General features: G+C 39.8%; 3 protein-coding genes across 4 annotated transcripts; all 3 read right to left on the bottom strand.

The window, feature by feature from the left end:
* Positions 1 to 42411: 42411 nt before the first annotated feature.
* RMDN2 (regulator of microtubule dynamics 2) lies at positions 42412 to 107687 on the bottom strand. Of its 2 annotated transcripts, XM_061155579.1 has the most exons (12): positions 107398 to 107687; positions 101818 to 102285; positions 84070 to 84244; positions 82255 to 82357; positions 80103 to 80163; positions 72049 to 72124; positions 69038 to 69115; positions 61712 to 61810; positions 55358 to 55411; positions 55190 to 55270; positions 48030 to 48112; positions 42412 to 42768 (listed from the first exon to the last, which is right to left on the bottom strand). In XM_061155579.1, the coding sequence occupies exons 2-11, from the start codon at positions 102267 to 102269 to the stop codon at positions 48053 to 48055; spliced, it is 1239 nt and encodes a 412-aa protein (XP_061011562.1). In that variant the 5' UTR covers positions 102270 to 102285; positions 107398 to 107687; the 3' UTR covers positions 42412 to 42768; positions 48030 to 48052. The 2 variants fall into 2 exon arrangements, with proteins under 2 accessions (XP_061011562.1, XP_061011563.1); XM_061155580.1 differs by lacking the exon at positions 48030 to 48112 and having other exon boundaries at positions 42414 to 42768; positions 107398 to 107685.
* LOC133064230 (uncharacterized) lies at positions 95488 to 98913 on the bottom strand. Its single transcript, XM_061154044.1, has 2 exons — positions 98840 to 98913; positions 95488 to 96672 (listed from the first exon to the last, which is right to left on the bottom strand). The coding sequence occupies exons 1-2, from the start codon at positions 98911 to 98913 to the stop codon at positions 95709 to 95711; spliced, it is 1038 nt and encodes a 345-aa protein (XP_061010027.1). The 3' UTR covers positions 95488 to 95708.
* On the bottom strand, positions 99735 to 100825 carry LOC133065593 (large ribosomal subunit protein eL27-like). The gene has a single exon (XM_061156304.1). It carries the CDS (start codon positions 100097 to 100099, stop codon positions 99767 to 99769), a length of 333 nt encoding a protein of 110 aa, XP_061012287.1. The 5' UTR covers positions 100100 to 100825; the 3' UTR covers positions 99735 to 99766.
* Positions 107688 to 144179: the final 36492 nt, after the last annotated feature.

A 144179-nucleotide genomic window follows, 5' to 3' on the forward strand; every position in this document is an offset into this window, starting at 1 on the left:
AATATGAATTTTTTTTTTGTTTGTATGTGTTCCAACAAAATGTGTATGATTGTTTTGTATACGTGTGTGCATGCTAAGTCGCTTCAGTAGTGTCCAACTCCGTGCGATCCTATGGACTGTAGCCCGCCAGGCTCCTCTGCCCATGGAATTTCCAAGGCAAGAATACTGGAGTGGGTTGCCATGCCCTTCTCCAGGGAATCTTCCTGATCCAGGGATTGAACTCGAGTCTTTTAAGTGTCCTGCATTGGCAGGCAGGTTCTTTATCACTAGTGCCACCTGGAAAGTATACATGTGTTTTTAAGGTATACATGTGTTTGTGTGAATGCTGTTCCTATCTTATCCTGTTGCTCAATCTTCTCTTAGCACATCATTTAAAGACCCATTTCTGTCTGATCTCATGGTTTAACTGCTACCTAAGATTCTGTGGTATTCATCCATCACGTTTTCTCTGGCCACTTTCTTGAGAATGGACACCTAGATGGCCCCCAAACCCATGTATCCCCAATTTCAAGGAACATCCTTGTATGTGTTCCCTTGCCAACTTATAAAAAATTTGCCGTGCATACCATACCCATGATTAGAGATGCTGGACAAGCAGATTTATGTCTACATAATGTAGGTGCTGTAAGCATGTTCTGTAGAATGCCAGCCCACACTCCCATTAGCTGCATACAAGTGTTCCCTTATGCCTGCATCCACACTGACATACGGCATGATCTCATTATTTCTATTTTTTTAAAAATAGAATATGTTTATTTCTTTACGTAGGAGAAGATTTCCTAAATAAGACATGAAAAACATAAACAATAAAATAAAGGATTAATGATTCAACTATATTAAAAATATCTTTTCATCAAAAAACACTTTAAGGTGAGTGAAAAATACAAGCCATTGACTTTTTTTTTTCCCCTTGCTGTCCAGTGATTAAGATTTCATGCTCCCAATGCAGGGGTTCAAGTTCACCATTTGGTCATATGACCAAAAAAAAAAAAAAAAAAGACATCTAAGCATCTCATTATTTATTTATTTATTTATTTCATTTATTTTTATTAGTTGGAGGCTAATTACTTCACAACATTGCAGTGGGGTTTGTCGTACATTGACATGAATCAGCCATGGAGTTACATATATTCCCCATCCCGATCCCCCCTCCCACCTCCCTCTCCACCCGATTCCTCTGGGTCTTCCCAGTGCACCAGGCCTGAGCACTTGTCTCATGCATCCCACCTGGGCTGGTGATCTGTTTCACCATAGATAATATACATGCTGTTCTCTCGAAACATCCCACCCTCGCCTTCTCCCACAGAGTCCAAAAGTCTGTTCTGTACATCTGTGTCTCTTTTTCTGTTTTGCATATAGGGTTCTCATTACCATCTTTCTAAATTCCATATATATGTGTTAGTATGCTGTAATGTTCTTTATCTTTCTGGCTTACTTCACTCTGTATAATGGGCTCCAGTTTCATCCATCTCATTAGAACTGATTCAAATGAATTCTTTTTAATGGCTGAGTGATATTCCATGGTGTATATGTACCACAGCTTCCTTATCCATTCATCTGCTGATGGGCATCTAGGTTGCTTCCATATCCTAGCTATTATAAACAGTGCTGCGATGAACACTGGGGTGCACGTGTCTCTTTCAGATCTGGTTTCCTCGGTGTGTATGCCCAGAAGTGGGATTGCTGGGTCATATGGCAGTTCTATTTCCAGTTTTTTAAGAAATCTCCACACTGTTTTCCATAGCGGCTGTACTAGTTTGCATTCCCACCAACAGTGTAAGAGGGTTCCCTTTTCTCCACACCCTCTCCAGCATTTATTTCTTGTAGACTTTTGGATAGCAGCCATCCTGACTGGCGTGTAATGGTACCTCATTGTGGTTTTGATTTGCATTTCTCTGATAATGGCATCTCATTATTTTTGAATGAAATATATACCCTTTAGGAAGGGGTAATGCAGTAAATAGATTTTTTTTAAAGAAAAAAGAAACACCTACACTCATTTTCCCTATAGATATATTTGTGTTCATATCACATCTCCTCTCTGAGATGCCACATTTGTTGAAGGCAGGGACAGGGTCCCCAGTCCTTGTTACTGAAAGATCTTATGCATATGGAAGTAGGTGTGAGCAGAGGGTGAATTCTGTTATCCCCGTCTCTCTTCGGGAATGAGGTCTTCTCCTTCTCCTGACTCAGTTTTCATTTGGTGACCTTGAAGTCCATCTAAGTTTCTTCTCCTTGCTGTAGTGTTGAGCTAATTTAACGTTTCTAAGTTTCCTATAACTTACTTTGAAACAAGTAAAATGTCATCCCTGGGGTTTCTACCCTTTGGTATGAATAGTGGCTTTCAAACTTTTTTTTTCTCACCATAGCCCACAGTATGAAATGTATTGTGCATTTAGTACATACATGTGTGAGAGAGTGTATATTTACATACATATATACTTATATAGGGGCTTCCCTGGTGGCTCAAATGGTAAAGAATCTGCCTGCACTGTGGGAGACCTGGGTTTGATCCCTTTGTTGGGAAGATCCCCTGGAGGAAAGCATGGCAACTCATTCCAGTATTCTAGCCTGCAGAATCCCCATGGATAGAGGAGCCTGGTGGGCTACAGTCCATGGGGTTGCAAAGAGTCGGACACAACTGGGTAAATAAGCACAGCATATAGGGCTTCCCAGGTGGTACTAGTGATAGAGAACCAACCTGCCAGTGCACGTAGATGTAAGAGATGCAAGTTCAACCCCTGGGTTGGGAAGATCTCCTGGAGATCGGGCACGACAACCCATTCCACTATTCTTGCCTGAGAATCCCATGGACAGAGGAGCCTGGCAGGTTGTAGTCCATAGGGTTGCACAGAGTCGGACATCACTGAAGCAACTTGCCATGCATGCATACTTGTATAAGATCAGTTTCTAACACTGCTTTCTGTGATGCAATCTATTTTCAAATCTATTTTATTATTTTTCCTTAAAAAATGCACCACAATGAGATACCACTATAAACCTATTAGACTGGCTAAATTAAAAAAAAAAAAAAACAAACACCCAATAATAGCAAGTGCTGGAGAAAATGTGTAGCTACTGGAACTTTCAAACACTGCTGGGGATTGGTAAGGGTGGGGAATACAAAACGGTACAGAATGACCCAGCAATACCAGTCTTAGATAATCATCTCAGGGGAATGAAAACTTGTTCACATAAAAGTTTTACATAAATATTTGTAGCAGTTCTATTCCTAATCCCGAAAACTGGAAACAACCTAAATGTTCTTCAACAAGTGATTGGCTAAACACATCACAAATATCTTGCATGATTGGCTAAAAACATGCATATCCATGCAATGGAATGCAATAAAAGGAATGATATGTTGATCCATGTAGCAATTTAGATCAATCTCAGGAGAGTAATTCTGAGTGAAAAAAAACAAAAACGAACCTCGAACAGTTATATGCTATATGAATTCAGTTATATGACAATCTCAAAAAGTCAAGATTAAAGCAGTTACAGCAAAAAGTCAAGATTGAAGGCAGATCACTGGTTGCCAAAGGTTAGGGGTGGGAGGAAGGAAGCATGATGGAATTTCCGGGGGTTTTCTGATTGTGATAGTGGTTAGAGGGATGTATACCGAGTTAATATTTATAAAACTTTTTGTTAAAATAGATTGAAAAAGTACTTTTAAAGGATAGTTGGTGCACAAGTGATCTTAAATGAAGTTGAATCGAGGTTGACAAATAGCACCGAAATTGCTAGTAGACAAAAGTACTGAACCAATAAGCTCAAGACCAGATGTGTGAACCAGGATGATGGCTGATGTTGAGTTCTTGTAGCCTGGGAGAGGAGGATGGTACCAGGTTCTCAGGGCAGAACAGGAAAGTATAATATCAGCCTACGGGATAACAACAGCAACAAAAGCTGTGGACTGAAAGCTGTCCCTCAGGGGAATTTTAATTCAATGCCACAAGTGTTAATTGAGCACCTACTAGATGGAAGGCATTGTTATAAGCACTGGGGATATGACAATAAAGACACCCAGTCCCTGAGCTCTTGAAGCTGATATTCTAGTAAGGTGTTGTTTTATTTCAGTTGCTAAGTCATGTCCTCTTCTGTTCATGGGATTATCGAGGTAAAAATACTGAAGTGGGTTGCCATTTCCTTCTCTGGGGGATCTTCCTGACCCAGGGATCGAAACTGAGCCTTCTTCATTGGCAGGTGGATTCTTTACCACTGAGTCACCAGGGAAGCCCCTAGAAGGGTGAGTGGAGGGGAAATAAAGATATAAGATTGAGTTAATTGTAAGTGCTGTAAACAATAGAAGAGTGTGTGTGTGTGTGTGTGTGTGTGTGTGTGTGTGTGTGTGTGTGTGTGTGTGTGTTGGGGACACTCTTTAGAATGAGTAGTTAGGGAAGCCTTTTTGAAAGAGGTACCATGAAGGGGTAGGCATTAAGGTCAAACACCCTATACACCAATTAAAAAAAAAAAAACAAAAAAAACCCTGAGTGTGGTCTAGACTATTTCCTGCCTTGGACTCTCAAGCTCACTCTCAATCATGTTCCCCTGGGAGCACTAAAACAATTCCTGAAGAATTTACCAGAGAGCAGGCTCTCTGTGTTTGTAAGTATGTTAGAACTCACAGACTTGACAGTGATGCTTTGAACAATACAAGTTATAATGGCCTGCTGATTCTTCAACTTTATGGTCACCAAAGGACTTCCAAATGATTTTTTGGAGCACTTAATGAATCTTCTTCTGGGATATTTCTTTTTTTTTTTTTTCATTTATTTTTATTAGTTGGAGGCTAATTACTTCACAACATTGCAGTGGGTTTTGTCATACATTGACATGAATCAGCCATGGAGTTACATGTGTTCCCCATCCCGATCCCCCCTGGGATATTTCTACCTCTGACCTTTGAGTGAAATTTCTATTATATCTGATCGAGGAGGATTTCCACTCTAATCTCAGTGGACTCACTGAGAAAAGTGAGAAGTCTCAGGTTGCAGTCTTCAGGATCTCACAATCTGATGTTAGGCACATCCACTGGTGCTTTCTCTGCTGTGCCTGGCTTCACGGTTTAACAACTCTGGCTCATGTCTAAGGCCCAGGAACACCAGGGCTCAGGTCACACCCCACTCTGAGAGTTCCGTACAGTTCCCTGCCCACAGTTGGAGAAAGCGGCCAGTGTTCCCTGGGTCTGGCAGGCTCTGTATTGGCCCTGCCAGCCTCCGCTGGTGCTCACCTCGCTGTTCACATTTCACTGCTCCTCCCTTCTGCAGGCACCTCGGGGCTCCCACTGCCCTTCCCCGCAATCACTACTTCAATCTTAAGTCTCTGCCGTTTCCACAGCCTCCAAGCAGATCCAGTTGGCACTCCGGTTTCCTAGCACTTGGTCTTGACATTGAGGGTAAAAGTGGCAAAACACAGGCTGGACAAAGAGGTGAAAGAACAAGGCTGAATTTTTACTGTTGCGTTTTCCAACATGGTTTCCAGAAACTTATTGCAAGGAAGAGCAAAATGAGCCTGCCTACCACTTAGTTTTAATTCCTTTGGTTCTGGAAACTTTTAGGGAGGCTTCGTTAATACAAATCAACAACAAAAAAACTTGTTTTCCTTCCTCTTTGCCCCATTAGGCTCATTTTCTTTGTGACAGTGTGTTCAGTTCATAATATAGATCTGCTGTTTGCTCTGCAGAGTTTAGTACCTTCTTCACTTTTCTTTTTTTGGCTCAAACCTCCCATCATCTCCCTGTAGTCAGAGCTCAGATTTCATCTTAATGAAGCCTGTCTGGACCTCTCTGTTTAATACTCAGTCTGGCCCAGGCACTCAATTCCCTGACTTTGCTCTGCTTCTTTCTGCTTTTCTTTTTCATAGGACTTATTTCCTGTTAACATAACATAAAATTAGTCTTTTAATTTCTTTCCTGGTTCATGGTTTATTGTCTCTCTTCACCAGACTCCACTTTCCAGAACGTAAATGCCACAGAGCTGGGCATCTTTATGTTGTTTGAAAAGTGGAATATTCAATCATTCTGCTGCATTTCCTGCACAATAGTCCCAACAAATGATTTGCATTATATTTCAAATTCAGATGGTGTGATCACTGCCTAAATAATCCACTCACAAAAAGAAATTACTTTTTGTTGTTTAGACCTGTGCTACTCAATGAGGTAGCCATTAGTCACATCTGGCAATTTAAATTAAGAGTAAATAAAATTAAAAGTTCAGTTCCACAGCAGCCATATTTCTGGAGCTCAGCAGTCACATGTAGTTAGTGGCTACTTGTTGGCAACACAGATGAAAAACACTTCCAGCAGCAGAAAGTTCTACTGGACTTTCTATTCCTCTATAGCAGTGCTATGGAGGAATCAATTTGCCAGCTTATTTGATTTTTACTTTCACGTAGTTTGTAACTATATATTTAATATCTCCATTGCGTAAGGCACCATGATAACTGCATAGGAACGATTCAGAGACTTGCTTCTTTCAGCAAGTGGGTCTGAAGATAAATATGAAGTTACATATCAAGAGCCTTGAGAAGACACAGATGAAGTGCAGCAGAAATTCAAAGGAGGGAGAGATCTGTATTTTCCAGCTTAGGGTAGAAAATCAAGGAAAGCTTCCTGGAGGAAGCGGGTCTGAAACAGAAAAGTGCCTATTTCCTCAGTTCTGAAGCACAGCACACTCAACACCTCAAGATCGCTAGAGGAGAGAACTTGTACCAAGTAAGATTCTGGTGGAAAAGTTAACACCAAACAAGGAGATATTTTTAAAGTTTTATTTATTTATTTTCTTTATTACCTGCACTGGCTTTTTGTTGCTGGGCATAGGCTTTCTCTGATAGTGGTATATGGTCTTCTCGTTGTGGTGACTTCTCTTGAGGCGGTGCAGAGGCTCTGGGCTTCCATAGTTGCAGCACATGGGGTCAGCAGTTGCAGCTCTCAGGCTCCACAGTGTGGCTCAGTAGCTGTGACACATGGACTTAGTTGCCCCAAAGCATGTGGAATCTTCCCAAACCAGGGATTGAACCCGTGCCCCCTGCAGTGGCAGGCAGAGTCTTAACTGCTGGACCACCAGGAAGTCCCAAACAAGGAGATTAATGTTATGGCTCCAAGACTTTGGAACTCCATTTTTACTTCTCCCTCACCCTCACCTTGGAACAACAAGCCCGCACATTTACAGAAACCTCGATTTCTGGTCCTGATGTCCTCTGCTTGGGCAGAGCTGAGACTAGCTGGTGAGAACTAAAACAATTTGGATGGTTGCTTCTCTAATTTTCCCTTCTGTCTGGTCATTCTAATCCGAAGACAGTCTCCTAAAGCTGCTTCTTGTAGGACAAAGCTTGACGTCTTCATCTAAAAGAGCTATATTAAGAGGTGATGAATGGTTGATGCGATTTTCACATACCTGAGATTCTCCACTTGGGCTCATGTATCGCTCTCTCTGAACCCATAGGAGCTGACTTATATTAACCTGACCTTCACCCATAGTTGGGGAACCCAATACTCCCAGTGGAAAATAAACTCAGGTCAAGGAAACAAGGCATGTGAGAAGCACAATTATTTCTGTAGAAAGACACTGCGTTGCTGAGAGCTGTGAGGCTCTCCAATGCCACTAATAAAAGTTCAGTATCTCTTGAGTGTTTGTTCTGACTGCTCAGATAGCCCCAGGAGGCTCCACTGGCCACTGGTCATCCTGGTAATGACTCTTCCATGGTTCACAGCAGAGGCTGCAAACTATGGCCCATAAGCCAAATCTGGCCCCTTGCCTGTTTTTGTGCAGCTATATGAGCTATGAATGGTTTCTACATTTTTTAAATTGCTGGCAAAAATCAGAAGACTGATATTTTGTGATACATGAACATTTTATGGTATTCAAAGTTCAGGATCCAGAAATACAGTTACGTAGGAGCACAACCATATTTATTTACTGATTGTCTATGGGGTTTCCTGCTGCAATGGCAAAGCTGAGCAGTTGTGACAGAGACTACAGGGCTTGCAAAGTGAAAAATATTTACTCTCTGGCCTTTTACAAGAAAAGTTTGCCAACTTTGGTCTATACCCTCAGCTTCTCAAGGCATCAACTAATAGTGATAATAAACTCCTGGCAGGCTGATCCTGCCTCACAGAAAGACATGAACTCACAAAACTGAAACCCCAAGTGAAGTCATTAGGAGGCAGAAACAGGTCAGAGGCATCTTTCACGAAGGCAATATTCCAGATTGTTTGGAAATGGAGGCATTTTCTCATAGACTAGAGACACTAAAACAAAATTGAAAAACAGGCTGTGGCTTCAAGCGTTGAAGTCTTGACTCAGTGATTTTCTTCTTCCTGAACTATTGGGTCTCTGTAATTTTATATGGTTTGAGAGTGTGCCACAGTGTCACAATTCTTCCGCACAGCCCAAGATAATGCAACAATCAAATAAACAAATTCATCCTCTCAGATAGTCACAGGGAACACTCTGAAATATGTTTTTGAAGAGTTCTTATATGTTGTTAAATGCAGGACACTGTAAATCAAGTATAATTTTATATCATTTAGATCAGCCAGATCATCATTTATTCAGCATCTGATTTATGTTTCTTAAACACTATTAAGTACTGTTAGGTTGTTATAAAATAAAACTGTTATAAAAACACACACATTTCCTGATTCAGAGGTGTTCATTTTCTATTTGAGGAAACACACTTAACTCTCCTGACACAGTGTGACAGACGCTGTAACAGAGATACCTGTCAAGTGCTATGGGAATAAGGATTAGGAAACCCCTGATTCTTATAGGGAATGAGAAGAGATGAGGATCAGGAAAGGCTCCGCAGAGGAGATGCCACGTGAGCTGGGCCTAGGCAGGTGATTAGGAGTTGACCAGAGAGACACAGACCTGCGAGAGGGGATGAGAAGATCCCAGACAAGGCCCTGAGGTGCAGAAAGGTGTGGCCATCAGCTTTGTTCCTGCTGGAAACCCATGCATGGTCCAGCACTTCCATCTTATGCCTGTTCCATAGATTTCAGCTGAATGAATGACTGTGATGTGTTTGGTGATAATTGAGGTAGAGTGGGGGAGTATGTGTATCTGTATACTCACTAACATGCTATTGGGGAACCATTTTAGGGACCAGACAAGACTGACTTTTAATATTTCATGTATCTCTGGGTATATAAATGGCATTTCTTGGAGTCCTTGGAAATAGCTTGTAGTCTTTCTTAGCAGCATTTCTGAAGCTCTCTCCTGCTCTGGTAGACAATGTGCACATGTTTGACATTCCCGTGAAACCTCTGAAAACTTACCAGGACATTTAAACTCACAGTACTGAAGTGCCCAACTGTTAATGACGTGTCATGGTAGCCATTTGCTGTTGAATGTTTGGTCTTAGGTAAGACAGGCTGTGGGCCTTTGGCAATTGGAAGGCATGACTTTCTCACACTCAAAAAAAGTATATATCAATTCATGGGATTACCTTAAATCAGTCGCTCTCATTTATTTTTAAGGTACATTATTTGTACTTGTTGGCTCTTTATTTTTGGCAGCAAATGACATTCAGTCTTACAATGAATTAAAATATAAGAACTGGGGTTTAAAAGTACTGCTTTGATTCTGTTTTATAGATAAGTTCATTTGTATCATTTTTTTAAAGATTCCACATATAAGTGATATTATACAATATTTCCCTTTCTCTGTCAGATTGACCTTACTCAGTATGGCAATTTCTAGGTCCATCCATGTTGCTGCAAGTGGCATTATTTAATTCATTTTAATGGCTGAGTAGTATTCCATTATACATATCTACCACATCTTCTTTGTCCATTCCTCTGTCGATGGATGGATAACTAACAAGTACCTATTGTATAGCACAGGGAAGTCTGCTCAATATTATGTAACAACCTAAAAGGGAAAAGAATTTGAAAAAGAATAGATACACGTATGTGTATCACTGAATTACTATGCTGTATACTTGAAACTAATGTCATATTGTTAATCAACTATATTCCAATATAAAATTTAAAAGTTCAAAATAAAATAAAAAGTTGAATAAAAGAAGCACTGCTTTGAACGACAACACCTTGACATTTGCAGATTTGGCAACCATGGGGTTAGTGACTTGGGATCCATACACATAGTAAATCACTGAGCCACAAATTTGAATCCTGTGGATAACAAAGCCAGAGCATGGGAAGGCATCCAAAGTAGAGTTAAAGTTTTCTACTTGACTTCAGAGATCCGGTAATTCTTAAGCACTAGTTTTTAAAAAGTTTGTAGAAAATGGTCACAGAAAAAAAAAAGCAACTGCTGGCCATGACAGTAAAAAGAAAGAAGTCGTTTGAGAAAGAAGATCCTTAGGCAGGTTCAGAAATGCCTATGGAGTGGAGGATCGTTAGGAATATGAAGATCATGGAAATCTTTCATTTCCACTTGACTGCCTTGGAAAGGGGGAATTCAGAGTCTCATCAGCATTCAGAAGCCCCCGCAGACATATCCCTGTTGTCATTGAAGGGTTGACTGTAACTTGAGCACTCTCCTACAATTTGGATTTCTCCTGTGAATTTGCATGACCCAGAAAAAAGGACTGGCAAATCCAAGATAAACATCAAACCAGACTCAGTCTCATGGCATAAATTCCAGGTTAATGAAGCTTGAGCTAATGAGGTTTCACGCCCTAAAGTAACTCTTAATCCTTGTCACTGGTGTTGGTGATGTCTTCCGTGAGGAAACTTGTTCCTGGGGCTAAGCCAGCCGCACGTTATAATAGCTTTTCCCCTCTCCACAACTCTGATCCTGGCACTTAGAAATCATGTGCCCTTTATGATACTTTCCAGGTAATTTTTTCAGGTGAAATGTTCTTGAAAGCAAAGAATTACTCATGAGCCTTCTCTATATGCCACTTCACTTTCTCATTTCCTTCTGGTTCTCAGGCATCAACCACATGGGAGGAGGAGATGGAGAGGGAGCCCAACTTGAGTTCCCAGATTCAGTGAATCTCTCTTGTAGCCAGGAAACTAGATGCATATTAAGAATTACTAATCAATTCCATTGAGTCCGTTGTGGTGAGGTGGATGAACCTAGAGTCTGTCATCATAGAGACTGAAGTAAGTCAGAAAGAGAAAAACAGCTACTGGAAGAATAAGACTGAAATCCAGAGGCAGGAGGCTTAAGCCCAGAACCTGAGAACACGAGAGAACTCCTGACTACAGGGAACACTAATTAATAAGAGATCATCCAAAAGCCTCCATACCAACACTGAAACCAACCACAACCGAAGAGCCAATAAGTTCCAGAGCAAGACATACCATGCAAACTCTCCAGCAACGCAGGAACATAGCCCTGAGCGTCAATATATAGGCTGCCCAAACCCACACCAAACCCATAGACCCATCTCAAAACTCACTCCTGGATACTCCATTGCACTCCAGAGAGATGAAATCCAGCTCCACCCACCAGGACACCGACACAAGCTTCCCTAACCAGGAAACCTTGACAAGCCAATCGTCCAACCCCACCCACTGGAAGAAACCTCCACAATAAAAAGGAACCACAGACTACCAGGATACAGAAAGGCCACCCCAAACACAGCAATCTAAATAAGATGAAAAGGCAGAGAAATACCCAGCAGGCAAAGGAACATGAAAAATGCCCACCAAACCAAACAAAAGAGGAGATAGGGATCTACCTGTAAAATAATTTAGAATAATGATAATAAAAATGATCCAAAATCTTGAAAACAAAATAGAGTTACAGATAAATAGCCTGGAGAACAAGATTGAGAAGATGCAAGAAATGTTTAACAAGGACCTAGAAGAAATAAAAAAGAGTCGATTAAAAATGAATAATGCAATAAATGAGATAAAAAACACTCTGGAGGGAACCAACAGTACAATAACAGAGGCAGAAGATTGGATAAGTGTGGTAGAAGATAAAATGGTGGAAATAAATGAAGCAGAGAGGGAAAAAGAAAAAAAAAATCAAAAGAAATGAGGACAACCTCAGGGACCTCTGGGACAATGTGAAATGCCCCAACATTCAAATCATAGGAGTCCCAGAAGAAGAAGATAAAAATAAAGGCCATGAGAAAATACTCGAGGAGATAATAGCTGAAAACTTCCCTAAAATGGGGAAGGAAATAGTCACACAAGTCCAAGAAACCCAGAGAGTCCCAAGCAGGATAAACCCAAGGCAAAACACCCCAAGACACATATTAATCAGATTAACAAAGATCAAACACAAAGAACAAATATTAAAAGCAGCAAGGGAGAAACAGCAAATAACACACAAGGGGATTCCCATAAGGATAACAGCTGATCTCTCAATAGAAACTCTTCAGGCCAGAAGGGAATGGCAGGACATACTTAAAGGAATGAAAGAGAATAAACTACAACCCAGATTACTGTACCCAGCAAGGATCTCATTCAGATATGAAGGAGAATTCAAAATCTTTACAGACAAGCAAAAGCTGAGAGAATTCAGCACCACCAAACCAGCTCTTCAACAAATGCTAAAGGATCTTCTCTAGACAGGAAACACAGGAAGGTTGTATAAACTTGAACCCAAAACAACAAAGTAAATGGCAATGGGATCATACTTATCAATAATTACCTTAAATGTAAATGGGTTGAATGCCCCAACCAAAAGACAAAGACTGGCTGAATGGATACAAAAGCAAGACCCCTATGTATGTTGTCTACAAAAGACCCACCTCAAACCTAGGGACACATACAGACTGAAAGTGAAGGGCTGGAAAAAAATATTTCACACAAACGGAGACCAAAAGAAAGCAGGAGTTGCAATACTCATATCAGATAAAATAGACTTTAAAATAAAGGCTGTGAAAATAAGCAAAGAAGAACAGTACATAATGATCAAAGGATCAATCCAAGAAGAAGATATAACAATTATAAATATATATGCACCCAACATAGGAGCACCGCAATATGTAAGGCAAATGCTAATGAGTGTGAAAGGGGAAATTAACAATAACACAATAATAGTGGAAGACTTTAATACCCCACTCACACCCAGGGATAGATCAACCGAACAGAAAATTAACAAGGAAACACAAACCTTAAATGACACAATGGACCAGCTAGACCTAAATGATATCTATAGGACATTTCACCCCAAAACAATCAATGTCACCTTTTTCTCAAGTGCACATGGAACCTTCTCCAGAATAGATCACATCCTGGGCCATAAATCTAGCCTTGGTAAATTAAAGTTGAAATCATTCCAGTCATCTTTTCTGACCACAATGCAGTAAGATTAGATCTCAATTACAGGAAAAAAAACTATTAGAAATTCAAACATATGGAGGCTAAATAGCACACTTCTGAATAACCAACAAATCATAGAAGAAATCAAAAAAGAAATCAAAATATGTATAGAAATGAATGAAAGTGAAAACACAACAACCCAAAACCTATGGGACACTGTAAAAGCAGTGCTAAGGGGAAGGATCATAGCAATACAGGCTTACCTCAAGAAACAAAAAAGTCAAATAAATAACCTAGTTCTACACCTAAAGCAATTAGAGAAGGAAGAAATGAAGAGCGCCAGGGTTAGTAGAAGGAAAGAAATCTTAAAAATTAGGGCAGAAATAAATGCAAAAGAAACAAAAGAGACCATAGCAAAAATCAACAAAGCTAAAAGCTGGTTTTTTGAAAAGATAAATAAAATTGACAAACCATTAGCCACACTCATCAAGAAACAAAAGAAAAACAAAATCAACAAAATTAGAAATGAAAATGGAGAGATCACAACAGACAACACTGAAATACAAAGGATCGTAAGAGACTACTACCAGCAGGTATATGCCAATAAAATAGACAACTTTGAAGAAATGGACAAATTCTTAGAAAAATATAACTTTCCAAAACTGAACCAGGAAGAGATAGAAGATCTTAACAGACCCATCACAAGCACGGAAATCGAAACTGTAATCAGAAATCTTCCAGCAAACAAAAGCCCAGGAACAGATGGCTTCACAGCTGAATTCTACCAAAAATTGAGAGAAGAGCTAACACCTATCTTACTCAAACTCTTCCAGAAAATTGCAGAAGAAATTAAACTTCCAAACTCATTCTATGAGGCCACCATCATCCTAATACCAAAACCAGACAAAGATGCCACAAAAAAAGAAAACTACAGGCCAATCTCACTGATGAGCATAGATGCAAAAATCCTCAACAAAATTCTAGCAAACAGAATCCAACAACATATTAAAAAGATCATACATCATGACCAAGTGGGCTTTATCCCAGGAAAGCAAGGATTCTTTAATATCTGCAAATCAATCAATGTAATGCACCACATTAACAAATTGAAAGATAAAAACCATATGATTATCTCAATAGATGCAGAAAAAGCCTTGACAAAATACAACATCCATTTATGATAAAAACTCTCCAGAAAGCAGGCATAAATGGAACATACCTCAACATAATAAAAGCTATATATGACAAACCCACAGCAAACATTATCCTCAATGGTGAAAAACTGAAAGCATTTCCCCTAAAGTCAGGAACAAGACAAGGGTGCCCACTCTCACCACTACTACTCAACATAGTTTTGGAAGTCTTGGCCACAACAATCAGAGCAGAAAAAGAAGTAAAAGGAATCCAGATAGGAAAAGAAGAAGTGAAACTCTCGCTGTTTGCAGATGACATGATCCTCTACATAGAAAACCCTAAAGATTCCACCACAAAGTTACTAGAGCTAATCAACGAATATAGTAAAGTTGCAGGATATAAAATTAACACACAGAAATCCCTTGCATTCCTCTACACTAACAATGAGAAAACAGAAAGAGAAATTAAGGAAACAATACCATTCACCATTGCAACAAAAAGAATTAAATACCTAGGAGTATATCTACCTAAAGAAATAAAAGACCTATACATAGAAAACTATAAAACACTGATGAAAGAAATCAAAGAGGACACAAATAGATGGAGAAATATATCGTGTTCATGGATTGGAAGAATCAATATTGTGAAAATGAGTATTATTTATGTAGATCCTACAAATAATAACATGTATGCGTGCATGCTAAGTTGCTTCAGTCGTGTCTGACTCTTTGCGACCCTATGGACTATAGCCCACCATGCTCCTCTGTCCATTGGAGTCTCCAGGCAAGAGTACTGGAATGGATTGCCATGCCCTCCTCCAGACAGATAATAACATAAATCATCATAATCCAACAAAATAACACGTTATTACAGCAATTCGATAGATGTGGAGGTTGAAGCAATCAGAGCTGTACAGCAAAATGATTCTTTGTTCTAACATTAAGAAATAAATGTGGGTTTCATACAGAATCATGTTTTCTTTTGATCCCAAGTTCTTAATGAGAAGATCAGGAGGTTTGTTAGAAATTGATCCATGGTAGGATATACTGGCCAACTTTTTGCCCAGCTAAAAACTAGCTTGCATTCCAGGCAGGCAGGGCATAAGTACTATGGACTTTTTAAGATTCCACAAAAACATGAGATCTGAAAATAACGTGCTGGGTGGGTTACATTGCTGGCTTTTTCAGGAACATTCGAGGGGAATCACAGACATTTGGGCTATGTGAGCAGATACAAGTTAGGAGGTGTACAGTCGAGGGAGACATTTTTTCAAAGCAGGTGATTATTAGGGATGTGTGTTTGCAGGACACAGGGGTCCAACAGGGAGTGAGGAGAAGGTGAAGCAGGACAGAAAGGAGCTGGTTGTAGGAGTCACTCCCTGAGAAGGCATGGGGGGTTAGGGTGCATGGGACCAGGGATTCTGTGCTAAGTACACAAAGTATATGTAATGTGAGGTGAAGAGGTTTCTTCAAATCTTTTCTCTACCAGTTTGTAGAAATGTGTGGAATCAATGCAAGTTAACCTTTGTCAGTGGCTGTTCCCACATGTGTAAGATGGAGGGAATAAGCTTTCAAATTCAATGATTATGAATATTCAAGTAAATAATGCATGCAACCAGTTTAGCATAGCTTTTGGAATAAAGTACCACGTGTAGATATTAGCTCCAATAGGAAGAGTAGCTATTATTATTGCTAATATGAGGCTGGGGAAGCAAGATGACAAGATGTATAAATCATGGTGTCTGCTGACAAGGAATTAAAAAGTTGTGAGAATTATGAGAAAAATATATAAACCACGGTAATACAGAGCAGAATTAAGTCATTGTTGCCTCAGCCTTCACATTTTGCTCTCATCAGGGATGTAGAGGCCAGTGAGGACTGGCCAGGGTAGGGGGGCGGTCATTCCTGAGGACCCAGGACCGAGTCCTTAGGTGCCCACTTGTTATTCCTCTTTTCCTTTGCAGCAGGAGGGATTGGTCCACTGTTATGGCTTCGTGACTCTCACCAGCCTCTAGCCTATGATCCTACCTTGCCCTCCCCCAACCCCTCTTTCTACTACTCTCCTCTTCCTTCCCCACAGAGGGAGAGGGCAGCTGCTCCTAAGAGGCTGACTTTCCAGGTCTGATTTTCCCAAGGCACCAAGTCACAAGCAACAACCCCTCATGCTGTGAAGGAACTGGCTCCGTTTGATAAGCAGGTTTCTGGGTAAGAAGATGAGTCCGTGTTCTCTATATTCCACAGTCTAGGGGAAAAATACAAAACACCTGCACGGTACTTAAAGTCAATGAGCAAGCTACTCAAGATTATCAGCTAAATTTTATTTATTTTATATCCTTCTCACCTAACATCAGACTTTCCTGATAGCTCAGTTGGTAAAGAATCCACCTGTAATGCGGGAGACCCCTGTTCGATTCCTGGGTCAGGAAGACCCGCTGGAGAAGGGGTAGGCTACTCACCTTGTGGCCCATCTGGTAAAGAATCTGCTTGCAATGCAGGAGGCCTGGATTTGCTCCCTGGGTTAGGAAGATCCCCTGGAGAAGGCAATGGCTACCCACTCCAGTATTCTGGCCTGGAGAATTCCATGGACTGCATAGTCCATGGGGTTGCATAGAGTTGGACACAACTGAGCAACTTTCACTTTAACATCATGCCTGAGAGGAAGCAGGTCCTCACTACCTGTTTGTTTAATCAGAATGAGTAAATTAATCTTTGTGTTCGGTCGCTCAGTCATGTCCGACTCTTTGCGACTCCACGGACTGCAGCACGCCAAATTTCCTTGTCCTTCACTATCTCTCGGAGCTTGCTCAAACTCATGTCCATTGAGTCAGTGATGCCATTCAGTCATCTCATCTTCTGTCATCCCCTTCTCCTCCTGCCCTCAATCTTTCCCAGCATCAGGGCCTTTTCTAATGAGCCAGCTCTTTGCATCAAGTGGCCAAAGTATTGGAGCTTCAGCTTCAGCATCAGTCCTTCCAATGAATATTCAGGACCGATTTCCTTTAGGATTGACTGGTTGGATCTCCTTGCTGTCCAAGGGACTCTCAAGAGTCTTCTCCACAGTTCAAAAAGCATCAATTCTTTGGCAGTCAGCCTTCTTTATGGTCCAACTCTCACATCCATACATGACTCTGGAAAAACCATAGCTTTGACCAGATGCACCTTTGTTGGCAAAGTAATGTCTCTGCTTTTTAATACAATGTCCAGGTTTAAGGCCATATATTAAAAACTACCATTGCACTGCAAATTGATCTCAGGCTCCCAACTCATAGCTTTGTACTTGCCCTTGAATCTTAAGTTGCAATGGATTTGGTGCTAATAAGTTAATACATAACACTTTCTTACATTTTTGTGAAAATTAAGTAGTGTAGTACATAAAACATGCTCATTATGAAGCTTTTGACCTAGTATGCAATCATAGTGGTTATACCAACTGTGTGACTTCAGCCAATCTGTTCATTAACAAAATGAGAATAATAATACCTCTCTCACAACTGTAAAGCATAAGATCATACAGCCCTAGTGAGTTTAAATGAATGGTTCAAGTTCACACAGATGGTTATTAACGGGCCAGAACTCAAGCCCAGACTTAGATTATAAGTGTTCAAAACATAATGACTATTAATTATAGCTATTATTTCTCTCTCTGTCTCTTCCCACTCACCCACCTGAATCACAGACACACACACACACACACACACACACACACAGAGTTATTCACAGCAGTGGAAAAATTAGATCCTCACTCTTCCTACCAGCTTGCCTTCCCATCCCTGGGCTTTAGGGCTGGCATTCTTTGTCTTCCCAGCCCACATTGCCTTTCCCCCAACTTGAAACGGCTTCTTGCTCTTTGTCCACTGGGTGCCAGAACATAATTCTTCAGTGAAGAGAAGGGAGCCTGTGGGGAGAATGGCAGGAAGGTCCAGCAGAGAGAGACAGAGATAGTAAGAAGCTGAAAGAGGGGACCCATAGGGATTGCAGTCTGTGTGATCAGGCACTGTGCTGGGCACCCTGCTGTTCCATTTAATCCTCATAACAAGGCCTGACCTTTGACATCCTGGGGCACACGGTGACACTGGAGATGTTAGGGCCATGGGAGAACAGGACCAGTCCAGCATCCTTTCTTGCTGTCCTTCCTAACCCCTCAGGTAACCCACATGTCCGCCTCAGACACAGGATGATTTTCTGGTGGTGGAGGAAGAGGAAGTCTTCCCTAATCTGTCCTCAAACTTAATTCCTCTGTGCGTGGAGGCCAGGCCTTCTAGTTAACAAGAGTAAAAGGGAAGGTGGATGCTTCCATCAAAACAGAAATAGTAATAATATATCAGAGGAGCAGAGCAAGTAGATAGGAGGGACAGTGTCTCTTAGTAAAGGAAGATGTCAGGGCTTCCAGTGAAGAAGTGAGAACATGCAGAGCCCCCAGGGGTGCTCAAGAACAACTTAAAAGACCTCATGCCAGCCTCCATATATGGCCAATCAATGGACTTTGGAACCAGACAGGTCTGAATAAGAATCACATTTCTGTGATTCTCTTGCTGTGTGACATTAGGTCAGTTAACTATCCACTCTGGGCAATAGTTTTCTCATTTGTATGATGAGGACAATCTCAAATGACTAAAATTCTAAAAGGCAGCTCTAAAATGAACACTGTGCTTTGCAGGATTAAAGTGATATATATAAAACATTGACTAGCACCTGGCTTTTAACCATTGCTGAAACAATATAATTATTTCATCATCACTTACAAAGGAAAGTTACACAGCTCAAAATAGCCTGAAGTTAAAACTCCCCTCCAGGCCCTCCCCACCATTCTATGCAAAACAAAGAACTCTCTCACCCGAAGGAAAAAAATGGACCTTAAGGTTGATTACGCTTCCAGCCAGTCCCAACCTCTGGCTGATCTCCAGAATTCCTTGCCCCAGCCATTTAAGAGATAACTACTCCAAATAACCCTGGAGAAGAACAGGCCCCCTTAAGACAGTAGATTGCCACAAAAATGCCTGTATATACTTACTCTTCTCCTGGGTTAATGCAGCAGTGCACTAATCCGACTGCTGCCCCTTCTCACCTCATTAAAGGTGATCTGTTCTTGTAAAGTGCCGGTCTCGTTCTTTTTCCAAACCTCACCTTCTCTAACTCCCTTACCCTACAACTTATGAAATTGAAGTCAAGCTGAGCTCAGAGGAACTCCATGCTCTGTTTGGCATCTAGGGGGCTTACCTCAATGGGACCCACGGGCCTGGCCCTCCTAGTGCTGGGAAGGGCAGGGCAGGTATGCAAGATGCCAAGGCATGTCCGCAGATATGGACTCCAGAGTAGGATCAGGTGAGACCAAGGTGTGTCTGCTCCTACCTGTTGACAGTATCCCTATTGGTCCCAACCCTGTGGGCTTATGAGAATTCCAAGTGTAATGAACTGCCCCTCCATACCGATTCCAGAGGACTTGAGGCACCTGCTATATGGCCGGTTTTATTCTAGAGGCTGTGGGTACAAAGATGTGTGGCTTCTGCTTGGCGGCACCACAGCTCAGGAAGATGAAAGGTGGACACAGACCCTGGACCCAAATGCTGAGGCTCTGACACTAACGGCGCAGGTGGCCCTGCAGCACAGACAGTGGTGAGCAGCCCTGAACCACGCAGGAGACAGTCCCGAACTTCCCAGAAAACAGTGTACACAATGCGGGCATCAGTTTTCTTCTTGGCTCTTTACCCTAGGTACCGAGACCACTGAACCAGTAACACAGAACTGGGCTTACTTGATTGTTGGGAGAAACCAAAAACACCCTGAAGGGGAGAGGGGCAGAGAGCCTGGTGCAAAGAAAGATTGAAATTGGCAGCCGCCCTGCCTTGTCTGATGCTCCTGTGGCTGCTGAAGGGCGCCCACCACTAAGGCAGACCCGGCTGAGGCAAGTCCCCAAGGTCCTCCTCTGGGCTTGGGGGAAGGGGTTGAGGGAGAGCAGAGATGGGAAGAGGGCAGGGAGGCAAAAAGAGTCCTGGGCTATATGTTACTTGAACACGCAAGTAAAGGCAACAACTGCTGGTTTTCAGAGGCTTCTGAAGCTTACAAACGCCTGAAGGTATTATATTTTTAACTTTTCTTAAAATTCTCCTTCTCTCATCGTTTCCTGAGAGTGCCGGATGTGACTCTCAGTTTGGGCAGTCCCTATAGCCCTGTCAGACTACGTGGGTTATTGACCCTCAGGGCACTCGTGTCTCATCACCTATAAAATGGGCATAGTGACCCTGTGAGAGGAGGGTACAAGCCAAGGGCTATAAAGCATTTCACACAGCATCTTCTACCAGCAGTTTGTAGGATTCCTTCCTTGGGTTTCTGCCAAGCTCTCCAGACCCAACAGGAGATGGAAAACACCATCGGATAAAACAATGTGAATTCAGGAACACCTCACTTGGGTTTGGAACTATCTTTTAAGATCAAGTGAAACCAAGAAAATTGGCATGGGTTCCCTCTCTGGTGTGTGCAGCACAGTGCTGGGGCAATAGAACATGTGAAGGAATGGAAGAAGAGCTCCTCTCCCAGGACTCACAAAAAGTCCTCTGTGCGCTGCCATGCACTTCTTTGGGGGATTCTGGGCAGTGAGCTCAGGGCTGGGCCTGTTTCTAGAGACAGTCATTAGACAACCAGGATCGTCAGCCAGCACTTAACCAAATTCTTATCTGTGGGCAGTATCAGTGGTGCCACAGGGATGCAGGGATAAAAAGCAATGTGGAAACATCTAGTGAAGATACAGAGAGCTGGAAGATTCTCTGTCCCTCCAGGAGGGAAGCTGAGAAATATTCTCCATTTCTACATGCTTGTTATTTTATGCATGTTTATTTAATCTTCCTAACAAAATCCTGCAGAGTAGGAATTTTTATCACCATTTTACAACAAAGAAACTAAGGCTCAAAGAGCTTAAGTCACTTGCCAAAGTCTGGATTTGAATCTGAGTCTGAACACAGAACTTTTTTCTCTCTCCTGCTACCTTTCCCAAGAAGCCTGTATTTCTGGGAAATAAATGAACTCCAGGGATAAGGCAGCACTTTCCCCATGTTTTGTTTTGTTTTGTTTTTTGTGCATGACCTCTTCCTACTTTTTCTCTAGAAATAGATAACAAGGCCACAAGAATCCTAGAGGCAGCCCTGGTCATCCTTGCACTTGGGTCAGCACGGTGGATTTTTGGCTGAGTTGCTTTCCCATCAGGCTTTTCCAGAAAGAGCCCTGCATCTAACAGCTCAGTACAACACATCTCTCAGGCTCTGATTTCTCCCCACAGGAACCTGAGATTCTATCTCTCTGTGTGTTATCAGACCGCTAAAGAGTTACATGTGTCAACAGAGAAGAAGAGTGTTTGATGTGAGCTCTGCTTCCAGGAAAGCCCTCTGCTGCTGCCCTGTTCTGGCTTGAGCCTTGTGTCTTTCATCAAGTTCCACAGGACACCTCGCTGCCTGCCAAGATCAAGGCAAACGAAGCAGAAGGCTCTCTGGGTAAATGCTCCTTTCCAGGACCTGAATTTGGACAGCAGCAAAAGATGCTGATTATTCCATGGCTGTTACCCTTCATTTCCTTTGGGGAGGGTATCTGAATTCTTGCTGGGTCTGATAGTCTGTGACTCCTTTGGAAATAAAAGGTGATAACAGCAAATTGAGTGCACGTCACAAGTACCAAAGTGAATGATTACCTCCCATCAAAGTTTGCAAACTGTACCACACTTGTCATTTTACCTCCTTCTTATGTGAACTCTATGAACTGGGGACAGCAGGAAGAAGTGTCCCCAGCAACAGATACTTGGCTTAATCAAAATCAGGTGGGAGTCACACTGGGCTCCCGGCATGGATGTCCTAAAGGAGATGAATATCGCCGGATGACATAGCAGATCTCTCCGTGATGAGATCTCCATGGTTCTCTAGCATAGGCAGCTCTTTATCTTCAAGTTGGGTGTCCATCAACAAGGGTGCCCTGGGTGTGTGCCCTGCTAGGCTATTCTTTCCCTCCCTTTTCCTCTCTTTTTGTACCTGTCCTTTTCAATTCAGAGCCTCGGTTTCCTTCCTGGTTGGTATCTTTCCCAGCTGTGGTATTCAGAGCTAAAGAGCGTGTGGACTTTTCACGAAGAGTTACAGTATGTAGCTGCAGATGCAGCCATGCACACTCGGAAGTTAAGCCTCTGTGTAATACGGCTGGGACCCTGAAGAGGCTCTGAGCATCACGCCGCTGCGCGAGGGCAGATCTCAAGATGCTGCTGCCTCCTGCTGGTTAAACTAGATCTAAACCAGCTGCTTAATTTTACAGTCTATCTTCACATTCTCCTTTTTCTTCCAGGGACTCTTTTTTTTTTTTTAAATTGAGGTAACATTGATTAATAACATAATATTTCTACTTCTGTATACCCTACCACGTGCTTACCACCCAATGTTTATTTTCCATCCATCACCATGCAGTTGACCCTTTTTACTCAGTTTGCTCTCCTTTCCCCTGTCCCTTCCCCTCTGGTCACCATTGCTCTGTTCTCTGTGTCTACATGTTTTTGTTCAGCTTGTTCATTTATTTTGTTTTTATTTGTTTATTAGTTATTAAATATTCAACATATTAGTGAGATCATGTGGTATTTGTCTTTCTCCATCTGACTGGTTTCACTTAGCATAATAACTTTAAGGTCCATCTGTGCTGTCACGAATGCAAGATTGCATCGTTTTTATGGCTGAGTAGTATTCCAGTTTCTTAATCCATTCATCTGTTGATGGCCCAGCGGTCATTTTTGAATGATCCATTTTACACACCACTTTTATCACATATTAAATTTGAATGTGTATTTGGATGTATTTATGACCTTTCACTTCTGTTTCACTGATCAGTTTACCTACTCATTCACAATACTGCATTAATTATCATAGATTTATAGTACATTTTTCACATCTGCATGGTATGGTTGCCTTTCCTTGACTGTTTCAGAATTTGCACAAAAATGCTTGCTGTTTGTTTTTCCATTTGAATTTTAGAACATAAAAAGAGTCTTGTTAGTGCTTTAATTGGAATTACACTAAATTTGTAGATTTACTGAGGAACCTTTGTTGACTCTTAGGATGCTGTCTCCTTAATCAAAATACACTGTATCTTTCTATTTATTCAAACCTTTGGAATGCTTAGACTTTTGCTTATGTGAAAGTGAAAGTCACTCAGTCATGTACGACTCTTTGTGACCCCATGAACTACACAGTCCATAGAATTCTCCAGGACATTATACTGCAGTGGGGTGATAGCTAGTGCCTTCTCCAGGAGATCTTCCCAACCCAGGGATTGAATCCAGGTCTCCCACACTGCAGGCGGACTCTTTGCTTATGTATCAGGTATGAAACTTATTTATTCCTAGATATTTGATTTACTGTGGTACTGATAAATGAGATATTACCTTTTATTACATCTTCTATCTGCTTGTTATTTGTATTGGTAATGGCTATTGCTTCCTACACATTAATGTTTTACTGCACTAGCTCAGTAAATTCTCTTATTACTGAAAATAGTTTTGAACTTAATTTTCTCATATTTCTCATGCATAGAAGTTTATTCACCTACATAAAGGATGATATTTATTATTCTTGTTAATATATTAATTTCAAGTGTTGTATTGTAATTAAAGTATCTTTTCTAATTAGAGATAGTACTTCCAAAAGAATATTAAATAATAGTAGTGATAATGTCATCCTTATTTTGGTTGTACAATTTGTACAGAAGCATTCTGTACAAATGCTTCTAAATTCTGTGTTCATAAGCATGATGTGCTGAGATAAATATCTTTCATCCTGTTAAGAAAGTATCCTTTTATTTATGCTTTGCTAAGAATTTCTCTTTTAATCAAGAAAGGAGGTACTCTTACCCTTTAAAATGTCCTGTATGCTCTGTGCTTTATCATGAACATTTCAGTAGAGTATATATTACATAATTAATTAATTACATAATTCAGTTCAGTTCAGTTCAGTCTCTTAGTCATGTCCGACTCTGTGACTCCATGGACTGCAGCACACTAAGCTTCCCTGTCCATCACCAACTCCCAGAGCTTGCTCAAACTCATGTCCATCGAGTCAGTGATGTCATTCAGCCATCTCATCCTCTGTCGTCCCCTTCTCCTCCCACCTTCTATCTTTCCCAGCATCAGGGTCTTTTCCAAGGAGTCAGTTCTTCACATCAGATGGCCGAAGTATTGAAGTTTCAGCTTCAGCATCAGTTCTTCCAGTGCATATTTAGGACTGATTTCCTTTAGGATGGACTGGTTGGATCTCCTTGTAGTCCAAGAGATGCTCAAGAGTCTTCTCTAGTACCATGGTTCAAAAGCATCAATTCTTCGGCACTCAGCTTTCTTTATAGTCCAACTCTCACATCCACACATGACTACTGGAAAAACTATAGCTTTGATTAGATGGGTCTTTGTTGGCAAAGTAATGTCTCTGCTTTTTAGTATGCTGGCTAGGTTGGTCATAGTTTCTCTTCCAAGGAGCAAGTGTCTTTTAATTTCATGGCTGCAGTCACCATCTGCAGTGATTTTGGAGCCCCAAAATCTGTCACTGTTTCCAACACTGTCACTATTTCCATTATTTCCCCATCTATTTGCCATGAAGTGATGGGACCAGATGCCATGATCTTAGTTTTCTGAATGTCAAGTTTTAAGCCAAATTTTTCACTCTCCTCTTTTATTTTCATCAAGAGGCTCTTTAGTTCTTCTTCAATTTCTGCCATAAGGGTGGTGTCATCTACATATCTGAGGTTATTGATGTTTCTCCCAGCAATCTTGATTCCAGCTTGTGCTTCATCCAGCCTGGTATTTCGCATGATGTACTCTGCATATAAGTTAAATAACCAGGGTGACACTATACAGCCTTAACATACTCCTTTCCCAATTTGGAACCAGTCTGTTGTTCCATGTCCAGTTCTAACTATTGCTTCTTGACCTGCATACCGATTTCTGAGGAGGCAGGTCAGGTGGTCTGGTATTCCCATCTCTTTCAAAATTTTCCACAGTTTGTTGTGATCTACACAGTCAAAGGCTTTGGTAGTCAATAAAGCAGAAGCAGATGTTTTTCTGGAACTCCCTTGCTTTTTCGATGATCCAGCGGATGTCGGCAATTTGATCTCTGGTCCCTCTGCCTTTTCTAAATCCAGCTTGAACATCTGGAAGTTCACAGTTCACGTACTGTTGAAGCCTGGCTTGGAGAATTAATGTAATTCTTGGAGAATTAATGTAATTTTAAATTAAATTTATATTATATAAGTATACATTAGAAATTATATTTATGTATTTTATATATGTTATAAATAAATGTAAGTATATTGGAAGATGTCAATTTTTAAAAATGTTTCAAACATGATTTTCATTATTCAAGCATTTATATTAAAATATTAACATTTAACTCTTATGATTTATGCTTTTATTTACTCTTTCCCTTTTTTTTTTTTTGGTCTCATCACACAATTTGTGGGATCTTAGTTTCCTGACCAGGGATTGAACTTGGACCCTCAGCAGTGAAAGCTCAGAGTCCTAATCACTGGACTGCCAGGGAATTCCCTACTTTTTCCTTTTTAATGCAGAAGGCACTTCAAGATCTTGAAGGCTTTATGGATCATTATGGATATTGATTGTTTTATTGGTTGATGGAAGATCAGTTAACTGAGGCTTAGTCTTTGAAAAGCTTTAGTTCTCCTGTGAAAAAGTCTAATTTTTGTGGCCCTCTCAATGTCATCCTGTATGTCAGACAGTAATACTATGCTCAAAATCCTTCAAGCTAGGCTTCAGTGGTATGTGAACCAAGAACTTCCAGATGTACAAACTGGGTTTAGAAAAGGCAGAGGAACCAGAGATCAAATTGCCAGCATTTATTGGATCATAGAGAAAGCAAGGGAATTCCAAAAAAATATCTACTTCTGCTTCATTGACTATGCTAAAGCTTTTGACTGTGTGGATCACAACAAACTGTGGAAAATTCTTAAAGAGATGGGAATACCAGACCACCTTACCTGTCTCCTGAGAAACCTATATTCAGGTCAAGAAGTAACAGTTAGAACCGGACATGTAACAACAGACTTGTTCAAAATTGGGAAAGGAGTACAAAAAAGCTGTATATTTTCACTCTGCTTATTTAACTTCTATGCAGAGTACATCATGAGAAACGCTGAGCTAGATGAATCATGAGCTGGAATCGATATTGCCAGGGGAAATAGCAACAATCTTTGATATGTAGATGATACCACTCTAATGGTAGAAAGTGAAGAGGAACTAAAGAGCCTCTTGATGAAGGTGAAAGAGGAGAGTGAAAAAGCTGGCTTAAAATTCAACATTCAAAAAACGAAGATTATGGCATCCAGTCCCATCACTTCATGGCAAATAGAAGGGGAAAAAGTGGAAACAGTGACAGATTTGATTTTTCTTGGGCTTTGAAATCACTGCAGACCATGACTGCAGCCATAAAATTGAAAAACACTTGCTCCTTGGAAGGAAAGCTGACAAACCTAGACAGTGTATTAAAAAGCAGAGACATCACTCTGCTGGCAAAAGTCCATATAGTCAAAGCTACGATTTTTCCAGTAGTCACATATGGTTGTTGAAAGTTGGACCATAAAGAAGGCTGAGGGCCAAAGAATTGATGTTTTTGAACTGTAGTGCTGGAGAAGACCCTTGAGAGTCCCTGAACAGCAAGGAGATCAACCCAGTCAATCCTAAAAGAAATCAGTCCTGAATATTCACTGGAAGGACTGATGCTGAAGCTGAAACTCCAATACTTTGGCTACCTGATGCACAGAGCCAGCTCATTGGAAAAGACCCTGGTGTTGGGAAAGATTGAGGGCAAGAGGAGAAGGGGGCGACAGAGGACAAGATGGTTAAACTGCCTTACCAACGCAAGGGACATGAATTTGAGCAAACTCCAGGAGATAGTGGAGGACAGAGGAGCCTGGGGTGCTGCAGTCCATGGGATCACAAAGAGTCAGACATGACTTAGTGACTAAACAAAGACAACAAAATGTCAGATGGTGGTAGTGAAGCAGCAGGACACTGGGCCCCCCTGGACCCACAGCTCCCCATCATGTAGGCACCACAGAACGACAGAGGCCAGTTTAGAGGGCGAGCTGTGTGTCTAGGCCCAGCCCCTCTGGCTCACGTGAGACACAAGTAGTGTTCCAACTGAAAGATGCTCTTCCCGGCAGTGTCTGGGTGGGAGCTGATACACCTATGTGCAGACTGAAGAGTGGGAAGCAACCAGGTCTCATAACGACCCACAGCTTAGCACAGCGGAACTTCCTGTTGGAGCCACTGCCAAAAGTCTTCTTGAGCAGATGATTCTGAAAAGTAAAGAAACACTAGTATTCTCTGTGGTCATAAAAAGGAAAAAGATAGCTGGAGGGATAAACATCTCAACCAACAAATTCTTTTTTATGGGATGTCTGGCTTTCTGCAAATTGTTACTGAACCAAGACATATGTTCTTTTTGAATTAATACATGCGGGGCAAAAACTCAAAACAATACGCTGATTTATTTCATAAAGATAATTTCCAGGCTAACTGGTTTGTTTTACACTGTCAACAAGAGAAGGGAGTGGGTGGGGAGGAATCTCATAAAGTGCTGGGGATAAAAAGTTTGGGTTCACATGAAACCTAGAGTAAGTTCAATCTCTGTCTCTCTGTCTCACTCTCTCTAACGAAAATCTCCAGGGGATCTTCCTGACCCAGGGATTGAACCTGACTCTCTCGCACTGTAGGTAGATTCTTTACCATCTAAGCCACCAGGGAGCCCCATGAAAATCTAGTTTATTTTTGAAAGTATTTATTGAGCACCATGGAAACACAAGGGCTTCCCTTGTAACTCAGTTGGTAAAGAATCTGCCAGCAATGCAGGAGACCTGGGCTTGATTCCTAGGTTGGGAAGATTCCTGGGAGAAGGAAATGGCAACCCACTCCAGTATTCTTGCCTGGAGAATCCCATGGAGGGAGGAGCCTGGCAGGCTATATTCCATGGGGTTGCAAGAGTCTGACATGCCTTAGCGACTAAACCACTACCATGGAAACACAGAAGCAAGATAAGATGTTCAATTCAGTTCAGTCCTTCAGTTGTGTCCAAATCTTTGCGACCCCATGACTACAGCACGCTAAGCTTCCTTGTCCATCACCAACTCCTGGAGTTTGCTCAAACTCATGTCCATTCAGTCAGTGATGCCATCCAACCATCTCATCCTCTGTTGTCCCATTTCCTTCCGCTTTCAATCTTGCCCAGCGTCAGGGTGTTTTCCAAGCAGTCAGTTCTTTGTATTAGGTGGCCAAAGTATTGGAGTTTCAGCTTCAACATTAGTCCTTCCAATGAATATTCAGGACTGATTTCCTTTAGGATTGAATGGTTGGATCTCCTTGCAGTCCAAGGGACTCTCAAGAGTCTTCTCCAACACCACAGTTCAAAACCATCAATTCTTCGGCGCTCAGCTTTCTTTACAGTCCAACTCTCACATCCATACATGACTACTGGAAAAACCATAACTTTGACTATACAGACCTTTGTTGGCAAAGTAATGTCTCTGCTTTTTAGTATGCTGTCTAGGTTGATCATAGCTTTTCTTCCAAGGAGCAAGCATCTTTTAATTTCATGGCTTCAGTCACCATCTGCAGTGATTTTGGATCCCAAGAAAATAAAGTTTCTCACTGTTTCCATTGTTTCCCCATTTATTTGCCATTAAGTGATGGGACCAGATGCCATGATCTTAGTTTTTTGAATGTTGAGTTTTAAGCCAACTTTTTCACTTTCATCAAGAGGCTCTTCAGTTCTTCACTTTCTGCCATAAGGGTGGTGTCATCTGCATGTCTGAGGTTATTGATATTTCTCCCAGCAATCTTGATTCCAGCTTGCGCTTCATCCAGCCTGGCATTTTGCATGATGTACTCTGCATATAAGTTAAATAACCAGGGTGACACTATACAGCCTTGACATACTCCTTTCCCAATTTGGAACCAGTCTGTTGTTCCATGTCTGGTTCTAATTGTTGGTTCTTGACCTGCATACAGATTTTGGAGAAGGCAGGTCAGGTGGTCTGGTATTCCCATCTCTTGAAGAAGTTTCCACAGCTTGTTGTGATCCACACAGTCAAAGGCTTTGGCATAGTCAATAAACAGAAGTAGATGTTTTTCTGGAACTCTCTTGCTTTTTTAATGACCCAACAGATGTTGGCAATTTGATCTCTGGTTTCTCTGCCTTTTCTAAATCTGATCCAGCTTGAACATCTGGAAGTTCATGGTTCACGTACTGTTGAAGCCTGGCTTAGGGAATTTTGAGCATTACTTTGCTAGTGTGTGAGATGAGTGTAACTGTGTGGGAGTTTGAACATTCTTTGGCATTGCCTTTCTTTGGGATTGAAATGAAAACTGACCTTTTCCAGTCCTGTGGCCACTGCTGAGTTTTCCAAATTTGCTGGCATATCGAGTGTAGCACTTTCACAGCATCATCTTTTAGGATTTGGAATAGCTCAACACGAATTCCATCACGTCCACTAGCTTTGTTTGTAGTGATGCTTCCTAAGGTCCACTTGACTTCACATTCCAGGATGTCTGGCCAAACTCCTTATTGCCAAATTCAGATTTAGATTTAAGAAGGTAGGGAAAACTACTAGACCCTTCAGGTATGACCTAAATCAAATCCCTTATGATTATGAAAAGTGGAAGTGACAAATAGATTCAATGGATTAGATCTGGTAGAGAGAGTGCCCAAAAAACTATGGATGGAGGTTCGTGACACTGTACAAGAGGCAGTGATCAAGACCATCACCAAGAAAAAGAAATGCAAAAAGGCAAAATGGTTGTCTGAGGAGGCCTTACAAATAGCTGAGAAAAGAAGAGAAGCTAAAGGCAAAGGAGAAAAGGAAAGATATACCCATTTGAGTGCAGAGTTCCAAAAAATAGCAAGGAGAAATAAGAAAGCCTTTCTCAGTGATCAGTGCAAAGAAATAGAGAAAATAATAGAATGGGAAAGACTAGAGATCTCTTTAAGAAAATTAAGAGATACCAAGGGAACATTTCATGCAGAGATGGGCACAATAATGGACAGAAATGGTATGGACCTAATAGAAGCAGAAGATATTAAGAAGAGGTGGCAAGAACACATAAAAGATAAGATGAGGCATATTTTAATTTATTTAGGGAATGAATACATGTGCATATGGAGTAGGTAACAATTCAAAAAAATTTAAAATTGAATAACATTATAAGTGGCATTGGGCTTCCCTGGTGGCTCTGAGGTTAAAGTGTCTGCCTGCAGTGCAGGAGACCGGGGTTTGATCCCTGAGTCGAGAAGATCCCCTGGAGAAGGAAATGGCAACCCACTCCAGTATTCTTGCCTGGAGAATCCCATGGAGGGAGGAGCCTGGTAGGCTACAGTCCATGGGGTCACAAAGAGTCGGACACGACTGAGCAACTTCACTATAAGTGGCATAGACTTTATCATGAGAGGTCACAGAAATCAGGAGTAGTCATGAGCTTGTATCAACAGTGGTTCCTGCAAGCAGAGAATAGCAATGGAGGAAGACGGATGGACACATGGTTTATATTTCCCTTTTCCCAGCAATGTGTCAATGCCATAGGCTCAATCTACCTGCTCAACGTTCAATGCAGGGGATTTCTGAAAGTCTGCTTGGATGGTCTCACCCTGGGACAAGAGGGAAATCACAGCTTCTGTCAGATTTATTATGTATTGCCAGCATTAAGGCAAGAAAGAAAAAGTAACAACCTGCCAGCAAAGTTGCAGCCAAGGATACTTTTGGCTATGGTGTTGTTGAATTTAGTATCATGGAGCTAGTCAGAGTGATTGAGTCACAGAAGGAGATACCCAATGAGCACAGAATTGCGGCTCAAATCACTAGTCATAATTAAAACCACAATGAGATGCTGCCACACATCCATTAGAACAGCTAAAATGCCAAGTATTGGTGAGGATGTAGATAACTGGAATTTTCAGACATTTCAGTGGGAATGCAAAATGGTGCAAGTGTCTGAAAAACAGCACAGCAGTTTCCTTTAAAGCTAACAGACACCAAGTGACACGATTCCTATTCTAGGTTTTTACCCCCACCCTCCAATAAAACTTCTCTGGTGGCTCAGACAGTGAAGCATCTGCTTACAACGCGGGAGGCCCAGGTTCCATCCCTGGGTCAGGAAGATTCCCTGGGGAATCTTCAGTCCATGGGGTCACAGTCCATGGGGTCACAAAGAGTCGGACACGACTGAGCGACTTCACTTTCCAAATAAAAACACATCCTTAGAAGGACTTCTACATGAATATTCAGATCAGGTTCATTCATAATAACCCCAAATTACAAACAACCCCAGACAAGCTACCCACTCCAGTACTCTTGGGCTTCCCTTGTGGCTCAGCTGGTAAAGTATCTGCTTGCAATGCAGGAGACCTGGGTTCCATCCCTGGGTTGGGAAGATCCCCTGGAGAAGGGAAAGGCAACCCATTCCAGTATTCAGGCCTAGAGAATTCCATGGAGCAACTTTCACTTTCAGACAGGTGACTTGATAAACAATTTGCTGCATATTCAAGCTATGCAATATTACAGCAACAAAATGGAATGAACTATTGATATACCCATCCCCCAAAAATATTATAGATGAATCTCAAAAATGTCCTCGATGAAAGAATGAGTTCATTTATTCACTCATTGTTAAGAATAAGTAACCTATAGTGACAGGAAGCAGATTTGAGTTTCCCTAGCCCTGGGCCAGGTGAGATTGAGTGGGATGGGACACAAGGGAACTTTCCCGAGCGATGCACATATTTTATACCTTGCTTGTGGTAGGAATGACACTGGCATAAACATCTGTCTAAACTCAGCAAACTGCACTTGAAATGACTGCATCTGGTTGTATGTACCTTATACCTCAATAAAGGACCGAGGCTGAGTCAGAGGCCGGCAGCAGTACGTCACTGTGTGCTTGGTTAGGTGATTCTTTTGAGACGTGACTCAATCCACTGGCTCTTCCCTTGATCTAGAAACTTCAGCTGGGGTCTAGCTAATTAAATTCAGAAGAGCATTCTCTCCCAGGGCCTGTATGTCCCCAAGAGGGTCCCTACTCTGAGAGCACACCCAGCCCGAGAAGGAGGAAGAAGGTCAGAAGGGGATGTGCCGCTGTCTCTTCCACATCCCAGCGAGCTGGTCTCTTTATAAAGGAAACCAGTGTTAATGGTATCTAGCTGAGTTTGGGAAAAATCCAAATAAACTTACCCCTCACACTGAGATTACTTGGCCAACTCAGTGAGCCAAATAAAGCAGTCCATGTTTAGGGGGGATTTGCAACTGTGAGATAGGTCGTAATCTCCATTAAGTAAGCTATGAAATGTAAATTATAGTTATGGAACAGTGAAAATTCACATAGTTGCATCAAAATTAAAAGGGAAACAAACTATGACTATGAGCATCATCTTTTGGAGAAATGACCACAACCAGATGTAAGTAAATTATACCCTAAGGAGAAGAAGGCATCTTTCCAGGCCACTGCCATGAATTTATCTTAGACAGACCCTAAACTCCCTATCCAAAGCCCATCTTAAATAACTGTTTTCCCATCCAACGAACCATCTCCTTCACTGTGGGAAATTCGTGTACATTTTTGGCAAGTTAGCAATTATACAAATTTTAAGAAGTCTATCTTTGTAGACATCTATCTTTTTAGCTGCTTTAATCACTTGGTTGGTAAATGAAAACAAAAGGAAATAGAGTTAGTTCCTAAAGGATGTTAAATCTTACGTGGTTTAAGATGGATTGTATGGCTCCAATTATGATGTCTTTCATCACTGCACAGGCCCAGGCTGAGTGTCTGGTCACTGCTCACTCTTGAACTCAGTGACCTCCAGCAAATCTAACCTTTGTTCCAGTTTCTTCCATGGTCAGAGGAGGATGGCAGCATTTTCTCAATCTATCTCAGCAAGTATAAAGCTTTCATTGAAATATTAGGCATGAGAACACTTTGAAAAATTAGAAGTTTAATATGACTATAAAGCATGGCTTGTTTTGCATTTAAAAGAAAACTTTTAAAATGTTATAAACATGATACGTGTGCTATCACTATACATATATGTTGTAAGACCACGTCTCTCAAGCAATAAAAATAATAGGTCATCTTTTTATTTTTCCAATCCATTAGCAATGAGCCCAGGGGCCAAATATTCTCCAAAACAATAGGTACTTCTGCCATGCTGTCAGGGATGGTACTTTAAATCATTTTAAGCTCCAGTTCCTAGTCACATCACCCACCCCAGCCATGAGGAGGTCCCAGGAAGCCTTGAAACCCAGATCATGGTGGGCCCTAAGCAAGAGACCAAGCAGCTGAGGAATTCCTTTATTGCTAAAACAACAGACCAGAAACTAAAGTCTAGAAATAAAATTAAAATTAAAAAAATAATAATAATTGGGTCATAGAAATGCCACAATGCCTAATCCTAGTATGTGGTCTGTATTTCATTGAATGAAGGTTATGGCAACCAAAAAAAAAAAAAAAAAGAAACTAAAATTAAAAAAAATTCTGTATTGTCTTTAGGGAAGTAAGAGAGCACCTTAAATTTGCAGTAGAAAGGTTGGTCTTGGCATTGCCTGAGGCTTGCTGCCTCTTGTCTGGTCCTTGACCTGCCTCCTCTCTTTGCTGGTTTCTTCTCTTTCTCTGCTCTCTCCCTGTCACTTCATATCTGAAGGCAGAAATTTTTTCCCTTTTGGGAGCACTTTGTCAACCCATCTCAGCAAGTAAAAAGCTTTCATTGAAATGTTAGGCATGAGAACACTGTGATGGATGTGGTGGGTGGGAGGGTCAATGGGCGACTTCCAGCCTGCACATCAGTGGCCCCAGCGACAGCTCGCTCCTGGGACATGCACTGAGGTTTAGACCCTGACTTGGACTCCAAGGAGAGGATGTGAACAAGGTGCTGCTTGGTCTCCTGCTTAGGGCCTACCGTGATCTGGGTTTCAAGGCTTCCTGGGACCTCCTCACGGCTGGGGGGTGATGGGACTGGGAGCTGGAGACACCAAGGCTGGGCAGAGATGGACCAACCACTGCCACAGGGCCCCCCAGGCCAGCTCACGGTGCTCCAAGGGTGGGAGTCCTCCCAAGGCTCACTCACCCTGGGGAAGCTGTGCCGCCGAGGAAGCCATCGCATGCCATTTGTAACAAGAAAGGAGACTGAGAGGGGCATTTCTAAACCATCCAAAAGGAAAAATATTAATTTATATCAATCACTCATGCTAGGCGAGAGACCAGTGTAACCATCCTATATCCTTTCTATAGACAATGACATTAAAAATTAACATGACAAAAAGAACAGAGTATGTGACAAAGTATAGGAAACAATATCCCAGAGATGTGCCTCAGAGTTCATAAATAATAATGACATGTTATTTTTCTCAATTTTTTTTATATTTGTGGCATTTGTCAGCTTTTAAAACTTCATAATTTGTTGTGATGTCTCTTTCATTCTAAATAAAGTTACTTTCATACCTAATTTTGTATTTTTCTATCCTTTTTCTTGGGCTTTCCAGGTAGCGCTAGAGGTAGACTCCACATTGTGTAAACTTGAGGCACACAAACTTGGATCAGCCCTTGGATAATTCCATGTTAGCTCAATGTACATGTGATTAATTATGATTATTGGGTACCTTGAGCTCCTAGGGCTGAAAAACGTTAAGGAACTAAATGCATTTCAAAGAGACAAAATAAACAACTAAATGGTGGGTTGGCTGGAAAATCACTATCTTCATGACTGGTATCTTTTAAAAACGAGAACAGACTGTGTTAGGCACCAGATGATTTCCACACTACACCACAGCCTGCCAGATTGGAAGGGGCTGGCTGTCCAATGAGGGCTCTGCCAGAGGCAGAGTTATGTGGCATTAATAATTTCTAATGCCGTTTCTACCTGCCGTTTCAACAGACTATTTTCCCAATCAGGTTTCCCAATTTAAATTAGGAAATGTCAATATAAAGTATTTAAGAAGGAGGAAAGATACAATTTAATTATTCATATGCAAACTTTATGACCAAAATTTAAGAATGTTATATAAAAACAAAACAATTATCTCAGAGTTCTAACCAAAGTCCAATTAATTAATTTCATAGTGCAATTGCTCAATTTGCTTTATTTTATAGAATAGACATATTTGAATGTTATAGAAACTTCTTTAAAAAAATAAAGTCAATATATTAGAGTCTGAAAAGTGCCACAGTTACAACTTGCCAAATTAACAATTTATGTCTTTCAAAATCCAAAACATGGACAATGGATATGAATGAATCAGGTGTTTTCAAGATATTAGTCAGCAGGAAAAAAAGGACAGTGGTTCCCGAGACACAGGTAATAAAGTTAAGCCCTACAGTTGCCCCAGGTCACTATCTGGGGAGAGTTTCCAGGCAATGGTGCATAGTAGGTGCATCTCCTTGAGTTGAGGAGACAAATTAATCAACACAATGCCAATCAAAATCCTGGGTAGATTTTTTGTAGAAACTAAAAAAAAAAAAAAAAAGAAAGAAATCTAAAATTCATATGCAAATGTAAAGAACTTAGAGTAGTCAAAAAGAGTTAGCAAAGGAACAAGCTTGGAGGAATATCTGATTTCAAAGACAATAGAAAACTAAAGTAACTAACCAAGGGTGGTATTGGCATTATTACTGATAACAGATCAGTGGAACAAAATGGAAAGTACATAAATAGACCCACATATATATGAAAGACTGATTTTTGACAAAGGAGCAAAAGCAATTCAGTGGAGAAACAATAACCTTCTTAGCAGATGGTGATGGAAGAATTGCAAATCCATTCACACAACAAATGAACTTCAATCCATAACTCAGATCAGATACAAAAATTAACCTAGAATAGGTCACAGATTTAAATGTAAAACCAAATATTAAAAAACTTTTAGAAGAAAATGTAGGAGAAAATCTTTATGACCTTGGATTAGGCAAAATATTTAGATACAGCACCAAGAACAAGATATATGAACATATAAATTGTCTTATCAAAATAAAAAACATTTGTCTTGTGAAAGACACTATTAGGGAAGACAAGCTACAGGGAGAGAAAACACTGGCAAAATCTGTATCTAATAAAAGACCTCTATTCAGAATGCCTAAGAACTCTCAAAATTCAACAAAAAAGAAAACCAGCAACTCAGTTAAAATAATGGGCAAAAAATATTGAATGACACTTCACCAAAGAAGATATACAAATGGCAAATAAGCACATGAAAAAAAGCTCACTATAATTTGTCATTAGGGAAATGCAAATTAAAATCCCAAGTAGATGTTACTATGTACCCAGAGTAGCAGCTAAAATGCAAAAGACTGACTCTATTGTACAACACAGGGAACTGTATTCAATATCCTATAATAATCTATAATGGAAAATATGTAACTGAATCACTGTTGAATACCTTAAACTAATATAATATTGTAAATCAACTATACTTCAGTAAAAAAAAAGACTGACCATACCAAGTGTTGTCAAGAAGCTAGAAAAAGTGGAACTCTCATCATACACTGCTGATGAGACTATAAAATGATACTTTGGAAAACAGTTTGACAGCTTTTAAAAATGCTAGATATAAATCTACCATATAATTCAGCCACTTTCTGCCTAAATATTTATCCAAGAGAAACAATAGCATATGTCCATTTTAATAATTTATATGAAGATTCATAGATGTATTTCTAATAATCAAATACTGGCAACTGCCCAAATGTTCATTAATAGGTGAATGGAGAAAAACAACAACAACAAAACAGTGGCATATGTAACAAAATACCAGTCAGGAATAAAAAGGAATAAACTATTGTTACACACACCTAGACAGCATATTGAAAGGAAGAGACATTACTTTGCCAACAAAGGTCCGTCTGGTCAAGGCTTTGGTTTTTCCAGTGGTCATGTATGGATGTGAGAGTTGGACTGTAAAGAAAGCTGAGTGCCAAAGAATCGATGCTTTTGAACTGTGGTGTTGGAGAAGACTCTTGAGAGTCCCTTGGCCTGCAAGGAGATCCAACCGGCCCATCCTAAAGGAGATCAGTCCTGGGTGATCATTGGAAGGACTGATGTTGAAGCTGACACTCCAATACTTTGGCCACATGATGCGTAGTGCTGACTCAGTTGAAAAGACCCTGGTACTGCGAAAGATTGAAGGCAGGAGAAGGGGATGACAAAGGATGAGATGGTTGGATGGCATCACCGACTCAATGGACATGAGTTTGGGTAAACTCCAGGAGTTGGTGATGGATAGGGAGGCCTGGTGTGCTGTGGTCCACGGGGTCGCAAGGAGTCAGACATGAGTGAGCGACTGAACTGAACTGAATGACATCAGTGAATCTCAAAGTAATTATGTTGAGTAAAAGAAATCAGACAAAAATGAGAGTATATAATATACAATCCAGTTATATAAAAGCCTAGAAAATGCAATTACTAGTGACAGAAAACAGATATGTGGTTGGGGATGGGGGGGCGGTGTAGGGAGAGTCAGGAGAGAGGGGTTGCATTATCTTGCAGTGATGGTTTCATAGTGGTATATGCATATATCTCAAAACATATCAAATTACACACTTTGTGCATTTTTTGGTATCTCAATTACACTTCAACAAAGCTATGTTTAAAACATGATTTGACTTTAGGCATGTAGAGCAAAATATAGGTTTGGGAACTGTAAAAAAATCATAGAACATCAAGATATTAACCATATTTGGTTCTACAATGTGACCTTATTTTTAACTGTGAAGTGAAATATTCTTGTTAACTGCCCAATCAGAAGTTCATGCAGTTCATAAGGAGGCTCTCCTCCTACACACAGAGCAAGTGGAATGAGTCATTTAAAATAAGTTTCACCATTCCCCCCTGTTTCTCTTTCTTTATCTTGTGGGGAGAAGGTGGAAATATAAAAAACAGATTTAACATAAGTCAGGATGCACAATGGGCTTCCCAGGTGGCTCAGTAGTAAGGAATCCGCCTGTCCATGCAGGAGATGTAGGTTTAATACTTTGGTCAGGAAGATCCCCTGGAGAAGGAAATGGCAACCCACTCCAGTATTCTTGCCTGGGAAATCCCATGGACAGAGGAGTCTGGCAGACTACAGTCCATGGGATTGCAAAAGAGTCAGACATAACTAAGCAATTAAACAACAACATGCATAATAGGTTGTTGGGTACTTAACGATGATACCAGAAAATGGGTATCAATACCCAAAAAGTAAATACAAGGAAAGATTTTTCCTTGCTCTCTTCTTTTCCTTCTTTTTTTAAAATTTTTACCGTCCCTCTCTACCATTCTTTTTTAAATACCCCCTTTTTCCTTTCTCTTTTTTTTTTTTTTCTGTTCTCCTTCTACCTTCTTTTATTCCCACATCCGCACGTTTGTTGGCAGGATTGTTCAGTGGTTCAGACCACTGCTCGGACTCTGGAGCTGGCTGCCCAGTTCATATCTAGTACTGTCAGGCATGGTATCTAGAAAAATGGCACTGATGAACCTATCTGTAGGGCAGGAATAGAGACACAGACTTGTGGACACAGTGGGGGAAGGAGAGGCTGGGATGAACTGACAGAGTAGCATTAACATATATACAGTACCACATGTAAAACGGATAGCTAACAGGAAGCTGTATAGTGCAGGGAGCTCGGCTCAAGGCTCTGTGATGAGCTAGAGAGTGGGAGAGAGACCCAAGAGGGAGGCGATATGTGTAAACTTACAGCTGATTCATGTTGTTGTATAGCAGAAACCAACATGACACTGTAAGGCTATTATCCTCCAATAAAAATAAAAATAGTACCCCATGCTTCAGATCCCCCATCTGTAAATGGGCTGTTTTTAAAACTAACTGTTTTTAGTAGGGCTGCTGTGAGGATGAAATGAACTAACACAGGGAAAACACTCAGAACAGGTAAAACCATGCAAGTGTTACCATTTTCAGAACTCTTTCCCTCCCTCCCACTTCCCTCTTCCCCGCCATCAACACCAGACACACTGGACTCCACTCAGTTCAATGTAAAAGGCCCTGAGCTCAAAGAAGTGTGCAGAAGGCATGAGATTCCGAGACCTGGAACCTGGTCCTGACTCAGCCACTCACCAATTTTCTGGCCCTGTCTGTGTTGCTTATGCATCAGAGCTAAAACTGTTTCCTGGTAAAATGAAAAGGCAGGCCTAGAAGATCTATGGTCCCATCCACCTAACACATCTTTTTACAATTTAAAAGTATGCAAAGATTAAGTGAAAACCTTTTTGACAACTTTCAGGCACAACAGAGATTTTCATTTACAATGAAGGATATCCAGTACTTAGTAAGAAAGATAACATGGCAGATTACCCAGACATGACAATTGTTAAAATTTTAGCAGAACACTGAGTTACATTAATGTTTTACAAGAAATTACAACATGCCCCTTAATATCTGCAGAAATTGAAAACATTCAAATGTTCTGGATTGGAACTCCCCCTTTCCAAAGCTGTGCATGAAGTCTCTTGAAAGTATAGGAGTTCGTGCACTTCGTGGTGGAGGGTATACCATGGCCTTGGCCTTAGTGACCTACCAGGAGAAATCATTTCAGAAACTCTCTACAGCTATTCTGTTTACTCCAAGGTCAGTGGAATGAGTGGTGAGTGAGCAACTACAGAAAGGAGAGTTCATAATGGTTCACTTTGTGTGAAATTCATTGGAGTTTAAGTGTAATAATCTACATGTAATGCCGCCATCCAAAAATACCACTCAGCTTTTAAAAGTGGGGGGAGGGTGGATTTAATGTGGAAATTGTCCTTAGCTGGCTTCACACATACATGCTTTGATTATAAACCTGATGAAGACTAGCTATGATCAGGCAGCAGGGCTCTGATATTAATTGGAAGAGGATATGGTATTACCACGATGAGGAGAGAAATGTCCTCCATTAACATTTTACTGAGAAATCTGTCAAATATGGCAGAAATTCACAATATTTTTAAGATTCAAATAACTTTCAGAAAAGTTACACTCCTGTTGGGTCAAGTCCTTATTCAGAAACTTATCACTCAATTGAGACACATCAATTTGTCCAATGAAGGCATTATGGACTACAGGGACCAAGTAGGACTTTTGTTAAAACAAGTGAGATTGATTAGCCCTTATGTTTCAATTATGATCCCAAGTCCAACCATTACCAAAGAGTGTTCTTGTAGTTTCTCATAATTCTGAGCCGAAGTCTCTGTACCACTTTCTGCTGGCTTCCCAGGTGGCATTAGTGGTAAAGATCCTGCCTGCCAATGCAGGAGACATGAGACATGGGTTTGATCCTTGGTCAGGAAGAGCCCCTGGAGGAGGGCATGGCAACCCACTCCAGTATTCTTGCCTGAGAAATCCCATGGACAGAGGAGCCTGGCAGGCTACAGTCCATACGGTCACAGAGTCTGACACAACTAAAGTAACTTAGCACACACGCACTGCTTGAATGAGCTGCTCCAGCAAAGCTTACAACGTGACTAATTCTACATTATGTTCTGCTGCTAGAATCACCTGTCTCAACTTGCACATTCTCTCTAGCTGTTTAGAGATAGCCAGAGGTAGCTTTTGTGGACATAAGTGTACCTGCAAAACTCTTTTTGTCTCTTCAGCTAGTAGTTTCAGTGTTAAACTAGTTGTCAGAGTTTGGGCACGAATCAGTTGGGCTGATTTAGGTATCTTGACGTGCTGTTATAGACGATGAAAGGGAGAAAATAGCTCAGTTTGATGAACTGGTATTACTAGAATAAGGCTTGAAATTTAGTGTACAAGTGTGTCCATGCATTTGGGATAGCAAACAAGCAATTTTTTACCTGATTTCCAGGATAAATCAGTTGGGCTGATTTAGGTATCTTGATGGGCTGTTATAGACGATGAAAGGGAGAAACTAGCTCAGTTTGATGAACTGGTATTACTAGAACAAGGCTTGAAATTTAGTGTAGAAGTGTGTCCATGCATTTGGGATAGCAAACAAGCAATTTTTTACCTGATTTCCAGGATAAGGCTGGTTAAAGGGTAGCGTGGAATCTATAGATCACTGCTAGTTAAGTTCAATTGAAAAATCCTTTTAACTATTAAAAATTGGGGAATATTAGAAATAAAACACAACTCCACAGAAATATGAACATTTTCAATAGATGAATTTCTATGCACATTTTCATAGAGTTGAGATCATGTGCATATATTATTTTGTCTTGTACTTGAACTTAAGATGCTCTGTGCATTTCCCTGTCATTTTTGAAATTATTTTTAATGTCAAAAATATTCTATTGTAGTTATATTCTAATACGGTTAACTGCTTTATTACTGTTCTGTTCAGTTCGGTTGCTCAGTTGTGTCTGACTCTTTGTGACTCCATGGATTGCAACACATCAGGCTTCCTTGTCCATCACTAGCCCCAGGAGCTTGCTCAAACTCATGTTCATCAAGTCGGTGATGCCATCCAACCATCTCATTCTCTGTCATCCCCTTCTCCTCCTGCCTTCAATCCTTCCCAGCATCAGAGTCTTTTCCAATGAGTCAGTTCTTTGCATCAGGTGGCCCAAGTATTGGAGTTTCAACTTCAGCATCAGTCCTTCAGTGAATATTCAGGACTGATTTCCTTTAGGATTGACTGGATTATTACCATTATACATAGGGTTTTGCTGTAAAAAATAATGCTGTTATGAATATTTGTGCATAAGTGTACTTTTTCACATTAAGATTTTTTCTGTAAAATAAAATTATGAGATAAAGAGTTTATATATTTTTAAGGCTCTGGTTAAATTTTACCAAATGTTTGGTCAAAATGCTCTCCCAGCAGCAGTGTATGAGAACGGTCCAACTTGTGGCATCATTGTCAGTACTGAATGTTTCTTTAAAGGAAAAACAGTCCTTGTTATTTTGATGGTAAAACAGTATCCTATTATAATTTTCTTCACATTTTAAAAATTACTAGTTATAGTTCCCCTTTTGTTTTTTCTTATCAACAACCTGTTTATGTCCTTTGCCTTTTCCCCCTTTTTCTACCACATTAATAAAATTGTTTTGTAAAGTTTCCATTGAAGCAGCAATAAAACACTCACTAGAGTTCATTTTATTGAATTGATTTAAATATTTTATTTAAGGAAATATTCTGAAGACTATAGTTCATTATTTATAGGAAAACTATAAAGCATACATGTTTAAGTAGTGACATTATAGGAAATAGATTTCTCCAAATAACATAATTAGTTTTATAGTGCTACCAGTGGAATGCATACTGCAGAAACATGATTTTACCTTCAGATCTGAGCACACTGCCCTTACATCAAAAAAGAAAAAAGGATCATAAAAAAAAACACACAACTTTGATTAAATTTTTAGTAGACCACATCTGATTTGTTGAAGAGCAAGTTCTTTTATTTACCTCTTCAAGGAAGTGCTTATTTTTTTCACCTCTTTCTGAGCATCTTTATCCTATAAAGAAAATACAAATACACAATAAAATTTCATACTTCACCCTGATACTCTACTTTGAAACAGACTTGTTGAACAAGGGGATACTTTTTGAAAGACCATCACAAAGAAGCTGTGCGTGTCTTAGGACCAGGTATGATCTGCATCTCTGAGAATGTGATACAGAGAGCTATTTCCAGGCTCTTTCTCCAGCTGGTCTGGGGTGGTGGATACAGGAAGCAGAGCCCCTTTTGCACAAGCTGACACACCGCATCCATCACCGTGTTAATGATAACATTGTTTTCTTCTTCAACTATAACGTGTGGAAAAGGTCTGAGTCTTAGCAGCAGAATTTGAACAACTCTGAGATTCCTCTGTAAGATCCAGACAAGATTCCATGGTAAGATCCAAACTACCTATTTTTTATCAGGTAATTTAAGATTTAAAATCATGTAATGTGTTTTATAGGACTCTATGTGTGTTATTATTTCCTTAAAACAAGTGTGGAAGTTATGAAGAGTGGAAATAAATTCAGATGGTAGGGTGCTCCCATGCATTTTTTGTGTTTAACAGACACCAACCACCTATCAGAAAGGGTTTAAGGAGTGTAACATATTTAAAGAAAATAGAGGAGGAAAAAACAAAGTAGATTTTGGAAGCAGTTGTTGGCTATATTTTTTTTAAAAAAACTGGAAGTTCTTCAATAGTTTTAATCATAAGCTTTAATACAGTGATTCTATTGCAGTGACTGATAAACTAGAAGTCTACCTTCTATCAAATCAGTATTTTTGAAGACTGTGAGAAAATATGGCTAATGAATCTAGGTGAGTGATGCATTATTAAAAAGAACTTACAGAAAAGCCATAATTCAAGGTTAACTTTGTAATCCTAGGGCTAGCCCAGTGCCTGGCACCAAGAAAATTCTAGTGAAGTGAAGTCACGTCTGACTCTTCGCAACCCCATGGACTGCAGCCTCCCAGGCTCCTCCGTCCATGGGATTTTCCAGGCAAGAATACTGGAGTGGGTTGCCATTTCCTTCTCCAGGGGATCTTCCCGACTCAGGGACTGAACCCAGGTCTCCCACATTGCAGGCGGGTACTTTACCCTCTAAGCCACCAGGGAAGCTCATTTAGAAGATTCTAAGTAAGTGCCTATTAAATAGGCAGTTGACTACCAGAGCTCAGTAACAATTTCTCAAATCTAGGAACCAATTTCTTACAGACAAATCATGTAGATGAAAGAACTGTTTCAATTAAATGCCTTAAGAAATAAATATACTCAAACTACAATAAAAGGTTTAAAATTAAGACCATGGCTTAGCAATATCTGCCCTCTGGAGGCATCACAAAGAATTCCTCTAATTCCTACCCAATCCAACTGCTAACACACTCACACACACACACACACACACACACACACACACGCCTTCCTTTTTTTACCTCTTCCCAGGGCTTCCACCCCAGTCTTTAATTAATTTACTTTTTTTGTGTGTGGATAGAGGACACTGGCAGGGCCTTTCAGCTAAAACAAACAAGAAAACAAAACAAAACCCCAACTAAAACCACCACCTCCAGTCATGCTTTCTTGTCACTGCCTAAAATGCACCCAGTTCAGACCATTTGGTACTCACCCCAATACTGCTCTTCTATGCGCTCTCTTTCCTGACTCAACCTCTCACTTCTCGCCCTTTTCCCAGACAGAGCTCCCTGGAACTCCTGTTAGAAAACTTGCTTTGAGGTCATATTTGCATAACCAGCAATGTATTTGCTAAGAGAATATTTTTGAGGGGAGCTCAGGAAGAGAATGAGGGAGTGGTCAGGGCCAATGGTAGAGAGTAATTGCTCTCGACTGTTTCTCATATTTGTTAACAAACTCCTGATCACTCTCTTTTTATTTTACTTTTGATGACTTTGGCGCCTTGGTCCCTCTCTCCACACCGAGTTCTACCACCACTGTTGGAGACTTCACTATTCCCATGGATTGTGTATCCCAGTCTTGCAGAAGGGTGCCTCTTCATATTTTCTTCCACTCCCCATGAGCACACCCCGGGATGTGTCAGACCTAAAACTGCTCCATCTCTGAGACAGGGATCTTGTTTTCTTAAACACTGCTTATCCTTGAGGGTCATTTACCTATCCATCTCTCCTCTCTCTCAAGAATTCAATATTTCAGCCATACTATACTTGCTGAAGCTGAAGTTCCAATACTTTGGCCACCTGATGTGAAGAGCCGACTCACTGAAAAAGACCCTGATGCTGGGAAAGACTGAGGACAGGAGGAGAAGGGCATGACAGAGGACGAGATGGTTGGATGGCATCACCGACTCAATGGACATGAGTTTGAGCAAACTCTGGGAGATGGTGAAGGAAGGACAGGGAAGCCTGGTGACCATGGGGTCGCAAAGAGTCATACAAGAATGAGTGACTGAAAAACAACAATACACTTGATAGAGTGCTTTTTCACATCATATTTATCAGTTCCAAGCCTTTGTTAATTCTCTAGTATTTCATAAAACATGGTGTGTATACCACCCACATTGGTATCACCTGGGATATTTGAATTACTTATAAAGTATGCATATTTGTCCATGTTTTCATTCACCCTTGCCAAGTAGGTAGGTATTTCAACAATAGAGTAATGAGAACACATTTTTTATATGTTTCATTTTTCAGTCACATTAAAAGGTGTTGTCTGATTAAACAAAGTCTTTGTAAATATGTTTAGAGCTGTATAAAAAATGGAAACTGATTAACTAATTAACAGTGATGTAATAAAGGAAAACACCTCAATTACTCAGCATAATGTTTCATGACTTTTTAGCCCCCCCCCTTTTTTTTAGCCGTTTCATGACTTTTTAAAAATTTATTATTTATTTTATTTTTTGGCTGTGCTGGGTCTTCCTTGCTGCATAGGCTTTTCTCTAGTTGCAGGGAGTGGGGGCTACTTTCTAGTTGTGGTACATGGTCTTCTCATTGCAGTGGCCTCTCTTGTTGCGGAGCTTGGGCTCTAGGGAGCAGGGACTTCAGTAGTTGAGGCTTCAGGATTCAGGAGCACAGGCTCAGTAATTGTGGAGCACAGGATTAATTGTTCCATGGCATGTGAGATTTTCCCCAACCAGGGATCAAACCCATGTCTCCTGCACTGGCAGGCGGATTCTTCACCACTGAGCCACCAGGGAAGCCCCATTTCATGCTTTTTTAAAGACAAATACCCATGTACTAGATTTTTCATCAACAACTCTTATTAATCTCATTGTTTATTATGTCTCACCAAAATCTGTATTCAACATTTCTAAGAATGCATCGTAGTTTTACATCTTTACATGGCATTATTTTCAGTAATACATTTGGCAAAAGTCTAATTATATGTTGAATTTTGTACTAAGGTTCCTGATAGGTTCCCCCCTTCCCGAGTATGAATTTTCTTAAATAAAATCCAGATGAAGGCATTTCTACAATGACTTGAGGCCTGAGGAATTCTCAAGTGTAAGAACTTGAAGGCTAACTAAAGCATGATCACCTCATTCATAACACTGAGAGTGCCTGACACAGTGAAAATCTTCCCATGTCCTGGAGCGTTGCTTTATGAGTAATGGGTTTCCCATGTTTATTTCACTGAATTGCTTCTCCGACATGAACTATCTTGTGGTTTCCAAATGGCTTTCTCCTCCTGGTAAAGACTTGCTGCTTCCCTTCCTGCTTGACTCTGAGTTTTCTGTAAGGCTTGAGTGTTGGCTGACAGCTGCAGGGTTTCTCCACTCTGTGAGCTCTCTGCTGTTTATAAAGGTTGGTGCTGAGACTGAAGATTCCTCCACATTCATTATATCTCTAGGGTTCCTCTCCGGTGTATGTTGTTTCATGATAGCTAACGTTAGAGCATCAACTAAAGGCTTTACCACATAGATGATATTCATATGGTTTCTCTGCAGTGTGAGTTCACTCATTTCATTTCAAAGAATTATTATTACTAGAGGCGTTTCTGTAATAATCACAAAGGGTTTCTCTCTGGTGTGAGTTCTCTGGTATGAACAAAAGGTAACTCTCTGGCCAAAGTGTTCCCCACGTTTGTTACAGTTATAGGATTTCTCTAATGTGACCAAACATGTGTTGTTATTGCTGAGCTGTGAGTGAATACTTCCCCATTCTCATTATGTTCAAAGAACTCCTTTCCAGTGTGAAATCTCTGCTATTGATGAGAGGTTGTTAAAGGTTTGCCCACATCCATTCATCAACTCATTCATTTACATATGAATTCTATGCTGATCATTCAGTGATAACTTTTAGTTAAAAGTCTTTGCCACACTGGTTACATTCAAAAGGTGTGTTATTCTCCTGCAGGTACACATGTCTTCTCCTTTGGATTGAGGCATGTTCACTGCACAGCCATCTGATTAATTGTGAGGCCTTCATTATGCTTCAAGCACTTGATATTTGCCCATATTTATGCAAATATCCCTTTATAAGAACCCAGGTTATTGTTTTGAGTTCAGGTTACTCCTTTCTTCCTCAAATTCAAACTATTTACTCTGACAGTGGAGGTGAAAAATAGCTTTAAGGGACTAGATCTGATAGAGTGCCTGAAGAACTATGGATGGAGGTTCCTGACATTGTACAAGAGACAGGGATCAAGGCCATCCCCAAGAAAAGAAATGCAAAAAAGGAAAATGGCTGTCTGAGGAGGCCTTACAAATAGCTGTGAAAAGAAGAGAAGCGAAAAGCAAAGGAGAAAAGGAAAGATATACCCATCTGAATGCAGAGTTACAAAGAATAGCAAGGAGAGATAAGAAAGCCTTCAATGCAAAGAAATAGAGAAAAACAATAGAATGGGGAAGACTAGAGATCTCTTCAAGAAAATTAGAGATACCAAGGGAACATTTCATGCAAAGATGGGCTCAATAAAGGACAGAAATGGTATGGACTTAATAGAAGCAGAAGATATTAAGAGGTGGCAAGAATACACAGAAGAACTATACAAAAAAGATCTTCATGACCCAGATAATCACACAATGGTTTGATCACTCACCTAGAGCCAGACATCCTGGAATGAAAAGTCAAGTGGGCCTTAGGGAGCATCACTACAAACAAAGCTAGTGGAGGTGATGGAATTCCAGCTGAGTTATTTCAAATCCTAAAAGATGATGCTGTGAAAGTGCTGCACTCAGTATGCCAGCAAATTTGGAAAACTCAGCAGTGGCCACAGGACTGGAAAAGGTCAGTTTTCATTCCAATAACAAAGAAAGGCAATGCCAAAGGATGCTCAAACTACCGCACAATTGCACTCACCTCACGCGCTAGTAAAGTAATGCTCAAAATTCTTCAAGCCAGGCTTCAATAATACGTGAATCGTGAACTTCCAGATGTTCAAGCTGGTTTTAGAAAAGGCAGAGGAACCAGAGATTAAATTGCCAACATCCGCTGGATCATCAAAAAAGCAAGAGAGTTCCAGAAAAACATCTACTTCTGCTTTATTAACTATGTCGAAGACTTTGACTGTGTGGATCACAACAAACTGTGGAAAATTCTTCAAGAGATGGGAATACCAGACCACCTGACCTGCCTCCTCAGAAATCTGTATGCTGGTCAGAAGCAACAGTTAGAACTAGACATGGAACAACAGACTGGTTCCAAATAGGAAAAGGAGTATATCAAGGCTGCATACTGTCACCCTGCTTATTTAACTTACATGCAGAGTACATCATGAGAAACGCTGGGCTGGATGAAGCACAAGCTGGAATCAAGACTGCTGGGAGATATCAATAACCTCAGATATGCAGATGACACCACCCTCATGGCACAAAGTGAGGAAGAACTAAAGAGCCTCTTGATGAAAGTGAAAGAGGAGAGTGAAAAAGCTGGCTTAAAGCTCAACAGTCAGAAAACTAAGAACATGGCATCTGGTCCCATCCCTTTATGGTAAATAGATGGAGAAACAGTGGAAACAGTGGCAGACTTTATTTTTTTGGGCTCCAAAATCGCTACAGTTGGTGACTACAGCCATGAAATTAAAAGACACTGACTCCTTAGAAGAAAAGTTATGATCAACTTAGATAGCATATTAGAAAGCAGAGACATTACTTTGCCAACAAAGGTCCATCTAGTCAAGGCTATGGTTTTTCCAGTGGTCATGTATGGATGTGAGAGTTGGGACTGTGAGGAAAGCTGAGCGTCAAAGAATTGATACTTTTGAACTGTGGTGTTGGAGAAGACTCTTCGGAGTCCCTTGGGCTGAAAGGAGATCCAACCAGTCCATCCTAAATGAGATCAGTCCTGAGTGTTCTTTGGAAGGACTGATGTTGAAGCTGAAACTTTAATACTTTGGCCACCTATGCAAAGAGCTGACTCATTTGAAAAGACCTTGATGCTGGGAGGGATTGGGGGCAGGAGGAGAAGGGACAACAGAGGATGAGATGGTTGGATGGCATCACCGACTTGATGGACATGGGTTTGAGTAAACTCCGGGAGTTGGTGATGGACAGGGAGGCCTGGCATGCTGCAGTCCACGGGGTTGCAAAGAGTGGGACACGACTGAGCGACTGAACTGAATGAACCCTGACACTAGATGGCTCCTTCCTACAGATATTCTGCATGGAAGTTAGGTCCTAGCTTTTAAGACTTTTCAGCCTAGACTATGGCCTTGGGCAAGCCCTTTCTCTCCCCCACCCCAGCTCTTCCCCTTGAACCAACTGGGCAGGCACATCTTATTTTCAGAGCTCAACCCCCAGGGAGAGCCAACGACTGATGTTCTCCATCAGTCATGTCTCTGTATGGCTTCCTCTGAGATGGGTCCAGCAGGCCCACTCTCCCTAAGTCCACAGCCATGTCCTCAAAGGTCCTCATTTCCTGTGGCTGCAATGCCAAGAACTCAGCCACCCCCTGCCTTCCTCTGTTCTGTCACCCAGGGGCCATCGGAGCGCGAGGCCCGCAGGGCAGAACCCAGTGGACAGAGTGAGCCACATTGATGGTGAGGTTGCTGTCAGCACCCTCTGCAGCTCGGCACTTTTTTCTCTAGAAAAAGGCCAGGAATTCATATTTTTAACAAGCCTCCCACACCCAAGAAAGTCTTAAAGATTTAAACGACTGGGTTTACATTCTAAATCCTTAGAATCTTAGTTACCTACCAGAACCTCAAGAAGGCTTTTCTTAGCCCCTGGTTCAGGTTACAAGCCCAGTTTTATTTTCTCATAAACTCCATGCTTTCATCTCCACTACACTCATCATACTTTATTGCCATTACTTGTTCAGTGCCTGCCTTCAGACTATAGAATTCATGGTGGCAAAGAAGGATCTGCTTTATTTCTCCCTGTATCCCAAGATTCTGACTGAGCAGCACCATATTTACAATATAAATGAGTAAAGGTAATTTTTTTCACTTACTCAAGCACATACATTTAAAAATACAGATTTGTTTGATCTGAAAGTGTCAGAAAATATTACATTTTGAGGAAATACATCAATGCTGTCTACTAAAGACTTCGGATAAATAAGAGAGAGACTTATTTATACTAAGCCATTATACTCTGGGCATTTGAATAATGAATTATCAAACATCAACTTTACTAGACTGCATACTGGTTAAAAATGACTGATCCCAAACTGATGCTATATCAACAGTTATTTTAAGAAAATTAATTACAGTGCAGTTCAGTTGCTCAGTCGTGTCCAACTCTTTGTGACCCCCATGGACTGCAGCACGCAAGGCTTGCTTGTCCATCACCATCACCGGAGCTTACTCAAACTCATGTCCATCGAGTCATGAGTTTCTTTTTTTTTTTAAAGACAGCATATTAAAAAAAATTAATTACAAGGAAGGCTAAAAAACTTCTTTAAGGTGTTTTTTATATAGCTAAGGCCATTAGATACTGAGAAAGCTTAAGAAATAATATATATATATCTATGGAGAATCCCGTGGACAGGGGAGCCTGGTGGGCTGCTGTCCATGGGGTCACACAGAGTCGGACACGACTGAAATGACTTAGCATAGCATAGCATACTTTAGAAATAATATATTTTAAATGCAGATAAACAGAAGGTAAGAGACAAAAGAGCACAAATTGGAGTACGTGAACAGAGTGACACTTCCTACCTATAATTCAGGAAATGTCTGTTCAGAGAGTGGGAAAGCATCCACTCCAAAATGGCCTTATCAAAAAACAATTCTTAATGTACAAGGAAGAATATATTCTCCAGGCAAGAATAGCACAGAAGGTAATGCACAAGAAATACATTTACATGAGAAAAAGATAGGCAAACACAAATTTCTAACAAATGAGACCCTGGACAACATTGCTGGATTCCCTACAACAGGAAGACAGGTTAAGAGTTGAGGACTGACTATACTTTCTAAACTTATATGAAAAACTGATAGTCTTAACTAACATAATTAAATATGAGATCTTAATTAAAACAGAACTTAGAACTGAAGATATTTAAAGTAGAATTAGGATTTTAGGGAATTCTCTGATGGCCTAGTAGTTAAAATCAGTGCTTTCACTGCCAGGGCTCTGGGTTCAATCCCTGGTTGGGGAACTAAGATCCCACAAGCCGAGTGGTGCAGCCAAAAACAAAAAAATTTAGGATTTTTTTTTTTTTTACTAAGAGTGGTTACTAAGGAAAGTGATGATTATCAATCTATAGAACAGGTTGTAAATAAAGCCCAGGACTTTAAACTACAAGTAATTTCGAAGACAACTATATCACTTGCTTTAATTTCTTCTTCCTGTGGTTGTTTCTGGTACATTGTATTTATTGTCTAAAAAGAGTTTGTCTTAGAGGAGCAATGAATGTCATTTCAAAGTTTTATAACATTTTTAAAGTAGCTTTTTTTCTTTATTGAATTAGCACATCCCTCACTGAAACACAAAATCTTACACAATGTTTTTTACACAATGTTTTTTGAGCTCTCTCAGGTTGCTCTGAGCCAGTAACTTGGACACTTCCTCTGGGCAAACAACTTTCAGGCCACTGAGGTCATCATTATTTCACTCAGTGATCATTCTCACACTGTCTCAGACACAGGAATCCCTTTTACTTTAAAAGAAGGAATGCTTCCCAGGACCTGACATTACCTTTCTAGGGTCAAGAAAAGTCCACATGAATAATAAAATACCATAATTTCAGATCATGGAAACATAAAGCAGCTTACATGCACGAATCTGGGCTCCAGAGGCCCGAGGGCTGACAGTCCCAATATTAAGTGCTGCCTGACGAGCTCCAGGCTCCTTGATAAGGACAGAAGTCATTTCACGAATATCTGCGATGCCAAGAAGAGGGTAAGGGTGCCACGGAAAGAACCACAGATGCTATGCAAGTTCACAACAGGGAGAGAAAAACGACGGCTGAGCTGCCTTTGTTGTAACGAATGCCAAAGCTAGATATGTTGGAAATAAATAACTGGGCCAGCGAAATCACTGATGTGATACACTTCAACTTAGAAAACCTTCAGAGAGAGTGGATATTACAGATAACTTGCCTCATTCTAGTTTCTAACTGAAAAAGAAATTGAGATATTCCTGACAGTATCTGAACCATGTTAAAAAAAAAAAACAACTAGGAATATAAATTACTGGAAAAAATAAGTAATGTGGGAGATATTTGCTAATGCTGTTTTGCGTATTACATAAATAGTTGCACATGGCCCAGCTTTCTTAGCTACATTTATTACTAGCTCAGCTGGTAAAAAGTCTACCTGCAATGCAGGAGACCCTGGTTCGATTCCTGGATGGAGAAATTCCCCTGGAGAAGGAATAGGCCACTCACTCCAGTATTCTTGGACTTCTCTGGTGGCTCAGACAGTAAAGAATCTGCCTGCAGTGTGGAAGACTTGGGTTCGATCCCTGGGTTGAGAAGATCCCCTGGAGGAGGGCATGGCAACCCACTCCAGTATTTTTGCCTGGAGAATCCCCATGGACAGAGAAGCCTGGGGGGGGCTACAGTCCATGGGGTTGCAAAGAGTGGGACACGACTGAGTGACTCAGCACAGCGCAGCTATTTAGTATTACTGTTGGCACTACTCTTTTTCTTTTGTAAGGTATTAGTCTTTGGAGCCTTCCTACCAATACTTATGGAGTCCTTGTTATATGCCGGGCACTACATTTGGCACCAGGAAGAGAGTGATGAATGAAAAACACCTAGTTGCTACTTTCATGGAACAACCACGCAAATAACTATAGAATCACAACCGTGCCAAATGACAAGAAGGAAAAGCATGAGGCACCTTCTAGCCTGAGAGTGCCAAGGGAGTCTTTCCTGAAGAAATGCCATTTATGGTGAGGCCTGAAGGATGAAGGGAGTGGGGGGTGGTTCGTAAGGGAATGTTTCAGAAAGAGGGAACACCATACACCAAGGGTGCAAGGTGGGAGGAACACAGCGCAGAGGAGAGAGGGAAACTACGAAGCTTGAGAGACTGGGAGGCGCCAGCCCCGAAAGGCATGCTAAAAATTCTGAACTGCATCCTAAAAGCAAAGTGTGTTCAAGCAAGGAAGTGACGTGTGAGGTTTATGTTTAATCTATGGCTTTGGCTGACACTGAGAGCCAACAATGACTGAGCCGGGGCAAGAGGCTATGAGACCAGCTGGGAGGTTTACATGATTGTAGCTCAGGTGAAAGAGGATGGTGCCCTGCTTGGAGGGCTGGCCGGAGAGCGAGATGGGTAGAGAGAGAGAGCAGGCACATAGCTGGATGACTCAAGGCATGTTTTAGAACAACTCTGAGAACTTGGCGACTTGGGAGACATCTGGTTTGAGGGGCTGAGAGACAAGGAAGAGTCAAAGAGCATTCCCAGCTTTCCTAGTTAGGGGGGTGGAGGTGCCATTTACTAAGAGGGGCAGATGGAGGAAGAGCAGAGGCAAAGGCCTAATGATGAGTTGAGTCTGAGATGTCTGTGAGTCATCCAAGCGGAGATGTCAAGCAGGATGTTGGATAATCAGGTCTAGACTCAGAGGGGAGGTCTAGAGACACAAATTTGAGGATCTCTGGTAGGTACGTAGCATTTGAAGCCATGGAGGGTAAGTTTGGCTGGCAGGGAGGAGGAAAGGGAGAGAAGACTTAGCAACCATGGATCAAACTCTGAAGTTCATCAATTTGGCCCTCTTGTGAGAGCCCTAAATGTCATGCATAGATACTTGCATTTCACACCAGGTACTATACCTCATTATCATATTGCATTTTAATCTTGTATTCTAATAAGAATGCATAGGCTTCCCTAGTGGCTCAGCTGGTAAAGAATCATCTGCAATGTGGGGGACCTGGGTTTGATCCTTGGGTTGGGAAGATCCCCTGGAGAAGGGAATGGCTATCCACTCTAGTGTTCTGGCCTGGAGAATTCAATGGACTGTATAATCCATGGGGTCGCAAAGAGTAGGACATGATTGAGCGACTTTCACTTTAACTTTCTAATAAGAATACATAGACACTTAGTTTAAAATGACTGCATGTAACCCAAACTGGCATTGCACAGGAGAGATGTGAAAGACAGTAGGGTCCTGACCACTAAAAAGGAGCAAGCAACCCGGGGGTACACAATCTGTTTTCTGCTGAAAAAGTTACACAAACTGTCTTCTGGAGAAGAAGGGCTGTTTTCTTTCCAGGTGGCTCAGTGGTAAAGAATCCGCCTGCCCATGAAGGAGACACAAAAGGCGCGGGTTTGATCCCTGGATCGGGAAGATTCCCCTGGAGAAGGAAATGGCAACCCGTGCCAGTATTCTTGCCTGAAAAGTCCCACGGGCAGAGGAGCCTGCCCAAAGGGTCACCAAGAGTTGAATGAGAACAGCACAGCACGTGAGATGGGAACAGGAAACATTTATCTGTTTCTTTTCGTTCCCACAATACCTGTATACAGGAATACAGACCAAGCTTGTTAATGCTGTGAAATTCCTAAAACTTAGAGCACATCCAGAATTCTGAATTAGTGGGAAAAAAGGCAAGAAGTAATATGACTGCTTCTTTTTCATTAACGGTGTTCAAAGACCGAGAAAATGTTAGTACATATTTTCAGTCCTCTCCACGGCCTTGGACAGTCAGAGCCTGCTGGGCACTGGGGACTGATAGGACCACTGCATGGACCCTCCTCCTGCTGTCGGGGCGGTGGCCTGTCTAGCTTGCTTGCTGCCTCCCGCAGTGTAATCACCAGCTCTGCAGAATTACACCTTCTTCCATCCTTCCTCTGGGGCCTGTCTTACTCCCTGCTGTGTAACACCCAACGAGCATCACAGTATCTTAACTGCTAGCCCACAACTGATTTTCATGCCTATTAAAGATACAAGGGGTCTCCTGGTGAAGGGTTATCTATAGCAGTTTTTAAAACTTCATAGTACATGTTAAATCCAAGTTAAAATCTTTGAGGATAGGAAAAAAAACTCCAGATGTATCTGAGCCACTTACTCATAGTTGAGGCTGGAACTGTACTAATAAAATAAACAGTGCTTCTTGTTACTGTGTGGACTTACCTCTTTGGTAATACAAGGAAGCAACACCGCCAAATTACAGAACTTCACAGCGTCGTCGATTTGATTAAGATCAGCATAACACTAGAAATGAAAAAAAAAATAATATGAAGGGCAACACATTTTTGTGCAATGGATTCAAAGTGATCTTAAAACAGTGGTCTTCATTACCTTGGCCATGAACATGTAATTGGACTTAGAAAATGCAGGCTGTAGTTCTTCAACCTGATTTTAAGAGAAAACAGAAAAGAGACAATCAGGGAAATATTAGAACAAGTAAAGGAGATATATTTCAATAAATCAGACATTAACCAAGTTACCCTAAGAATTTAGGTTGGTTGTGTCACATCTGAATCATTTTATCAGCTCAAGTATCTTCTGGGTGGAAATACAGCTTTTGAGCTTACCCATTGAAATGGGATTATTACTGTGGTCATAAAGCTTACAAAGCAATGAGATACTTTAGGATGTGGGGATCACCTTGTATAACCATCTTCCTCACTTCCCCTTCTCTATCCTTTCTTTTTTTTTCTTCCAGGGGCCAAACAACTGGTGGTACAGTCTCCTCAGGACAAGTCCCTATAATCTCCTTTGGAAGCAGGAGTGCAGTGTGACTGGTATGTCATGGCAAGCATCTTCCCCTACATTAATATTTGATTTCTGATCATTTCAACACATTCTGTACGAGCTGAATAATAACAGGCCCATGACATCAAGTTCTTTTAAATAAAAGGCAGATGCTTATAATAACTAGTTGAAGTGGCAAACCACCTTGCAGATTTTAGTTACTGGGTATTATAAAGTCCTTTACGCCTCATCTGCTAGTGTCTCATGTACCAGTTCCTTTTCTTCATCTCTGGTAAATAAGAATTTCGCCAGATATGTGGTGTTGCTACTAGAGAACTCTTCTTAGTACCTAAGTCTGTCTTTGCACTGGAGCCAAATTTTGCTCTTATGAAAGTCTATGCCGGAGGTTCCCAGGCTGGGACCCTGACCCCCAACACAGAAGAAAGCAGAACCCAAAAGGAGGATGCTTTAAAAAAAATTTTACAAATACATGCTTGTTTTACAACTTATAAATACTTCAGACATATTCAAAATTAAAAAGTGAAAGCTTCTCTGTTTCAATTTTATTCTCAATTATGATCTATTTCCCCAGGGGTAACCACTATCAACAGTTTGACAAATGCATCCTACAGACCTTTAAGTAGAGGAACTCCCTGCCTCCCACCTCCCACCTCCCCACTACTCAAGATGACTGATTTCTGAAAAAAATTTAAATAGGACCATTTCCTACTTATTGGTCCCAAACTTTTTTTTTTTCCCTCAACGTATCACAGATACATTTTTGTGTTCACATACACAGATCTACCTCATTGTTTCTACGAGCTGTATTTCATACTGCATATACACTATAATTAAATTAAGCATCACCGTTAGACACTTAGACTTATTTTTCACTATTACTAACAATGATCAATGTACATACTTGCTCCTATATGCCCATGTGCATGTGATTATGTGTGCAGGAGAGATTCCCAGAAGTTGGATTTCTGAGTCAAAAGATACATACATTTTAAGGATGGATAGAGGTGAAAGCAAGAGCTAGGGTTCTGAGGAGTGTTCCAATCCCTTATGAGAGCACATCCCTTGTAAAGGCCACTTATTCTCTGCAGAATCCAAGAGAAGGGTCCTGGGAGAAGGAGAAGGAGGACAAAATCTCTTGGGCTGGGAAGCCAGACTAGGTGTAACTCTTTAAGACTGAGCAGATGAACAGTGTGTGGATCTGGCCTAGAACCTGCTAGTGAAACACTGGAGTTGCCGACAGACTGAAGGAAGTTACTGTTCAGTCCTGGCCAAAGCCTTGACAGCCCAACAGAGCCATCCATGGTGCCAACGGGTTCTGGTCCTCCCGCTTCTTCTCTCTTGTCCAATTATTTCCATTTTAACTCTTTGAGTTAAAACAAAATTATGTAAAGCATTTATCCTTCAACTAAAAAATAATTTTTTTTAAAAGCTATGGTTTTTCCAGTAGTCATGCATGAATGTGAGAGCTGGACCATAAAGAAGGTTGAGCACTGAAGAACTGATGTTTTTGAATTGTAGTGTTGGAGAAGACTCTTGAGAGTCTCCTGGATAGTAAGGAGATCAAACCAGTCAATCCCAAAGGAAATCAACCCTGAATATTCATTGGAAGGACTGATGCTGAAGCCGAAGCTCCAATACTTCGGCCACCTGAAGGGAAGAGCTGACTCACTAAAAGACCCTGGTGCTGGGAAAGACTGAAAGCAGGATGAGAGGGTGAAGGACAGGGAAGTCTGGTCTGCTGCAGCCACGGGGTCGCAACGAGTTGGACACGACTTAGTGACTGAACAACAACAAAGGAACATAGGCAGGCTACTAATAATACTCACATCCTAAAATGGAGCAGATTCTGACCTTTGCCAAAGGCATTAGCTGCATAACAAGGAAAGTTGGGTCATTCAATAGAATGTTTTAATTAATGGGCAGTTTCTATGATGTTCTTCGAATTATGCCATAACATCTGGCAGAAAATACTGTACTTGCTTACTTCATCTTGGTCATCTAAGTTCCCCAAAGGCAGGAGCTGTGATGGTCATTTCTGTGTTCCCTTCATTTGGTATTAGGTATATGCTTAAAAAACATTGCTGAATAAATTAGCTTTGTTTTAAAACATCTCATTAACTCATGCAGCAGCTCTCTGTCATATCAAGTCACAGAAGACAGCTCGGGAGCTGGTGAAACCACTAAGGAAGATTCGGGGATCTTGTGACTGCAAACAGTGAGTGACATCAGGATGGCCAAAATTGCCACACCTGTCTTCTACACACACTCCCATCCAGGAGTGCTCCAACATACCATGGGCTGCACATGAAGGACCTTGAGACCTTTAAAAACAGGTCAAGCTCTAAAACCATGTTATACCACAATTCCAATCACAGGTATTTACCTAAGAAAATTTAAAACATGTCTACATAAAAGTTTGCCTATGAATGATCATAAGAACTTTATTCATAATAGCCCTAAGCCGGGAACAACTCAAATGTCCATCAATAGGTAAATGCATAAGTAAATTGTTGTAAATCCATGTAATGGAATATTACGAGGCAATCACAAATACATTCAATAAATTGACTGCATCTCAAAACATGTAGAGCAAAGGAAGCCAGATATGCAAAGTACCAAAGCTATGATTCCATTTATATACAATTTTAAAACAGGCAAAGTGGTGGTAATTACATAAGTATACAAATTTGTCAAGTTTCATGGAACTGTACACATAGAATGGGTGTATCTAACTGTAAATAAACTATATCTTAATGTATTCAGATATTCTGAAATAATTAGTCTGGGTTGTCACCTGGGTTAGCATTTTTTAAAGCTCTCCAGACAATTCAAATGTATCAGTTCTGTTCAGTTCGCATGGACAAGGTTATAAACCACTGACTGAGGGAATCAGGCCAGAATTTTGGATGAAGTGGGAAGCATGCTATATCTTAAAAGAATCCCAACATGGAATTTGCAGATGACTCTTGGTCTCAAACCACCTCCCTAGATGTTTTGGGGCTGAGGAGAACCAGATTTCACCAGTTATATGCAAAAATAACAGCAATATCAGCAATATTTATTTTTAGTCAGAGCACTTAGTGTGTGAGACCATGGGCCAAGAAAACTACATGTATTACTTCGTGTAATTTTCACAAAAACAAAATTAGGTATTATTATGCATACCTTACTGATAAAGAATTTAAGGTTAGGAGAAATAAACAAACAGGTCCATGTCATATTAACAGTAAAAGTCTCAGGTCTTAAACTGTCTGATTCTAAAACTAGAGCTCCCTCTCTACAGGAGCGCATTGCCTGGCTCTGGAGCTGTACCCCTGTGAACCTCTTGGGAGGCATGGAGTGGGGCAGGACTTCTGTTGGGACTCGGGGGGTGCAGAAACATGGAGTGTGGGAGCCACGGTATGTGCTGTTTCTTTTTCCCCGCTTGTCCCCCCAGGTTTCTCAGTTCCCCCACAGCCCTCAGCCCTCGAGGCTCCTCGGTACCCTCGTGTGCTGCAGTAAACATGGGGTGAGGCACTCCTGATGCCTTCTCACCCTCTTGACAAACACTGTGGAATGCATTTCAGACAATATCCAAGTCATAACTGAAGGGTGAGGTCCTCTAGACGGTTTGACGAGGTGTTTACAACGAGGGCTTTCCTGATGGCTCAGACAGTAAAGAATCTGCCTGCAATGCAGGAGACTCAGGTTCAATCCCTGGGTGGGAAAGATCCCCTGGAGAAGGGAATGGCTACCCACCCCAGTATTCCTTCTTGGAGAATTCCATGGACAGAGGAGCCTGGCGGGCGACAGTCCATGGGATCTCAAACAGACGGACACAACTGAGCGACTAACTTTCTTTCCTTTTACACTTTAATGAAGTTAAAATTCTTTGAGCCTTTATTGAGCACTTATGAGGTCCTGGGCACTCTCTAAGCAATTTGCTTGGATTAACTTATTTAACCTTCACAACAATACTATCACCTCCATGTTATTGATTAAACTGAGAGAGAAAGATATTAGGTAACTTGCCCAATGTCAGCCAGTAAAAAGCAGAACTGGGATTTAACCAGGTGCTCTTGTTTCAGAGTTTATACCTCTACATCATTGTGCTTCTTACTTACTTTTGATTTTATCTGTGTAATACTTCAAGTGCAGAAGCGCCTGAAGAACTTTCGTTCCATGTCCTGAAAACCTGACCCTCTAATTATAACTTTGATACCATCAAAAATGGGTTTAAAGCTCAAATGAAATTTTTGCTAATGAACATGTGATTAGTCACTTAGTTGTGTCTGACTCTTTGTGACCCCATGGACTGTAGCCCGCCAGGCTCCTCAGTCCACCGGGATTCTCCAGGAAAGAATACTGGAGTGGGTAGCTGTTACCTTCTCCAGGAAATCTTCCCAACCCAGGGACTGAACCCAGGTCTCCCACATTGCAGGCAGATTCTTTACCAGTTGTGCCACCAGGGAAGCCCAAGAATACTGGAGTGGGCAGCCTATCCCTTCTCCAGGGAAACTTCCCAACCCAGGAATTGAGCCAGGGTCTCCTGCATTGCAGGCTGGGCTACCTGGGAAGCCCATTGCTTCCCTGGGCTACCAGGGAAGCCCCATGAACATAGCATCTTTTATAAATCATTTTAAATGCACGATGATCTATATCCTTTTAAAATTTAACAAGGGAGAACTAATTCTTGATGTTAGAAAGAAGCTGAAGTGATAATACATTATCAGACTTCATTCATGTCTTTGACCTGCCATTGTGTGACACTGGAAAAAGTTACATTCCTGATGTCTTGATTTCCTTTTTTATAAAACAAAAAAGATCATACTAAATAAAAAAGAAGAAACATACAGCCCTTGTACTTGTATATCCATACTTTATCCCACTGGGTGCAGGCTTGATTTCAGAATACTTAATTTTTTCAAAAAGCCACTAGCCATTGTTTAGAGAAGTGCAGTATATTTGCTATCTTAGAATATATGATTTTTAAACTCCCTCTTGGTTCTACAAAATTGAGCCCTAAAATATACCAAAAAATACTAGCCTTTAAAATATATTTGACAACACTGTTCAGAGCCTGATTTTCTCTATATTGTTACAAATCTGAAGTAGGCAGGAGGGAAAAGAAAAATCAGTAAGATTCCATAATTGGTTCCAGAGAAAAATGAAGAGATTAGCCCAACAGCAAGTTGGTTAAATGCATGGATATATTACACATTTTCATGTGTGCACACACACATATTATTATTTAGAGTTTATCAGCAGAGCAATTGTACATTTTAGGATGGTAATGAAAATCCTGGTTTGGTCTGATGCCCCACGAAGGTTCCATAGAACTGTCTACAATTCAAAGAGTAACTTTTAAAATAACTCATCTTCTTGGCAACTTCTAGTTCTTTAAGATTAAACTGGTTCTATGTTAGGATAATCTGGAGTATTTTGGACCAAGTCTAATAATCAGGAGGGCTTCCCAGGTGGGCCCAGTGGTAAACAATCCATCTGCCAATGCAGGAGATGCAGGAGACACGGGTTTGATCTCTGGGATGGGAAGATCCCCTGGAGGAGGAAATGGAAACCTACTCCAGTATTCTTGACAGGAAAATCCCACGGACAGAGGAGCCTGGCAGGCTACAGCCCATGGGGTGTCAAAGAGTCGGACACGACTGAGCAACTGAGCATGCATGCTTTCTAAAAATTAGGGCATGAATGCTTTTGTACATAAACAATGTGGAGAGCTACACTGGATTTGGCAGTAAGGGCTGCCACACCTAGGACTTAGCACATAACTATCCTCTAAGCAGTAGTTTGAACATGCCAAAATGAGGACACAATCTGGGGCTCCAGTTAGAGGTCTACACATGGAGAACAGAAAGATTTCCTTGACAGCAATGGTAGGTGGGCCTGATGAAGACAGGAGCCAGACTGACATTGAAATAATGGATAGGCAAAACATACCTTGAGGAAATTTTGCAAAGCTTCTTGTACAGTTGAGGATGGTATATTTCCAAACAGAGTAGCAGCCATTTTTCTCTCAATCCAGCTCAGTTTTGAGACCTGCAAATATATAGCAACATCACTCAGACAGTTGACCACCTTTTGAATGAATAATCTCTCCTCAGATACATGTGTGTATGCACATATGTAGGGTATGCATACAATATCAGGCTGTCAGTTTCAGTTCAGTCATTCAGTCGTGTCTGACTCTTTTTGACCCCATGGACTGCAGCATGCCAGGCTTCCCTGTCCTTCACCACCTCCTGAAGCTTGCTCAGACTCATGTCCATAGAGTTGGTGACGCCATCCAAACATCTTATCCTTTGTTATCCCCTTCTCCTGCCTTCAATCTTGCCCAGCATCAGGGTCTTTTCAAATGAGTCAGTTTTTTGCATCAGGTAGCCAAAGTATTAGAGTTTCAGCTTTTTTCAGCTTCAGCATCAGTCCTTCCAATGAATATTCAGGACTGATTTCCTTTAGGATTGACTGGTTGGATCTCCTTGAAGTCCAAGGGACTCTCAAGAGTCTTCTCCAACACCACAGTTCAAAAGCATCAGTTCTTTAGTGCTCAGTTTTCTTTATAGTCCACTTCTCACATCCATACATGACTACTGGAAAAATCATAGTTTTGACTAGACAAACCCATGTTGGCAAAGTACCGTCTCTGCTTTTTAGTATGCTGCCTAGGTTGGCCATAGCCTTTCTTCCAAGGAATAAGCGTCTTTTAATTTCATGGCTGAAGTCACCATCTGCAGTGATTTTGGAGCCCCCCAAAATAAAGTCTCTTACTATTTGCATTGTTTCCCCGTCTATTTGCCAAGAAGTGATGGGCCCAGATGCCATGATCTTAGATTTTTGAATGTTGAGTTTTAAGTCAACTTTTTCACTCTCCTCTTTGACTTTTATCAAGAGACTCTTTAGTTTGTCATCACTTTCTGCCATAAGGGTGGTGTCACCTGCATATCTGAGGATATTGATATTTCTCCCAGCAATCTTGATTCCAGCTTGTGCTTCATCCATTCTGGCATTTTGCATGATGTACTCTGCATGTAAGTTAAATAAGCAGGGTGACAGTATGCAGCCTTGACATACTCCTTTCTCGATTTGGAACCAGTCTGTTGCTCCATGTCCAGTGCTAACTGCTGCTTCCTAACCTACATACAGATTTCTCAGGAGGTAGGTCAGGTGGTCAGGTATTCCCATCTCTTGAAGAATTTTCCACAGTTTGTTGTGATCCACACAGTCAAAGGCTTTGGCATAGTCAATAAACAGAAGCAGATGTTTTTCTGGAACTCTCTTGCTTTTTCGATGATCCAGCAGATGTTGGCCATTTGATCTCTAGTTCCTATGCCTTTTCTAAAACCAGCTTGAACATCTGGAAGTTCATGGTTCACGTACTGTTGAAGCCTGGCTTGGAGAATTTTGAGCATTACTTTGCTAGCATGTGAGATGGGTGCAATTGTGTGGTAGTTTGAACATTCTTTGGCATTGCCTTTCTTTGATTGGAATAAAAACTGAGTTCTGTGGCCACTGCTGAGTTTTCCAAATTTGCTGGCATATTGAGTGCAGCACTTTCATAGCATCATCCTTTAGGATTTGAAATAGCTCAGCTGGGATTCCATCACCTCCACTAGCTTTGTTCATAGTGATGCTTCCTAAGGCCCACTTGACTTCACATTCCAGGATGTCTGGCTCTAGGTGAGTGATCATACCATCATGATTATCTGGGTCGTGAAGATCTTTTTTGTACAGTTTTTCTGTGTATTCTTGCCACCTCTTCTTAATATCTTTTGCTCTGTTAGGTCCATACCATTTCTGTCCTTTACTGAGCCCATCTTTGGATGAAATGTTCCTTTAGTATCTCTAATTTTCTTGAAGAGATCTCTAGTCTTTCCCCTTCTATTCTTTTCCTCTATTTCTTTGCACTGATCACTGAGGAAGGCTTTCTTATCTCTCCTTGCTATTCTTTGGAACTTTGAATTCAAACAGGTATATATCTTTCCTTTTCTCTTGTGCCTTTCACTTCTTTTCTCAGCTATTTGTAAGGCCTCCTCAGACAACTATTTGGCCTTTTTGCATTTCTTCTTCTTGGGGATGGTCTTGATCACTGCCTCCTGTACAATGTCACAAACCTCTGTCCATAGTTCTTCAGGCACTCTGTCTAACAGATCTAATCCCTTGAATCTATACATCACTTTCACTGTATAATCATAAGGGATTTGATTCAGATCATGCCTGAATGGTCCAGTGGTTTTCCCTACTTTCTTCAATTTAAGTCTGAATTTGGCAAGAAGGAGTTCATGATCTGAGCCACAGTCAGCTCCCGGTCTTGTTTTGCTGATTGTATAGAACTTCTCCATCTTTGGCTGTAAAGAATAGAATCAATCTGATTTCAGTGTTGGCCATCTGGTGATGTCCATGTGTAGAGTCTTCTCTTGTGTTATTGGAAGAGGGTGTTTGCTGTGACCAGTGTGTTCTCTTGGCAAAACTCTGTTGGCCTTTGCCCTGCTTCATTTTGTACTCCAAGGCCAAATTTGCCCATTACTCCAGGTATCTCCTGACTTCCTACTTTTGCATTCCTGTCTCCTGTAATGAAAGGACATCTTTTTTGGGTGTTCTAGAAGGTCTTATAGGTCTTCATAGAACCGTTCAACTTCAGCTTCTTCAGCATTACTAGTTAGGGCATAGACTTGGATTACTGTGATATTGAATGGTTTGCCTTGGAAATGAATAGAGATCATTCTGTTCTATTCTGATCATGAAAAGGTAAATTGGAAGTGGTCAAGCAGCAGATGGTAAGAGTGAACATCAACATTTTAGGAATCAGTGAACTAAAAATGGACTGGAATGGCAAATTTAATTCAGATGACCATTATATCTGCTACTGTGGGCAAGAACCCCTTAGAAGCAATGGAGTAGCCCTCATAGTCAACAAAAGAGTCTGAAATGCATACAATATAATATATATAGATATAGATCCATGCTATATACACGAGAGATATAACCTTTATGGTATTAGTATCTTGCCTTCCTTTTTCATAATTCTAACCATGAGCTAAAAGCACTGGTCACCAAACCAATTTGAAATACTCTTAAGCAGGTTTGTGTCCAAAGAAAGGCAGAGGGGTTGGGGGTGGGGAACAATGCTGATCCTGTTCGTTCACATGATTCTTGATTGTGAGATGACGAATAGTATTTCTTTGTACAGAATACAGTAGCTGCAGGACTCTGCCTTTGCCATGCTCCCAACCAGACTGGAACACAGCAGCTCAGAAATGTAAACAGGCCAAGGTTCCTCAATCCAGAAGCAGTGTGCCGTGAGGGCCTGGTGTATGTATTTACAATTCAGGGGAATTTTTTAAAAAGCAACAACCACCAGAATTAAATCTCAAATTGTCATTTGTTTTTTGCTTTCTTTTTAAATTTTTTCACTTTTAAAAAGTATGAAGAGTCAATATATAATATAAAAGATTAAAGGGATTCAGAAATGAGTACTTAAAAGGGGAGCTATGCTCTCCACAACCCCATCAAGTGCCTTCCTTCACAATGCCATCTTCAAGGGTTCTAGGTAGTCATTGTTTTGTTGTTGTTCAGTTGCCCAGTCGTGTCTGGCTCTTTGCAACCCTATGGACTGCAGCATGCCAGGCCTCTGAGGTAGTCATTCAATTCAGTTCAGTTCAGTCGCTTAGTCGTGTCCGACTCTTTGCAACCCCATAGGCTGCAGCACGCCAGGCCTCCCTGTCCATCACCAATTCCCGGAGTTTACTCAAACTTATGTCCATTGAGTCAGTGATGCCATCCAACCATCTCATCCTCTGTCGTCCCCTTCTCCTCCTGGCTTCAATCTTCCCAGCATCAGGGTCTTTTCAAAGAGTCAGTTCTTTGCATCAGGTGGCCAAAGTATTGGAGTTTCAGCTTCAGCATCAGTCCTTCCAATGAATAGTCAGGACTGACTTCCTTTAGGAAGGTAGCCATTAACTACTATTTTTAAAAAAAAATTATTCTATAAATATTTTATAATAACTTCAAGTGGAAGTCACCTTTAAAAAGTGTGAATTACTATGTTGTACATCTGAAACTTACATATTATTGTACGTCAACTATAGCTCAGTTTTAAAAAAAGAGGTACAAACCATTGGTATTATGTACCTATTAACATATGTAAGCTATAAGGATACACTGTGTAGCACAGGGAATATAGTCAACATTTTATAACTTTAAATGTAGTATAATCTATACAAGCGGCTTCCCAGGTGGCGCTAGTGGTAAAGAACTTGTCTACCAATGCAGGAGACGTAAGAGACTCTGGTTAAGTCCCTCGGTCAGGAAGATCCCCTGGAGGAGGGCATGACAACCCACTCCAGTATTCTTGCCTGGGAAGTCCTATGGACAGAAGATCCTGGTGGGCCACAGTCCATGGCGTCACAAGGAGTCTGACATGAACCAACTGAGCATACACGCACAACCTATAAAAACTACGTTCACCGTGTTCTACACCTGAAACTAAGACAGTAACTGTAAGTCAACTATACTTCAAAAAGAATACTCTCCCCCCAAAATTATTCCGACTTTTCTACATAATGTTACTTTATTGCTATGCTTATTTTTGCTTTTTTTTGAACTAGAAAAAGAAGTTATGTTGTTCATCTTCTTTGACTTGTTGTTTTCTCTTAACATTATAGGTTTTAAGAGTTCATCTAGAGTAGTTGAAGTTCAGTCATTTAAACAACTCTGAGACAGTCCATCATTTAAACATACATCAATGATTTTTCATCCACTCTCTTTTTCAGTGGACATTTGGGTCTTCTTCCACTTTTTTGCTCTGAGAAACAAGGCTGCTACAGCCATTCTTATGTATCCTTCTAAAGCACATTTGCAAGAGTTTCTTTAGGATGGGTACCAGTGTCACACAGTAAACAAGCAATCAAATTCAAGAGATAATACCCAATTGTTTCTAAGACGGTTATATCAATCTGTGCTCCCACAACAATGTAGGAATTTCTGTTACTCCACATTTTTGCAACATCTCATATTAATAAAGTTTTATCAAATGGGAATAAAATGGCATCTCCTTATTTATCATTTCCTATTATTTCTAATTCAAGATTTATGGTTTTTAAGCTGTTTTGTTTCTAAATTTCTAATACTGATATAATTGCTTTTTGATGAGAAAACCTGTATGATATCAATTCTGACTTGCTTCATGATCTCATGTATGGTCAATTTTGTAAACATTTTGCATATGCTTGAAAAACGTATGTCCTCTTTGGCTAGATACATGGTTTCAACTATGTTTATTAGATCAAAATTATTAAATGTAAGGCTTCAATCAATGTTTTAGATACTTACTAGTACTTTTTTGTCTCTTGTTCTATTAATTATCAAAAGATAATTTCTTCAGCAGTGCCTATCTACTACTAAATCCTTCCACTGAATTTTCTTTTAATCACTAATAATATACTTCTTTTTAAAATGTATTTTTAATTGGAGGATAACTGCTTTACAATGTTGTACTGGATTTTGCCGTACAACAGTGTGAATCAGCCACGTGTATACACATATCCACTCCCTCCTGACCTTCCCTCCCACTCCCCCACCCTCATCCCACCCCTCTGGCTGTCACAGAGCACTGGGTCAAGCTGCCCGTGTTACACGGCAATTTCCCACTAGTTATCTACTTTACATAAGGTAATGTATATAAAGAGCTGTATACACAAGTGATATAAAAATGTTATATACAAAAATATACATAAAAACTGTTTCTTTTTTTCATATCTACCTGATCATTTTTGTAGTCTCACGCTCTTTATCCATTTTCCCCTAATTCATTTTATTTTTAGGAACACAAGACATAGATAGCTGTTGAATACTCTGTTTAATACTCTGTATTCCATGTTTCCCAAATCTGAAGTCCTTTCAGATGTACCTCTATTCTTTCTGTTCATTTGTTCTGTTGACTGCCGTTTATGATGGCTTGTTTCCCCGTATGTATTCTGTTATTTTTGACTATGATATGAGCTCAACTCTGTAGGAATGTTCTAAGGCTTGTGTGTGAAGGTACAATCCTCCAGGGAGGATTAGCATTAGCTTCTGCCATTTGTCTGTGGTATGAAGATCAGGTTCCATTTGGAATTAAATTTTCCTTCTTGAGTTTTTGGGTTTTTTTTTTAAGCCTAATCCAACAGTGTACATTCTAGCTCCAGGCTCCTATGAGTCTGGGTCAATGATTTTTTAAATCAGGGGAGTCCCTTACTGTCATGACACTATTTTAAAAAAATATTTAAAACTGGCACAATAGAAACTGCATACTCTTAAAAGGATGAAATATGATAAGAAATATAAAGTATAAAATGCACACGTGACATACACAGCAGGTGCTCATTAAAAGTAAAACCTCCTGCTTTATTTCTAATCCTCTATAAGCCACAATGAAAAAGCTTCATCTTCTGCCTACCCCAATTTTCTCATTCAGAAATAGCATTTCTCTTTGGGGCAATTTTTCATGCAGCTGTTAAGATACACTTTCACATTCTGTTAACTTTCTGTAAACGAGTGTCATTTAACACACTGGGTCTCAGACTTACCAGCTACTTTTATTTATTTCTATACATCTTAGGTCCCCACGTAAATTAAGTTCCTTGAAGATAAGGATGGTTTTTTATTTACCTTCTGGCCAGTGAGAACATACTATATGCTCAGTAAACTCGGATAAGTGAAAAAATCCTCTCACAAAACAGACAGCAGTGCATCAATATAGGGTACACGGGTGTAGGTGGCTGATTACCATCTGAGAAAGCACATACAAAGGGAAACACTGACTACTTCTAGGGAAAAGGGAAAGGCAGTGAAGAAAAAAGACATACACATTTATAAAACCAAACAGTGTATGTGGCCTTCCCTACTGGCTCAGCAGTAAAGAATCCGCCAGCAACGCAGGTGATTCAGGAGATGTGGGTTCAATTCCTGAGTCAGGAAGATATCCTGGAGGAGGGCATGGCAATCCGCTCCAGTATTCTTGCCTGGAGATTCCCATGGACAAAGGAGCCTGATGGACTACAGCGCATGGTGTCGCAAAGAGTCGGACACAACTAGAGCAACTGAGCATGTTGTATGTAATGCAACATATATTTATATAATACGTTAAATTTATCAACTCATAAAATATGCATTGATTTCACAATTTTCTCTATAGCAGACACTAGGTAGAACAAGAGGAAGCCACTGAAAATCTATCATATAATCATAGTATATCCACATAAGATTTATAGATAGAAGCAGTCAACTTACAGCATAACAGTATCTTCCCTTGAGGTAATACAAAAAGGGTTCTTCAGGTAAAAATTCGATTGCTTTATCTAGATGTTCCTGAAAGAAAATTAAAAAAAAAAAGTCATCTCCCAAGTTTCAGGCAGTGTTGAATGACACTCTGCCTAGCAATTTCAAAGGGACTTTATGATGCTGTTTCCTCCCCCTCTTTATCATTAATACAATTAAGCTTATCAATAATTCAATCATCAAAATGCTCACAACTACAAGTGTGATTATGATTTAATAAGGCTACAGAGGATGTCACTTTAAAAAGAGAAAACAGCCAAGTCGCATTTTTGTCTGCCCATGACTTGCCTACCTAATACTTCAGTTCAGTTCAATTCAGTTGCTCAGTCGTGTCCAACTCTTTGCGACCCCATGAATCACAGCACGCCAGGCCTCCCTGTCCATCACCAACTCCCTGAGTTTACTCAAACCCATGTCCATTGAGTCGGTGATGCCATCCAGCCATCTCATGCTCTGTCATCCCCTTCTCCTCCTGCCCCCAATCCCTCCCAGCATCAGGGTCTCTTCCAATGAATCAACTCTTCGCATGAGGTGGCCAGAGTACTGGAGTTTCAGCTTCAGCATCAGTCCTTCCAATGAACACTCAGGACTGATCTCCTTTAGGATGGACGGGTTAGATCTCCTTGCAATTCAAGGGACTCTCAAGAGTCTTCTCCAACACCACAGTTCAAAAGCATCAATTTTTCGGCGCTCAGCTTTCTTCACAGTCCAACTCTCACATCCATACATGACCACTGGAAAAACCATAGCCTTGACCAGACAGACCTTTGTTGGCAAAGTAATGTCTCTGCTTTTTAACATGCTGTCTAGGTTGGTCATAACATTCCTTCTAAGGAGTAAGCGTCTTTTAATTTCATGGCTGCAATCACCATCTGCAGTGATTTTGGAGCCCCCCAAAATAAAGTCTGACACTGTTTCCATTGTCTTCCCATCTATTTGCCATGAAGTGATGGGACCAGATGCCATGATCTTAGTTTTCTGAATGTTAAGCTTTAAGCCAACTTTTTCACTCTCCTCTTTCACTTTGTAGGTATAATGGAAAACAGAAGAGCAGAACTAGATAATAGAGCAATCTACCCACTTGACATTGTCAAATGGTTATAGGGAGCTGGAAAACAAAGAACTCTTTGCCCATCCTTATAATTATTGACCCTGAGGGGTTATTTACTGAGTGAATATAACTATTTGTTGTTGCTGTTCAGTTGCTAAGTCATATCTATGCTTTGTGGCCCCATGGACTACAGCATGCCGGGCTCCTCTGTCCTCCACTGTCTCCTGGAGTTTGCTCAAATTCTTGTCCATTGAGTCAGTGACGCTGCCCAACCATCTCATCCTGGGCTGCCCTCTCCTCCTTTTGCCTTCAATCTTACCAAGCATCAGGGGCTTTTCCAATGAGTCAAGTCTTCGCATCAGGAAGCCAAAGTATTGGAGCTTCAGCTCCAGCATCAGTCCTTCCAGTGAATATTCATGTTTAATCGCATATAGGATTGACTGGTTGGATCTCCTTGCAGTCCAAGAGACTCTCAAGAGTCTTTTCCAACACCACAATTCAAAATTATCAATTCTTCAGCACTCAGCCTTCTTTATGGTCCAACTCTCACAACCACACATGACTACTGGAAAAACCATAGCTTTGCCTATACAGACCTTTGCTGGCAGCATGCTGTCTGCTTTTTAATATGCTGTCTAGGTTTGTCTTAGCTTTTCTTCCAAGAAGCAAGCATCTTTTCATTTCATGGCTGCAGCCACCATCTGCAGTGATTTTAGAGCCCAAGAAAATAAAATCTGTCACTGTTTCCATTTTTTCCCCATCTATTTGCCATGAAGTGATGAAATCAGATGCCATGATCTTAGGTTTTTGAATGGTGAGTTTCAAGCCAGCTTTTTCACTCTCCTCTTTCACCCTTATCAAGAGGCTCTTTAGATTCTCTTCACTTTCATTAGAGTAGTATCATCATATCTGAGCTTGTGTATATTTCTCCCAGAAATCTTGATTCCAACTTGTGATTTATCCAGTCCAATATTTCACATGACGTACTTTACAAAGAAGTTAAATAAGCAGGGTGACAATACACAGTCTTGATGTACTCCTTTCCAATTTTGAACCAGTCAGTTGTTCCATGTCCAATTCTAACTGTTGCTTCTTGACCCACAAACAGGTTTCTCAGGAGACAGGTAAGGTGGTCTGGTACTCCCATGTCTTTGAAAATTTTCCAGTTGCTGAACCACACATTCAAAGGCTTTAGCATAGTCAATGAAGCAGAAGTAGATGTTTTTCTGGATCTCCCTTGCTTTCTCCATGATGTAACAAACGTTGGCAATTTGGTTTCTGGTTCCTCTGCCTCTTTGAAACCCAGCTTGTACATCTGGAAGTTCTTGGTTCACGTATTGCTGAAGCCTAAATTGAAGGAGTCTAAACATAACCTTGCTAGCATGTGAAATGAGTGCAATTGTATGGTAGCTTGAACATTCTCTAGGATTGCACTTCTTGGATTGGAATAAAAATTGATCTTTTCCAGTCCTGTAACCACTGTAACTATAATTACAGGCACATTATAAATAATGAGTATGCTCATTACTTATTTTACTCATTTATCATGGCAAATTTAAGTCCTACATTGAATTCTACTCCTCCTAACAAATTAATTTGTGGAAAATGTTAACGAATTAATTCCAGCCATGTTTATGATGTAGGTGAGCTCACAACCAAAAGGCTAAGACTCTGCCTTTAGAAAAACAATACTCATCTACTTTGTGACTTCTTTCAGGTTCTATAATAATAATAATGATTTTTAATCAACCAAAGAGCTTGATTCTTTTTGGCACAGTACTTTTAAAGACTGACATTTCATTTAAGTAAAAAAGATGAATTCCTAGAGATAAATTTGTTGAATAATTTGATTTGTACTTGTTAATGGAACATTAACAAGCTACATTAAAACATTTTTAATATCAAGAAATACCTTGAAGCGATATCCGTAGTTAATTTTGTTTTGTAAGCCCTCAAACTCAGATACATAGCCACACAAAACTGCATACCTGAAAAGGATAAAAACAATGGACACTGTGTAAACTTTTAATGAAATATCATGAAATTTAACATTTAAAAAATATATCTAAACTATTCATTAATATTTAACAAAAGTATTCATATAGATGCAAGGACCCTAAAAATAATAAATATTTGACATAAACATGAGGCCAGTTTCCTCATCTATAACTGGGGATGCTAACACCCTCTATCTTGTATATGTGTTGTGAGGGTAAAATATCTAAAATGTAATTGCTTAGAATAGTGCCTGGCATGAGTGAGTTTCATGGAAGATGAGCTGCTGCTATCACAATCATCAACATCAAAGTCATAAAGAGACTCTCAGGAAAGACTAATCAGATTAAAAGTATTAAACTGAAAAATATACTGTGTCAACAGATTCCTGTTTCTTTTTCATAAAAATAAAAACTTCATGGTTCCCTTTAATGTCATTTGAAAATTAAAATAAGTATCATCACTAAAAACAAAAACTAATACAAAATTTTTTAAAAATACTAAAATCAAAGATAATTTTAGACTATGTTTTTTCAAAAATTTCCCATGCCCTTCAATCCTTCCTCGGAAACACATTACTACAATATTGCATCTCATGAATTCTTTCCTTTTTTCCCATTAGGAATATAAAATTTATATCAATAATTACTTGACTATAAATTGGATACAATATTTGTTCAGCAAACTGCTTCCTCTAAAAATTGGGCATATATTACTTTTTACATTCAGACTATTTCTGTACAAAAGTATTTAGAGTTTTTCTGTCTGAGGCAAAATATTCATTTACTTAAATATCAGTATTTCAAAAGTAGGTCCTAATTTTCACTTGCATTTTCATAACTGAAGTGGAAATGCAATTTTGGGTGTTATTTATCTTGATTTTCTGTGGGTAAACATGTGAACTTTAAAATAAGAAGGTGAAGAGAACAATTTTCTTAGTTTGGAATAGTCAGACCATTCCTGGACACAGAAGATCACACAATTCACAACAACTTATGCACAACCAATAAAATGGCCACTTTTCAGTTATAACTTTTTTGACCTCTTAATTTTCATTAGAAAATCAATAATGTCCTAACAGTAAAAGCAAGAGTTAGGACAAAAGCAACCTATTAAAGGTGAGCTGAGAACTTACCTATGTTAGGAGATACTATTTAAATTACTATATTTAAATACTACCTTAAATTACTATAACACGTTATCATAACTGTTGTTGTCAGTTAGTCGTGCCTGATTCTTTTATGACCCCATGGACTGTAGTTCATCAGGCTCCTCTGTCCATGGGATTTCCCAGGCAAGAACACTGGATTGGGTTACCATTTCCTTCTCCAGGGGATCTTCCCAACCCAGGGATTGAACCTGCATCTCCTACATTGGAAGGCACATTCTTTACCACGAAGCCACCTGGGAAGCCCAACACAACTGTAGCAATATTGATATACAATACTGAAAAATTTTATAATGAACCAATATTAATACATTATTGTTAACTACACTCATGCTTCCTTCTAATTTCCAGCTGTTTTTCCCTCATGTCCTTAAATTTTGACATTTTTCTCTCCATCCCTCCTTTTATATTTATCCCTGTTAATTCACATATTTTTTAGTATCTCTTTCCCATGTGAAAATCTTTTAATTACTCCTGTCATCCATCATCCACCCTGTTTCTCCTAATTTTGTGCCAGTTGCAACCTTTATAAGAATACCTTCCATATCTTCACCCACTGAAAAAAATGACTGAACACACTAGTGTCTAAGATTCAGATCTGGAATGATAGAATAATGATATTGTCAACAGATATTCTGTTGAATAATTGAGGCTCAAACCATTCTCACACCACAGGTAACCCAGAATCTTGCCTGTATTTTAACATTGTCTCCAAGAAGATTACAGGTGAACTTGTTTTCATGCTTTCCTTAAATCCAGACAATTAGCTTAATTTCCCTACTCTATCCACTAGCAAAGAAAAAATAGATCATGTCACATTTTTAGAAAAATTTATGTTGGATCTACTTGAACTTCATCATTCACAGAACACCCAACCAACTATTCGTGCTGGAGTCAAAGGAAAAGATTTGATGTTCACTGATCTACAGTGGTGGAATAAATCTTGTTTTCTGAAAAATCAGAAAAGCTTATGCACATCTGATCTAGCTTTTACAGAGTTCTTTCAGCACATTCTTTACAAGTCACTGTAAGTGAAGGGGGAAAAAAGGAAAAAACATGACTTATGAAAACCATAATATGAAATATGTGCATTTTCTCTTATAAATAATCTGTCAACAGAGTCTTATGCTTTTTTAAGTCTGTTTCTTTAAAGTCTAAAGTACTATTTATCTTCTTACAAACCATAAATTCAAAGTTCACCTGACAACTTTTCCCAAAAGAATCATCATTTCTTTTCTGGCAATCAATCTCACCTATAACTACATGTATGTGGTATATATGTTGTTCTTTTTGATACTGTTTATCTTGAAAAATGTAATTTAAAATTTTACTTTGTAAACTCTTAGGTTGATGGGAACAAGTAAGCAACTATACACAATATGGTCTATGACCTCCATCTAGAGGTTGTTCTAACTATATTTGCTTTAACAAAAATTCTATATTTTCTTTGCATCTATAGCAAATATTTTAATAATTGACAAGCAGCCCTGTCTCAACAACTAGTAAGCAACTATTAACTCAACTCCAAGAAGCTTCTGATTTAGGGCCAATGCTCTTTATACTGTGAAAAGGCAGAGGAAGAGTAATGTAAAAGATGAAATACTGAGTATATACAAATATAAGATCTGACTTTTATTTTCCCCACTTATTGTGTGACCCTTGGTTACTAATCACAACACCACATGGCACACACATATACCGGCCTCCACACACAAACACCATATACACAGACTGCTTTGTTTATACTTTCCATAAAATGGAAACAGGTTGTTCTGTGAAACACATGCATGTGGATATAATTTGTGAACAGTAGAGCACAATGAATATGTAAGACATTATTTATAATTAAGGTCAGGCCTGATTAGCTAACAAACTGCGAATCCATTGGTAATTTTGCTCTCTTGATTCTAGAAGTATTTTAGACTGGTACAACAAAAACAATAGAATTTTACAGAGAGCTTATGTAGCTTTGAAGTTACAAGGCAATTTCATTTGGAAAATATGAAGATGAAAAACAAGTTTTTAAAATAACATTTGTTTTTTAATTATTCCCTTGATATCAGTCCTTTATGAAATTATTCCTAATGATTGCTCTTTTATTTCAAATTGAAGGCTTATAAACCATCACAGTGGAGAAGGCAATGGCATCCCACTCTAGTACTCCTGCCTGGAAAATCCCATGGACGGAGGAGTCTGGTGGGCTGCAGTCCATGAGGTCCCACAGAGTCGGACACGACTGAAGCGACTCAGCAGCAGCAGAAACCATCACAGAACCCTGTAAACCATGGGTCAACAAACTTTAGCTTCAGGGTTAGGTAGCAAACATTTTAGGTTGTGGGATCAGAGAGTCTGTTACAACTATTCAACATCATTGCTATGTGCAATGCACAGGGATGGCTGTACTCCAATAAAATTTTATTTACAAAAGCAGGCAGTTGCATTTGGCCTGGAGGCCATGGTTTGTCATTTATACTGAATGAATGAGAAAAAGTCTTAACATATTGAGGAAAATTCCAGCAGAATAAGATATTTTCATGATATTTTATTACAATTGACTATGGAATCAATCAACCTAAATTTCACCCATTGCTTCTCAAACCAAAGTTTTAATTTTTCTTTTCCATCAGCCTAAACCTCTATTACTGTATTTAATTGAATGAGAATTCTTAAATCTAGTAGGTACATCACAATAAATTCTAAAAATTAAGATAAAATTGACTTTTGAATTTATTAAATTTTATTAACTGACCAGATTTTAATTGTTTTTTAATTAAAAAGTCATACTGAATAAAAATATCACGTGAAACACAAATGGGTCAGTACTCTGTGTGTTTCTGTGTGTATATGGATAAGATTTCCCTCATGGTCAAATATCACCGTTATAAATAAGGTAGCTGCGTGCGAGCTAAATCGCTTCGGTCATGTCCAACTCTTTGTGACCCCGTGAGCTGTAGCCTGCCAGGCTCCTTTGTCTATGGGGATTCTCCAGGCAAGAATAGTGGAGTGAGTCACCTCCAGGGGATCTTCCCGGCCCAGGGATCGAACCCGCGTGTCCTGCAGCTCCTGCACTGCAGGCAGATTCTTCACCGCTGGGCCACTGGGGAAGCCCAAATACGGCAGTGAGTACACAACAAAAGGACTTCTCTAGCGGCTCAGCGGTAAAGAATCCACCTGAAATGCAGGAGCTGCAGGAGGCATGGGTTTGATCCCTGGTCGGAAAGATCCCCTGGAGAAGGGCACGGCAACCCACTGCAGTATCCTTGCCTGGAGAATCCCATGGACAGAGGAGACTGTGGCCTACAATCCATAGGGTGGCAAGGAGTTGGCCATAACTGAAGCGACTTAGCAAACATGCACACACACAAAAAAGTGAAAATAGATGAACAAAGGAGAAGTAGCCAGATTAGTGGAAGACAGGTTGGGAAATACACTAAGGAAGAGTTAAGCGTAATCTGTCCTCACACAGTGAATTTTAAAGTGTTTATGATGCCTTCAGGGAAGATTCAGGATTGTTCTTGTATGGAAATTTGGAAGTTCACACTAATAAGTGTCCTCAAGTTGAAGATTAACATCAAATGTACCTTTTTAATGTGATTCCTCACTGACACAGATGCATGCATGGAAGGAGGGCTTCCCTGGTGGTTCAGACTGTAAAGAATCCACCCACAGTGCGGGAGACCTGGGTTCGATCCCTGGGTTGGGAAGATGTTCTGGAGGAGGGCATGGCAACCCACTCTAGTACTCTTGCCTGGAGAATCCCCAGGGACAGAGGAGCCTGGTGGGCTACAGTCCACGGGGTTGCAAAGATTCAGACATGACTGAGCGACTAAACACACACAGCACATAGGACAAGGCAGAGGACACGAGAGAAAGAGGAAGCAGAGGCTCAGAGTTTAGAGCTTCAGTGTTCTTTCTGCATCCAAATCTGGCTAATCAGCACCCAAACATTTACAATACCAAAAGAGATGAAGACAGTGTAGCTTGATCAGTAGAAATTCCTTATGGTTATACTAAAAATGGAAGAACAGAGTACCTTAACACGTATTAATTTATTAATACTCAGTTCAGTTCAGTTCAGTTGCTCAGTCGTGTCCAACTCTTTGCGACCCCATGAATCGCAGCACGCCAGCCCTCCCTGTCCATCACCAACTCCTGGAGTTTACTCAAACTCATGTCCATCAAGTCGGTGATGCCATCGAACCATCTCATCCTCTGTCGTCCCCTTCTCCTCCTGCCCCCAATCCCTCCCAGCTTCAGGGTCTTTTCCAATGAGTCAACTCTTCACATGAGGTGGCCAAAGTATTGGAGTTTCAGCCTCAGCATCAGTCCTTCCAGTGAACACCCAGGACTGATCTCCTTTAGGATGGACTGGTTGGATCACCTTGAAGTCCAAGGGACTCTCAAGAGTCTTCTCCAACACCACACTTCAAAAGCATCGATTCTTTGGTGCTCAGCCTTCTTCACAGTCCAACTCTCACATCCATACATGACCACTGGGAAAACCATAGCCTTGACTAGATGGACCTTTGTTGGCAAAGTAATGTCTCTGCTTTTTAATATGCTATCTAGGTTGGTCATAACTTTCCTTCCAAGGAGTACGCGTCTTTTAATGTCATGGCGGCAGGCACCATCTGCAGTGATTTTGGAGCCCAAAAAAATGAAGTCTGACACTGTTCCCACTGTCTCCCCATCTATTTGCCATGAAGTGATGGGACCAGATGCCATGATCTTAGTTTTCTGAATGTTGAACTTTAAGCCAATTTTTTCACTCTCCTTCACTTTCATCAAGAGGCTTTTTAGTTCCTCTTCACTTTCTGCCATAAGGGTGGTATCATCTGCATATCTGAGGTTATTGATATTTCTCCCAGCAATCTTGATTCCAACTTGTGCTTCTTCCAGCCCAGCATTTCTCATGATGTACTCTGCATATAAGTTAAATATGCAGGGTGACAATATACAGCCTTGACGTACTCCTTTTCCTATTTGGAACCAGTCTGTTGCTCCATGTCCAGTTCTAACTGTTGCTTCTTGACCTGCATATAGGTTCCTCAAGAGGCAGGTCAGGTGGTCTGGTATTCCCATCTCTTGAAGAATTTTTACAGTTTATTGTGATCCACACAGTCAAAGGCTTTGGCATAGTCAATAAAGCAGAAATAGATGTTTTTCTGGAACTCTCTTGCTTTTCAATGATCCAGCAGATGTTGGCAATTTGATCTCTGGTTCCTCTGCCTTTTCTAAAACCAGCTTGAACATCTGGAAGTTCACCGTTCACATATTGCTGAAGCCTGGCTTGGAGAATATTGAGCATTACTTTACTAGCGTGTGAGATGAGTGCAACTGTGCGGTAGTTTGAGCATTCTTTGGGATTGGAATGAAAACTGATGTTTTCCAGTCCTGTGGCCACTGCTGAGTTCTCCAAATTTGCTGGCAAATTGATAGTGTTATGCAAAAAAAGGAAGGTAATGTTGGCTATAGAAATAATAGCCAAGACCCTCATATACTGGAGAAATGACCTTAAAGATATCTACCAGGATGTTAATTGCAAAATAACCTTCCTCCTAGAATTCTGGCAGAGGCACTAAGGGTACAGAACAAGACTTTATCTATTAGGTACACCAGTTCCTAAAGCAAGATGTTCATCCATGCATGACACATGCATGAGTGAAATGACTCACAAGTTCTGCCAGGCTTAGCTCTTCATCCATCTCCAGGCTATCTAAGAGAAGGCAAAGAATTCTCTGTAGCAGAAGAGAGCTAGAGAGGGGGGCAGATTTCTGCAAATAGAATTGCTAGGGTACTTGGGAGTCTTGTCCCACCTTCTCATGGGAGAGGGAACGGGGTAGGCTTGTATCTCATTTTAAGCCATGTGATAGCAGCTTCAAAAGATTTGCTCTTATTTTGGCATGTCCCTTAGAGTTTGTCCTTTAGTGTTTGGGGGACATAAAAAATGTTGTGATTCCTGCCCAGGGAATTTTAAAATGAGAGTTTGTGAGTGGTGCTCCCCCTGCTGGTGGCAATATAAAGAAACAGGTCTGCTTTGAGAAAATGGATTGCAATTTTGAATTGGTGGAGGAAATAAGAATTTCCAGGAGAATAAACATGGACCTGCAGAAAAAAAGCCATTTTAAGAGAGATTTTGCCTAAAGCATCTCAGAATAATAAAATAATCCCAAAGAGGTGTGGATTTCTGAAAACCTAGGTCAGAGAGAAGGGTCATAGATAAATGTATTACTAGCACCTAACATACCTATATTTCTGGGGAGAAAAAATAATTAAGGAACTGAGAAATGTTGCAAAAATGCAACTGTGAGTAAAATGAAGTGCTAATTAAAAACAATCTACTTCTTCTTGTGTTTTATAATTCTAAATACACAAAGGATACAAAACAAAACAATAGTCTCAAGAATAATTTTTTTGTCCCAAGGATACCCACCTACAACCATCTAACTAATTAAATTTCCTTTGTTTGAGTTTTCTTATACTAGAAATGGCTTTTCTTTCACTTATGGAATGTGTATACCTTGTCATCAAGGTATAATAGCTGATGTGCTTTTATTCTTGAAGCATTCTCCCTACATTTCATTTAGAAACATGGCATCATTTTAGCATTTGTTTCCAAACAAAATCTTATATAAATATAATTTAATTAGAATTTATCATATTCAAAGTTATTGGACTTGGTAGATTCAGTTATGAAATATTCAGTGAAAGTTTATCTTAAAAACATTTAAAATATACATACTGAAAAATACATGATAATAAACAGAACAAGAACAATTACGGCATAAATTCTATGTACTTACCATAGATGACAATATCCATTCTTGGGTGCTCTCGTAATAGCTTTTTCACCTAATGTCTTTCCTGAAAGATAAATGTACTTACAGCTTGGTACCTTCATGTGAGTTGGTAGGGGGTAAATTATTGAATTAAGCCAGTAGTTTCCAAAAGTATGGTCCCAATACCCAAAGTCATTACCTAGAATCTTGTTATAAAAGCAAATTTGGGGCCACACGGAAGACTTACTCGATCATAACCTCTGAGACACAGCTATCTGCATTAACTGGCCTTTAGTGGTTCTGATGCAAATTCAAGTGTAGACTCACTGGACTAAGTGATTTAACCAAATGCAAAAGAAGTCATTCAATCATTATTAATAGACATTGCTTTATAATTAACTCAACCAACATTTATTGAGTACTTTCTAAATGTCATATTATGTGAGCCCCTGGGAATAAAAAGCCAAATAAAACACAATTCTTGACTTCCAAGAATTCACTGTTCAGTAGGCAGCAGGTATATAAACAAAAAAATTATGTGTAAAGATAAATACAAGGTTAAAAAGAGCATAGCAGAGAATGGAGACAGCAACTCTATCTAAAGGGGTAAGGGAAGGTGTCCCAGAGAAGCTCTTATCTAACCATTCGTAACAGTGAACACATTCAGTGCATAAATAATTCCCTTAAATAATTTTACTTCATTTTAGAATAACTTTTAATAATCTGTTAATTTCTGGATAGAGGTTTGTTTAAACCACATTCTCAAAATCTTTCTCAAAAAGCTGCTGTTTTATTTTATACAATCTCCTTTTCTCTGCTCTAATTTTTTTTTTTTTTTGCTTGAAGAGCAATGATGTGATCCAATGATCTGAAAAATGCTCTTCTAAATAAGCAGTTTAGATAATCTTTATAAATAAAAATCTTTTATTCTAAAATCATTCTCCTATTTGTTAATTTGTTAAGGTGGTATTCTATAGCTCTCTCCATTAAGAGAACTACCTGGTGTATAAATCTACATAAATTGGAAAAAATTAAAAAGCAGTCTTTTAAAATAACAACTGATATTACATTGTGGGCATATATTAGAAGAGTCAATAATTTGATAACGAGTGCTTGAAAAACATAAATATTTTTAATGTATAAACATTAAAAACTAAATCAACATCTTACCTACATTACCAAGTGAACAAAAATAGCTTTGAGGGCACTGCCATAAGCCTAAAATAGAGGCGATTCCATGGCTCTGAAAATATAAAAGGGAGCCAGATAGTATACATACTGGTTTTGTACCCTCACTGATGCAGCTTCAGCCTGAAAAGAAACCTATTTCCCTTAAAAAATTTTTCTTATTTTGTGGTCTATTTGCGTCCATCACTTACTCCTCAAAGTTACAAATATGTTCTTTTAGATGTAAGGTTCATATTTGATTTGCAAGACAAGTGTGATCAGTCATAGGACTTCAACAGATGTACTGCAAAAATGGGACACCACAGTTAGCAGGTTAGGAAAGAATTTTGTACTCTCCAGGGATCAAATCTTCCCTCAATATAACAAGTTCAAATATACTGTCATGAGGAGCAAGAGTCAGCAAACTCTTCCTCCTTCACACTGAGTGCCCATGCCCTTCAACTCCAGTCTCCAATTTCCTGGCTCCTGGGTTCTTTGCCAGGCACTTATTACCTGTGCACCGAATTACAATTGTCTGTCTCTGTATTGATCTTGTCAAATCATTTGGCATTCTGGCTGTTATTCTTTTGTTGTTACTTTAGAAAACAGGATGGCAATAATGAACAATCATGGACTCATCACTCTGCTTAAACAATTGTCAACTCAAGGCTTACCTTGTTTTACCGAGATAAATTTTGAAAAAACATTAAAGTCTGAGTAGTTATTTCTTTGTGGCACCTGGAGTTCTATGTTATAGGAAGTAAGAAGGGTTATTTTTATTTTGGTGAAAGACTACTATTATTATTGCTTCTCAAATTATTACCACTTAATGTATCATCTTTCTATGATTTTATAAATTTTGAAAGCATGGAATTTGAGTTTTTCAGTTGTCTATCCTAATATGCTCAAATATTTTTAGAGACCATATACTGTTATCTAAAAATTCATTCATGGTTTACTATAATAATGATTACTACCTGAGAATAATTAATATTCACAAAATACTTACCAATATTAGCGTAATGCTTCTTTTCTTGTGTATTTGTAGATAGCTCATACATGTCTCCATAAGCACGAGCAAACCGCCAAATAAACTCTATTTCATCTCTAAACTGAACACACAGAACTGCCCATTAGATAAACTTTGTAATGTGACTAAACTACTGCAATGTTTTAAAAAATTAGGTAGGTAAACTGGTACTTAGAAATGACTGTATTCATGGGCATATCACACTTTAAATTCAAATATTCATGGCTATAAAAAAATGTAGATCACTATATTCACGGTGATCTAATGTAGTGTTACATTTGGGTCTTAAAAACCAATGAATATTATGCAGACACCAGCTCCACACTATGAAGGAGAGAAAATTGATAGGTGTTAGAATTTATAAATTCTCTCTGGGTGGTAGTATCCTCTCCTTGCTCTCCTTTCTAACTTATCTACTATCAATATGATGCCTCAATGGGCATTTCAGATAATATCTGTAAGTTATTAGAGATTATATATATTCAAAAGAGCAGTCACATTTTTTTTTACCTAAATTACCTAAAACACAACCCTAGAGATTTAAAAACTTTTGAGTTCATGTGTTTAGAGTTTCTAAATCCTCAAAAGTTAGCCTTAAATTTCTCATGGGAAAGAATAAGATTTATAGATCTTTGTGATATTGCAAAATCCTTTTTTCCCCTTTCGTGGTGGTGGTGGTGGTGGGAAGGATGAGCTTTGTCAATTCAGTCCAACATGAAACATTGAAAAATGATTACTGGTAGAAATGCAGTGAAATACTAATGACTGTTATATTAATAACCGGAAGATAGTGAGCTTAAAGTGTAGCTTTTCCTCCCTTGAGAAGCAGTACATCTTGTCCTTTATCTAAATATTTAAGAAATATATCAAATTGATAAAATCAATGTCAATCTGTATAATCAACGGGATCTCTGGTTCTCATTTTTATGACCTTTGAGCCTAATAAACCCTTCATTGTTGTTGTCGTGTCTGACTCTAAGTTGAGTCCAACCCTTTGCTACTCCATGGGACTGCAGCATGCCAGGTTCCTCTGTCCTCTACCATCTCCAGGAGTTTGAACAAATTCATGTCCATTGTGTCGATGATGCCATCCAACCATCTCATCCTCTGTTGCCCTCTTTTCCAACATCAGGGTTTTTTCCAATGAGTCAGCTTTTCCCATCAGGTGGCCAAAATACATATTGGAGCTTCAGCTTCAGCATCAGTCCTTCCAATGAATATTCAGGGTTGATTTACTTTAGAATTGACTGATTTGATCTCCTTGCTGTTCAAGGGACTCTCAAGAGTTTTCTTCAGCACCACAAGTTTGAAAGCATCAGTTCCTGGATGTTCAGTTTTCTTTATAGCCCAACTCTCACATCTATACATGACTACTGGAAAAACTATAGCTTTGACTATATGGACTTTTGTCAGCAAAGTGATGTCTCAACTTTTTAATGTGCTGTCTAGGTTTGTCATACCTTTTCTTCCAAGGAGCAAGCGTCTTTCAATTTCATGGCTACAGTCACCATCTGCAGTGATTTTTTAGCCCAAGAAAATAAAATCTGTCACTGTTTCCACTTTTCCCCCATCTATATGCTATGAAGGGATGGGACTGGATGCCATGATCTTAGTTTTTTGAATAAGCTTTTTTATTTACTTAAAAAAATTTTAGTAATATTATAAAAAAAATTTACATCAGTCATTTAGCTTTTGTAAACTGTGACACAATTGCTGTGGTCATCACATGAATGGAAGAGTAGATTAAATAAAAATTAAAACTATACAAACAGGTTATTATCACATATATCTTACCTTTTCTTTGTGGTCACAAAGCAGCTCAAAACTCTCCACTTTTCTGGACTCATTCACTCGTAAATTATCAGCCATCTGAATAAGGGCATCTAAATTTAATTCCTCCACATGAGTGTTAAATGCCTTAGGGACTGGAAAACTCTGTTCTTCGGTGTCAGTATTAGCTGTAACATACCTAAAATTGCAGAAATAATCATCAACTCTCTGGAAAGTTATACTCTAATGGCCAGAGAGATCCTTTCAAAATGTAAGTCAAATCATTCCACTCTGAGGCTTGAAATCCTGCAATGGTACCTCCTTTCACTCAGAGAAAGCTCATGTACTAATCCCCGGAGGAGGGCATGGCAACCCACCCCAGTATTCTTGCCTGGAGAATCCCCATGGACAGAGCAGTCTGATGGGCTACAGTCTGTGGGGTCACAAGGAGTCAGACATGACTGAGCGACTAAGCACATTTCCTAATAACCATCTACAAAACTGGATGAGGTTTGCCTCCCACCTCAATCGACTCTCTGACCTTGTTTCCCAGCACATTTCTCATTCAGTCAATTGCATGCTGGCTGCCCAGCTACTCCTTAAACAAGCCAGGACATTCCTACATCAAGACCTTTGCTTTCCGTTTCCACTGATGGGATGATGATGCTCTTCCTTCAGTGCTCCGCTGCACTTAGTCGCTCAGTCGAGTCCAACTCTTTGCAACCCCATGGACAGTAGCCCACCAGGCTCCTCTGTCCAAGGGGATTCTCCAGGCAAGAATACTGGAGTGGGTTAGCATGCCCTTCTCCAGGGAATCTTCCTAAACCAGGGATCAAACCCAGGTCTCCAGCATTGCAGGCGGATTCTTTACCATCTGAGCCATAACTCACACCCTCACCTCCTTCAAGTCTCTGTTGAACATCGACATCTCAATATAGCCCATCCAGACCACTTTATTTAATGTTGCAACCACCATTTCCCAACCTACATGCATTTCCTTCACCAATCTCCCTTATCATGCTTGACATTTTTTTTTCTGTAATACATACTGTCTTCTGATACACTGTATATTCTACTAACCTACTATATGTGTTATTTTTGTCAGGATCTCTCCCACTAGAATGCATGCTCCCTCACAACATGACCCTTAAAACAATTCTTTGTTTTATTAACTGATGTCATCAAGTGCCTAGAACAGCACCTGACACATAATGGATACTCACTGGATATTGCTGAATGAATGATATAGAGTTGGAGGCAGTCGGTATATATATATATTAAACTCAGAGGCAGTCAGATATATATATATATATTAAATATATATATATATCATGTATTTATATATACATATGTATATACACACATATATTCACATACACACACACACACATATATGTGTGTGTGTGTGTATATATATATATATAAATTTGTGGTTCAAGATGATGTTTTAACCCTCAGCTTAGTTGTTAAAAATTCCTGCTACCTCCCACATTTCCTTTTTGGTGGCATATAATACAACAATTTATTTTCATTTATTCACACACTGCCTTGTTCTAAAAAAGATCTTAAGGAACTATATAAGGATATACAACACAGAAGAGAATGAGTTAGAAGTGGTGAGAAAAGATAAAAACAAAGTCAAATATGAATAAGGCCAATAAAAAAGTACATATACTTTAGATACCTATACCCTTGCTAAAACACACATAAATGTGATTTTACATCTTCTAATAGCTGAAGCAGTCAGTCTCCAGCAGATACTAACAAAGAGAAAGGAAGCAAGTTCTTGAGAGAAGTACACCTATTTTAAATGCTGACTCAAATAAATTTCTTTCAAAGTCCTTATAAAGAAGACACTGTATAAATGATACTCAACAACATTATTAATGGCAACTTCATTCTTCTAATTGCTCAAACCAAAAATTTAGAACCATCCTTGACTTCTTTGTCTCTCCTAAGTAACATTCAGAAATGTCTATTGTTTCTGTCTTCAAAATACATCCCGGATCCACTACCTCTCCCCACCTTTACCCACTACTCCCCTGGTCTAGACCACCACCAGGTTGCCTGTATTAATGCAATGGCCTCCTATCATGTCTCTCTGCTTTAGTCCTTGACCATTATAGTTTATTCTCAACATAGGAGCCAGAATAGTCCTCTAAAAAGCTGAATCAGATCATGTAACCCTTTGTTCAAAACCCTCCAATGGATGACAAAATTATAGTAAAAATGCTAAGTCCTTAGAGTTACCTATAGGATCCTTTATCATTGAGTCCAATACCTCAGACTTCATCTCCTATCACTCTCCTACTTGATCAGCACTCCAGGAACACTGGCTTCCTTCCTGGTTTATTATCTTTGTGTTTGCTCGTCTTTCTGTCTGGTATGTTCTCTACTGAGTATCTATGTTAATCTACCTCCTTACCTGTTTCACACCCTTATTCAAACATAATCTTCATATTATGGCAGATGCTATGGTTACCTACATAGTGCACATTAAGAAACCTACAAATTGTGGGAGTAACAGAGTTTAGCAAGTTGGCTGCATATAATACTAAAATAGGAGTCAGTTTCATTTCTAATATATTAGCAGCAAAAAGCCTAAAAAAGAAAATTAAATAAAATATTTCACTTATGATGATCACAGAGAATGTCAGACACCCAGGAATAAACTTAATAAACCATGTAACAATTCTATGGAGAAGATGATAAAAGATATATTAAAAACTGTTTATAAAAGAACCTAAATTCATGAAAAAATATATCATGTTCATGGCTACAAACAACTGATATTGTAAATGAATGAATTCTCTCTAGATTACAGATTCAGTGTAACTCGAATTTTATAAACCTAAGAAGAAATTTCATACAATTTAATGAAATGATTCTAAAAGTTACAAGAAAAGGTAAACAGCCCCGAATAGTCAAAGCACCGTTAAGAAAGACAGCAGGGAGAGAAGACTTACCTCACCAGATATTAGACCTATCTTGCAGCTACAATAATTAAAGACATTGCAACTGGTAAAAGGATGGATGAGTAACTGAAAACAGAAGAGTCAAGAAACAAACTCATATGCAAATGAAAAGTGTGCTACAAGACAGATATGGCATGTCAGATTAGTCTTGCTTTAGCAGGTGGTTTCACAGATGTTTATTATACTGTTTATAATAGCAAACTAAATAAATGAGTTAAAGTGGCATATGCATGGACCATTAATCAGAGTTTGCATAAGCTAAACACAGTTTTTAGTACAATTCTATGCACCTGAGATACAGTAAGAAAATAATAACCAAAAGAAACTAACTAGTTTAATATCAGACACTATTATTTAAACTAAAACCTACCAAACAGTACACTTTAGAAGGGTGAATTTTATGTTATATGAATAATATCTCAATAGAGATGCTATTTTTATAAGAAAAAATTGAATATTCTATAGCCATTAAATCAGAACTTGTATGTCTATGCTAACAGCAAGAGAGAGGGAAAACACAGAATAGCTATATAGAGAGCTCCATCAATATATGCAAAGAATTAGATTTACTCAAATTCTAAGGAATTAAAATAGAGGAAACATTATTTAAGTCATTTTATGAAGCTAGTAAAACTAGTGCTAAAACCAAATAAGTATAGTAAAATAAGATAAAAATTATAGGCCAATTTCACATATAAATTTTGACACAAAAATCCTCCAGAATATCAGCCAAAAAATTTCAACACACATGAGAGAATGCATCATAACCAAATTGAGTTTATCTCATGAATTACAAGGACAGATAAAGAAAATTTCTCTAGTATAACAGATAAAATGAGGAAAACTATATGATCTTTACAGTGGTCACCAAAATTTTTTTTTCAATAAATTCAATTCCATTTCAAGACAAAAGAAATACCAAACACATAAACAAGGAACAGAACTTCTTATAATAGAATATAAACCCCAAACCATGATACAGGTCACATATAATGATCAAACATTATAAGCATTCTCTTTAAAATCAGAAATAGAGAAGGATATCCAATATTGTTGCTTCTATTTAACAGAGTACTGCAGGTTGTGTTAGCACAATATAAAAGAAAAACAAAAAATATATAAGAATTGGGAAATAAGAAACAGAACTGGTATTATTTGAAGATTATTCAATAAAAAGAAAACCTAGCTCCCTTCACCCAGCAAGAACACCACAAGAAGCTGTCTGTGAATCAGAAAGTAGGTTTTCACCAGATACTGAATCTGCTGTAACCCTGATCATGAGATTCCCAGCCTCCAGAACTGTGAAAAAGAAATTTCTGTTGTTTATAAGCCACCCATTCTATGGTACTTGTAGCAGCTCAAACAGACAGACAGTATTCAGTGTTTAAATTGAAGGAAAATCTAACAGAATTTACAGATGAGTAAATAAAACTAACATATATGATCAATTATCCCCATGGACAGAGGAGCCTGGCAGGCTACAGTCCATTGGATAGTAAAGAATCAGACATGACTGAGTGACTAAGCACACAGGTTCCTATGTCTATAGAACAAGTTTAAAAATGTAATTTTATAAAATATAGCTTTTATATACTATAGGACTATAACAGGAAAAATACACAGTATCCAGGAAAAAGTTCCACAAGAAGTTTGTAAGATTTTTCTATAGAAAATTATAAAATATCATCAGAGAACATTAAAACATGTTTCAATAAATGGGAAAAGATGTCATATCCACTGACAGAAAAACTTAACTTTGAATCAATTTCATATGGTACCAAATGAACCTATAGTTTTAACATAATTCCAATCAAAACCACAATGGTATTTTCCTATGGAACTTACCTGACTCTAAACTTAATATGGAAGCACAAGTGTAAAAAGAACCAAACCATTACTCAAGGAAATAGACAGATTCAATGCAATCCCAATCAAATTACCAATGACATTTTTTACAGAACTAGACCAAAAAATTATAAAATTTGCATGTAAACACAAAAAACTCCCAATAGCTCAACCAATCTTGAGAAAGAACAATGAAGGCAGAGGGATCAGGTGTCCTGACTTCAAAGTACACTACAAAGCTACAGTAATCAAAACAGTGTGTTACTGGCACAAAAATAGACATATAAATCAATGGAACAGAACAGAAAGCCCAGAAATAAGCCACGCACTTATGGCCAATTAATTTACAATGGAGGCAAGAATATAAAATGGACAATAACCAGTCTCTTTAATAAGCAGTGCTAGGAAAACTGGACAGCTACACGTAAAAGAATGAAGTTAGAACATTCTCTAACACCATATACAAAAATTAACTCATAATGGATTAAAGACCTAAATGTAAGACCAGATACTATAAAACTCCTAAAAGAAAACATAGGCAGAACACTCTTTGACATAAATTGCAGCAATATTTTTTGGGAGGATGTATCTCTAAAGTAATGGAAATAAAAACAAAAATAAACAAATAGAACCTAATTAAACTTGAAAGCATTTGCACATCAAAGGAAACGATAAAGAAAAATGAAAAGACAACTGATGGACTGCGAGAAAATATTTGCAAACAGTGCTACTGACAAGGGATTAATTTCCAAAATATACAAATAGCTCAATCAGCTTAACATAAAAAAAAATAAAATAAAAAATGGGCAGAGGACCTAAGTAGACATTTCTCCAAAGAAGATATACAGGTCACAACAGGCACATGAAAAAATGCTCAATATCACTAATTATTAGGGAAATGCAAATCAAAACTACAATGTGATACCACCTCACACCAGTCAGAATAGCTATCATTAAAGAGTCTACAAGTAATAAATTCTGGAGATGGTATGGAGAAAAATAAATCCTCCTACACTGTTGGTGGAGACTTCCCTGGTGGCTTAGAGGGTAAAGTGTCTGCCTGCAACGTGGGAGACCCAGGTTCAATCCCTGGGTTGGGAAGATCTCCTGGAGAAGGAAATGGTAACCCACTCCAGTACTTCTACCTGGAAAATCCCATGGACGGAGGAGCCTAGTAGGCCACAGTCCGTGGGGTTGCAACAAGTCAGACATGACTGAGCGACTTCACTAGAGAGACTACACTGTTGGTGGGAATATAAATTTGTGCAGTCACTATGGAGAACAGTATGGAAGTTCCTTAAAAAACTAAATATTGAGTTACCATATGACCCTGAAATCCCACTCTTGAGCATATATCCAGAGAAAACTCTACAGCAAAAAATCATTTTACTGTACACTTGAAACAACCACAAAATTGTAAATTAACTGAACCTCAAAAAAATTTTTTTAAAGAGAAAAAAATAAGAAGAGCCAACACAATTTTAAAGAACAGATATCAGGACTATAATATAGAGAATAAAGCAATGGTAAATCAGTGTGGTATTGGCATGACAACAGACAAAGTGGCCAAAAAAATCTAAGAAAGAAAACAACTAGCCTAGTCTCTTCTCCACATTAAAAAAAAACCACTCAAGTGCAAAAAAATTGTTTTCCTACTGTGAACAGGAATCATCTACTTATAACTGGGCATTATTAAAAATTATGAGAAAGTTTTAAAAGCAAATTTTAAAAATAGGGCCTGGGAAATAAATATGCCTGGGAAAATACACAACACACATACTGACTTTGTGTTAGAGCTTAGATTTCTACTGGGGGCCAAAAAAAAAAAAAATGCATTTCATAAGTTATCTAATGTCTAACAATCTTGTAACACTCTTTCAACAGGTCTGGAAAAAGTCTGCCCTCAAATGTCAAATTTACTTACAAATATTCACCTTCTAATAGGACTTTTCTGGCTTATTTTCTGCTCCAAATTTGACTAAGAATTGTGCCATTTTATGTATCTCTTCATTGTTGCACAATTGACTCCTTGCTTTAACAGCAACAATAGCATATTTGCAGGCATAGTTGTATTATTTAAACAGAAAATGACATTATTTGCTGTGAAAATAGTGTATTTATAGAAATACATCAGTAGTGAATTGCATCAGAATATGCAAAAACATGCCTGCCTTCAGTACTGTGGCCTCTCTCCATATCAGGCATTCTGATTTAGTTCCCTTTGCCTAACCTTACCCACACACACCTCACTGCTCCCACATTTTTTTTTTAAAGATACATACTAAGAGAGACAGATGTCAGCAAGATGATAAACTGGAAACTCTAGGCCCTCATCCCTCCATGCAAACATGAAACAAACAACAGACAGATTGAAACAGCTTGGTGGGAGATCTAAAAAGTACTCAAGGATTTGCAGCCATCAAGAAAAACCCATACTCAAAGGTCAGAAAACTTCACGGTGTTTTCATTCACCCTTGCTTCACCCTTCCCTGGTATGGCACAGCATGGATGGGAAAAAGTCATGCAATTCTCAGCTCCTCAGCTCCTCTCAGCATTGTTTGCAATGCTCTGGCATGTTGAAGGGCTTCCGAGAAAACTAGTTTCTGTTTAGCTTTCCTTAGAGTTCAGGCAGAAATGAATGCATAATATGGGCATCACATTAGAGGCCAGTGAAAGCTGTGGCAATCACTGTGACATGTGAGAGCTACAGAGGGACCACAGACTAATGGATGCCTGGGCACAAGAGATTATAGGGAGAGGAATATTATAAGACACCTAAGCTGCCAAGAAGAACAGAATGAGATTCTTATTGAAAAGATATTTTAAAATAGTTACGTATTTAGGGGAAAGCACATACTCAGGCCCACAGAAAACTAATGCCTAGGAAAGACCTGAGAAGCCCATAAGCCTTTGTATTGGGCTAATGAGTGGGTCTTCCTGGTATACAGCCAATATGCAAATCTAGAATAGATGACTATTTTTTCAAAATGTACAATTTTCAACAAAAGATCACAAAGAATACAAAGTTCAGGGAAAGACTGCCCTTCAAATGAACAAAAGATCACAAAGAATACAAAGTTCAGGGAAAGACTGCCCTTCAAATGAACAAAATAAATTTCTAGAACCTGACCCTAAAGAAATACAGGCTTTGTGCTTATTGAGACAACAATTTTTAAAACAACAGCCTTAAACATGCTCAAAGAGTTAAAGGAAAAAATGGAGAAAGAACAAAAAGAAATTGGGGAAGTATATGAACAAAAAGAGAATAAAAACAAAGAGCTAGAAATTATTAAAAAGAAGACCAACAGAAATTCTGGAACATAAAAAGCAGTAAGTAGAGAAATCCACTAGAAAAGATCAAGAAAATACTTGAACAAGCAGAAGAAAGAAGCAGCAAATTTGAAGACAAAACCCTTAAAACTATTGAGTCTGAAGAGTCAAAAGAAAAAAAGAATGAAGAAAAGTGAATAGAGCCTAAGAGACTTTATGGAACATCATAAATCAGGCCAATATATATATAATAAGAGTCACAGAAGGAGAAGAAAGAAAGATGCAGAGAGCTTATTTTGAAGAATAATGGCCAAAAACCCCCAAAATTTGAGGAAAGACATGGATAAAGAAACATAAGAAGTTTGATTAACTCCAAATAGGATGAACTCAAAGAGATTCACACCAAGACACATACTCAAACTGAAGGACATTAAGACAAATCATAAAATTCTTGAAATCAGCAAAAGAAAAGCAAATCATTACCAAAAAAAGTGATCCTCAATAAAATTACCACCAGGTTTCTCAGAGGAAACCTTGTAGACCTAAAGGCAGCAGGATGATATATTTAAAGTGCTGAAAGAAAAAAGTATCAGCCAAGAAGTATATATCCTCTTAAAGGAAAACTGTTCTTGAAAACATGATAGAGAAATTAAGGCATTCCCAAATAAACAAAAAAATGAGGATGCTCATTACCTCTAGACCTGCCTTACAAGAAATGGTAAAGGGAGTTCTTCAAGTTGAAACAAAGGATATTAGGCAGTACTAACTTGAAGTCATGTGAAAATACAGTTTTCTGGCAAAGGTAAATAAATAAGTTGTTAAATATAAAAATTAGCATTATTGTAATTCTGGTTCATAACTCCATTTTTATTCTTTTACAGTATTTAAAAGAGAAAAGTATTATTATAAAAAAGAAAAGTATAAAAATAATGATAAATCTAGCTAACAGCTATACAACTATATAGATGTAATTTGTGATATCAATAATATAAATGGGGGAATGAAGATGTAAAGGAGAAAGCTTTTATATACAGTTGAAGTTAAGTTGGTATCAGTTTAAAATAGATTGCTATTACTTTAGGATGTTATTCACAATGCCCATGCTAAACACACAAAAATATCTATAGAATATATGCAAAAGTAAATGAGAAAGGAATAAAAAATGTATCACTATAAAAAAATTAAGTCAACACAAAGGAAGGGAGTTGGGGGGGAATGAAGGACAATAGGGTATAAGACATATGAAAAACAAATAACAAAAAGGCAACTACTAGGGATTACTTTAAATGTAAATGGATTAAATTCTCCAATCAAAAGACTCAGGCTGGTAGTACGGATGAAAAATCAGGATCAACTAGAGTCTATAAAAGACTCACTTTAGAACTGAGGACACATATAGGTAGAAAGTAGAAGGATGAAAAAAGATATTCAATGTAAAATAATATCCAAAAGAGAACAGGGGTGGCTATGTTAATATCAGATAAAATCAACTAAATCTAAAACTTGTGAGACAAAGAAGAACATTTTATAATTATAAAAGATTCAATTTAACAAGCATATATTACAATAATAAACATATATGTAATAAACATTAGAGCTTCTAAATATATGAAGCAAACACTAGCATAATTGAAGCAAGAAATAGACAGCAACATAAAAATATAAAACTCTTAAGAGAAAACATAGAGGAAAAGCTTCATGGCATTGTATTTGGCAATTTCTTGGATATGACATCAAAAGCACAAACAAAATAAAAAATAGATAAACAACTTCAAAATGTGTCAAAGGACACAATCAACAGTGAAAGGCAAACCACACAATGGGATAAAATGCAAATCAAAACCATAAAGAGATACCACCTCACCCTCATTAGGATAGTTATTATCAAAAAACCAAAATAACAAGTATTGACAGGGATGTGAAGAAACTTGAGTCATTTTGCATTCTTAGAGAAATATAAAATGGTGCAGTTACTATGGTAAAAAGTGGAAGTTCTTCAAAAAAATTAAAATAGATTTATTATATGATCTAGTAATTCCATTTCTAGGTGTAAATCAAAAGAACTGAAAGCAGGGCCTGGAGGAGATATTTATACACCCATGTTCATAGCAGCATTATTCATTATTCAAAAGGTAGAGGCAATCAAAGTAAGCATCAACAGAGACTGAATAAGCAAAATGTGATATATACATACAATGGAATACTATCAGCCTTAAAAAAGGAAATGCTGACACATGCTACAATATGGATGAAACTTGAGAACATTATGCTAATTGAAATAAGCCAATCACAAAAAGACAAATATTGTATAACTCCACTTATAGGAGGTACCTAGAGGAATCAAATTTACAGAGATAGAAAGTAGAATAGCAGCTGTCAAGAGGCTAAGGGAAGAGAGGATTGGGGAGCTATTGCTTAATAGGTATAGAATTTCACTTTTGCAACATGATAGATAATGATGGTTGCACAACAGTATGAATATATTTAATGCCACCAAACTTAAAAATGGCTACAATAATGAATTTTGTTGTGTGCATTTCACACAACAAAAAAATTAAAATAGAAAAAAAGTATGATACATTAAAAGGAAAAAAACGAGAGTAAAATTATCTTAGTACAAATGCTATTAACTTAGGGGGCATTTTATTATAACAAATAATTGAAAATAATTCAAATTTGTTCCCTCTACAAAAAACAATTATTTTCTACATATTTTTAATTCTTATATGACTTCCCATTTGTTATTCTGATAAACATATTTATAAACTTTATTAATAGAATGGAAAAAACTAAATATTCACTTCAAAAATAAAATTTTGGAGACATGTTTTAAAATAAAAATTTTATTAAAATTTTTTTAAAAATAAAAATTTTGGAAAAAAATCTAAAAATTTTCACTTTAAAAAATAGTCATAAAAATCTCTGATTTCAGAGTTTTCTGAATTCTCATATACATACACAAATGTGTATTAAAACTATTTAATTAAAATATCTGGTTTCAATATATTCTATTTCTGACAGTATGTTTTTATTTATGATTTGATCCTTGTGTAGTATAAAAACACTATCAGTGGGATGTCTAGCATGAGAAATAGGGCTAGGAAGGCCGATATAAATAGGAATTAGTAAACTAATATAGATATATAGATTATATAGGAATACTATTTTAATGACTAAAGTAGAATAAAAGAAGATGTTAAACTCTCTAAGAATGTAATACATTTAGAAGACCTATTTATCAAAACTTGATGTTATTTTCAGACCACAAAAGCATTACAACAGTAACTCAGAAATTTGGGACTAGGCAGTCGGTAAGCAGTAAATCTGTTAAAAGCCTGAAACAGATGAATAATCTTTGACTTCCATATTCCAATGTTAATAAACTATCTTTAAAAAATACAGAAAATAACGTTAAATTTAGACTGCAATGTAGAAATCTTTTTCAGAAAGTGCAGGGAAGCTTAGCAAGGGAGACTTCTTGAAAGCTGAGCAGTGATTTCTACAGCCCATATATATACTCTGCCTGCAGGGAGAGCATCTGGTTTGAGCTGCCCTTCCAAGAGAGGGTAAAGTCTAAGGTGACCTTATTTTAGGAATTTCATTAAGTGAAGATTTGTCTTCATCTTTAAATGAGAGAGCATTGTTTTCGTCTTCAAAGGGATCTGAGGTAACTTCATTTTGAGGTAGTGCAAAGCCACTAACATTTTTATAAAATGAAGTAAATTCAACGTTATTGAGAACAGGGCATGTTACGCTTTGAGAGGGATGCTGTTGAACCATAGCTGGAGAAGTGTTTCTACTGTGACTTTGAAAAGTAGGATAAACAGAATTGCTCCTTAACTGGTCTCTTTCTTGAATATCATTGTCAATTCCATGTTGTTCAGAGGAATAGGAAATAATACTTGGAAGAGTAAGCATGGTTGCTTTGCTTTGATGCAAGGTAGCAACAGTGTCCCAACCGGCAGAGGAATTCATTTTTGATTTAGAATTCATAAAATAGGTAGTGTTACATTCAGGAGGATAAGAGTGTATATATTTTTCAGCACCAGTAATATTCGAGTTTTTAGAAATGATTTCAACTTCATTTGGATTAAATATGCATGAACTACTTGCATCAAAAGTACTAGCATTCTCATAACAGGAAATTATGCTTAGTTTCGGGGTACAGAAAATACTTCTGGATCTAAAGCGAAAGTGTTCTGAGGGCGACTTTAAATCACTGAAGCTTCTTTTTTCTTCAGAATCAAAGTTAGCTCTACTTTGTACAGAATGAAAGGACATACTGCTTTTCTGAAATTTAGGAAATAAAGAACGTCTTCTTTCAAGGAAATCTGGGTAAAAAGGCATATTTGATGAAGATGAGGAAATTTTACTTCTTTTACGTGAAATGCCTTTAAGCATCGGAGAAGGACGAGCTGCTTTAAAATCAAGAAATTTTGTTGGTTGTATAACAGAAGAGGCTCCACGATGCAGGAGGTCTGAAGTAAGTTGATCTGCAGGACATTTTGGTTGGCAGTTCTGGTCCTCTTTGCAGCAACTGGAGTGAGAAAAGTGTCAAATGAGGAAAAAAGAACAGGGAACACAGGTGGAAACCTGCCAAGCGTCCTGAAGAATAATAGCTACCTTATCAATATGGAAACAGGGAATAAGAAATTAAGACAGGTGAAGTTGATGGTTACCCAGATGTACCCCCAAAGAATGCCTAAGTCTAAAAGATTATTTCTAACTACTTACATGGTACCTGCCCACTGTACTAAACCTTGGGAAGATAAATGGAAAGACAGGGTGGTAGGCAGAAAGAAAGGTCAGGGAAAAACATAATAGAGGGCACCACAGCAAAAGGGTTCCCTGTAGGCAAACGGAGAACTTCCTGTTTTGAAAATAATTAAGTCATAATATCTGTTTGAGACTACTGAACTAACAGATTTGAAGGAGTTGATAAGCACAATAAACTTATACCCCACTGGCTAATGCTATTTTAAAATATTAATCATAGATAAAGCAGAACCTCTCTGGAGAGAATATTTCACATAAATATCCAGATATTCAGTCACTGTGGGAAACTAAAGGAAGCATTAAAGCTTGGTTTATGAATATTTCAATGTTCTTTAGCACATGAAACATATGAAGATGTGTTTTGTTTTCTTTTTAAAGGCTTACCTTAAGCATTTTCCCATATTGAATTTAATACAAAGCAAATCTTTCCCTTCCTTTCTAAGCCATCATCCTTAGCCATAAAAATGTCCTGTGTAGGTGGAAGAGGTTAGATGCTGAATGCTTAAGCTGCATATAGAATTAACATGGCAATAACACAGAATATGATGATAGCAGATTCTAGAATCTAATGACGTCAGTTTAAAATAAAATTGTTCTATGGCTCATCTTTCTGAAAAACTGCAATTCATGTGACTGTGGAATGTGTATTCTAACTTGAAAGCTAAATTTATCTTGGCAATAAAGCATGGCATCTGATTACATGGACCACATGCACAGATTATGGAGATCTGCTGTTATATTGTAACCCATTTAAAAGCAAGATTAACAAAACTATTAGAATACTATCCTCTTCCTTTTCCACCTATGACATAAAACACTCCCTCAAAAAAAAAAAACAAAAACAAAAAAACCACTCCCTCAAGCAGCTTCTCCATATCCTGTATACTGTAATACTACATCTTGCTTTTGTTCCCTTTCTAACAACCTTCTTTGGGAAACCCTTGAATAAATCCCTTTCAAAGCTCTCTAATTCTCTTCTTCTTCTGGGACTCCTATGATTCGAATGTTGGGGCATTTCACATTGTCCCAGAGATCCCTGAGGAAAAGCTCTCTAATTCTCACCATACCACTGTCAGTTTATAACCCAATTTTACCCAACATTCAAATGAATTAATCTGTTCCTGTTTCATGGTTGCTGGCAGGAGACACACGATTCTTGCATAAGAGACAGAGAACTTTGTTACTCACAGCAAATTACGCAATGTGATCACCCGCTTATTTATGTTGGTTCTCCTTGACCTCAGGACCCACAAGGGCAATGCGGAGAGCCCAGAGACTCTTAATATCAAGTGAGCTGCCTTTCAAAGAAGGCACCACCACGCTCAGGGAATCCCCCACTTTCAGAGCAAGCAGTAACCACATCTGTTCAATCTGCTGTTAGTCCAGGAGGGAGACACTGCCTCATTCTTCAGTTTCTCATCACAAACCAGAGAATGGCCTGGAGACAGAGGCCACACCAACCTTATACCCATCACAAAAATGAACTCAAAATGGACCACAAACTTAAATATAAAATGTAAAACTATGAAGCTCCTGGAAGATAACATGGGAGAAAACCTAGATAAATTTGGTAATGACTTTTTAAATACAATACCAAAGGCATGATCCATGAAAGAAATAACTGATAAGCTTCTGCTCTGAGAAAGATAATGTCAAGAGAATGAGAAGCTACAGACTAAGAGAAAGTACTTGCAAAATACTTGCAAAGACTATTTCCTTTGAAAAGGGACTGTTAGCCAAAATATACAATGACCTCTTAAAACTCAGCAATATAAAAATGAACAATCTCATTTAAAAATGGGCCAAAGACCTTAATAGATACCTCACCAAAGATGCACAAATGGTAAATAAGCATATGAAATGATGTTCCACATGATATGTCATTAGAGAAATAAAAACTAAAACAACAATGTAATGTTACTACATACCTATTAGAATGGTCAAAATCCAGAACCCTGACAACACCAAATGCTTGTGAGGATGTAGAGCAGCAGGAATTCATTGCTTATGGGAATCCAAAATGGTAGAGCCACTTTGGAACACAACTAGAGGCTTTCAACATAACTAAACATATACTTACCATACAATCCAGCAATCATGCTCCTTGGTATTTCCCCAAACAAGATGAAAATTTATGTCTACTCAGAAACCTGTACATGAATGGTTATTGCAGCAGTTTTCATAATTACTCAAACTTGGATGCAACCAAGATGTCCTTCAGTGGGTGAATGGATAAATTGTGATATATCCAGACAATGGAACATTATTTAGTGCTAAAAAGAAATGTGCTATTAATGCACTATGAAAAAGTATAGAGGAAACTTAAATACATATTACTAAGTAAAAGAAGTCAAATTGACTACATACTGTATGATTGCAACAATATGACATTCTAGAAAAGGCAAAATAGTAGAGAAAGTATAAAGATCAGAGGTTGCCAGGGGTTAAAGGGGAGAGAGGGATAAACTGGCAAAGCACAGAGGATTTTTAGGGCACTGTAAGACCAGCAAGAACAAATGGTTCTTCTAGAATACATGAGTTTAAAAACTAGATAATTCTATTAAGTGAGCAAGGCTGTATGGCCCATGTAGTCTCTTAAAGCCCAAATGGAATGGACAAACAATGAATTTTATTATGGGGTATTACTTTAACCTAAACTGAAATAAAATCTAATTTTTGAAAGGGAGGTTTCTAAAGCTTTATATAACACTGTGATACAAATAATATCTTTTTTTTTGGCCTGGGGTGGGGTGGGATTTAATGACTGAAGAAGACAGACAAAACTGAAGCTTCTGGGAAAACTATTTGTTCTTTCTGGTCTTGTATCTAGCCTTGAACTTGACCTTGGCCTCTCATCAGGCTTTGCATTTGATAGCAGGGTCTCTGAAGATATCCTTGTTGCCAACAGTTTCGTCCAAGGGGATACCCACAGAGTACGTTGTGGGCCTGAGGTGATTATAATGATAAACTTTCACGAAAGACTTGATCTTTGACCTCTTGGCGATTTTCTTCTTGGCCGAGGCAGCTGTCACTTTGCAGGGAGAGCGATGAGTTCCAGCCAGCAGAGCATGTCTGTGGGGTGTGTCTGAGCTGCTGTCACCAATGTTCTTCATGATGACCACTTTGTGTCCTTCGTAGTGACTGGCCAGGGCCAGCATCGCGTTCCCGGGTTTTGTGAACTTGCTCATTTCAGCAGCTACCACTCAGGATGACAGCAGAAAACTAAATAATTATTTTAAACCCATGGTTTGATAGAGCAATACAAGTAAAAGATTGACAGCCTGGCGTATTGCAGTCCAGTCACAAAGAGTCAGATACAACTCAGGGACTGAACAAGTATTGATCTCAAAAGACTTGATCAATCATTTACATTTCTTCATGTATGAAATCACCTTTAAATCCCTTCTCCTTGTTTCCTTTCTCTAGATCCCTCCTCCTTCTCCCAATTCTATATTCAGCAGATCGTCTATTAATTTAAGTAATAGTTATTGTCATCTACTCAGCTTTCCCAGCGGCTCAGCAATAAAGCATCTGCCTGTAATACAGGAGCCTCAGAAGATGGAGGGTTCGATTCCTGGGTTGGGAAGATTCCCTGGAGAAGAGAATGGCAATCCGTTCCAGTATTCTTGCCTGGAGAATCCAAAGGACAGAGGAGCCTGATGGGCTGTAGTCCACAGGGTCACAGAGTCAGACATGACTGAAGTGACTTAGCACATACACATGGTGGTAGGCACAAAAACAGGTGTTAGGAATACGATGATGAAAACATAGGATCCTTGCCCTAATGAATTTCAGGCTATGTTACATTCACTAGTGCATCTTTACTTACTTCCCTATTTTACTCCTTAGAAACACTCAGTCAGTCAGTCAGTCAGTCAGTTCACTCAGTCGTGTCTGACTCTTTGCGACCCCATGAATCACAGCACGCCAGGACTCCCAGTCCATCACCAACTCCCGGAGTCCACCCAAACTCACGTCCATCGAGTCGGTGATGCCATCCAGCCATCCCATCCTCTGTCACCCCCTTCTCCTCCTGCCCCCAATCCCTCCCAGCATCAGGGCCTTTTCAAATGAGTCAACTCTTCGCATCAGGTGGCCCAAGTACTGGAGTGTCAGCTTCAGCATCAGTCCTTCCAATGAACACCCAGGACTGATCTCCTTTAGGATGGACTGGTTGGATCTTCTTGCAGTCCAAGGGACTCTCAAGAGTCTTAGAAACACTAGTCAGGCACAATTCCTTTTTTTCATAAATCATTTGTTTTCCCCCCAAGGATATTATTCATGCCTTGACTTTAGAATCCAATGAACTGTCCCATGCAAGGATGGAACTGAGTCACTTGTACGTTCTCAACTCTTTTTAGGTCTATACTGCCCAATTCAGTAGCCACTGGTGCCATGTGGCTGTTTAATTTTAAATTAATTACAATAAAATGAGATTAAAACTTTTCAGTTCCTCAGCTGCACAAGATACATTTCAAGTGCTTAAGAGTTACACATGGCTTGTGGCTACCATACTGGGCAGACAGATTTAGATCATTTCTATGATCAGAGAAAGTTTTATTAGACCACTTATTGGATAGTTCTTAATTACATAAGGGGTCAGAGACTGGTCACATTTAAAAACAGGTTACATGTTTTGGCAAACGATCACTGTCTTCCTCATATTCATGTGACACCACCAGCACTAGTAAGTTACTTATATTCTCTTTGTCAATGAGCTCTAAACTAAAATACTGACCTCCATTGAATATGGTTTTAATTATAACATAAGCCAAAATAATCACTCCTTTTTATGGCTTGTTATTAAATAGTAACAGCATATGTGACTGGGAATGTATAATGAAAATATCTAATTAATAGCAATAAAGAATCAATTTAACATAGAAAACATTTTAAAGAAACTTACCCTCCCTCACTTTCCGCTTCCTCTGAACTATTACTGGTTGCTGAACTCTGAACTGTGGCAAGCCTTCTTTTTCTAGCTCTGTGCTGAGGGCTTATTTTGTGAACAGTTACCTTCCCTCCAAGTTCACCTTGTATATACTCCTCCAGCTTTGGAATGGCTTCTTTAAGAACTCTGATTTCCTCTTTGAGTTCTTCCATATTTGTCAGTAATTCATTTAACTTCTCCAGTATCTGAAGCTGCCTTCCTTGAAAGATCGCTGTTGTTCCTTGGCCACTAGGCATTTCATCTTGCAAAGTCATCAAATCAAGTGAATTACCCAGAGAAAGAAATTTAGGTAAATCCACTGCTGTCCTTGGTTTACGAACCTTGTGATACCACAAAAGCAGCAAGCTGATTCCGGCAGTTCCCACCACAATGCCAAGTATCATTTCTCTATTTATGGAATGAGGCATTTCTCAGGTTTTGTTTCTAAAATTAAAAAAAAAAAAAGTAAATGAACATTATTTCTGTCTTTGCCGAGGATGAAAATACTAGTTTTTTTTCCCCATCAACAAAAATCAAGTCTGCATCATCACAAAAAATTTAATAACACTTGATAAATCACAAACTAAAATAAATTATGAGTAATTGTCTCTATATGGCAATTACTATCTGGGTTTCCCCAGTGGCTCAGCAGTAAAGAATCCACATATAGTGCAGGAGATGTGGCAGAAACCACGGGTTCGATCCCTGGGTCGGAATGATCCCCTAGAGAAGGAAATGGCAACTCACTCTAGTATCCCAGCCTGGAAACGCCCATGGATAGAGAAGCCTAGCAGGCTACAGTCCATGGGGTCGCAAAAGAGTTGGACATGACTTAGTGACTAAACAACAACAAAAAACCAAATTGCCTCTATAATGTATGTGGGTGAGTAGAAATACTACCTTTAAGGATATTACTGACAACCAGTGTAAAGTATCAACTTTAATTCAGAATCTGTATTCTATACATCTGATCTGAAATTTACTCTTTGTTATGTATTTTTAAAGGGTATGATAGAGGTAAAAGCATCATTATAAATTTCTGAAAAAAACTATTTAAGAATTCAAATTATGCCTACCTGTATCTGAACCTCTTATTTGTATAAAATTAACTTCGTGACGCTATGGACTGTAACTAGTGTGCTAACATCTGGGTTTTACGTAATCTTTCAGGAAAGTCCAAGAGAAAGCTTTTCCTTAGCATCTAGTTCACATTCTGTACTCCAATATAGAGTGATCAACAACATTTTAAAATGGGCTTTGGGATATATAATATAAAGGTTTGGCATAGTTGTACCCACTTCATCTCTGCTTTATTCAACGTGGAAAGCAGAGACACTAATGAATGTGCAGGTTTCACCTCCTTTCTTCTTCTGCCCAGGAATTCTTCTGCTTCTCAGTCATAGTTTTACTTCTGTTTGAAGCCTTAATGCTTTTATTTTCTTTCAAATGTTCACTTCTTTTTAAAGTAACAAAAAACTCATTTCTTTGACTCCTTCCTCATACTGAACTTGCACCATTTTGCATCAAAGACCTAAGCTCTGGCCCATCTAATTCCACATAACCTCAGCTACTTTGACAAAATGCACCATAATCTTTCTTTACTTTATCCCCTCTTCACTAGTTTTATTGCTTATCACTGTTCTTAAAGTCAGAAGGCCCCTAAAGGAAAACAACAGTATAAATCTTTCCACCACATAAAGTTACAGCAAGAAGTTGTCATCTCTAAACCAGGAAGCAGGCCCTCACAAGATACTGAATCTGCCAGTGCCTTGATCTTGGATTTCTTAGACTATAAAATAATGAGAAATAAATTTTTGCTGTATATAAGCCACCCAATCTACAGGATTTTGTTATAGCAGTGTAAATGGACTAAGACATGATCCAAAAAGCACGCATATTTTAAAAAAAGAGGACTAAACAAAAAACCCAAGTAGAGCCTATAGGGTAGTATCAAGCAGTCTAAAACATATATAGTTAAAAGGAAGCAGGGGTACCAAAAAAAAAAAAAAAACCTTAAAGGAAAAATGGCCAAAAAAAATTCCAAGTTGGACAAAGCCTATAAACCCAAAGATCCAAGAAGATCAACATAATCCAAAAAAAATAACATTAAACCAAGGCCAAACATTATTAAAATGCTGAAAGCTAGTAATAAAGAAATCTTAAAAGTAGCCAGTGATGGGGAAAAAAAAAAAATTACTTACAGAGAAAGAAGATAAGATTACAGTAGACAGTGTCTCAGAGATGTCACCTCAGAAACAAATCAAGCAAGAAAACAATGGAGTGACCCTTTGAAAGTGCTGACAGAAACTTTCAACTTGCATTTCTATACCCAGTAAAATATTTTTCAAAAATGAGGGTATTTTAAACAAAGAAATTTTAAAATACTATTTTAAATATTATTTAATATTTAATTTTTTTACATTTTAAATTTAAATTTTTATTTATTTAAATTTTAAATTTTATATTTTAAATTTTAAATAAATTTAATATTTAAATATTGTTTAAATATTTATTTTAAATATTGAACTATTTTAGTATTTTAAAGACTATTTTAAACAAAGAAAAGTTGAGAGAATCCATTACCAGCAGCCATTCACTATAAGGAATGCTTATATGGGGTTCATCAGGCAGAAATAAAATGATAACCACAGAAATTTATGGATCTATACAAAGGATGAAGAGCACCAGTGGTGGCAAACGTGGCAAAATATAAGTCTTTTTTTTTCTCATTTTAAGATTGATTCATTAAATACTTGCTTATTACAGCAAAAATGACAGTAACATCATGAGATTTTTATCAGATGTAGAAGTAAGAAAGTAGCATAACAACGGCACAAAGGATAAGGGAATGCTCAGTCGTGTCAGACTCTTTGAGACCCCATGGATTGTAGCCTGTCAGGTTCCTCTGTCCATGGGATTCTCCAGGCAAGAATACTAGAGTCAGTTGCTATGCCCTCCTCCAGGGGATCTTCCCAACCCAGGGGATCAAACCCAGGTCTCCTGCATTGCAGGCCATCTGAGCCACCAGGGAAGCACATGACTATCTTTTTAAGCAAAAAGTATATTTACCTAACCATTATAAATGTGAACTCTAATTCTAACCATCTGTCCACTCCCATCCTATGTAGGAAACACGCCAGCAGCAGATTCACACCAGTCTGTAACTTGACCTAAAGTTGGAGGTAATTATTATCAGCTGGTCGATTTTATTTCAACAAAAAAATATATCATAAACTAAATTATTTTAAAAGTGTATTACAAAAAGGCAACAGATACAAGAAAAGTCACTATATGTTCATGATTTAATATTTACATCACATCTAATAATCACTGGGTGTCAAGCGTGACCATCTTAGCTCTTGTCAATACAAAGATTAATGCAGGCTGTTCACACGCTGACGTTGAGGTCTATTAAAAGAACTCTTCCTATTGATTGCTTTCTTGGCTCATTCCTGCTGGGCCTTCTTTGAACTTTACATTACAAAAACATAGCCTCATTTGAATTATTTTTTAATTTAATAAGTAAATAAATGGAAGTCAAGATCTACCAAGGAAGATCTTATTCCTGAGATGGTACCAGGTTTTAACAGGTGAGAAAGAGTTATCAAATTTTGTTTGACCCTTTCTTTAGAAATTATACCAATCCCACATTATCTCTTTGAGGCAGGTCTTACTATTATCTCTACTGTGCAGATAAGCAAATTGAGGCACATAGCCGTCAAGTCATTTACCCAGAGGCTACCCAACTAGGAATGAGAACTGTTACCCTTGATAACTCCTGGTACTGTTGCATGATGAAGATTCAGAAAGCATCAACAAGGACATAAAGGAGAATTGCTGAGTGGGCAGAGATGTTCAGAACTGAAATACGACTTCAGAACCATGAAAATCAACTGGGAAAAAAGCTAGAATCAATGCAGCAGGTACTGGTTTCAAATAACCACAACTAGAGAATAATAGCTCACACTATGTCAGAGTTTTATATCAGTATAAAATGAATGTGCTAAGTCAATTAATTTGAAAAAAAGGAGCTCATTAAAAAGAGTAACAGAGGAGAGTAATAGAACACCTGCTTGCCTGCAGTATTTAATTTCAAAGTTAATATTACATCATTTATATAACTTTAATATTTAATTATCACATTAGTAGTAGACACTTGCAGTTTATTATAAAAACAAAGTAATTTAAAAATATGTTGACTAGGGAGTTGCCTAGCTGTCCAGTGGTTAGGACTCAGCACTTTTGGTCCAGTGGTGACCACTCAGTGCTTTCACTGCTGGGGCCTCCAGCAATCCCTGGTCAGGGAACTAAGATCGCACAGAAGAAAGAAAGAAAGATAAAAAGAGAGAAAAAAAGAATAAATCTTGGTTTAAAATACAGATACACATAGAGAGAAATTAGACAATCAGATTAATCAGATGCTAAGTATTATTCCTGCCACATGTTTCAATTTGTAAGGTGCTAATAATAATGTACAATAAGATATAATTTAATTATTGGTATTTAAAATTAATATGTAATACATAATCAAAGATTATTTGCAGAGATGAGAATTAAGAATTCTGCTTAAATAGTAAATCATCAAAATGTTGATTCTACAGAAACTTCTACATTAAAATTCCTTTGTAGAACATGTCATAAAAAATTAACTTCAGAAAACATTTAATTTTCATGGTCTAGTTTCAATTAAAATTAATTTTCAGATATGGAAAGTATGCTTTACCAAGTTATTTACAATGCTTTCAAACAATATTTAGCATATACATTCACTTAGTTCATCAGCAGATCGTAGCGGGGAAATACATAAAATACAGAACTCTGATAAACTCGGAAGATGGATGAAAACTTGTGCAAATCAGGGTAAAGTACACAGTACGGGTTACAAGTGACCATGAGTTTTAAGCTTAAGGGAATTCTCTGAGACCTTGAATTAGCGATTAGATTCCCCACAGCGACCTGGATAACTCGATACTTCTTAAGTGAATTCTAATACTCATATTTCATTCGGTTTTCACTTTTTTTCTCCTATTTAATAATTCTTTATTTCGGGCTCCCTGATGTTTGGCTTATTTGCAAATGTTTGTCGAACAAAAAAATCTAGCCTTCATTTTCTGTAAAACAAGTAGAGAATCCGAGTTTGCCAAAACAAAACAAAAAACGTTTGCCGAAGGCTGAAAGAGAAGAAAGACCCAGGGAGCTCAAGTGAGAGGAAGGCAAGTGTCTAGGGCGGAAACAGCTGGGTCTGCTGCCTCCGCCAGGCTGCCCGCTCCCCAAGCACCCCAAGCCGGGGGCCCGCGCGGAAATACTGGCGACCTCTGGGGTCAAAAGCGGCGCTGGAGGAAGCCGCTGTAAACCCGCTCTGCGGCCCCCAAAATACACAGCACCGCGGGCTGGCGGGAGGATGCCCACCAGCAATGCGGCGGCCGACAGGACGCCTGCACGACCCGGAAGTGCGGTGGCCGCCGCCGGAAGTGCCGCCTGGGCCCTCGGCTCTCGGCCCTTGCCCGCGTCCCACCCCGGCCGGCAGAGACGCACACTGCCAGCCGGCTCACGCACCTGTTTTCGCGGCGCTGGTCTCTCTGCCGTCGGTGACCTGGGACCTGCTGGCGGGGTGGTCGGGAGCGAAGCGGCGGGCGGGCAGTAGTCCGGGAGCTTCCGAGTCCCAAGGTCCAGCGCCGCGGCCGGGGCGTCCTGACCCAGCTATCGGAGGCGCCGGGGGAGGGGCCGGCTCCACTCGCCCCGCGGGCTCCCGCCTCTTCCCGCTGGCGGTCAACTCACCTGAGCGGGTGCCCGGCGCATCTTTTACAAAAGGAGACAAGTGCGCCCCACCGGGCGCCTCGACTCGCTTGGACTTTGCCGCCCGGTTGTCGCCTCCCCCAAAACTCATCTCCCCGCCCTGACCACCGCGCCCTGGCTCAGGGCCACCCGCGGAGGTTCGGCGCGCTCTTGCTGCCCCCTGCGCGCTTTCGTCCGTCACTGAGGCTCCCCAAACCCACCTCCTTGCCTTAGTATCATCCTTTTTCTCTACCGTTTTCTAGATATCATCTTGAACCTTCCACATGACAGGGTCAAACATGGATGTCTTGTGCGAATTACTGATCAAGTTATCCTAACTTTAACTCGCTTTCTATTTTTTGTTAATTCGGGGATAATTGTTTTGCAATACTGTGTTGGTTTCTGCCATACATCAACATGAATCAGTCACAGGTATACATGTATCTTCTGGGTCCTGAACATCCCCCGCATCTTCCTCTCCATCCTTCCCGTCTAGGTTGTCACAGAGCAGTGGGTTGAGCTCCCTGTGTCAGAACAGAGCTCCCTGTGACAGAAAATTCCCTCTTGCTATCTATTTTACATATGGTAATTATGTATTTTCAGTTAATTCTCTCAGTTCTTCCTACCCTCTCCTTTGTCCTTCCCCCAATCCCCACCATGGTCCTGAGTTGCCTTTAGGTAAAAACCGTTTTCTTCTCAGATGCTTAACAATAGAGATTTTATCCAGCTTCACCTTCTGTGGTTTGTGTCAATATAATGAAAATAAAATTCTGTCAAATGAACTATTAAAAACTGCACACTCACTCTTTCTGTATTGTCCTTGCTTTGAGCTTTAAATTTAGGCTTGCAGGAAACATGATCTTGAGTAGTAGATTTCCTGCCAGTGTGTTGAATGGAATTAAAAATGGATGCACTCCTATTTATCAAAAAACCCCACAAAAACAACCAAAAAACTGCTCTGTAGTCAGAAGACTAATTTCACAATCCATATGAAACTATTTACTAATGGAGCTTCTATAGGACCTTTAAGACTATAAAATGTTTTTTGAGCTTTGAAAGGGAAAAGTGAAAGGGAAGTCGCTCAGTCCTGTCTGACTCTGCAACCCCATGGTCTGTAGACCACCAGGTTCCTCCATCCATGGGATTTTCCAGGCAAGAATACTGGAGTGGGTTGCCATTTCCTCTCCAGGGGATCTTCCGGACTGAGGGAATGAACCCAGATCTCCCACATTGTAGGCAGACACTACAGTCTCAGCCGCCAGGGAAGTTTTTGAGCCTTAGGCAAGCTATATTCAAGAGTAAGTAAGCCTAGCCAAGTCATTTTAATAAAACTAAGTTATGCTTTGATGCTTTTGAACTGTGGTGTTGGAGAAGACTCTTGAGAGTCCCTTGGACTGCAAGAAGATCCAACCAGTCCATCCTAAAGGAGATCAGTCCTGGGTGTTCATTGGAAGGACTGATGCTGACGCTGACACTCCTGTACTTTGGCCACCTCATGCGAAGAGTTGACGCCTTAGAAAAGACCCTGATGCTGGGAGGGATTGGGGGCAGGAGGAGAAGGGGACGACAGAGGATGAGATGGCTGGATGGCATCACTGACTCGATGGGCATGAGTTTGGATAAACTCTGGGAGTTGGTGATGGACAGTGGGGCCTGGCATGCTGCGATTCATGGGGTCGCAAAGAGTCGGACACGACTGAGCGACTGAACTGAACTGAGCTGCACTGAAGTTATATTTTGGAAGACAGCAAACTAATGTGTGTGTGTGCTCAGTCTCTAAGTTGTGTCTGACTGTTTGTAACCCCAGAGACTGTAACCTGCTAGACTCTTTCCATGGGATATTCTAGGCATGAGTACTGGAGTGGGTTGCCATTTCCTCCTCCAGGGCATCTTCCCAATCCAGGGATGGAACCAGCCTCTCCTCTTGCGTCACCTGCATTGACAAGTGGATTCTTTACCACTGAGCCACCTGGGAAGCCCCAAAGTCATTTTATTAAAGCAATGTTATATTTTGGAAGACTACAGGCTAATACATAGCATCTAAGATTTGGAACTGTAAAGCAGTCCCTTCTAAGAACCACTTTTGTTCACATCTTGTGGTTTGCAAGGATTTTACAATATAATGCTAATGTTTGCTTTATGTAAACAGAATACAATATAATATAAACCTGTCTAGCAGGTTTACATAGGTTTCTCTTTTAACAAGATTTTTTTCCTAAAGAAACTCAGCTGTCTCTTCGATAACACTTAAAAGGTTTGAAGCACCTTGAGATTTAAGCTTTTCCAGGAGTCCATTCAGTTGTTCACCACTGTTTCCCTAGCATACATCACAGAAGAGGTCTGCAACAAAAACGTGGAATATGGGCTGAGAACAGTGCCTTGCCAACCCTCCGCTCCAAAAGAAAGTGCTAACTTGTTCTTCACGTTAAGGGAGTAGGGTAAAATAGCCAGATTCTTTCATATGCCTGTGTGGCACCTGTTTCCCCTTGATTATGTTTCCTGAGCAGTAAAAATTATCTGAGAGGTAGAAACTCACATAGTGGTAGCCATTGATCTTTGGCAAAGTTAAAACTAAATAGTAAAACAAGAGGAGCTGTATTTGCCAGGCATTGTTGTAGGAATGCCATGAAAGAGAAGGAATGACTCCACCTGCCTCTACTAGGAATGAGGTCTGAAAGAAATGTCTGAAGGGAAAAAGAAAATCACTAGGAGTCTCAGTCGACTCAATGGACATAAGTTTGAACAAACTCTAGGAGACAGTGAAGGGCAGGGAAGCCTGGCATGCTACAGTCCGCGGGGTCACAAAGTGTGGAACACAACTGAGCAACTGACCAGCAACAGCAAAGGAATCTCAGAGACGTTGTTTGTCATGAACTGAATGTTCCTTTTCCTCCAAAATTCATTGTATTTAATCCCCAATCCCCAGTGTGGTGGTATTTGGAGGTGAGGCCTCTGGGAAATAATTAAGTTATGAGACTAGACCTCTCTAGAATGTGATTAATGCCCTCATAAGAAGACATAGGGGCTGTTTCTTTTTCTATCATGTGAGGATACAATGAGAAGCCAGCCATGTGCAACCCAGAAGAGGACCTTCACCAGAAACCAATGTTTTTGGTGCTTTGATCTCTGATATCCCACCTCCAGAATCACGAGAAATAAATCTTGGCTATTTAAGTCACTCAGTCTATGGTAATTTGTTACAGTAGCCCACACTAAAGACATTCTTATTCATCACCACTAGCACGGTATTACAGTCAGCTAACACCTCTTCTGTACAGGCCTTCACAATTTGTCCCCACCTACTTTTGCAGCTTTTCTCTACCATTTTCACCAGACGTCAATTCTTCACTTTGTCTATAGGCAAACTACCGTGTTTTCTTTCCATCAATCACACGTTTCCCCAGCGTCTGTGTCCTTTTTAGGCTACTCTCTGTGTCTGTAATACCCTGCTCTTTGCCACCTGTCAAAAAACCAATTTATCCAATTTAATCTGCTTCCCTTGAGAAGCTACTTCACACGTTCTCCTCCTCCCCCTAAGAAGTACTCCTCCACGCCCTGCCAAAACTCTGTGAAAGGGTGAGGCGTTCCCATGAGCACAAACCCACTCCGCGCTGACTTTCTGCGCCCTGCTCTCCGGTACACGGGTTATTATTACCACCTGCTCAGTGACTGCTGCATCCTGGATTCCGAACATATTCAAGGCAAGGATGTATTCATCTCTGTATCCCCAGCGCCTGGCACAGTGCTCATATTCTATATTGATAAATGTTTGAAAAGCTCTTTTTTTGAGTATTATTTATTCTCAGGAGAAAAGCAATATGAAATGCGTAGTCTTTTAGATGGTGGAAACATGAGAAGTGTCAAGGGTATGTGGTGCAGGGGGTAGTGTTTCATTTTTATTTCTTGGGTTTTACCTACGTGGTTTTATTTCCAAGAAGAAATTGAATGACAAAGTTGGTGGATGAAGGAGCCATCCAGGCATAACTGAAGCTCCAAGTTCCCCAGCTTAGGTCTGTAAACTGGAGGGAGATCTAATAGCAACTACAGCCACAACAGAAAGATTGATTGACTCCTACACTCAGTTCCTGCTTTATTCTGTACATGAATTATCTTAGTTCATCTTCCCAACAGTCTTGTGAAGTAGGTTATTTTACAAATGAGGCTTTGCTGCCTGCAATGGAACTTTGGAAGGGAACTCTTCATAACACCTTTGGTAAGCACATCATAGCACTTCTCAAGTAATACTGTTCTGTTTGCGTGTCCTACTTCAGTTACTTGGTGTTAAGCCTTCTCTGCTCCCTCTATGGGGATTGAACCTCCAGATCAGAGCACTTATCCCATGGAAGGCTTCCTCGTTAGGGTTCTGCCACTGTCTCTAAACCACAGGGTAGAAAGTTATGGTGGGTCTATCATGTTTAGCATAAACTAGGAATAGAGTCTTGGGGAAAATAATCCTGTGTCTAATATAAACAGTTTGGGGCTTTTTTTTAAATTTCAGGGATCTATAGAACACAAGAAAATTATTCCCGAAATTTCTGGAAAAATACCTATGACTAAAATTGGACCTGCCAAGGGAAAAATGCTTTTATTGAAAAAGGTATAAGGATAAGTTTATTAACTATTGCCATAAGACTAAGCAATTAGTATAATAAATCATCAGTCACATCATACAATAAAACAGCCCACTATTTTGGTACTGAATGAATATTAAATGGCATTTTAAAAAAACATGTATAAAAAAGAAGTTAGCAACAATATTTATGTAATACAATGTAGCAATTCAATATTAATCAATTTGTTAAAAATATAACCACCTCATTAAAGTATAGAATTCTTATAAGAAAATTTTTGTTTTGATAGAAAAATTCAGTTTTTGTTCAATGTCATATAAGTTGCCTGATTGATGCTAACCTTGGCCAATGATTATCAGCAGTTTTTCCATGACAGATAAAGATAGGGATGAAGATTCTTCAGATATTACAGGAGTTTTGTAAGTCACATTCTTACACTGAGTTTCTGAGTACAGCCTATTCAAACAACTGCTTTGGATTTACTCTAAAATGGAACTCAACCAATTCAGAGCAAAAAGTCAATTTGTCCCTCCCTTCTTCATTCTTTCTTTATCTTCAGAGCAACTGTTATGGGACATTTTTGACAGTATGTATGTCAACTTTACATGTCAAGGTCAGTTTCATTGTTTGTGGAAGATAGCAAAGAAGTCAAATGTTCATCAATTAGAAAAATATTGTTACAATATATGTGTGTACAAATTAGGCAAAATAACTGAATAGTTTTAATTATATATAAAACTAGAACAAAAGATTTCATTTAGGACATGGATGATAAGTAAATTTTGTGTATGGTTCTCCTGGGAAAAATTAGGGTTAGCAATTTTCCAGACCTACTATCCTCAGACAATCCAAAGAAAACTTATTTTCCCTTTAGGAACAATATCTCATTCAGGAAATCATTCAGTAGACAGAGGCAGCCTCTTGGTGTGCAAATCAGCTTATAGAGACAGTTACTGTCCTAATGCAATAGAGACACATTAACTAGTCAAGCATTGTTAAAACTTTTTCCATTTTATAAAAGTTATGTTCCTGTCTTTATAATTAAGGTGTGTATTTGGACTCTTATTCAAAGAGTGAATCTAGAAAAAGCAGGAAATTCACCACCATAATGATTTTAGAAGAAAGCTTGTCTCATTAAGCAAGTGACCAGTCATTTGTATTATAATCAAAAATAATTGTTGTTTGACTGCTTAGAACTGGAAACATATCATAAAAGTCATTCTATAGAAATTGTGGTTTGTTACTTAAGTAACCCCATAAAATCCTTTTAATCTATATGATAACATGCTCAATGGTTTTCAGTTGAATTCTAACAGAACTGCTGATGTCAGGAAATTATCTTCTGTACTATGGCCTTGGCTGCTTCCATTAAAAAAAAAAAAAGAAGTACCCTTGACTTTACCAGCTGCAGCAGCTAATAACTGTCCAATGAAAGAGAAACATCCATCCTCCAGCTATGATGTTTGCTTACCAGCTAATGCTAATACATCCCACGGCCAGTCAGCCTCTGCCAGGTTTTTAGCAATGATAGAACTACCTATTCAGTAATGGGGCTCTTCGACTTTCTTGCATGAAGCAAAGCAATCCTTCCAATCCTCCCTAAAACAAAAAAATTTCTGACAGTAATAACATTTACTCTCTGTCTTACTAGTGGAAACCTCCTGTTTCTCAAAACAAATAAAAGGGTGCTAAGAGGAGCTTCTCTTCCAGACGTGATGACATCATATAGGAGACACAACTCAGAAGGCACAACTCATTTATGTATTTCATAAATGAAAGACTGTTGACAAAACTAACTCGAATAATTTAGTTATTTGCATGCAGAAATTTTGCAGAGTGAAAATAGCTTCAAAAATCTTCATAAAGCATTTAATTGCGAGAATCCAACTTTAGACGTAAAGGCACTTCCCTTATTTTCCTCTGCTAAATGTTTGTTATTATGGAGACGTGACCATAATTATGTATCATGATTTTCTCCTCTTTTTAGGAGGTAGAATCTATAAAGATCTTTCATCAAAATAATTTACTACTACTGTGGCTTAAGTCATGGCTTTAAAGGCATCAAACATCTAAATAAAAAATGAAGATTTCAGTTGATCCAAATACTTTTTTTATTATTATTATTATTATTATTATTATTTTCCAGTGGGTTTTGTCATACATTGATATGAATCAGCCATGGATTTACATGTATTCCCAATCCCAATCCCCCCTCCCACCTCCCTCTCCACCCGATTCCTCTGGGTCTTCCCAGTGCACCAGGCCGGAGCACTTGTCTCATGCATCCCACCTGGGCTGGTGATCTGTTTCACCATAGATAGTATACATGCTGTTCTTTTGAAATATCCCACCCTCACATTCTCCCACAAAGATCCAAATACATTTAAATATTTTGGTACCACCCATTATCTTTCCTAAAACCCTGCCTCTCCTCTTTGTCTCTGCCATATCTCACAGCTATCGCTATCAAAAACTTCAAGAGAAAAATCTCCACTCACAGCCTTCACTTCCTGGCTTCTTACTCACGTATCAGCTTGCTGCAGAAACCACTAAAGCGACACTGATGCTGCTCTCACAGGAGGGACAAGTTCTCCTCATTTCCCCCAGACAGTGGCTTTTTGTCTCTTTAGAGAGCTTCTCAACTTCAGTACTATTGATTTCTGTTATTGTTTTTGGACTGGAGAATTATTTGGTGTAGGGAGAATTTTGTTTGGGGATATTTAGCAACATCCTTAGCCTTGACCCATGAGTTAGTATGAGTGGGCTTGTGCTCAGCCATGTCTGACTCTCTGTAACCCCATGGACTGTACCCCCCCAGGCTCCTCTGTCCATGGGATTTTCCAGGCAAGTATACTGAATTGGGTTGCCATTTCCTCCTCCAGGGGATCTTCCTGACCCATGTCTCTTGCATCTCCTGCATTGGCAGGTGGGTTCTTTACCACTGTACCACCTAGGAAGCTACCAAGTGAATATAGTAAGTACATTTTCCTAGTGAAATAAACAAAACTTGCTAAGCAATGCCCCAGCATTGAAAGAGGATGCTATAAACTCTTAATTTCTAAGTTTTGGATAACTTTTTCTTAAAAGCATGGACCATGCCTTATTTGTTTTTCTATCCTCAGTACCTGATATTCAGTGATATAGATTGCAAATGAATAAATAGATTGATGGGTAAATGAAACTATCTAGGTATCTCAAATTTTTCACTTTCAACCAGAAATTTTGGCAAGTTTGAACTTCTGTGATCAGCCTATGTGATTGCTTAAAAAAAATTTATTTTAATTGGCTAATTCCAAGTAAGGTAACGTAAAGGGAGATAGTCCCCTTGGCCATGGAATTGTAAGGAAGCTGAAAAAGGAAATTTCCAAAATTAAGTAGAAATTTTTGATTTCACCTCAGATACCTAAATCTTGCCTAAAGTCAGCTCTGTTTATCAAAAGGCTTTTCTCATCAGAATTATACTATCGAGAATTTGGAATTCTTTCAAAATATATGTACTCTTTGAAATGTTTTAGTGTCACTGGTTTCTGGTTTGCAAAGTGCACTAAGTCTTTTAGTCATTTATAACTAAGTCATTTATAACTAAGAAGACAAACGGAAAGACTGGGATGTGTAGATGCATAGAAATCAACTGAACTGCTTGCTGATTATGTACAGTCTCTGAGTACCAAAGCTTCCAATTCTTATTTCTAAGATGGGGTCCAGGAATTTGTATTTCAAAATATTATCCTGAGTTGATGTTGCATGGACCACCCCTCAAGAAACATAGCATGTAGCTGAATTTCTAAAGTAAAAACAGGATCAGGCAGCCTTATTCTAGAGGAACAACCGTTGAATCTGGTTTTTATTCACTTTTGCTCTTTTATGCAAAAGGGTTCAAAGACCATGCTGAAAGGAACCAAATGATATTATGGTTTTGGAAACTAAGTATTTCATTAGGAGTTTTCTTTACTATTTCTCCTGCCACAGGGAGAGTGTTAAGAAAATAGTCCTCTTTCTCCTGCTGAGAAAATAGTCTTAGCAGGAGACTAAGTGGTCCCTGCTTCTCCAGCCTCTTCTGACAGGTGCACACCCCTGGCTTGGGGCCTGTGGGGCAGTTCTCAGCCATGTGTCCTAGCATGCCTGCAGGAGATGAGATGAGGCAACCCTCACATGAGCAGCACCTGCTCTTTCATTCTTGGCCAGCAGGCTTAGAGCTATCATCCGAATCAATCATTTATGTCACAATCATTCTCTGCTCGCCAAATTCCTTTGCTCCCACCAGTTAATTCCTAGATGTGTATAACCTGTGAACACAGTCAAAGATTTCATACAAGAGGTGTGAGAATGCTTTCTGCCTCCTTTATCAGACAGGACGCTTCACAGTCGTGGGGTACATGGGAGCATTCAAAGCTTCTACATGTTAGTGTTTGATGGTCATCCCAACCTCTGAGATGGACAGAGCAGGGATTTTCATTTTCACTTCACAGATGAGGAAACAGTCTCTCAGCGATTAAGTCACACAGTGGAAAACAACAGGCATTTCTCTAGAATAAGGCTGCCCGATCTCATGTTTACTTTAGAAATTCAGCTACATGTGATGTTTCTCAAAGGGTGGCCCATGCAACATCAACTCATGACTTAATTTTGAAATGCAAACTCCTGGACTCCATGTCAGAACTAAAAATCTGAAGGTTTGGTGCTCAGAGAATCTACATAATCAGCAAGTAACCTCATTGATTTATAAGCAAATAAATTTAAAAAGCTCAGTACTCTTGACTTACTATGAAGGGCTCTTTCTTGCCTCTCCTACTGAAGCCTAGCTTTGCATTTCTGCTCCTTCTTGGCTGAATTGTGAGAGCAAGTTTAGGCCCAGATGATGAATGAGCAGAAAGGTAAAGCAGCGGTAGTTAATTTTTCACGCACAAAATCTGAAGTTCATTAACATTTCCCACTTGTGCGTTACTGATTTTAATCAGCAGGGAAAGAGAACTTAAAAGTGTAAAGAGTATAAATAGTACCCTTTATTGCTGAGAGACTAGAGATATACTATTCTTTGTTTCATAAAGTTTTTATAAAATGTCTTTCAAGTCTTGATCTTAGAGATGATAAGCCATGTTCATTATTTTCATCTAGCACTGATTTCCCATTTCCTTAAGATTATTTCCAGTCCAGTACTTTTGTGGAAAACACAACTTGTTCAGATCTTTGCTACAAGGTTCCATAGTGTGTTTGTGAATTCCTAGACTCAGAATTAGAAGGGACTTAGGGAGGTCACTTAGGTGATATCTAAAGGAATATTTCTAGGGTTCTACATATAAAATCAGAGGTGTTGGGGATGACACAAGGTCTTGTGACCTTTACTAGCACAAGCATCTGTTGCACTTTACTCAGAAGGAGTAAGCAAGTAAACACACTTTCAAATGAAATCTTGGAATAACTGATAAGAACAACTTAAATTTGCAGGTTCAAAACATTTGAGCAGTTGGAAATTTACTTTTCCAAATAGTGCCTCAGTTTCTAACAACCATTGTCACAAAAAGTAAGAGCCTCCTGAAGTATATCTCAGGAATAAAAGAGTGATAAAATTTGGCAGCTTTTGAACTTATGCAGTAACCAGCAAAGATAACACAAGCTCGCATTCATTACATGAATTGCTGAAAAATCATTCTTGTGATTCCAGGGAAATGGTGTCGCTCAGTACTTTTAGTTAATCCTAAACATAATACTTTTATAAGACTTACTAGATTGGATTTTAGGGATCATCACTTAGATCATTGAAAGTAATCAAACAGGGAATACATTCATGAAGAGTTGTGGTAGGAAGAGGGAAAATGTAAAGAATGAAAATCTAGGAGTAGATGGGGTCACAAAATAACAGTAAAGAGGCCACATCCTCTGTCCACATGTATACTTACAATATCTAAATATTCATAATAGTGTCTTTTCTTTGATCTGTCATGGTATTATGCAAAAGCCACCTAAAACACTGAAGACAGAAACCCATATCAGGAGCAGAACTAGAATTAGAAGCAAGGCACTAAGAGGATGGTTCCGAGAGGGCATAGCCTTCTCCTGTTGGATATAAATATCTCACGGAACCTCCAACTCAGACAAGGATACCACAACGAAAAGGCCAAACACATGCCTCTCTTGCTAAATGAGTAACTTCGAATTCCTCACTGGTTACAGTTTTCTCTTACCTCTAGTCTGATTCCCTTCAGGAAGCTCCCCTGGAGAAGGAAATGGCAACCCACTCCAGTATTCTTGCCTGGAGAAGCCCATGGACAGAGGAGCCTGGCGGGCTACAGTCCATGGGGTCACAAAGAGTCGGACATGACTGAGCATATACACATTCACTTCCTAGAATTGCTCCCTCTTTCTGACAATGCACACTTTAGAGCATTCCTTATATCCTCCCTAAAACTACCCAAGCCAAACTCAAATCCTGTATGTGCATTCTAATAATCTTTTATGAAACATCTTGCTGTCAATTGCAAGTGTGCTCCTGGTGGTCTTTGGCTGGAGAGTATTGACAGTTAAAGTATTCCTTAAACAGGTAGGTGACTTTTTTTGAATTGGAACTCCGAGATCAAATGGGCTAATGTTTGAAACTGTGATCAATATTGCCTAATTGCCCTCAAAATAATATTCGTTTCAAATGCTCATCAGCAGTTTTTCTATTGGTTGTTAGTTTTTTCTAATGGTTGTGCAAGATTTTCTTTGTTATAATGATAACATCGGTTACAATAAAGCAGACACTCTTCTAAGTGTTTTCCATGCTACAAACTCATGTTAATCTTCATACCAAACCTGTGAGGTAAGTTCTATTATTCCCATCTTACAAATTAGAAAGCTGAGGTAATTAGAGGTTATGCAGTTTGTATGTGGTCACATGGCTGGGAAGTGCTGGAGCTGGGATTTGGATCCAGAGCCTCTGCCTATAGCCACAATATCATGGTGCTTTATTGCAACAGTGGAAAATAAGCAGCATTCACACGAAGAAGTAGTTAAAGCCCCAGGGAGAGACATAAAAATCGTCTGGAGTAAATGAAAAGCCATGCCACATTCCTAAAGATTTACTATTTTAAGAATGTTATGTGTCCTCATTTTAATCCACACAACTTCAACTCAAAACAGGCCATTCTGGGGTGCTTTACAAAAGCATTATTTTAATGTTCAACTAGAAAAATAAACTGTATGAATAATAAAAAGCAACTCTGAACAATAATAATGAAATTAGACCAGCTCTATGAATTATTAACATTTACTATAAAATAGATACTACAGCACAGAACTGGTACAGGAATAACATAATTAGTCCTGACTGTGGGCTTTTCACCTTAATAAGTCCTGGTGACAATTTGACCTCTGGAGGAAATTTGGCTATCTCTGGAGATACTTTGGTTGTCACCACCAGAGAGAAGCTATTAATATCTAGGGGACACAGGGCAGGGAAGCTGTCAAATGTCTTTCAATGTCAGAGATAGCCCTGTATGACAAAGAATGATCAATTCCAAGTGTCATAGTGCTGAGGCAGGAATTCTGCCTGAGATGAACTTTGGAGTAGAAGGTGGTATCATAACCCCTTAAATCACATCATTTAGGCACCTTTTAAAATTTTTTTTATTTTACTTCTACAGTGACTTACTATTGGATCTTTTTCATGAAAATCATTTCCTGATTTTTTTTGTGAAGACCTAAACACATTGGAAGAAAATTTATGACCAACCTAGACAGCACATTAAAAAGCAGAGATATTACTTTGCCAACAAATGTCCATGTAGTTAAAGCTATGGTTTTTCCAGTAGTCATGTATGGATGTCAGAGTTGGACCATAAAGAAAACTGAGCGCCAAAGAATTGACGCTTTTGAACTGTGATGTTGGAGAAGACTCTTGAGAGTCCCTTGGACTGCAAGGAGATCCAACCAGTACATCCTAAAGGAGATCAGTCCTGAGTGTTCATTGGAAGGACTGATGTTGAAGCTGAAACTCCAATACTTTGGCCACCTGATGTGAAGAACTTACTCATTTGAAAAGACCCTGATGCTGGGAAAGATTGAAGGCAGGAGGAGAAGGGGACAACAGAGGATGAGATGGTTGGATGGCATCACTGACTCAATGGAAATGAGTTTCAGCAAGCTCCGGGAGCTGGTGATGGACAGGGAGGCCTGGCATGCTGTAGTCCATGGGGTCGCAAAGAGTTGGACATGACTGAGTGACTGAACTGAACTAAAACACATTCCATAGTATGCATTTTGGAGCTCTGAAAGGAAAAGGTCTATATGAATAAAAAGATATTGCTTCAAGTCTATAACTAAGGCTGTATATTTACAACCTAGGCTATATCCAAGGGTCCACTGTGCACCTAATATATGCCTAGTGTGGTTCTGGAGCCTGAGAATGCTTTGAACAAGATACTCAGGGTGGTGCAGGGTGGTAACATTCTCACTGGGGAGAGATGACAGACAAATCATCAACTCTAAAGCATGCTGGCAGAGTTAAGGGCTATGGTAAGTTTAAACAGGGGAACACGGACTTCCCTGCTTGTCCAGTGCTTAAGACTCCATGCTCTTAATGCGGGGGGCATGGGTTTGATCCCCAGCGGGGGAAGATCCCACATGCCACATGTACTAAGTCGCTTCAGTCGTGTCCGACTCTTTGCGATCCTATGGGCTGTAGCCCACCAGGCTCCTCTGTTCATGGGATTCTCCAGGCAAGAATACTGGAGTGGGGTGTCATGCCCTCCTCCAGGGGATCTTCTCCACCCAGGGATGGAATCCGTGTCTCTTAAGTCTCCTGCATTGGCAGGTGGATTCTTTACCACTAGCGCCTCCTGGGAAACCCTTTGGCGGTGGCCAAAAAGAAAAAAAAAAAAAAAAAAGAAATAGGGGAACATATCAGAGGGGCAAGTTTAGACTGGACAGTCAGAGAAAACCTTGTGGAGAAGAGTGCTCTAAGCCTCTAAGCTGAGATTCAAGTGAAGGACAATAGAAACAGAGGGAATGGCTGGGCAAAAGCATTAAGCTAGGGGTGAGCTTGGCCACTAGATGAATGAGAAGATGGCTGGTATAGTGCACCATAGTGATGGAGAGACAGTGGGTCCAGGATGAGACTGGAGGTGTAGGCAGGACCACATGACGGACACCATGTAAGAAGTGTGAATTTCATTCTAAGTAAAATAGGAAGTGGGAGGGTGTAAGGATTTGGTTTTCATTTTTAAAGGATTGGCCTGGATACTCTGAGCAGGAAATGGAAGACAAATGTAGAAGCAGAGTGTCCAGCTGGGAGGGATGTTAGTTCATCCAGTGGAGAAGCAGTGGTGGTGTGGACAGGGGAAATAACAGGTGACATGGAGAGAGAGTGTCTTGGGATTTGGGTGTGGCTTGGCTCATTTTGTGAACTCATAGGGCAGGCTCTGGATAGCTTACTTATATTGATAATAAAATTCTGTTCATATAAAGTAGGAGTGATGAGGTTAGGGACCTAGAGAAAGAAAATGAGGTGGAGAGTATGACCTAATGTCCCAATAAGATCTTCTAGTGGAGGGCTTCATACGGGAGGTATAAGCAACATTCTTTTGTCCTGGGTGACAAACGAGATACAGGAGGAAGGGTATGAAGGTTCCTTTCCCACTGGGAAGACTCTAATGTATGTAACGTAAGGTTTGGAAGACCAGGGCTGAGTCCTGGGGAAGCCATGGTGTTCACTGGGAAACAGCAGGTGGTCAGTGGATACAGTCATACACAGAGGAGGGTTTTTCTAAAAGCAGAACTGATGTGTTTGTGAGGACATATAAGATGCTTGCTGGGGACTTCTGAAAATGCATGAGGCATCTTCATTTTTGGGAATCAAGATCCTATATCAGTGATTGGGGACAGTGAGTCAGCAAATATGAGCTAATATTAATGTGATGTTACATATACTCACCCTCTGGTGCATCTTGGTGAAATGTGGGTTATATTTAAGCTATTAGGTTGAGTCAACAGATCTACTTCATTGTCTATATGGGACAACCAGCGCTGCCAAGTGTCTTAAAATTCAGATAATGATGTGTTTTCCACAGCATGTGGAACTTACTGCTTCTGAGTTCAGTAGTTAAAGTACTTTTTCTTCCACCTTTGAATTTTATGTATGCAGAAAATATCACTGGTTAAAGTCACATACTCACGATTAGCCGTTGTAAATCTCTAGATAAAGGATGATGAGATTAGAAGGAAAGTGGTGCATAGGAAGGGGTGCATAAAGTGAAAGCAAGGAATATATTTGATACTTTTGTGTGTTTGATTGGCCACATGCTCTAAATGTGATGATCTCTAAGAATTTTTGCCCAAAGGAGAAAAGTGGAAAATACATATCACACAGGAATGCTGTTTTTAAAAATAATTTTATTTATTTATTTTTGGCAGTGTTGGGTCTTTGTTGCTGTGCAGGTTTTTGTCTAGTTGTGGAGAGCAGGGTCTACTTTCTAGTTGCAATGCTCAGGCTTCTCTTGTTGCAAAGGACTCTAGGGCATAAAGGCTTCAGTAGTTGCAGCACATGGGCTCAGTAGTTGAGGCTCCAGGGCTCTAGAGCACAGGCTCAATAGTTGTGGCGCATGGGCTTAGTGTTCCATGGCATGGGGATCTTCCTGGATTAGGGATCGAACCCATGTCTCCTGCATTGGCAGGCGGATTCTTTACCACTGAGCCAGTGGGGAAATCCCACTCAGGAATGCTTTTAACCACAAGTAACAATAACAAAATAATCCAACTAACAGTAGCTTAAAAAAAGGCAAGTGCTTTCTGGCTTTGATTCACCAGTCAATGATGCCATCAAAGGCCAGACTCAATCTTCCTGCACAGTCATCTACAGCATTGGTTCTTGGTCCTAAGGCTTGTCTTGCTCATGGTGGGAAGAATGGAGAGAGAGAGACACGGTGCCGGTTGTCAGGAAAGAGATGCTGTCTCAGAAATCCTCATGAAACATGCTTGTAAATCCTTGGCCAGAAATGGAACACGTAGCCATTTCTAGTTGCAAGAGAAGCCAGGAAAGGGGTTTTCTGATCTCCAGAGTTGAAGAACGAAAGAGTAAAGGATACTGCAAATGGTTTTGGTTAATCGGCCAACAAGTTATGCTATTCTGATCGAGTGGGAGGTGGAGTGTGTAACTGAGATCCAGACGCTGATCTCTGCAGTACACAGCAGGGGATTGCAGCCTACTGTGTACACTGGCTGTCTTCTCAGTCTCTCCCTTGTCTTGATACAATACTGTCTCGGTACTTAACATCATGTGGTAACATATTAATGTAAATATTGAGAGATCTCTTGCATTGAAGAGTTTTTAAGCAAAATCATTGTCTCATCACCTGATTTTTAGTTGCCATTCAATGCTCTATTTTCATACACTATGGATTCTAAGAATATTTTTATACAAACTGCCAATTGCTGGCAGACTCAGGCAAGATTTCTTTCTGAAATAAGGATTCTTATGTACTCAGTGATCTGTGTAAGAGCCTATGGTTTGAGATGCCTTCAGCAGAATGGAGGAGGTGAACTGGAAGAAGAAGAACAGAAGATAGTAACTAGGTGGTGAGAACTTTGAAAGAAGGGAGTTCTCAAAAATATTGTCTTAAGGATATTGTAGAGGTAGCTACCATAAAGCTGTAAGGAAAGACTTTGGGCCTGGAAAGTGTGGTTTTTGCAAAAGAGGAGAAATATAAATATTAAAACTAGAAAGTTAAAGAATTAGGAATCATTAAAGATAAACTAAAATTTATTTTTTATCTTTTATCTTTAAATGTTTAAAATGATTGAAATGAATGTCTAATCAGAGTGTCTGGATTCTAATCTGCCTGATTTTCCCTAATTTTTCTAGACCCAAAGAATCACAGCAGGAAAATTAGAATACAAACTAAAATGTTTTTGTTCCATCTTCATAGCTTATGGGAATTAGTTCTGCCTTCTATGATTTTTAATATATTGCTTGGACATCTCTGGTTGCAAGTAACAAAAAACAACTTGAAGTGCCTTAAACACTCGAGATTTTTCTTATCCCACATCTTAAAAAATCTAGAGGTTAGATTGATTCGGCATCTCAACACTGTCATTAGGAGCCCCGACATTTTCCACATGTCCGTGCTACTAGCCACAGCATGTTGACTTTGAGTCAAGGCTTGTATTCTCATGGTTGCAAGATGGCTGCAAATCTCTAGGAATCGTGCCCTCTCACAACTGCTTCCAAAGGCAAGAGAGAAGACAGAGCCTCTCCTCATGCATTGCTTTCTCTCTCAGAGTGAAAAAGATTTCCCTAGGTGTTCCTTATGTCTCAATGGCCTTAACGGATCATCCCTGTGCCATAGCTATTTTAGAAAAGTACGTGACTGTTATCTTGCACCCCTTTTGTGTGAGGTAGTCTCTGTCAGACAGCAGGAACAGGGAGGGGAATGGCTATTGTGCAGGGAACCTTGTGAGTAAGGAAACAAAATGATAAATACTTTATTAACAGATTTGGTATCTTTCCTAAGACATTTCAATAAAAGTGAGTCAGATTTTAAACCTGACTTCAAATCAGAATAGTTCAGTCCCGAGTGTTTCCTATCTCCTGAGAGTAATTCTAGTTAATTAACCACCTTCAGAAAACAGAATGCTCATCATGAACCTAAGCTAGCCCCCTGCTAATACTTCTGCACTTTAAGGGGTAATGCCTGCATGAAAAAGGAGGATGTGTTCCAGCAATATATTACATTGCCAAAAGCATCATTAACAGAGATCTATATAATATAGGAAGTCAAGAATCTTTAATCCCTTAATCCTGGCTAGCAATGAGATAGGAGAAATCAAAATTGCCTATTCAAGGCAACTCAGTTATTTTCAGGTTTTAAGTCTGGGATTCTCCCTGTTCCCGTTCACTTTCTCTTTCTGGGCTCATGCTCTGGCTTCAGCTGCTGAGTCCGGTCGTGTCTATGGCCTTCAGTGTCAAGGTGTAGCTTTTGTTTCTTCTATGCCTCGATCATAAGCGTTTTCTGGTCTCTGGCCTTCTCAGCACTCAGCTCCCCGCTCCTACTCCATCCCTCAGGGTTTCAGAAACCTTTGCCTGCTTTCCTACCTGGGCGGGGTAGCAGAGTTTTCGGAGACAAACTGGCCTATTCATAAAAAAATAATAGTGACACAGTTAATCATCAATATCTAAAGAGACACTTCTTGACCATGAGATGCTACAAAATCTCTAGTTTCCTTTTACCCATGTGCTTGCAAGTTGCGATTATGATAGAGGAAAATAAGAAATAAGCATTGTTTCACAAGAGCTGCTCTGGGAAAGCAGGAAGAATTCAATCCTTTCTTTTTCAATAAGGGAACAAAGTCAGAGATAAGATAGTGTTGCCTTGGGAAAAAATGTTTGCTTTCAGTGGTTTTCCTCCTGGGACCCTGACTGGCATTTGGGGATTCAGCACTCAGAACTGTGTGGGTTTTTGTGCTAGTGACCTTCGCTTATAAAGTATTCACCTTCTGGAGTGAAAAGCTGTGAGATGCTAAGTACTCCCATACTGGATCAGTGCCTCGGGGCCTGAGTGGCATGGGGGCTGTGGAATGAAACTGACATTTTTTTGTCTTAAAAAAAAAAGAAAACATGGAAAGAAAGAGATGACTGCTGTAGTTTTACCACCATCTTTAAATGTTTCATGCAGTTTAAAGGAAGAGTTTTGAATGATGACAATCTACATGTTTCAATACATACCATTTTGCAAGCTAACATTTAAGTGAAGTTCCACACAGATATAAATCTATCAAGGATTTTTCTGTGGGTGGTGGTGGCTGGGATTTTAGCCTTGGGCTGTCTTGATGAAATAAACCTTTGAGGGAGAACTGGCCTATTGTTTTGACCTCTGAAATTGATTTATTTTGTGAGCTCAAGCAAGTCACCTCAAAGGATTTTTGTCATAGTGAGTCAAGGACAAAATAGTCCACTGAAGAAGGGAATGGCAAACCAGTTCACTATTCTTGTCTTGAGAACCCCATGAACAGTATGAAAAGGCAAAAAGATAGGACACTGAAAGATGAACTCCCCAGGTCAGTAGGTGCCCTATATGCTACTGGAGATCACAGGAGAAATAACTCAAGAAAGAATGAAGAGATGGAGTCAAAGCAAAAGCAACACCCAGGTGTGGATGGGACTAGTGATGGAAGTAAAGTCTGATGCTGTAAAGAGCAATTTTTCATAGGAACCTGGAATGTTAGGTCCATGAATCAAGGTAAATTGGAAGTGGTCAAACAGAAGATGGCAAGAGTGAACACCAACATTTTAGGAATCAGTGAATGAAAATGGACTGGAATGGGTGAATTTAACTCAGATGGCTATTATATATACACTACTGTGGGCAAGAATCCCTTAGAAGAAATGGAGTAGCCCTCATAGTCAACAAAAGAGTCTGAAATGCAGTACTTGGATGCAATCTCAAAAACGACAGAATGGTCTCTGTTTGTTTCCAAGGCAAACCATTCAATATCACAGTAATCCAAGTCTATGCCCTGACCAGTAATGCTGAAGAAGCTGAAGTTGAATGGTTCTATGAAGACCTATAAGACCTTCTAGAACTAACACCCCAAAAAGATGTCCATGTCCTTTTCATTATAGGGGACTGGAATGCAAAAGTAGGAAGTCAAGAGATACTTGGAGTAATAGGCAAATTTGGCCTTGGAGTACACAATGAAGCAGGGCAAAGGCTAACAGAGTTTTGCCAAGAGAATGCACTGGTCATAGCAAACACCCTCTTCCAACAACACAAGAGAAGACTCTACACATGGACATTACCAGATGGTCAATACCGAAATCAGATTGATTATATTCTTTGCAGCCAAAGATGGAGAAGCTCTATACAGTCAGTAAAAACAAGACCGGGAGCTGATTGTGGCTCAGATCATGAACACCTTCTTGCCAAATTCAGACTTAAATTGAAGAAAGTAGGGAAAACCACTAGACCATTCAGGCATGATCTAAATCATATCCCTTATGGTTGTACAGTGGAAGTGACAAATATATTCAAGGGGTTAGATCTGATAGAGTGCCTGAAGAACTATGGATGGAGGTTTGTGACATTTTACAGAAGGCACTGATCAAGACCACGCCCAAGAAAAAGGCAAAATGATTGTCTGAGGAGGCCTTACAAACAGCTGAGAAAAGAAGAGTAGTGAAAAGCAAAGGGGAAAAGGAGAGATATACCCATTTGAATGCACAGTTCCAAAGAATAGCAAGGAGAGATAAGAAAGCCTTCCTCAGTGATCAATGCAAAGAAATAGAGGAAAGCAATAGAATGGGAAAGACTAGAAAATTAGAGATACCAAGGGAACATTTCATCCAAAGAAGGGCACAACAAAGGACAGAAATGCTATGGACTTAATAGAAGCAGAAGATATTAAGAAGAGGTGGAAAGAATACACAGAAAAATTGTACAAAAAATTTTCATGACCCAGATAATCACAATGGTGTGATCACTTACTCAGAGCCAGACATCTTAGAATGTGAAGTCAAGTGGGCCTTAGGAAGCATCACTACGAACAAAGTTAGTGGAGGTGATAGAATTCCAGTTGAGCTATTTCAAATCCTTAAAGATGATGCTGTGAAAGTGCTGCACTCAATACGCCAGCAAATTTGGAAAACAGCAGTGGCCACAGGACTGGAAAAGGTCAGTTTTCATTCCAATCCCAATGAAAGATAATGCCAATGAATGTTCAAACTACCACACAATTGTACTCATCTCACACGATTAAGTAATTCTCAAAATTCTCCAAGCCAGGCTTCAACAGTATGTGAACCGTGAACTTCCAGATGTTCAAATCAGATTTAGAAAAGGCAGAGGAACCAGAGATTAAATTGCCAACATCTGCTAGATCATTGAAAAAGCAAGAGAGCTCTAGAAAAACATCTGCTTTATTGACTATGCCAAAGCCTTTGACTGTGTGGATCACAACACACTGTGGAAAATTCTGAAAGAGATGGGAATACCAGACCACCTGACTTGCCTCTTGAGAAATCTGTATGCAGGTCAGGAAGTAACAGTTAGAACTGGACATGGAGCAACAGACTGTTTCCAAATCGGGAAAGGAGTACGTTAAGGCTATATATTGTCACCCTGCTTGTTTAACTTATACGCAGAGTACATTATGTGAAATGCCGGGCTGGATAGAGCACAACCTGGAATCAAGATTGTTGGGAGAAATATCAATAACCTCAGATATGCAGATGACACCACCCTTATGGCAGAAAGTGAAGAAGAACTAAAGAGCCTCTTGATGAAAGTGAAGGAGGAGAGTGAAAAAGTTGGTTTAAACCTCAACATTCAGAAAACTAAGATCATGGTATCTGGTCCCATCACTTCATGGGAAATAGATAGGGAAACAGTGGAAACAGTGACAGACTTTATTTTGGAGGGCTCCAAAATCACTGCAGGTGGTGACTGCTGCCATGAAATTTAAAGATGTTTGCTCCTTAGAAGAAAAGCTATGACCAACCTAGATAGCATATTAAAAAGCAGAGACATTACTTTGCCAACAAAGGTCCGTCTAGTCAAAGATATGGTTTTTCCAGTAGTCATGTATAGATGTGAGAGTTGTACTATAAAGAAAGCTGAGTGCCAAAGAACTGATGGTTTTGAACTGTGGTGTTGGAGAAGACTCTTGAGAGTCCCTTGGTCTGTAAAGAGATCCAACCAGTTCATTCTAAAGGAAATCAATCCTGAGTATTCATTGGAGAGACTGATACTGAAGCTGAAACTCCAATACTTTGGCCACATGATGCGAAGAACTGACTCATTTGAAAAGATTCTGATGCTGGGAAAGATTGAAAGTGGGAGGAGAAGGGGACGACAGAGGATGAGATGGTTGGATGGCGTCACCAACTCAATGGACGTGAGTTTGAGTAAGCTCTGAGAGTTGGTGAGGAACAGGGAAGCCTGGCATGCTGCAGTCCATGGGGTCGCAAAGGGTCAGACATGACTGAGTGACTGAACTGAACTGAACTGAGTCGAGGACCTATCCTTGACATTCACTGAGGAGTGAAGCAGACAGACATGTTGGCTCAACAACTGGAGTTTCTCAGAAGGGCGCCACTGCGCGAAGAGTTCATATGACTTTCCTGTGCGGCAGTGAACCTGGTTTTGACCCATCAGACCTGTAACAGACCTCTTAGACCATCCAGTTCAGCCTTCTCATCTACAGGCGAAGCACCCATAGGGGAGAAAATAATTCTTAGCAAGATCACATAGCCAAGGAGGGCAGAGTTGGGCTTATAACTTAGGTCTTATGGTTACTGTGAGGTTTTCATTTTCCCTAGTGTCTAATTATGAATAAAGACTTTGTTTTATGGTTAAATGCATGGCGAGTGAAGTCACAGTACTCTCAGTAACACTCCAGGTTTTATGTCTTAGAAAATAGAGGGGTGGCTTAAGGGAACATCCCCAATGAATCAGGCAGAGGTTGCTTTAGGCACGAATTCTAGTCAATACCACAGTCCATAGGAATAAGCTATTGAGGTGGCCCTGGGTTGCTGTCTTCAAGCAGGAGGTAACCCAGGGAGTGGTCTGTGCTCCCCACCACCGAGACTTGACCAGCCAGAGCAGTGTTGAGCAAGCAAGTCAAAGTTGAGGGTAGGGTCAGAGACCTGGGGTAGGTGGGTGGGGATGGAACACAGGAATAGAGCAATATCAAGTCTAAGCTGGGGACGAAAGCAGAGCAAAATGAGTGGGGACTCCACACACTTAAAATCTTCCTCTGGTGTCCGGTCCAGGATCCTCCTTTGACTTATTCCAACTCCATGATTTTTTTTCTGAGCCAACCTGCCCATTCCAAGCTCAATGTCAGGAATCAGAAACTCTGACCATTTGAGGAAGGAAGAGAGAAAAAGGAGGAGGAAGGATGCTGGAGGTGGGAGAAGCAGCAGGCCCTGGCCATGTTCATTTCCACCTCAGAGGCTTCCTCTGCCTCAGGGCTGAAGTTCTCTGTAGCTTTGGGTCTTACCCTCTTTACAGCCCTGGTCTTATGGAAGTCACAGGCAGGAGAGGATCCTGCAGGTGAGTATAGCACCGGGGTTTGGTTAGACCACAGATACTTGTTCAGGCAGAATAGTAGACCAGATAACATAAGACAGATGTGTGTATGAAAGGTGGGTCCAGATGAGAGGCAGGATCCAGAATCAGAGCATAGGGCAGGAGTGTCTGGAGCCAGGTAGGAAGGGTCTGTGGGGCCCTGAGATCATCACTGTCAGAAGGAGAGCACAGATAAGATTCAGGAGAGTAAGCCGGGCGAGAGCATTTAAGACTTCAACAGAAACACTAGACAAGCTTGTGGGTTCTAGGTGCCATGTTTTGGCATCTAACCCAACTGTGCAAAGTTCTCAGAGCCACCACCAAACTGGAACAGACCACTGATCCAGGGCAGAAGCAAGTGGCCCCTTGCTCCTTGTGGCTGGCTCCTCTGTTCAGGTTGGGTGGGAAAGCTGGCCACAAGAGGGCAGTAGGGAGCCACAGACACCCTTAGGTTTTGCAGAGAAAGACCCGCCTCTTGAAAAACCTATATGCAGGTCAGGAAGCAACAGTTAGATCTGGGCATGGAACAACACAACAGACTGGTTCCAAATAGGAACAGGAGTATGTCAGGCTGTATATTGTCCCCTTGCTTGTTTAACTTCTATGCAGAGTACATCATGAGAAACGCTGGGCTGGAAGAAGCACAAGCTGGAATCAAGATTGCTGGGAGAAATATCAGTAACCTCAGATATACAGATGACACCACCCTTATGGCAGAAAGTGAAGAAGAACTAAAAAGCCTCTTGATAAAAGTGAAGGAGGAGAGTGAAAAAGTTGGCTTAAAGCTCAACATTCAGAAAACTAAGATCATGGCATCTGGTCACATCACTTCATGGGAAATAGATGGGGAGACAGTGGAAACAGTGTCAGACTTTATTTTTGGGGGGCTCCAAAATCACTGCAGATGGTGACTGCAGCCATGAAATTAAAAGACGCTTACTCCTTGGAAGGAAAGTTATGATCAACCTAGATAGCATATTAAAAAGCAGAGACATTACTTTGCCAACAAAGATCCGTCTACTCAAGGCTATGGTTTTTCAAGTGGTCATGTATGGATGTGAGAGTTGGACTGTGAAGAAGGCTGAGTGCCGAAGAATTGATGCTTTTGAACTGTGGTGTTGGAGAAGACTCTTGAAAGTCCCTTGGACTGCAAGAAGATCCAACTAGTCCATCCTAAAGGAGATCAGTCCTGAGTGTTCATTGGAAGGACTGATGCTGACGCTGAAACTCCAGTACTTTGGTCACCTCATGCGAAGAGTTGACTCATTGGAAAAGACCCTGATGCTGGGAGGGATTGGGGGCAGGAGGAGAAGGGGACGACAGAGGATGAGATGGCTGGATGGCATCACTGACTCGATGGGCATGAGTTTGAGCAAGCTTCAGGAGCTGGTGATGAACAGGGAAGCCTGGCGTGCTGCAGCCCATGCAGGCTCAAAGAGTTGGAGATGACTGAGCGACTGAATTGAAGTCCTCTGGGGTGGCTCAGCACAAAATTACCTGGTCAAACTGACACTCATTCTCAGCCCCACCCTGGACATTCAGATTCTGTCACCTGAGTGGGGGCTGGCAGTCTGTAGTTTTAATACACATCCCACAAGATTCTGATGTAACAGCTCCACAGCCAGCTTTTGGGAATTGCTCCCTTAAAATATTCAGAATCTTCTATTCAGCTCCCTTAAACCAAATGACAAATACAATTGTTAGGAGAATAATATCTGTTGAAGTATTTCATTGTAAAAGTAGATCCTATAACAATGAGCACATAAAGCAGACTCTCATTTCAAAGAAGATCATAAAGCAAAGAGCTATGCAAACATTTCTTAGGATAGAAAGAACTTCAGAAGCCCCAGCACTTAGATGGCCCCCGTGTGTCCCTCTCATTTCACATTTCCTCCTTCTCCCCAGAGGTTACCTTAATCCTGAGGTTTGGGAAAATGCACCCCCACCTTCCTTTTCTTTAAAGCTTAACACGTCTGTTTTACCCCCAAATAACATATTTTTTAACTTAGGCTGACTTGGAATTTTAATGATTTTTTTTTCCAATTACTGGTATGTTGTTATTCAGTTGCCAAGTCACATCTGACTCTTCATGACCCCGTGGATTGTAGCATGCCGGGTTTCCCTGTCCCTTACCATCTCCTGGAGTTTGCTCAAGTTCATGTTCATTGAAATAAATTCATGTGGATACATGCATTTGTAGTTCATTACCTTGTATGGATATGCCTACATGGATTTATCTCCTTTCTTGATGGACATTTAGGGAGCATCTGATTTTGGGTTGTTTTTCTTTTCCTATTAGGAACAATGCCACTATGAATGTTTTTACCCCTGGAGAATTTTGCACAAGTTTTTCTAGGGCACATATCTAGGAGTAGAATTGCTGGGTTTTAGTGTATGTACTAAAAGTACTTACCATTAAAAAAGAACTGATTAAATTTGATAACATCAAAATTAGGAATTTTTTAAGGATAGTGAAAAGACAAGCTCATCCTGGAACAAGATTTTTGTGATACATATAATTGAGGAATACCCAGAGCATGTAAAGAACCATGAATCAATAAGAAAATGTTTGTAAAGTCACAAGTGCTTCACAAACAAGCAAATTCAGAAGGATACTACAAATATTAAAAGATGTCTAACCTCTGGTCCCATCACCTCATGGGAAATAGATGGGGAGACAGTGAAACAGTATCAGACTTTATTTTTGGGGGGCTCCAAAATCACTGCAGATGGTGACTGCAGCCATGAAATTAAAAGACGCTTACTCCTTGGAAGGAAAGTTATGATCAACCTAGACAGCATATTAAAAAGCAGAGACATTACTTTGCCAACAAAGGTCCATCTGGTCAAGGCTATGGTTTTTCCTTTGGTCATGTATGGATGTGAGAGTTGGACTGTGAAGAAAGCTGTGCGCCGAAAAATTGATACTTTTGAACTGTGGTGTTGGAGAAGACTCTTGAGAGTCCCCTGGACTGCGAGAAGATCCAACCAGTCCATCCTGAAGGAGATCAGTCCTGGGTGTTCATTGGAAGGACTGATGCTGACGCTGAAACTCCAGTACTTTGGCCACCTCATGCGAAGAGTTGACTCATTGGAAAAGACCCTGATGCTGGGAGGGATTGGGGGCAGGAGGAGAAGGGGACGACAGAGGATGAGATGGCTGGATGGCATCACCGACTCGATGGGCATGAGTTTGAGTAAACTCCGGGAGTTGGTGATGGACAGGGGGGCCTGGCATGTTGCGATTCATGGTTGCAAAGGGTCGGACATGACTGAGCAACTGAACTGAACTGAACTGAACCTCATTATCAGGGAAATGCAAATTAAAACCTCAAGCTTATATCTGTTTTGTAAATAAGTTTATTTGTAATATCATTTTTTAGATCCCACTTATAAGTGATATCATATGATATTTGTGTTCCTCTGTCTGACTTACTTCACTCAGTATGATAATCTCTAGGTCCATCCATGTTGCTGCAAATGACTTTATTTTGTGCCTTTTTATTTGCCACAGTTTTAAACAAAAGGATATAACAGTGTTTTTTAATACTGAAGTTAAAAATTAGGCACAATGATAAAAACTAATGAAGGTTTTTAAAAGACCCTTTCTAAGAATGGATTTCCTAGCCAATCTTTTCTCAAATTATTTGGTAAAAATATGTCTCAGCCCTGAACTTCCAAGCTGAGTGGTTACACTATTAGAAATAAAATTAAACATGAGAGTGATGTGGCCAAGATATCCCCCCGTTATGGTCAAAAACGAAATTTCGAATGTTTAGGATCAAGATATTTTCTCAGTTGAAATATCAGTTTCAAATAGCTGTTTTAAAGTTTCTCAAAGTGGTTTGATTTCTTACTGTCTTGAAAGTGTTTAGCTTAACTTCATCTCAAATGAAATTTTTAGACTGTAAACCACACTGAAGGAATCCCTTGGACCACTTATCTCAAAGCTTCTGCTTGCAACCACAGAACACACACACACACACGCGCACACATGCACACCACACCATTTGAAGTGTTTGCCTAGCATATAACCACCTCTGTGGTTATAATTTTCAAATATCTATTTCTGTACCCTTTTATGGAGAATTCAAATCTCGAGCAGAATATACTCTTCAAACGAACCCTACTCATTGCATTGGGCAACCACAGACTACCTGAAGCGCCTTCAAAGACCACATTTTCAGAAACTGTAATATAGAGCATAAAGGGAACCATGGTGTCTTGAGTTGAGGGGGACTGAGGAGATACCTGGTACCACTCCCCCCCCCACCCCCCCGCTAAATTTAAAAACCAGTAAAGCAAGCAATCTGCATTGATTCAGATAAAAAAAAAAAATGTTTGAAAGTGATCAACTATGGAACCCCAGTGTGACCTGAGACCTCCCAGCCCTCAGGGATTTAGGATACTTCCTAATGGAACATGGCTAAGCTCCTGCATTCACAAATGTTTCTCTCTTTTGCTTTCCTTCAACCTGGACACTCAGGCCCTTGGAGGTCTCTGGAACTGGTCATTCTCCTCTCACAAAGTTAATGATGTCAAAGAAGGGTTATAGGGGTCAGATGACACCACTCCATATTCTGCCATCTCCTATAGCTTCCCTCCCCTCCTTCCCTCATCCATTTCCTAACTCCACCTCCATCCTTCCATAGGAAATGGACAATGTCACCTTTTTGCACTGTATGCTCTTCCTGCATGGCCTTGGCAGTAGCTCACCACCACTCCCTGCCCCAATCATCTCCCCTTCCCTAAGACCAGCCTTCTTTGAGAGGCCCTATTGAGTATTTTCCTAATGAGGATGACACTCTTGAAGAGGAATTCACCTACCAGCTGCTGAAAGAAAAAAAAAAAAAATCTTTGTCTCCTTATATTGTGTTGGCCATAACATTGTATGGAAAAAACCCAAATGAAATTTTTGGCCAACCCACTATATGTGACAGGTGCACATGCGTGCATGCTATGTCACTTCAGTTGTGCCTGACTCTTTGTGACCTTATGGACTGTAGATCTCCAGGTTCCTCTGTTTGTGGGATTCTCAAGGCAAGAATACTGGAGTCAGTTGCCATTTCATCCTCCAGGGGATCTTCTGACCCAGGGATGGAACCTGCATTTCTTATGTCTCCTGCATCGGCAGTTGGGTTCTTTACCACTTGCCCCACCTGGGAAGCCCATATATGACAGGTATGTGTGTGCGTAAGTTGCTTCAGGTAAGTTGCTTCAGTTATGTCCAACTCTTTGCAATCCCATGGACTGTAGCCCGCCAAGTTCCCCTGTCCAAGGGATTCTCCAGGCAAGAATACTAGAGTGGATTGCCATTTCCTTCTCCAGATATAATGATCAAATCACAAAACTACACGAAAAGTGATTTAGTCTCATCCTCCACAGAGAAAAACCCACACAGAAAACCCCAGACAGATAGGTGAGAACAGATGAGAGGGTGTCTAAACGTTTCGCCTCATAACCAACTCCTTTCCTCAGCAAGTTCAGCAGATATGCATTACCTGAAATTACGCCTCTCCTGGTGCTATAGTCAGAGTAGGTGTCTCTCCCAAAACTACAACCAGAATAGGTTGCTGTTCCTCTGCATTCTTTTCCAACCCTGGGATAGCCTTCTTCCTCATTAACTAAATCTATCATTCGATTCGTTCTCCTTGTTTATAGGAACACATCCACAAAGTAAAATTTCCACTTCTAGGTTTTGTGCTTATTTCACTTGCTGTTTAAAAGACAATGTTACGGTGAACTGAACTCATCTGATATTTCATATATAGAAATCAATAAATTCTTATGACAAAAAATAAGATGGAGTCTTATATTTTTCTTTAAGAGTTTCGTGCATACATGTGTTGTTTTCCTGGCAAGGCAGCAAGCTCCTGAGACCCTGTCTTATATTTTCTTTCAATCTTCACCTAATCTAGCATGCTGCCACCTACTTGCTTTGGAAATGAACACAAATCGCTGAGCCTCCTTCACCTAATCTAGCATGCTGCCACCTACTTGCTCTGGAAATGAACACAAATCACTGAGCCTCGCTGGGCTGCTTCCTACGAAATCAGACAAAAGAGGGCACTGTCTGCATTCAAAGAGGACTTGAAGGAGCACCATGATGTAATAAGGAACATTGGGGTTAAAGTCCAAGGGCCTGACGTCAAAAGTGATGCAAGCAGGTTACTGAGCTTCTCTGAGTTTCTTTGGTTTCCTTGTTTATAAAACAATTAATCATAATCACCGCCCAGCATAAGACTGTTGTGAGAATTAAATATGACTGGGCATATTGAATGTCTGTGTAGACTGTAAAGCATTTTATGATATTGAGATATCAAGCAGGGTTTAGCCCTCAATACACCACATAGGATATGAAAGGAAAGAAATATGGATCCAGGAAATTATGAGTCCTCAGGTGCATTTCTTGGACTTAACCCTCAAATCCCTTCCTCCAGCTCAATTTTTCATACAAATCTTTCCTTTATCTCCAACAGTAGCCTTGGGTTTGTGATGCATTGGTTGTGGCCTGGGTCAACAAAATAAATCTGTGTGAACAGGTAAACTCAGCCATCATAAAGCAAGGTCCCACTGCACCATGATTGTCCAGGAATGATCCATTTGTCTTTCCAGGGCTGCAGGCTTCCAAGCCTGCCTCTATGGGTTGTGCCTTTTCCTTCTTTCCAGGACTTGTCTGAGCAGCACTCTAGGGCATGGAATCAGACATAATCTGATCAGCCAGGCTGGGTCATTCAGGCTCAAGCAAATCTTCATCTCTCTGACCCAACCAAATCCTCCAAGAAGGGTCTACCGAATATTCCTCTTATGGACTCCAGGGAACTCAACAGCTAGATTTGGCAGAGACCTGACTAGGGTGGGCACAGAAATATTTTACCAAGCCTACAAGGTTAGGTAGGGTCTGGAAGACCCCTGGTAGGTCAGGCATTCACCAACACCACCTCCCCCTTTTTTTTTTGGAGTTTCCTTTTTTTAAAATATATTTTATTATTATTATTTTAAATTTTGGCTGCCTTGGGTCTTTGTTGCTGAGCCCAGGCTCTTCACTGTGGTGCTCAAGCTTCTCTTATTGTGGAGCATGGGCTCTAGAGCACGTGTGCTCTCTAATTGCAGCTTGAAGGTTTAGTTGTGTGGTGTGGGATCTTAATTCCCAGACAAGGGATTGAACCCTCATCCCCTGCATTGGCAGGTGGATTCTTAACCACAAGTCTCAGGCATTCACTTTTTAGTTTCTAGATCCAAGGGGACTGGAAAGGGACAGAGTCTGGAGATTGAGAGTAGGGAGGAGGAGGTTGGAGGGGAGCCCTTAGGGAAATTGGACCAGCAGCTATTTGCCACTCTGCAAGAAAGTATTTGTGGGCTTCCATGGTGGCTCAGATGGTAAAAGCGTCTGCCTACAATGCAGAAGATCTGGGTTTGATCCCTGGTTTGGGAAGATCTCCTGGAGAAGGAAATGGCAACCCTCTCCAGTATTCTTGCCTGGAAAATTCCATGGACAGAGGAGCCTGGTAGGCTACAGTCCATGGGGTCGCAAAGAGTCGGACACAACTGAACGACTTCACTTTTTTAGGCTTAGTGTTTTGATGCATAATACTATTTTAAATAACTAAAGCTGTTATTCAAATATCAGTTTTTTCCACTTTGCATTCTTGCTGTGACAATCTTTCTTTTTTTTTTTTTTTTTTTTTTTAATTTTTTTGGCTGTGTGGCATTCAGGATCTTAGTTCCCTGACCAGCAATCGAACCTGTGATCCCTGCAGTGGAAGTGCAGAGTCTTAGCCATTGGACTACCAGGGAAGTCCCCCTGCTGTAACAGTATTAATCTTAGAAATAGATGATGCCTCAGGCTGCCTGGGGAGAAGGGCATGTCCGCGCAACATGTGAATCGCAAACACGCTAATATCTTGCAGCCTCTTTCTTTACAGACCTTGATCAGTTGACTGCTACGGAAGGCTTCGCAGAGTGTTCTACAGACTGTGGTTTGCCTGCCTGATGTCTGAGCAGCACTGGCTGTGTGGCGCTGCAGTTTGCAGCTCTCTGAGGATTCCGTCTGGGTTCTCTGTCATGATTAGTGTTTCCCCCATCATGCTCCAGCTACAGCAGTTCTGAGCTTTGCTCTTTAATTTCTTCCTGTCCACTGCCCCCAGGGATGCTCTGACCCACCACAGGAAGTCTCCAATTTGTGAATGGTCTCTGTTTGGAATGCCTGGAAGTGTAGCATTTGAAACCCAGAACTCATTTTTCTGTAGAGAGAATGTTAGACGTGTTTGTTGGGTCTCCAGGTCAACCCACAAAGGCCCATTCAACCCCTAGTACAGGTAATGAATTTTCCCTCTGCTCCTTTTATATATCACAGCCGGACAGAATGTCAGAGCTGAAAATGGAATTTAGAACATTGTGTTGTACACTGGTAATAGAGTTGTTTTCCACTGTATTCTATTACAAATACCCCACATTCCATCTACATTAGACTTAAGTAGGGCCCCATGATCTAGCCTGGAAACCCATCACCCTTTATAGCACAGTAAATCAAATAGTTATAAAGCAGGAAATAGTCTTGCCAGAGAGAACATCACCTTGCCTCTCTTTCTTTACAAACTTTGGAGCATACTGCAAAACTAGTCTTTGTCAGTGATGTTGTTTTTTCGAGGTACACAGATGTGATGTGGTCTGTCCTTATGTGGCCACTGATCATTCCTGTCCTCTTGTTTGAAATACTTTCCCCCAGACATCTGTGTAAGATGTCATCAGTTCTTTACTTAAGTGTCTCTGCTCTGAGATGCCTGGAGTACCTGTGCTATCTAGATCATCACTTTCTGGTGCTCTGGTCTCCTGTCCCCCTGTCGTTCTTCTCCATAGTATCTCATCTGGTTATTTGTCAGATTCCTTGCCTGCCCCTCCCAATCCCCATGTAAGCTTCATGAGGGTAGGATTTTATTTGTTTACTCAGAACCATCACAGCTTAGAACACTGTCTATCCAACACACAGTGGGAGCTCAGGACATTTATTTTTAAGTGAAAAGATGAAGTGAGTGAGAATGAAGTGAGCAGTAAGTGCTAGTTGCTATTTCATTTAAAGCACTTTAATGGGGACTTCCCTGGCATTAAGACTCCACCTTCCAATGGAGGGAGTGCAGGTTTGATTCCTGGTTGGGGAGCTAAGATCCCACATCCCTAGTGGCCAAAAAGCCAAAACATAAGACAGAAACAATATTGTAACAAATTCAATAAAGACAGAAAAGACAAAAAACTTTCTTCCAAAAAAATTTTTTTTATATGTGGTTAAGTTGCTGCTTCTCCCTGCCCCTCTCCTCCTCCACCTTCTTCTCAAACGAGAGACAAACCACCTTCAGTTTTAAATGCCACTTTGGCAATATGTGATTTGCATATGCATTTTTTGCAGTTTCTAATTATTGATATCTTGAATATCAGTAAAATCCTCTCACATTTCATACAGGATAAAGTTGAAATAAAAGAAATTTTCTTTGGATTTAGTTATTAAAAAGAGGAAAGGATAGCAGCCCTCAAGTGATTTGTCTGTAAGGATATACCCTGAGGACAATTTTTAGCCAGCCTGATTCAATTCAAGTCAATAAATCTCAAATGAGTAATTAGTATATGCTGGAGTGGGGGGAATTTTAAGGCCCCTTTCCATCTCTTTATCCTGGGAGAAATGATATGTAATCATTTTCCATTCACCCATTCATTCGTTTAACAAGCATGAGTTCTACCCTTGAGAAATTCAGTTGCAGAGACAAAGCTCTGTAAAAATCGATTAATAATGCAGTGAGATGATAGTGACAGAGAGGTTTGTACAAAATGCTCTAAGGACTTGTGGCACTGTAGGTTCATCCTCCTTTTCATCCTCGGTTATGATCAAGGTTGCAAATCTAACTCTCTAAGAGTCTATATTACTTTCATACACACACACACACACACACACACAAACAGCATGAACTAAACTCAGTTCAGTTCAGTCGCTCAGTTGTGTCCGACTCTTTGCGACCCCATGGACTGCAGCACGCCAGGCCTCCCTGTCCATCACCAACTCCCGGAGTTTACTCAAACTCATGTCCATTGAGGCAGTGAAGCCATCCAACCCTTCTCCTCCCGCCTTCAATCTTTCCCAGCATCAGGGTCTTTTCCAGTGAGTCACCTCTTAGCATCAGGTGGTCAAAGTATTGGAGTTTCAGCTTTAGCATCAGTCCTTTCAATGAACACCCAGGACTGATCTCCTTTAGTATGGACTGGTTGGATCTCCTTGCAGTCCAAGGGACTCTCAAGAGTCTTCTCCAATACCACAGTTTAAAAAGCATCAATTCTTCGGCACTCAGCTTTCTTTATAGTCCAACTCTCATATTCATACATGACTACTGGAAAAACCACAGTTTTGATTAGACAGACCTTTGTTGGCAAAGTAATGTCTCTGCTTTTTATGCTATCTAGGTTGGTCGTAGCTTTTCTTCCAAGGAGCAAGCATCTTTTAATTTTATGGCTGCAGTCACAATCTGCATTGATTTTGGAGCCCCCCCAAAATAAAGTCAGCCACTGTTTCCACTGTTTCCCCATCTATTTGCCATGAAGTGATGGGACCAGATGCCATGATCTTAGTTTTCTGGATGTTGAGCTTTAAGCCAACTTTTTCACTCTTCTCTTTCACTTTCATCAAGAGGCTCTTTAGTTCTTCTTCATTTTCTGCCATAAGGGTGGTGTCATCTGCATATCTGAGGTTATTGATATTTCTCCTGGCAATCTTGATTCCAGCTTGTGCTTCATCCAGCCCAGCATTTCTCATGATGTACTCTGCATATAAGTTAAATAAGCAGGGTGACAATATACAGCCTTGACGGACTCCTTTTCCTATTTGGAACCAGTCTGTTGTTCCATGTCCAGTTCTAACTGTTGCTTCCTGACCTGCATACAGGTTTCTCTAGAGGCAGGTCAGGTGGTCTGGTATTCCCGTCTCTTTCAGAATTTTCCACAGTTTATTGTGATTAGGCCGACTGGGAACACTTATATAATACATCAGATCTAATGTATTTACATAAGCATCAGACCATAAGGAAGGGGCCTGAATCAGTACATGAAAAGCAGGTTCTCACTGAGGCCTCCAAAGCGAACATCCACAGAAATACATTGGAAGGGAATTTAGAGCCATGTTTCGTGAGTTAATAGGAATGAGAACAACTTTGGAACCAGAAGAAACATTTGATTTAAACTTGGCTCTCACTTAGTTGTGTAATCTTGGGAATGGTACCTACTATCTCAAAATGTTTCCATCTCACAGGATTGCTGTGAAGAAAGTTTCTAGCACAGTCTGACACTAAGCAAGTGCTCAATCAATGTGGTCACATAACCACCTTGTTCTGCTAGCCTTGGGGTAAATCTTACATATATTACTTAATCAACAAAGTAACCTTAAAATTATTCATATTTTATAGTTGAAAAGACTAAGGGTAAGAGAAGTCACATATCTACCAAGTGGTTTAGCTGAGACTCACCATCCTTTATCCTCTTTCAAAGTTAGTTCCTCTTCCAGTATTCTTGACCGAAGAATCCAAAGGACAGAGGAGCCTGGCGGGTTACAGTCCATAGCTTGGCAGAGAGTTGGACACGACTGAAGCGACTCGGCATGCAGCTCGCGGGCTAGCATTACATAACTGTATTTTAATTTCATTTGGTTCTTTCTGTAAGTTGCTTAAGGATGTCATGTGTATATACAAACCTTTGCCAATTAAGTCCCAGGATTATCAAATTGTCTTTCCTTCATTAAGCCTTAATTTTTGTTGACAAGTTATAATGCTTCATTGCCTTATTTACTGACAGTAGATGGCGCTGCTGATTATCCAAAGTCACAAAGATGCTCCCACACACCCTACCCCCACTCCTTTCCTCAGAGCCTTAGCCGCAACCCCCGCAAAAAACTGGTGAAATGAAAGCAAAATTTTCATTCTAATGAAAGGCTGAAATTAAGAGTTTGGAACCACCATGTAATTGATTTGGATGTGTGTATGATGCTTCTGTGTTTTATTTGGGACTCTAGGGGAAATCTTCTGGGCTATTTGCAAAATTTCATGAACATGATTAAAACAAAATATAGTAAAATTTAACTAGCCAGACAAACAATAAATTTACAGTTCTTTGTTAGACAGATTTTCTTTCCTGCCCATAATTTCCGGAAGAGATGAATATTAAAACAACTATGTCTAGATATACATAACTTCCATTCCAGAATCCTAAAACCAGTACAGAGGAATATAGTGGTCAAGATGAAAAAACAAACAAATTAATGATCTGGTCTTTGAGTAAGTTACTTAACATCTCAGGACATAAATTTCCTTATCTGTAAAAGTGAAATAGTTTTTGCCTAACCCCTAGGACAGCTGCATGGATCAAATGTAGCAACGTAGTATAAACACCTTGGGAATGATAATGTCCTATATCCAAATAAGTATTTATCTTTTTCATACATTCACTCCAACTTCCTGTAGGTACTGTCACGTGTGTGTGTGTGTGTGTGTGTGTGTGTGTGTGTGTGTGTGTGTGAGTTGCTTAGTCATGTCCAATTCTTTGTGACCCCATGGACTGTAACCTGCCAGGCTCTTCCGTCCATGGGATTTCCCATGCAAGAATACTGGAGTGGGTTGCCATACCCCTCTCCAGAGGATTTTCCCAATCCAGGGAACAAAGCCGGGTCTCCTGCATTGGCAGGTGGATTCTTTACCATCTTAGCCACCCCAGAAAAGAGTGAAAACTGAAATTCAGAATAAAAGACTTGAGGATTCAATCTCCTCATTTGTCCACAAACAACAGAATAATTTTGGTGTTTAGATTTATGTAAGAAAAGAGACTAAGGTATTTTCAACCATCAGAGGAAAGTTTAACTTAATATTCAGAAACCAGAAAATTAAATAAAAGAACACTTGAATCCAAGGTATATAACTGAATTGATGTAGGCTGTTTTCACTGTCCTCTCTGTAGGAGTGTTTGTGCTATGTATGGAGGCATTGGGGGAACGTGTCGGTGGGGTATGTGTGGGCTACAGACCAAGCCGACTAGCTGGGTATACTTCAGCTGCAGAGATGGGCATGACCCTGAAGAAGCCTATGTTCCATGTCTCTCTTGACTTTCACACAAGGTAAAGACATTCCCTTTGCTCTCCCTATTTTAAAATAGCTTATGGAAATACCTTCAATATACATATGCAATATATATGAAATAGACACTTCTCAAAAGAAGAAATTCAAATGGCTAACAGCCATGAAATTACAAGATGCTTTCTCCTTGGAAGGAAAGTTATGACCAACCTAGATAGCATATTAAAAAGCAGAGACATTACTTTGCCAACAAAGTTCCATTTACTCAAGGCTGTGGTTTTTCCAGTGGTCATGTATGGATGTGAGAGTTGGACTGTGAAGAAAGCTGAGCGCTGAAGAATTGATACTTTTGAACTGTGGTGTTGGAGAAGACTCTTGAGAGTCCCTTGGACTGCAAGGAGATCCAACCAGTCCATCCTAAAGGAGATCAGTCCTGAGTGTTCATTGGAAGGACTGATGCTGAAGCTGAAACTCCAGTACTTTGGCCACCTGATGCGAAGAGCTGACTCATTGGAAAAGACCCTGATACTGGGAGGGATTGTGGGCAGGAGGAGAAGGGGATGACAGAGGAGGAGATGGCTGGATGGCATCACCGACTCGATGGGCATGAGTTTGAGTAAACTCCGGGAGTTGGTGATGGACAGGGAGGCCTGGTGTGCTCCGATTCATGGGGTTGCAAAGAGACAGACATGACTGAGTGACTGAACTGAACTGAACTGAACAGGTATTCAGCATCTCTAATCATCAGGGAAATGCAACTGAAAACCACAAGAAGATAGATTACCGTATTATCAAAAGGACAAAAGATAAGTGTTGGCAAGATTGTGGATAACAGGAACCCTGTGTCATGTTGGTGG

Source organism: Dama dama, chromosome 11, assembly GCF_033118175.1.
Source record: "Dama dama isolate Ldn47 chromosome 11, ASM3311817v1, whole genome shotgun sequence".
NCBI classification, from domain to species: Eukaryota; Metazoa; Chordata; class Mammalia; order Artiodactyla; family Cervidae; genus Dama; species Dama dama.

What these genes read in the sequence shown, in the direction of transcription:
- LOC133064230 (XM_061154044.1), bottom strand. Translation starts at nt 98,913, where the DNA reads ATGAATTCCTGCTGCTCTACATCCTCACAAGCATTTGGTGTTGTCAGG. An exon ending in GATTTTGACCATTCTAATAG is followed by an intron (nt 96,673 to 98,839) that starts GTATGTAGTAAC and finishes TTCTCACTCCAG; the next exon opens with TTGCTGCAAAGAGGACCAGA.
- LOC133065593 (XM_061156304.1), bottom strand. Translation starts at nt 100,099, where the DNA reads ATGAGCAAGTTCACAAAACCCGGGAACGCGATGCTGGCCCTGGCCAGT.
- RMDN2 (XM_061155579.1), bottom strand. Translation starts at nt 102,269, where the DNA reads ATGCCTCATTCCATAAATAGAGAAATGATACTTGGCATTGTGGTGGGA. An exon ending in GAAGCGGAAAGTGAGGGAGG is followed by an intron (nt 84,245 to 101,817) that starts GTAAGTTTCTTT and finishes CTGCAATTTTAG; the next exon opens with GTATGTTACAGCTAATACTG. An exon ending in TTCCTTGTATTACCAAAGAG is followed by an intron (nt 48,113 to 55,189) that starts GTAAGTCCACAC and finishes TTCTAAAACCAG; the next exon opens with CTTGAACATCTGGAAGTTCA.